The sequence below is a fragment of the Numenius arquata genome, chromosome 11, assembly GCF_964106895.1.
Source record: "Numenius arquata chromosome 11, bNumArq3.hap1.1, whole genome shotgun sequence".
NCBI lineage: Eukaryota > Metazoa > Chordata > Aves > Charadriiformes > Scolopacidae > Numenius > Numenius arquata.
In genome coordinates this window covers 39,135,402-39,272,028 of record NC_133586.1, presented here as the reverse complement: position 1 = coordinate 39,272,028, position 136,627 = coordinate 39,135,402, and the positions used below count along the sequence as shown (strand labels likewise).

At 55.7% G+C, this 136,627-nt stretch overlaps 6 protein-coding genes across 9 annotated transcripts; 2 read left to right on the top strand and 4 right to left on the bottom strand.

Annotated features, from left to right (window-relative positions):
• The first annotated feature begins 4,989 nt into the window (after positions 1–4,989).
• On the top strand, positions 4,990–18,034 carry SLC6A7 (solute carrier family 6 member 7). Its single transcript, XM_074156789.1, has 14 exons — positions 4,990–5,022; positions 10,583–10,763; positions 10,874–11,005; positions 11,564–11,798; positions 12,325–12,463; positions 12,754–12,888; positions 13,576–13,679; positions 14,242–14,366; positions 14,745–14,857; positions 14,941–15,072; positions 15,427–15,526; positions 15,888–15,988; positions 16,208–16,375; positions 17,288–18,034. Exons 1-14 carry the CDS (start codon positions 4,990–4,992, stop codon positions 17,498–17,500), a joined length of 1,911 nt encoding a protein of 636 aa, XP_074012890.1. The 3' UTR covers positions 17,501–18,034.
• A 5,932-nt stretch (positions 18,035–23,966) lies between these two features.
• CAMK2A (calcium/calmodulin dependent protein kinase II alpha) lies at positions 23,967–56,818 on the bottom strand. The gene is made up of 19 exons (XM_074155357.1): positions 56,757–56,818; positions 50,928–51,022; positions 46,629–46,688; positions 42,731–42,785; positions 42,336–42,401; positions 40,708–40,780; positions 40,233–40,335; positions 39,606–39,689; positions 38,936–39,030; positions 38,397–38,519; positions 37,544–37,627; positions 36,151–36,193; positions 34,351–34,391; positions 30,102–30,134; positions 28,954–29,002; positions 27,586–27,661; positions 26,671–26,765; positions 26,055–26,292; positions 23,967–25,839 (listed from the first exon to the last, which is right to left on the bottom strand). Exons 1-18 carry the CDS (start codon positions 56,816–56,818, stop codon positions 26,060–26,062), a joined length of 1,470 nt encoding a protein of 489 aa, XP_074011458.1. The 3' UTR covers positions 23,967–25,839; positions 26,055–26,059.
• A 7,196-nt stretch (positions 56,819–64,014) lies between these two features.
• Positions 64,015–66,920, bottom strand: ARSI (arylsulfatase family member I). The gene is made up of 2 exons (XM_074156309.1): positions 66,601–66,920; positions 64,015–65,416 (listed from the first exon to the last, which is right to left on the bottom strand). The coding sequence occupies exons 1-2, from the start codon at positions 66,918–66,920 to the stop codon at positions 64,015–64,017; spliced, it is 1,722 nt and encodes a 573-aa protein (XP_074012410.1).
• Positions 66,921–87,106: 20,186 nt separating this feature from the next.
• Positions 87,107–108,696, top strand: TCOF1 (treacle ribosome biogenesis factor 1). Of its 3 annotated transcripts, XM_074155596.1 has the most exons (18): positions 87,107–87,244; positions 87,779–87,834; positions 90,642–90,784; positions 91,502–91,605; positions 91,880–92,225; positions 93,049–93,143; positions 93,615–93,839; positions 94,469–94,738; positions 98,813–98,987; positions 99,159–99,301; positions 101,223–101,396; positions 101,889–102,141; positions 102,382–102,467; positions 103,200–103,428; positions 104,775–105,344; positions 106,980–107,080; positions 107,613–107,651; positions 108,115–108,696. In XM_074155596.1, the coding sequence occupies exons 1-17, from the start codon at positions 87,134–87,136 to the stop codon at positions 107,643–107,645; spliced, it is 3,114 nt and encodes a 1,037-aa protein (XP_074011697.1). In that variant the 5' UTR covers positions 87,107–87,133; the 3' UTR covers positions 107,646–107,651; positions 108,115–108,696. The 3 variants fall into 3 exon arrangements, with proteins under 3 accessions (XP_074011697.1, XP_074011695.1, XP_074011698.1); XM_074155594.1 differs by having other exon boundaries at positions 107,613–108,696; XM_074155597.1 differs by lacking the exon at positions 101,223–101,396 and having other exon boundaries at positions 87,134–87,244; positions 102,385–102,467; positions 107,613–108,696.
• Positions 108,697–109,374: 678 nt separating this feature from the next.
• Positions 109,375–114,273, bottom strand: CD74 (CD74 molecule). Of its 2 annotated transcripts, XM_074156771.1 has the most exons (9): positions 114,179–114,273; positions 112,373–112,548; positions 112,171–112,262; positions 112,023–112,076; positions 111,703–111,798; positions 111,373–111,463; positions 110,770–110,958; positions 110,342–110,419; positions 109,460–110,134 (listed from the first exon to the last, which is right to left on the bottom strand). In XM_074156771.1, exons 1-9 carry the CDS (start codon positions 114,247–114,249, stop codon positions 110,127–110,129), a joined length of 855 nt encoding a protein of 284 aa, XP_074012872.1. In that variant the 5' UTR covers positions 114,250–114,273; the 3' UTR covers positions 109,460–110,126. The 2 variants fall into 2 exon arrangements, with proteins under 2 accessions (XP_074012874.1, XP_074012872.1); XM_074156773.1 differs by lacking the exon at positions 110,342–110,419 and having other exon boundaries at positions 109,375–110,134.
• A 6,173-nt stretch (positions 114,274–120,446) lies between these two features.
• Positions 120,447–123,716, bottom strand: RPS14 (ribosomal protein S14). The gene is made up of 5 exons (XM_074156164.1): positions 123,689–123,716; positions 122,342–122,492; positions 121,871–122,032; positions 121,320–121,396; positions 120,447–120,560 (listed from the first exon to the last, which is right to left on the bottom strand). The coding sequence occupies exons 2-5, from the start codon at positions 122,488–122,490 to the stop codon at positions 120,493–120,495; spliced, it is 456 nt and encodes a 151-aa protein (XP_074012265.1). The 5' UTR covers positions 122,491–122,492; positions 123,689–123,716; the 3' UTR covers positions 120,447–120,492.
• Positions 123,717–136,627: the final 12,911 nt, after the last annotated feature.

The window sequence follows — 136,627 nt, the reverse complement described above, 5'->3', positions numbered from 1 at the left end:
CCAGAAAACAAGGTGCCCAGGGATGCGGCTTTTACAAGTTCCTGCCATCCCACTGCACCCATCGCCCTACTCCATCTCTCACAGGGCTTGGGTCTCCCTCCAGCAGGGACCACTGGCACCTTCCTTGGTCACCACTGCCAGCTGCGCTTGGTAGTGAAGACGACTGTTTGCATTGGCTCGGGACTTTGGCTCAGTTTTTGTGTATATAAGGCAGAACTGGTTTTCCTTTTTATTTTTTAGGCATCGGTGAAAATAAAAGCGAGCAGGAATCCCGTGGGCCACGGGTTTGTTGCTGTCTCCGCAGCAGGGGAGGAGGGATGCCGGCTCTGGGGTCGCAGTGGTGATGATGCTCCTGAACGTGGCTGGGGTTGGGAGTAAGGGGTCTTGCCCAGCCCCACCAAAAATGGTGCAGATGGATGTCTCGATGCAGCAGCCTTGCCCCTGTGCCCATCCTGCAAGGGCATGGCTGGGGGTGGTATGGCCTTTGCCATGGAGAGGGCTGGCCGTGCCGGGCGACACAGTGGCTACAAACTCACAGCCCGGGGCCGCCGGGAAAAGGGTGAGGTTGGGCTTGGGCTGGTGGAGGCCAAAGAACAAGGCCAGCTGCCCACAGACGTGGCCACCTCCCATTGGCCCCTCCTGGCCTCTAATCTTGTTTTATGGCTGTTGACGGGCTGAATATCCTCCTTGTCCAAGAAGAGCAAACAGAGAATGAGGATGTGAGATAGTGCCTGGGACAGCTGGCATCGGTGCCCGATGCTCTCTCCTCTCTCCATCCCAGCCACGTCCCACCAGTCCTGCAGGGCACTGAGCAAGGGGCTGCCCTTCAATCCTTGCCCAAAACAGCTCCTCAAGCCCCAAAATGTACCAAGCATTGCTTGGAAAGGCATGGGAACATGTGTGCCAAGGTGCCCAGGCAGGGCAGGTAGCTGTGGAGGGACACCTGATGCAGGATAAAGTCCTCATGGGTGGAGGAGATGAAAGAGCAGGGATAGGATGAGGTGACATTGGCAGAGAGACTGACAGAGCAAAGGGTTTATTCCTGACCTTGCAACAGCGGCTGCACCTGCTGCTGCACCCTGGTGACCCTGTGCTCACCAGCACGGTGCCTGGGCTGCCTGTGGCATGGGACCACCACCTCCCTGTACCCCTGCAAGGGCATGTGGGGCATCAGGAGCTAAAACGGGATGAGAGAGGCAAGGGAAATGGAGGTAGAGCTGTATGGGAAAAGGGATGGGACTGGATGGACCACCTACCCAAAGAACTGGGCTGGGCTGGACTGGGGGAACTGGGGTCTACTTCTGTGTGGAGGCTCCAGTACAGTCCCCACAGTGGGGGCTGGTTCTTCCACACGCATCCTCTTCCCTTGGGTGCTTTGCCTGCCTTTGACATCTAATTTTGTCATTGCCACATGGGGACCGGCTTGTGGGATCCTGCCCTGGCAGGGGATGGGATGGTGACAGCCCAGCCCCGGGCGTCACCATGGCCTGCAAGGTCTTGCTCAAGGGGGAGGCTTGAAGGAGAACAGAGTCCTGAAGAGGGATGAAATTGCCTCTCCCAAATTCACTCGCTGCATTGGGGTGCCCATGGGTGGGCAAGGGGCTGGGCTGGAGGGAAGATGCTCTGCCGCCCAGCCGGAGAGGCTGCGGGTGCCGTTGACAGGATGAAATTCCAACTGATACCCTAATCTGGCGCCTGCCTGTTTGCACAGCAGGGTAAAAGTCCAGCGAGCCGTGGGCTGTGCCCTTGGGTCCCTGCCGCCCGTGTGTGCACAGGGAGCTGGCGCTGGCGGGAAGAGGCAATAAATGTCCCCACACACCCAGCCACCCCTTCCCCCAACACACACACACGGCCCTTGGCCGGGTGACGAAATGCATCTGCTGCATCCCTGCTCCCGTGTCCTCCCCTGCCTCCCTCCAGTCGTCGTTTGGGCAGGGATAGGTGAGCCCTTTCCCTGAACCAGGAAAGGGGCTGGTGGACACCGTGTCCCCACCAGCTTTGGGACCTTTGGTCCTAACCTCCTGGACACGTGTCACCTTGCCAGTTGCACCCCCCAGCAGGTGACAGGCACTCGGTTTTAGCACCTGCCTCCCATGTCCCACAGCCCCACATGGAGCCTTGTCCTTATGGGGACAGCTTGGCTCCATGGCCAGGGGACCCTGGGGATTGTCCCAAACAAACCCTCATAGTTTCTTCCTGTTCCTTCCTCTGCGCTTCCCACTGGCTCCCACTGCCCGGCTGCACCCCTCCTCGGAGAAATCTTGAAATCGTCATCAGAATAAGGCCACGCACGCCAGGTGGCCGAAAACGCCGCCGGCCTGCCAGCAGCCTCCGGCATGGCACGCTTCCTGGCAGTGACTAACTGGAGCGCCGCTGCTGTTGTCACTGTCCTCGTGTCTTGCAGAGTGGATCTGGGCACGGTCCCATCTTGCTGTCAGCCACCTTCTCGCCTCTTCCCGGGTGGCTGCCACCTGGATGAGGGTGGGTAGCCTCTGAGCAGGGTGGGGGGACAAGGGTGTTTCCCCAGCCGGAGTGCTGTCCTCTCTTTTCCCACCCATGGCAGGCAGCACCAGTGCTTGTTGGGCACTGCATTGGGATAGAGAGATGCGTGTTTGCTCTCCTGCAGCTCTACCACCCTGTTGTACCCATTGCTTCAACCCATGGGCAGGGAGAGGTTTACTTGATGTCCCAGGGGTGGCTCAGGGGTGGGACGGGAGAAGGAAAAACTTGCTAGAAAATGCTTGCAAGTCCTGTGTGTGCTCCCGGGCATCAGGGCACGGGGACCATCATCCTCCACCTGAGGTCTCCTGGGTTTTCTGGGGTCCCTGGGCTGCACTGCTCCTCACAGGAACACCCCTCAAGCTCCTACTGCCTCTGGTGGGTGCTCTTTCATCAGGTGGGTCTCGCCAGCTCCAGGCTAATGTCAGACTTGAGCCAGCTCTGCAATGAGATGCTAGAGCACCCCAGATGACCAGGGTAGAGTGCCTACTCCCAGGTGGTCCCAGGAGATGGAGAGCTGATGGTTCTACCAGAGCAGCACCAGCCAAACCACAAAGGAGATCTCCAGACACAGAGCATCCCACCATCAGTGGTATCAACATGGACATTTCAGGGTTGTGTCAACTCTGGATGTCTCTGCTGGTAAATACTAACCTGGAGACAAGAAGTCAGGGGCTTGAAGTCCACCCAAGGAAGGCTGGGTGATTTGTGCAGGGCTCAGTTCATGCTGGAGACACGGGGTTGGGGCAGCTGTAACAAGGTGGCGCCAGCTTCTCCCCTCCTATGCTGCGGTGGTGGCTGTGGGACACTTGTTTTTAGGTGGATCCCGAGTGAAAAACCCAAAGGGGTGATTCAGATCACACAGGCACAAAAGGCAAACAAAGCATCCCTGCCCCAAACAGGAAGGGTGAGGCTGGGACTGTGGCCAATGTGGCCCCTGGAGACCAGCCTGGCCAGCTCAGGGCTCAACGTTCCCCAGCAGGCATCCCAGCAGAGGGAGAGGTCGAAGGCAGGTAAAACCTGGATGAGTGAATTCTCAAAGAACTTTTTTTTTTTTTTTTTTTTTGAGGAAGCTGCGAGTGTGTGAAAAAAGATGTTTGTTGGATTATATAGTTTGCTCCTTCCTCTTTTCCCGCTGGGAAATCCGGGTAAATGTTAGCTCTGAAAGACCCACTGTGCAAATGCTGAGCCACTTCATCACGTTGGATTCTGCAGAAATGTGTCTTTCTGTTTGGGATCCATTTCCTTTCAGGGAAAATTTTCAGAAGTGTGTGGAGGGCTTTAGGATCATGATGATGTCAGGGAGATTTGCTCTTACATCAGGCAGGCTGGGTCCTCCTAGCAGTCCCAGCCCTGTCATTGTCCTCCACATCCCCAGTGTTGCCTACTCAGCCTTAAACCTGAGCAAAGCAGCTGGGGACCAGTCGGGGGCAGGTTGGAGAACGGTAGGGCATTTGCAAGGAAAAGGGACATGCACACCCTGACTGTCCTGTGAAGGACAAGAGGATATTATCCAGGGAAAGAGGCATTACTGTGGGTCCTGAGGCAGACAGCAGCTCTCCTGGTACCACACTGGCCCTGGGGCATGTGGGATTGTTCCCTCTTGCAGCTCTGCATGGGACATTTCCCACTATGAAAGTGGGAGAAGAAGCCATAGATCAGCCCTCTGCCACCTCACTGGGGATTTGACTGAACATGATGGGGAAAATCCTGCATCTGCCTGGGCTTTGGGGCTGTAGGATCCCACTGCTGACTCAACAGAGACATCTGAACCCTGGAGATGTGACCTGTGCTCCAGCATCAGGTCCATGGATCTCTCTTGCCCCCAGCACAGTGGGATGTGCTGGTCCTACGTGAAGTGACCGTTGTCTGTTGAGCATCCCCTGCCCCTGAGCTGGGGACTGGGCTCCGGCAGCACAGGAGGAAGCCACTTCTGATCTGCTCAGGCTCTAGCTGTGTCCTGCCATAAGAAAATAATCTCAGAGTCAGAGAGAAAGATGCTGGGAGCTTCTGGGATCTGCACTTGTTCTGCTGCCACCGCTGCCTGGGGCACGTGAGAGCCCCGGGGTGGCCAGTAGCAGGGTGCCTGCAAGGTCAGGTCCATCCCTAGGGAGACCTGATGTGTTCATGGCATGAGTAAGGCACCAGCAGTTCCTCCTCACTGCCCCGGTGGGGGGCTGAAGTCCTGGACCCCCCTCCTGGCAGGGGTGCGTTTGACAGACATCCCTTCTCCAGCCTGCCGAGAGCCGTCCCCTGGTCCCTCCCTGCTCAGCACGCAGCCATCCTCAACTCCAGGCAAATCTTTCCTCCAGCCCATCTCCCCCCGACCCCCCTGCCTCCCCCCACACCCTGCCAGCCTTGCCGGCAGGAGAGTAGCTCCCCTCCTTGCCTGTCATCGCTTCGCCCGCTCCCCCTTCTCCCTCCCTATCACCGGAGAAAGCGAGAGGAGAAAGTGTCAGAGCGGGGAGCGCATAGCAACAGGATTCTGGGATGAAGAAGATTCGGCAGCAGCATCTCCGGGAGGTGAGAGCCGGGATGGAGCGGGGGTGCCCCCCAGGGCTGGGAGATGGGGAGTGGGGGGCACAGCATCCCCATCACCCTGTGATCCCCAGCCCAGGGAGCCTCCATGTGCTGCCGACAGACTTTTCCCTGGCAGGGATTGCAAACGGGGATAGTGTGCGTGCGTGGGGCCGGAGCGGGATCATGGGGAGAGGGATGGGGGGCATTTCGTAATGACTGCTCCTGCCTCGCTGCAATTAGCGGACCACAGAGGCCCTGTGCTGTGGGCAGAGCTGCCTGCTGCCCACTCCCGCTGGTGGGGGGCTCTCTCCCATCCCTCCCCTGCGAGCGGGGGCTGACAGCGAGGATTCGTGTTGTGTCTGTCGGGTGGCTGTGAGTGGGCACCCGGGGGCAGAGCTGGTTCCCTGCGGTGGGGCTTCCTGGGGATGCTGCTCCCACCACCCCTGGGGACTGCCTGGTCCCAGGGGGTGCTGAGGGGTTCCCCCCACCTCACCGGGATGAGCACAGGGGGCTGGACAGTGGCTTCCCACCTGCAGCTGGGATTGCCTCCTCCTCCATAGGAATTAAAGGGGTCAGGGTAGTGCTGGACCCTGAACCACCTGGTGCCCTTTGGCAGCTGGCAGAGCTAGACACCCTTTTTATATCCTGCTGGAAACACTTTTTAAACCCAGCTTTCAGGCTTTTCTATCCTCGGCTCCCCTCCACCACCACTTTGCTCTTACCAGACTCTCTGGGTCCCCATCTCCCCCTGTGCTGGGGACCAAGACCATTCTTGTGCCCATCCCACATGGGGACACAGAGATGTGGGGTGGCAGAGGCTGGCAGCCACAAGGGACACGCTGCTGCTGCTGGTGGGTCAGCCCTTCCTGGAACATGCCAGGCAGTGACCCAGAGCTGTGAGACCCTCGGGCTCTGCCCTCTGCCAAGCCATGCCCACTAACCACAGGGCAGGGCAACTCCAACCTGTGCCAGCCTTCGGATGAATGACAACTCAGGAGAGTTTCATCCCTGCCAGGAAATTCCTATACTGGGACATGATGTAAAAAAGCCAGTAGTGGCTTGGTGAAAGCCAGCAGCTATCTGATGGCCCTGGCAACCTCAGGGCTGCCAACCTTTCTCCACCATTGTTTGGAGGCATCGTCTGGCTCTTCCTTCTCCTTCTTTTTCCTACAAATTGTTTTTTCAGATGACTTTGTGACTGCAAGATCCATTAAAAGTTGTCTTTGTCCCTTCCAAAGGCTTTCTGAGATACTTGAAAGAATTTCTCTGCTGCTGGTGATCCTCTTTAACATTTATTCAGGAATTCATTTAGTCCCACAGCGATCAGCTGGAATGAAAAGCAGATGTCTCCGAGTTATTTTCCCCATTGCTGGTACTGTTCAGGCCCCTGCTGTCCTTCATTACCCTAAAATACTCTTGCTGAGCTCCAGATGGAGAAGCTGGTCCTCGCAGCCACCCCGGCACCTTGAGACCACCATGTCTGACACTGGCATCAGGCTTGCCCAGAGCCAGTGGTGGTCGATGGAGTTTGCGCCAGCCTCAGGACCCCAACAGCCTCCTCACTCTCTCATTATGATCCGCTTCCCATCGGTGAGCCGGGATTTTTAAGCCTTCTCACCAGACATGTTTTAGACATATGGAAATTCCTCTCTAATAGAGAAGATCTTTCTCAGGCTCTAAGGATTTCAGGTTGGCTTTTGCATATAACAGTATTTCCACAAGAGCTGAGTGGATGTTTTTTATTTGTTTGCTTATTTTCTTTTAGGGGGTTATTTGGTAGAAAAGGGCTAAAGCCCCCTGAGGACTGTGGTGGGAGCCAGGGTTTGGGCTGCCCTTCCCCATACCCAGCCAGGAAGTCCAGCAGCATCCTCCTGCCTGAGCCACTGCCCTCCTCCGCCTCAAACTGCCTCCAACCTTCCTTCCTCAGGGTTTTTGGATGAAAGGCCATAAGCATTTGCAGCTTTGCGTGCTCCCTGTGCTCTGGACATCGCTGTAATGAGTTTGCTCCAGCCTCAGAAACCTCCAGCGCCTAAACACCCGGTGCTGGCTCCAGCATCGCTTGCTCCCTCTTCTGGCACGTACTGGGGAAAACTGGGGTTAGCGCAGCCCTTCAAGGGGCTCTCCCACACCATAGAGACGCTTTATTTACTTCACTTTCTAAGGCATATTACGTTTGAATTAATTTTCAGGCTCGTTTTATTATTTTTTTTCTCGAAGAGATTAACCAGCAATTCAAACTAATCTGAAGTGACTCACACTTTACAGACGTGCTGTGCTCGCACACGGCTGGGATCTGCAGGGGGGAAATCTGGCACCGGCTGGCATTTCTCCCAATCAAAGGCTGTGATCCACGCACAGAACACTGACAAAACAACCCCACAACGCCGGTTTGAATGGAGGCAAAACATGATGAAAAAGTAACTTTAATCTGGCTGGGTTTTTTTCACAGATGCAGCTGAGTTTTGCACTCGTTTAAGTAAATTGGTTTACAGAAAATAATTAGCACAGGGCAATTTCCTCGTGGAAGCCGGCTCTTATCTTGGCAGAGACTAAAGTGCTTTTTTTTCTCGGTGACCTTTGCTTTGCTGACTTCTTTGGGAGCATCTTCTGGTGAATAATGGAAAGTGATGCCGTGATCAAAGAGGATGTGGTTGCCAAGGGAGCTGTTAGTCCCCGTCTGTTTATAACCGCGAGACTGGAGCCCAGTTTGAAAGATGGCAGTTGACGGTGGAAAGCACTAGAGCAGTATCATAGCACTAGAGCGCTTCAGCTGCTGCTGAAAAAGAAGATTCCTGTTATGACAGAGGCTGAAAGGGAGCATTAATCCTATAAAAAGGGCTGGAATTGAGCCAGGGTGTGAGATTTCCAGCAGGCTGAAGTAGTGAGGTGTGCATCTCTCTGCAATTTGGGACAAATCTGGGCTGGAATCCTTAAATACTGCATTTTGCGATTCATTTTAAGTCAGGCAAATAGGCCAGGTTTTCTGTGATTTCTCTGGAAAGGCTATGATCTGGGGCATTTTTTGGGCATTGCAGTCATGGACCAGCCTCTGTGTGTGTTTTCCGGCAGCATCCCTGGCCAATTCCTCCCCAGCCTGCTCAATGGGGACCGCAATGTCACCATCCTTGGAGTCTGACTCCTGAGCAGTCTCTGCTTTCTGCCCTGGGATCCAAAATTTAAACTGCAGAGCTCCAGCTAAAGATATGAAAAGCGGGGGCAGTCATCACTGAGACACAGATGACAAACTACATCCCATGGCCTTTGAAGAGGGAGACTGAGATGGGGACCAGGCCACATATAGTTTGGAAAGGGCCTGGTTGGTTCCTTTGTTTTCTTTTTGCTGCTGCTTCTGTGTTGATTCCTACACCTGATGGATGGGCACCTGCATTTCACCAGATCATGCAGCTTCACAGGTGCCCTCTTGCAGCTGCTTAGGATTCAGGCAGAGGTGCAGGAATTAGGCAAGAGGATTTAATGATCTCCCAGCATCCCTCCTTGCTGTTTTTCTGAGATGCAAACCTGGAAAGTGAGAGCTCCCCAAGCACTGTAATGGATTGGGGAAGCATTTTTTTTTGGGGGGGGAAGACCAAATTGTGATGACGCCATAGGTCCTGTCCCCACCTGGCAGGGACCTTTGTGAGTACAGGTTTTAGCAGCTGAAACTTTGGGGGTTGGATGTTGCAGAGCAGTCTGGCCGCTGCCCGCAAACACATGGGTCATGCCCACTGCGTGTGCTGGGTTAATTAGCAGGCACGGCCACGGTTTGGAGAAGCTGCTAAGCCGGAGAGCTGTGTTAAACCGCTGCGGGAAGGCTGCCAGGTAGCAACGGTTTTATAGCAACGGTATTATATTTGGGTCACACTTTGACTTTTCAGCCTGTGTTTCTGAAGCTTTTTCTTCTGGCCGTTGCCTTGTGCTGGTGGCGTCCAGCGGGGATGGGCTTTTAATGGTGGGCTTTAGTGCGTTTTGGGTTGGTTTGGGGAAGACTTTGCCCTGGCTCGTCCTGTCCGTCGAGGGGTTTGCACGCCAGCTGGGGAAGGTTTTGCCTCCACGTTGGGTGCCTTTGGCGAGAGCGTGCTGGCAGCCCCGGAGTGCCGGTGGCTGGAGGAGTGGGGTGCACCCTGCAAAAGGTGGGAGCTTGCAGCCTTCACCATCGGCGGCACGGATCTGTGTCTCCATGGGAACCAGCAGCAGGAGCATCCTGCAGTCCGGCCAGAGAGGAGGAGGAGGACAAGAGAAGGTGGCTGCGGCAGGGCAGCGCTGGGCTCTGCTCACCAGCCAGGCCTGATCTCCCCGGGGACAGAGGTCTGCTGCAGATGGGTGCAGGGGGACCCACATCTCGTTCTGCATGATCCCTCCAAATCCAAGCTCCTGTCCCTCAACCATGTCCCATGGGCTCGTTCCCTGTAAGTACACGAACTCAGGGATAGAGAGTTGGCTGCTTTTATCTTTTGAGAGCCCAGGAAGAAGGGAAGGTTCCCAAATGGGCCCCTTCTGCCCTGGTCCTGGTGCCTTGTCGTCAGGGACCCCAGCGTCTGTCTGTCAGCGTGCCTCAGTAACAGCCAAGCCTGATATACCCCCAGATGGGGGCACAACAACACACAGTGGCACAGAGGCAGGATCCTCATCCCATCTCTTTTTGCTGCCCAGCCTTGCTGAGGGGATATCTGTGATGGGTTCTCACCCGGCAGCTGGTGGCTGAGGTTTTCAGCTTTGGTGACTGCCGGTGGAATGGAAGGCAGGAGAGATGCCTTCCCCACTTTCCCAAGGTCAGGGCATTGGGGAAGTTCAGGTAGAACAAACATCTCACCGCAGACCTGGTATAAATGCAAACACACAAGCACCAAGGAGCCCTCCCAATGCATGACCCCAACCTAAATATGTTGCAGGACTCGCACCTCCCTCTTGCAGGAGGAAGAGAATGTGTTAATCCCCTGCCTGCTGAAGATCTGCCTGTGCCTCGGTGATCCAGGGCAGATTAGGAAAGCTGGAAGGAGCTCTCTCAGCAGGGACGACTGGGAGGACATCACTAAATCCCCACAGTGTAGGCTTTTGGCAGTTGGAAAAGCGTGAATAAACGCACAGAGTATTTAATGGCAGCCAAGTGCCCGGCATGGCAGGGACACGTGGAGCTGGGGTGTCACACTTCCTGGCATACCAGCAGTGGTTCTTCCCCTGCTGTCCTTATGCCCATGCTTTTCAGGAGATCAGGAAAGTTTACTGTGGCCTCTTGAAAGGATTTCTTGGGAAACTGGGGTTGCAAGATGGGTCATCACCCTCCCAGGGTGAAGCAGGGCCCTCCTGCCTTTCCCAGGGGAGCTCTGGCCATGTGGGATCACATTTATCCCATTCCCTTGCTCAACAGCAGAGCAGGACATCAGCTGGGGTGGTGACAGAGAGCTGCTGGGACAGGATGTTCTCAGGGGACAAATGTCTTGGGAGGTCACAAATTCACACACCTGAGCTCTCAGAGCTCCTTCTCTCTCTCCTGCTCTTCCTACCTGTTTTCATTCCTTCCCTCGATCCCCATCTCCCCTCTCCCATCCTCTGCTCTCTCATTCAGCCGGTGACACCAGACCTCCTGGTGAGTCCCAGCAGCCAGGACGGAGACCTGGGCTCCGAGTGCCCGGAAGACAGAGGGAACTGGACGGGGCGGCTTGATTTCCTCCTCTCCTGCATTGGATACTGTGTGGGCCTTGGAAATGTCTGGAGGTTCCCCTACAGGGCTTACACCAATGGAGGAGGTACTCCAGCATCCTTTGGAGTGGCCACATCTCTCCCTCACTGAGCTGGGCTGGTGGGATGTGTCTTTGAAGAGATGTTATTTTTAGGATGTTTTTCTTGCTTCTTGCAGGAGCTTTCCTCATTCCTTACTTCATCATGCTGGCCATCTGTGGGATCCCCATCTTCTTCATGGAGCTGTCGCTTGGCCAGTTCTCCAGCCTGGGGCCACTCGCTGTCTGGAAGATAAGCCCTCTCTTTAAAGGTGCGAGAGTGAAGCCCAGGGCCTCTAGAAGAGCTGCTTGATGAGGACATGGACCATCAGCATTGTCCTGTGATCCTCAAAGCTCTTGTTAGAATCAAAGGTTAAATCCCAGGGGAAGGTGGATCAGACTGGACTTTTGGGTTAAGTATTCTAGTAGTTGCAAGATATATATGAGATCTATCGGTCTTTGGAGGTTCTCAATGTCGTGACCAGCTCTAGAAATTGTATGAAAATATTAAGCCAGCTAGCGTACAAAATATAGCATCAAAAATGACTGTTAAAGACAAAGGTAAGAATAAGGCATTCAAAAAAAGGTCAAATCAAGTACTTTTACTTACAACATTAAGTTGGAGTAAAACTATCTGTATGATGCAATGGATCATCAATTCAGAGAAGGCATGTCCAGAAGGAATAATGGAAATAAGAGGGTCCCCCCACCAGATGAACCTCTGGCTGGTTAAACATTTGGCTGCTGAGATCCAGTGTCTGATCCTGGTTTTGGATGTGCTCTGCTCTGGAGAGATGGCTCACTCCTTCTTTACCCTCTCCTTCCTCCAGGCATTGGCATGGGCACGATCCTCATCGTCTCCCTGGTGGCCATTTACTACAATATGATCATTGCTTACGTTCTCTTCTACCTCTTTGCATCCCTCACAAGCGACTTGCCCTGGCAGCACTGCGGCAACTGGTGGAACACCGACCTGTGCCTGGACCACCACGTCATCAAGGCGGGGAACACCACCTTCCCCGTCAACATCACCAACACTGTCAGCCCCAGCGAGGAGTACTGGAGGTAAAGAGGTCAGCCCGACCTGGCCATGGGAACATGGTTGGCATCCAAACAGGGAGAGCATGGGGATGGGATGAAGGGTGAAGGTCTCTGCTACACATCTCATGGCATGGTGGATACCCATGGTGGGCATTGTGGGTGCAGTGATGGGCTCTTGGGGTCAGCTGTGGGCAATATCTCAGTTTAGCCTTTGGGATCATGTCCCTGAGATGCGGGAGGTATCCATGGTTTAGCGCTGTTTTGCTGGCCTGCAGATATGTTAGACTGAAATGCATCCCATGCCTGGACTGGCTGGGAATTTGCTCTCAAGCCGCCAGACATTCCCTCTGGGCTCTTTAATGCCTGGTGGAGAAATCACACCAACAGCTCCCCTACCCCCGGCAAATAGCTGCCAGCACCTTGTTGCTTTCTCATTGCTGGGATTTTTGACAAGGTTATTTTTTGCAGCAGAGGCATTGCTAGGTTCAGAGAGAGCCTCTGGAAGAAGGCAGGGGCTGCCTGTGTCCCTCACTGGCTGTTCTCCTTCCAGCCGTTATGTCCTGCACATCCAAGGGAGCTCTGGGATTGGGGATCCCGGGAGGATCCGCTGGAACCTGTGTCTGTGCCTGCTCCTTTCTTGGACTATCGTCTATCTGTGCATCCTAAAGGGAGTCAAATCCTCTGGCAAGGTAAGGACTGGATGGTGTCTTTGGAAGAATCTACAGTGATTCCCACCTGCATCATCTGGGAAAGTGAGACCCATAAACAACATCAGTTGGACACCGGCCACTTTGGGGATGGCTTGCCCAGCCAGACACTGGCAGGGCTGCCACCACTGGCCCTGCTGCATCCCAAGGACCCCAGTACTGCAGGGTGATGCTGGGCGATGCGGTGTTCCACCCCAAGGACAGGGCTGGAGGGGACCGCTTGTGCTGTGCTCGTGCTCCCGGCTCTCCCAGCTGGCTCTGCTCTCCCACAGGTTGTGTACTTCACCGCCACCTTCCCGTACCTCATCCTGGTGATGCTGCTCATTCGTGGCGTGACCCTGGAGGGGGCCTGGAAGGGGATCCGGTTTTACCTCACGCCCCAGTTTGATCACTTGCTGTCTTCCAAGGTGAGCAGAATCTTATGCAGTTTGTACAAGACACAAATATGAACCTTCTCATGCCACCTCCAGCATGTAACAGAGATGGTTCTCTTAGTTGGTGGCCCAAAGTCCTCTCTCTTGGTTGTTCCCAGTCCTCTCAGCAATCTGTCTTTGCTTCACACCTTGGCTATACTTGTCCTGGTTGTCCTATACTTTGTCCTGAGCCCAAACCAGAACAATACTGCTCTTCTCACCTGGGCCAGCCCTGTGCCTGCATTTCTGGTTGTCCATGCAGGGGATGGTGTGTTCACCACCTCCCCTGGGTGCCAGGAACATGGGCAGGATTAGCCCAGCCCCTGTGACAGGCTGGGGGGTGGCGATGGGTGCCCATGGTGGATTTGGTTGTTCTGTTTTTCTCAAGCAATCTCGGTGTGCAGAGTGGGGCATTTCCTTGGGTCAAGCAGTGTTGGTAGCAGAGACCACCAATTTTACAAGTGCTGTGCTCGGCTGGCTCTAAAAGGCCCTCGTTAGCCCTTCCACTAGCCACCTGACCCACTATGAGTGATGAGCATGCTAGCAAGCAAAGGCAAAGACCTCATGCCTGGAGGGCTGGAGAAGATGGGGGCCTCTGGGGAAGCATATTTCCAACTCCCTCTTCCTCAGGGGGGAGATTTCCAAACCCCTGCTCTCCTCAGACCTGCTTCCTTCCCCCAGGTGTGGATCGAGGCAGCCCTGCAGATTTTCTACTCCCTTGGGGTAGGCTTTGGGGGCCTCCTCACCTTCGCCTCATACAACACCTTCCATCAGAATATCTACAGGTGGGAGTCAGCTGTTGTCTTGTAAAAATCATGGGTTGGGGAGAGCCATGAAAACCTCAGCTGGTGGGTTCAAAGAAAGCAGAAGCACATGGTGCAGCACATGGTCACCCAGTGGTGTTCCTTGCCTGGGCACCTTACCGGTACCTGGCATCTTGCGCAGGCTCAAGAGGGACAGAGGAAGGGAAAACTCTCCTAAGCATCAAGACAGTGCCAGGCTCAGAAGTTTTGGGCTGCAGATGCTGAAGGCTGAGGATATTTGAGGCTAGTTGTGCATGTTTGTCCTGTCCCCAGTACCCGTTGCACCCAGGAGAGTCTGGGTGTTGGACATTTGAGCTGATCCCCTCCACTGGGGAAAGCAAGCTTGGGAGGAACCCTGCAAAATGACCCATTTCATTAGATATACACTCCTTTTGACCCTGGAAACCACATGCCAAGAGAGGTCCTGGCGGAGAATCATACTGGGTCACCTTACTGTGGCACCTGGGGCTGGCAATGCCACAGTGCACTGGTATGGGGTGGAATGGAGAGGGCATGTTCAGAGCATCTCCTTTCTCCTCTGTAGGGACACCTTCATAGTGACCCTGGGCAACGCTATCACCAGCATCTTGGCAGGGTTTGCCATCTTCTCTGTTTTGGGATACATGTCGCAGGAGCTTGGGGTCCCTGTTAACCAGGTGGCAAAAGCAGGTGAGGCCAAACGAAGACCCAATCTCCTTCACCCCCTGCCTGGGTGCACTGAGGAGCATCCGTTCCAGGATGGAAGGCATCCAAGTGTGTCAGCATGAGGGTTGGAGCTGTATGCACAGCTGACCAGGGGGAGGGAAGAGGGGAGACCAGTTCCTGCTGTGCAAACCTTGAGCAGCATCAAGTGATGTCTAATAAAGGGCTGAGCAAGGAGCAGGTTGGTTCTCCTGCACCTTTCCACCCTCTGCTGCAGGACCCCTCCTGCACATCTTGCAGGACCCCCCACAGGTCCCTGCTGTGGTTGTCCTCTCCCTCTCCTCCATCCCCCTGTGCCCAGCACTGTCACCCCCTTTTCACCCTGCTGTCCTTTGCCTCCCCTAGGTCCTGGCCTGGCTTTTGTGGTGTACCCCCAGGCCATGACAATGCTCCCCCTTTCTCCATTCTGGTCTTTCCTGTTCTTCTTCATGCTGTTGACATTGGGCCTGGACAGCCAGGTAAGGACAGAGCCCACCAAGCCAACCATGGTGCCCAGGCAGCCCTGGGGGGCTCAGGGGACCCTCTTCTCCTTTGTGTGCAGTTTGCTTTTATGGAGACCATCGTTACGGCAGTGACAGACGAGTTTCCCTATTATCTGCGGCCAAAGAAAGCTTCCTTCTCAGCTGTCATCTGCATTGCTCTCTTCCTGATGGGGCTCATTCTCACAACAGAGGTAAGGGTGTGGGGCTGGACGCATTGTGGGGACCAGCTAGGACCTCATTTTAGGGAGAGCTTAGGGCAGAGGCTGAGTTTTCAGAGGCAGGTGTATTCATATCAGCTAACAAGGTGGAAGAGACACAATCAATGAGCCTGGGCTTCCTGGGGATGTGAGGTCCAAAGGGAGAGACATCGTGTTATTCCTGTCCCTACAACAACCCCAGAAGGAGAGCAATGTCTCCTGAGGGTGTCTTCCCCCGTGCCCCCAAAGGGCCTAAAAGGATGTGTCCCCAAAAGTGGGAGGACATGGGTGGGGGTTTATTGGGGTGCTGGTCACAGGGATGCTGGCCACTGTGCTTTGCCTCCACAGGGTGGGATGTACTGGCTGGTCCTACTGGATGACTACAGTGCTGGCTTTGGTCTCATGGTGGTGGTGATCACTACCTGCCTCGTGGTGACACGTGTCTATGGTAAGGTTGTCCCCACAGGGAAGGATAGGCTGTCTGTATGAAGAGAGGGATTTAGAGGGAGTGGTAGGGCAGCCATCAACCTTGCAATGGAGCATGAAACACCTCTGCTCCCACCACTTGTTTCTTCTTGGCCATCACTGGATTCACCTCTCTAAGAGATACTTGGAATGCTGAGCCTGGTCCCTCAGACAGCCTAAGGTGGGGCCCCCCTTCCTCCATCTCCCAGCTGGGAGGGGAGACGCTTCTTTGCTGTAGAGGATGCAAACCACCGCTTTTGGTCAGTGCAGGGCAGCCTGGTACAGGCACCTGGCTCTGGGGAGGGATTATGGCTTCTGAGTCCCAGTCTCTCTCCCTCCTCCAGGCATGAAGAGGTTCTGCCGAGATATCCACATGATGCTGGGCTTCAAACCAGGGCCCTACTTCAGAGCCTGCTGGATGGTCCTGTCCCCAGCAACAATGATGGTAACTGGATGTGGGTGTTGGAGATGCTGTAGTGGATGGTGTTGGAGAGATGCAGTGGTGCCAGCATCCCTGGTTGACCTCCCCTTGCAAGAAGTTGCTCTGCTGGTGTCTCCTGCCCCAGGGACCATTCTGGTTCTGCTAGGAGGTCTCCAGGCCTTTTTTTGAGCATAAGACCTTTAGCGGGCTCTGGGCTGACCTCTCTTTCTTTCCATCCTGCAGGCTCTGCTGGTGTACAACATCATCAAGTACCAGCCCTCTGAGTACGGCAGCTACCGCTTTCCTGCCTGGGCCGAGGTCTTGGGCATCCTCATGGGAGTCCTCTCCTGCCTGATGATTCCCGTGGGCATGGTGGTGGCTGTGCTCCAAGAAGAAGGCACACTGTGGGAGGTAGGAGGTGCTAGGGAGCACCCCAGAAACGTGCAGGGGTGACCACAGGCCCCTGACAAGCCCCTGTCCTGGAAATTTCTGCACCCTCTCTCCTGGAGGTGCGTGACCCCATCCCTTCTTGCTACCCATGGGGTGTGAGAGACGGTGTGTCCCAGGGCATTTCCAGTAGCATCCCCTCCTGTGATGCCAGGCAGGCACTGAGTCATGCTGCTTCCCAAGGGGCAGTCCTGTGTGCATCCCTGTTACGCCTTGCCCGATAGGGAAGTACATTGTCCCTAGCGTGGGGCAGGCATGGACATGTGGGACTTTGCACCCATTTTGCAGGAACAATGACAGAGCAAGGAAGGCAGCTGCTGGGCCATGCAGGCAGCACAGGCAGGATTCCTCTGCTGAAAGGCTTTGCCTGGGAGCGGGTTATGGAGCTGTTGGCTGCTCATAGCCTTCCCAGCCCCAGCTGGGCTTTGCTGCTCGCCCCAGGCTGGTAAAAGCAGAAGCAGCAGAGCTTGCTGCCCTCACCATGCAGCAGGTCATCCTCTGGAGCCCTAGATGGCCATGACCTGTCTTAACACAGCCACGGGCATGGTGGCATGGCCAGGAACCACCTTGGCTGAGGCTAACCCCTTGCCTGGGTGGCTCTAACCTCACACCACAGGGCCATAGCCCTACAATAGCCCCGAGCTCCTGCAAGCCCTCCTTACCAGCACTCACAGACCATAATAACTTCCCCAGCCCATAGCAGAGTACTTATACAGAGCTGCCTTCCCCAAAAGCTTCAGGAAAGGCTTCTGGCCCCATCCCATCCTCACTGGGGGCTCTTGCAGTCTCCTGGGAGGGATGGGTGAGTGGCTGGGAGGGCAGCAGAGTAGGTGTTGGTGCCAGGTGGCCATGCTCCCTCCACCTGTCCCCTCACAGCGAGTCCAGCAAGCCAGCCGGCCCGCCATGGACTGGGGCCCGTCGCTGGAGGAGAACCGGACTGGCATGTATGTGGCGAGCCTGGCCGGCAGCCAGTCCCCCAAGCCGCTGATGGTCCACATGCGGAAATACGGAGGCATCACCAGCTATGAGAACACAGCCATCGAGGTGGACCGGGAAATCGAGGAGGAGGAGGAGGAGTCCATGATGTGAGGGGACCCAGCACCCCATGGGCTGAGGGGGATTTTACCCCCCCCAATTTGCACAGGTTGCACTGCGGCACTTCAGGATGGCTTGGGGGGGGTCTTTCAGGAGCTGCCAACTCTGCCGGCCTCCTTGCAACCTCCCTGGCCCACCAGGACGGACCTGCTGCCCATCCTGGTGCTCCCAAGGTGTTTCTGTCCAGTGTGGCAAGCTGTGTGACGAGTCTGTGCGTTCTTGTGACAGTGTGTGGTACAAGCATCCTGGCTGCCCCCCTCCCACCCTCAGCCCCAGCCCTGCCCTGCCTGCGCAGGGATGCTTGGGCTGCAGGGATGCTCTGGCTGCGGGAGGTGAAGAGGAGAAGGAGGTCCTCTGCGTTGGTCTGTTTGCTGCTCATGTGTATTTAACTCAACTCCAATAACCCATAAACACATGTGGGAAAGGGCTGTGATGTCCTCCATGCCCTGAGGACGCTCTGTTCACACAGAGGTACTCCAGCAAAATCAGTGTCCTGCTAAAGAAATCTGACCTAGTAAATGCACAATTAAAAAAAAATTAGAAGGAAAAAAAAATGCTTTATAAACAAATCAGCTTGGGCCTTTCCAAGCTTGTAGATCCCCAGGGACCTCAGTGGGTCAGGGCAGCTCTTCCCCACGGTGCCTGGCAGGGCTGGGGTGAGTTGAAGGAAGGGAAGAGGCTGGGTCACCTGTTCCCCATGTGTGCAGGAGGTCAGGGACAGGTCTCAGCTGGACGTTGTGTCTGTCCCTCAGCGGGGGGGAACCTGGGCGCTGTTTTTCCCAGGGAAATGCAAAATGCTGAGTTTCAGTGTATGATTTTGAGGTAACTCAGCCCAGGGCCCATATCCCAGAGACCCTATCTCCTGCTGGCGCTGCTGGGGGGTGCTGGGGAGCTCCTAAATGGGGCTGTTTGGACCCAACACTGCCAGTCCCCATCACCCCAGTGCTGTGTGCGCCTTCCCCTGTGTACCATCGGCTCGCCATTAAAAAGCAGTGTGTGACACAGCCTCTGCGTGGGTTATTTGGGGGGTTCTCAGCATGCAAGAAGGGCATGTCCAGGGGGGCTTCCAGGGATCGGGGGGGCACAGCCTCCCTGGGCTTTGTCCTGAAAAATCTCTGTCATGGTCAGGTAAAAGCCAAAAACCCAGGATAACAGAAAAATTAATGTTTATGTCTGGATTATGCTTGTAGTCCCAGTGCACTGGGTTATTAACCCCATGGGCCGTGGCAGCCCTGGGTCCAGCACCACCAGCTGAGCTTCAAAGGTGAATACTGGCACAAGGCTGTGGGTTTCCTTAATGGTTGGGGAGATTTAATTATTGCCCTTCCAAAAGCATAGGGCCAGATCCAGCACCTTCCCTTCCTGTCCACCCACCTCCCCATGCCCAGGGATGCTGAGCTCCCTTCCCAGCCAGCTCTGCCCTTCCTTTTCCCTGGAGGACCACTGATGGCTTTCCGTGGCCTCCTTGCCATACCCCACCATGGCTGCAGCCCATAGGGATGACGGGGGTCCCTCAGCTCCAACTTCTCTGGGCAACTGGGGCTCTGGCAGCACGACTGTGCTGCAAGGCACCTTCGGCTACTAGCCCCCGGGTTAATCATTAGAGGCTGGCCATAAAAGTGTCGCTGATGGAAAGTTCAGGCCGTGGCGGCTGGGGAGCGGGGAGGGCCTGCCATAAACATTTATTGCCCCAATGAATCCCTCGCTCTAACCTTGACACTATTTACCGAGCAGGAGGCCTCAGGAGGTCACGGTGTTGCCCAGCCATCGCCATGGGTGCTGGCTGGGGAGCCCCGGCTGGGCTGGCCCTGGCGGGGCAAACATGGGGGTCTGCATGGTGTGATGGAGTGGGTGACGGGCTCGGGCATTTCATGGTGTCTCTGCCGGCCACAATGTGCCGGAGCAACCAGGAGAGCCTGACACCCTCTCGTGGCACGGAGATGGAGGTGTCTTGGGCTGAGCAAGCTGCTCTGGTCTCTGCATGTCTCTGAGCTTTTCCTACCCACATGGGGTCCTGCCACATTCCTTAAATTCCCCCTATAATTCTGGGATCCTCTGGGCTCTCCCTTGGCAGCTGCCATCAATCAGCGTTGCATTGCAGAGCGATGAGAAGGACAGAGCAGAAGGACAGGCTACACTGGAGAAGTGGTGGGGAGCAAAGCTGATAGTGGTGAGAGGAAACCAAGGGCAAATGGTACCGGGGCAGTGGCACAGCTGGAGGACATGTCCCCCGGGCCACGTGTGGCTGTGCGTGGGGAGATGTGGGACTCGCTGGTGGCAGTATGCTCTGCTCCCAGGACCAGCGCTGCATCCATACCCTGCACCACAATGTGGCCTGGGGTCCGATGCCATCCTCCCCATGTCCCCAGAGATGGGGACCCCAACTCTGCTCATGATGCTTTGGCCTCCCAGTGTGTCCTGCTGCTCTCCCGGAGAGCCCAGGGCTTTCTCCCAGGCTTTTCGCAAGACCCTCTGGCACGGGGGCAGGGAGGGGTGGCCAGGGGACAGGGGCAGTCCCGGGGGTGCCGGGGTCTCTGCCCCTCGCCCTGCCTATCCCGGGCTGGGGTGACAGCGGTGGCAGGAGCGGTCTGGTGCTGACACCTGCTGGGGCCGCGGCACATGGCACTTGGTGGCACCCCTGGCGAGTAGCGGGGCCGCGGCTGGGACTGGGGTCTGCGGAGCAGGGACAGGAACTGTCACAGTGCGTCCCCCCCTCCCCGGGTACCAGCCTGCCTGCATGGGAAAAGCCCGGCAGCTGCCTCCCGGAGTCCCCCCAAACCCATCCGAGGGAGTTTCTGTGTCCCACACCCTGCAACATCACCTGCCCCAAAACTTCTTGCTGCCCAGTGGACAAGGGTGACAGCTCGGTCCCCACCTCCCAGCCAGCTCCGGGTAGCTCATGGGGTGTCCCAGACATCTGCAGCGCCCCACTGGAGGCCTGTCACTGGGAAAAGGACTGGGTTGGGGTGAGCCAGGTCTGGGCGTGACATCAAACCCTCCCGAAGCCCCAGGGATGCTGTCACCCAGAGTACCAGCATCCTGCAGGCAGGAGGAAAGCACCTGCTGCCTGCAGCCGCTGCCCGAGGCTCGATCCCAGCCTTGATGCTTTCGAGGACAGGAGCGCAGTGATGGAGGGACAAGGTGGTGGCAGACGGTCTGAGTCACTGCAGTGACGGAGAATCATCCGTTTCCATGCTCAGAAGTTGGTAGCTATTTATTGCACTTGAACACCAAGAATAAAACTGACACTCGCCCTCCCTCCCACACCCACCCCGCACCCGGTCCCCCCCCCCGCCCTCCCCAAATAGAGCATCCGATTTGAGCAGTGATCATTCTGTTCACAGCCACAGGTTCCAAAAAAACAAAGGAAAAGAAACGAAATCAATCCCTCCCCCCCCCAAACACCACCCACCATCAAGCTCCCGCTGAATCCAACACGGTCACACTGCTCGACAGTTCGAGTGCACTTACAAAAAGATAAGAGAAAGGCTTCAGCTGCAACCGTACGGATTGACAGACACGAGGGGACAGGCAGCTACCCCTCCCCGGGGCCTGATTTTTTTTGTTACGTGACAAAACTTGGTATACTCTTAATTATAATATACTTTTTTTTTGCAATTGTCTTAAATAAATATTTCCATAGAGATTTCCTGTATGTATATATATTTTTATATATATATAATATATGAGAGAGATATCTCATTTTTTTTTCTTAAATCACTGTTAACATATTTTCCCTGCTCGTCCAAAAAAATGTTACAAAAGCCCTAAAATTGTGCAACAGTTAGAAAAAAGGGACAACAACCCAAAGAAGAAAGGAGCCGCTCAATATAGCTCCCTCCACTGCCCCCTCTCCCATTCCCTGTCAACCTGCAAGTGGGAAGAACATTCAGCCAAGGGGCAGGGAGCCGGTGAGTGGCCTTTAGGAGACAGATGGCAGAGGGGCCACCAGCCCCTTCTCTGATGTTCCCACAGCCTGTTCACATCTGGGTTTCCCTGTCTGGTATGGATGAGCTGGGACCTGCACCTTTGGAAGTGGGTAATGGCGAGGTCTCTACCCTGCTGTCAGGAGCATGGTGGTTGCATCAACAGAGCAGTGTACACCACAAGATGTTTCCTGTAGTTGAGAAGACGGTTTAGCTCAGCTCCTGGGATAATCAAAGGAGATGGTTATGGGATTGTCTGGTGACAGACCCCTCTTGGTCCACGGGGCTGTGTGGCTGTCCTTTCAAACATGACACTGCTGTTTGCTGGTCCTCCCCAGTGATCCTGCCACTGGCTGCAGAGCAGACCATGAGCTCAAAGTGGGGGCAGATGGCTGCTGCTGCCTGCTCCAACCTCTGGGGCTCCATGGAGGCATCAACTCGTGGAGGGCAAAGGGAGAGGAGGCAGGTTTGGGGTCAGATGGGGGTTCAGTGCCTGGCAGATGGGGCATTTACTTGGGGGCAGGAAAGACAGCTCTCTGCTGTATCTGGTCGGGGTAAGGAGAGGAGCACCCACTCCTCCAGCAAAGAGCAGAGGCCCAGGAGTGGCCTCTTCTTCCAGAACAGCCGCACCAGCAAGACATGAGAAATGATGATGTCGCAGCTGGACCTGGACCCTGGCAGCTCGAAGGGGAAAGCAGGCAATTCCCAAGCCCACCCACGGAGCTGGGAGCCCAAGACCACCGCAGCAAGTTCTTCCACTCGGATAACCCCTGTGGTCTGCAAGAGGTGGAAGAGATGATAAGTTTGGAGGACTTCTAAGTATGGTTTGACCCTGACGGCCAGGCAACAAGGTGGGTTGGGCTCTGTCTGTACTAGGAAATAAAACGTGCCACAGCCTGATGGGGACAGGAGGTCTGTCCCAGCATCCCAACAAGGTGGCCTGGTCCATATTGCTTATTGGGAACACGTCCTGGGCTTTGTCATCCCAGAACCATAGTGGGATTGTTGGGGCAATGCCAGTTAGTAAGGGTGAGGGACAGTGCCAACAGCTTAAAAGTACAGATCTGAGGGCACTGTCCCTGGCTCTGTGAGTCAAGAAGGATGGTGGCAGTTGGTGATTATATTTTTTTTTTTTTTAGTTTTCCTGCAAATTTAGGAGAAATCAGGAAATGTGAAGGAAGACAGAGACAGAAGCTGTTCACCATGGCTACTAAAAGAAAGGGTGGTGGTTTATCAGTGCTTGCTCAGAGATGCTCTAGGGATACAGGAACCTGCTCTGGAGAAGCAGGGCAAGGTGGGGAAGAGAAACCAGGCAGAACAGACCCCTAAAGTGCAGGTGCTTAAATGCTGCCAACATGGGCAGATTGGGAAGTTGGGTCTTCCTTGGTCAGGCTTCAGCTTGACTGGAAGACTAGAAAGGAGTTGAAACCCCAGACTCTGCTTCCCTTGAAAAGGATTAAGAGCATTTTAGGTGTTGCAAGGACATCCAGTTGCCTCCAGAGGAACCTGTCCCTGGAGAGGTGACAGTAGAGAAGCCTCAAAGAGGAGAAACCACCTCCAAGAAGACAGCTAAAAGCCTCCCTGGAAACCAAGATGTCCCTCCCTAGCAGCGACTGCCCAAAATGGGCTCTCAGTGAAGAGAGATTCTATCTACCCCAGCATCTCATCTGTCATCCCTGGAAAATTCCAATACAGCCCCTGTCCAGACCTTTCTCCAGCAGCAGCTGCTGGAGCAGCTTCATCCTCACAGCCCACCTGAGGTCCACAGCTATCGGCAGCTCCAAAACCAGCCTGAAATCACATCTGCGCTACAGCCCCCGTGCAGGGCCCTGCTGTGACCTCCTCCTTTCTCATCCATCTCATACCAATCCCCAAAACCACTCCTGACACCCAGAGAGCCTGGGCATCAGGAGGTGGATGAGACACTCACCATAGCTGGCTTCAGAGCCAGCTCTGGAGAGGGAGAGAGAGAACTGTGAAAGAGCTGAGTCCTTCCTTTAAAAATGAAAAAAAAACTTCAGCACTATGTGACTACAGGAAGAAAAACAGATCTGTAAAAACACCCAAACTCTACTTTAAAAGCTAATCCTGTCCCTGCCATGGATTTCCCTGCTTTGGGGCCATCTCTTGCAAGCCAACGCAGCTCCACGGTCAAACAGCACAGGTCTACCAAGGGCATGGGGACGCACATTTGCACCCGTGGAGAACCTGTGTGATTTGCCCCCAAAAAGGCATTTCCTACATACATCACCAGCAAGCAACCATTGCACTGCTGGCACAGCGGGGCACACCGAAACACCTCTCGGCCTGCTCATGCCCCAACAGTTTGGATTTCTACCCCTCCATCCAGTGGGAAAATATTTTTGCAGTCTACAAAGATGTGGCTGCATTTCGCGGAGCAGCCGTCCCTGCCTCGACAGAGAGCAAAGCATTCAAAACCACAGAAAAGGCAAAATACACGCTCAGAATTTACACGGAGAAAACATTTCCTTTTTTTTTTTTTTCTTTTTTTTTTCTTTTTTTTTTTTTTTTTTATGTCCAAAACAAGCGGGTTTTTGTTCATTTCTTTGTTTTTCAACACACGCACCGTCTAGAAAGTTAAACGCCATGCAGATGAAGAGAGTGCAGCTAGAAAGTCCCCCGGGGCAGCAGCGCTGCAGGAGCCTCACATCAACGAGCAAAGAGGATCCAGTTGGAAAAAAGAGAACAAGAAACGGAAGAATTGCCGGAAAAATACCCATCCTCTGACCTCTACCTGACGGCAAAGAGGTGAGACCAAAATTCCCCTTCCCGGCCATGTCTTCTGTCCTGAAAGCTGCGTCCTGGAGGCTCCCTAAGAGCCACCACCTGGGTTTGCCCTGCAGGAAGACCCGTGGAGTGCGGGAAGATGCCCGTGGAGGGGGGATGTCCCTGGAAGGGGGTGTCTTCACCCGCCCGGTGCTGCGGGACAGGATGGGACAAGCCACCACGGCGTGGGGTGGGGGCTGGCAGCCGCGGGACCCCCGGTAGGAGCATCGTGGCGGCGCAACCCCTCTCCAAATGTAAACGCAACGAAAAACAGCAACCCCTGAAAATCCCCCCACCCTCCGACCCTAAACAGTTGAATGTTTCTAATTATTACATAAAGATCCATTTCAGCAAATACTCAAAATCAAGTTACGAAATACACGGTAGGTTGTTTTCTTTTTCCCTATAAAAAGGCATGCGCTCAAAGTAGAAGACAGCTAAAGGCTTGTTTGTTTTCTTCAAAGCACGATCAGATTCTGCAGAGTTTTGTTACTTTATAAAGCTTGCATTCCTCGTCGTCGCTGGAAGGAGTCGTGTGGGCGATGGAGGTTTGTGCCCCGAAATCGGTGGCCGGCTCGGCTGCCCCCATCCCAGCCCGGGGGAGCGCCGGGTGCTGCATGCGAGGGGCGGGGGGGTTTGCTCCGCAGGGCTGGGATACAGGATCCAGGCTGGGTGGTGGGTGAGGAGGAGGATGCGAGAGCGATGCTACCGGCACGGCATGGCTGGAGACCCCCGGCTCCCAGCTGTGCCGACGCTGTGCTGGGAAGCAGTCGTCTTTCTCCTCCTCTCTTCTCCCGGCTTTGCCGGTCCCTGCTCCGAGGGGAGAAGGGAGGAAGGAGGGAGAGCATCCCTCTCGGCACGGCAGCCGCCCAGAGCCAGGGTGCAAAACCTGATTGCTCTCCTGGGATGGAGCCAACCTACGCTCCTGGGAAGGGAAAATAAATGGATAGCCTTTACTCACCCATCTGAACAGTGCCCTCCTTGCCCGGGGACTTGTGGAATACGGACTTTGCAAAGGGTTTGAACCGCGGTTCCCTGGCTGAGGCTGCCAGGAAGCAGGAGCTCAGGTTGGGAGCAGGCGGGAGCCACGATGGCAGATAGGGACGTCGATAGCAGCAAAGCAAAATCCACCGGTGTGCAGAGAGGGTGCGGCACAGAGCAGCTCAAAACTGCCCCCCTGCCCTCCTCTTCCTCAGGGGACTCCCAGCAGAGGTGGGGATGGAGGTGGATGACAAGTCCGAGCCCAATTCAGGAGACGTGCTGGGTAGTGGGGGGGTCCCACCAATGCCATTGCAGCTGAGGAGGGAGGCCTTTACCCTGGCACATGTCATCTCACCAGCCAGATGCTCGGGTTTAGGTTCATGGTTTCTCTTTTCCTGGTTCATGCAGAGGAAGGGGGCCCAGTGCCACAGCCCTGGCAGGGTGAGGGGGAGTTCGATGGGATGCTTGCGCGGCACCGGTGGGACCGTTGCATGTGTGCGGTGAGAAGCGAGGGGTTATTCCAGCAGGAACCAAGCAGCAGAGCCAACAGCCAAAGTCCCGTAGGTGAAGATGTCAGAGGAGGTCTCCCCTTGGTAGTCAGTGAGTGACAAACCCCACACGGGCAGGACCGCGCTTCAGCTGCAAAACACAAACCGAGCAGAGAGGGATTTTGCTTCGACCATCCCTTTGGCAGAGCATCCCTCTCCCCATTGCCACATCTCATGGGAATTGGCCATCTCCTCCCCACCGTGGCTGCTTGGGGCAGGATCCCACCTGCTTCGCAGCCTCAAGGTTGCAAGGAGCCCGCACCGTCCCCTCCATGTCCCCCCTTTGCCCCATCCCTGGATCCTCACAGGGCTTACTGCGGTAGGACAGAGGGCGCGCCAGATCTGTGGAAGTGGACGATTTGCCATTTGCCATCCCGGCGGTGCCAGATGCGGGTCTCCTCGGACTGGGCGGTGCGGGGGATCCCTCCCGCGTCCACGTACTGTGTGATGCGGATGTAGGCGATGCAGGCGGACTCGTCGCCCATCAGGTGGATGTGGGGGTTGAGGATCGTTGTGTGCACGGGCTTGCTGTTCCGGGACCACACTGAAGAGGGGACAAGTACAAGTGGCTTTAGGCAGTGGACAGAGTTTGGGTGGTTCTTGCCCAGGGCAGCAGTAATGCAGGAAGGGGAGGTGCTTGGGTTAGGCTCTCTGCTTGAAGGGGCTGAGCAGATGCTGCACAGGTGGGTTCAGGATGGGTCTACCTAGAAATTAGTTAATCAAAAAACTTCTCTACAGACAGCTTGGCCCCAGCTGATCTAACAGGCTTGATTCACCTCCTGCTGAGATCTTCCAGATCAGCCAGAGATGCTCCCAAAGCCACCCTTACCCTCCTCCCTCCAGCAAGTTGATGGAGGTCAAGACACAGACGGGCCCCATGGGAGGTGGGAAGGATCTCTTGGGAGGCATGAAGATTGCTTACGGTTTTCAAAGTAGAATCGGTGGAAATCCAGGCCTTCCACGAGGTTGCCCAGAGCCTCAGGCTCAAAGGCAGTCATCCCAGGGTCACACATCTTCCTGGGGAAGCGGGAAGCAGAGAGAAAAGGGAGAGGTTATCTCCCTGCTGCTGGCGTGCGAGCCTGCAGAACCCAAACAGCTCATGCTGGAGATGACTCCCCCTCGGCTTGAGACCAGGAGCCTCTGCACCAGTGAGCAATTCAAGCAGAAGTCTGACCTCATCCCTGCTCTCTGTCTGAAGCCCACCCCACCTCGCCTCCAGCCCACTGACTGCAGCCAGGACCCCAGCGAGGCAGGGCGAATTCCCCATCAGCCATCATTTCCAATTAAACCTCCCAAAACACTGCTGTCTTCTTTGTAAGAAAGAAAAACAGCAGGGAAAAACTCATCTTCTCTGCTCTGTATCAAAATATCCCTGCTGCGATTCTCTGAGGCAGGGATGAAGACCTGCACTTGCTCAGACATCGCTAATTAAATAGGCCTTGGACACAGAAGAAGTGTACTCTAAGGAGCGTCAGCTCAGTGAGTAGAAAGCAGTTACGCTTCCAAGCAGCCTGCGGCAATCTGGATATAATGGATACCATGGATGCAATGTTCCTTTTTCCACCATAAATCAGGTTTACAGTTATTCATCTTTCTGCAAACCAGACAATGGGCTCATCCATGCTAATGAGACCAGAGAGATGTGGTCAGCTTAGTGTGAGAGAAACACCAGCTTTGGAAACTGATGTCCCCTGCTTCTCTTGGATGGTCTCCATGCCCCACCACCATGTCAACCTGGTCACCCTGCCCTGGGCAGCAGTAAAACCTCCTGGGCTGCATTGTCACATTGAGAGGCTGAGCACCAACCCCAGCCCAAACCCGCGCCGGGCGCACTCACGTGTAGGACTCAAAGTCGCCGTTGCTTATTGCTTCGATCAGCTGCTCTGTGACTTTAATGATTTCTTGCTTCCGTACTGTTGTTAAGAGAGAAAAAGAAAATAAAAGGAGAAAACAAACCAAAAGTGCTGGTGTTGCAATATCACTCGGGTACCTTTTTCTCATTAAAAACAGACAGCGGGACACTGGGGACCATTGGAAACTCTCCAGGGAAAAAGGAGGAGAGCAACTTGGGAGAGAGATGTGGGGAAGGGCTCTTCACCTCCAGAGAGGAAAGATCTCCAAAGTCAGGGCAAAACTGAGAAACCCTGTATTTTCCTAAAGAGCTAAAGTGTTAATCACTGAATGGTGAGCCGCCCTCTGCCCAAAAAGTTGGCACAGGCTGGTCTTGGCTGCAAAGCCTTGCCAAGCTGGGACCAGACAGGGCAAGCTGGACCAAGGATGGTCTCATGTCCTTCTGAGATGGGAGGAGAGGGTCTCAGATTGGGGGGAAGACAGGTGGGTGATGTGACCATCCACCTCAGCAGACACAAGGAGGGACCCTATGAAGGGCATGACACCGTGTGGTTGTTGCCGGGGACCCCGGGCACTGTCAGCTCATCTGGGAAGGGACTGGGCTGCTGGAGCAGATTTGTGTCCCCAGGATGCAGGAGGAGCTGTTGGAGGTAACGCTGGGCTTATTAATGAGGCTCTGCTTCAAATGCAAATCAGCGTCATGCTTGACTTAATTTTTATTTTTTTTTTTGTATTGTGGCTAATGAAAGGAGAGGGAGCACGTTCCTGAGAGTCGTTCAGAAAGGAGGAGAGGGATCCCCATCGCTTCCCGAGCACCACCTGCCTCTGCATCCGCTCTCAGGGAGCCCTTCCCCAGGAGGACGAGTGTCCCATTAACTCTCACGTTGGGCCAAAGTCCATCTTGCTTTGTGCTGAGATGGCTTCATTGAGAGACTTTACAAATTAGCACCGATAAATTATTCCCTGGGTTATTCTTAGAAAGCTGTCTCTGGCAGGCGGGAGGGAGGGAGGCAGGGATTTCCCCTGGAGGCTTTTCCCAAAGGGCCATTTATTTTGAAGGAGCGGGCAGCTGGGCTGCTATCCCTGTAGATTTCAGGCATTTCCACTCCTGTTTTCAGGGAACACCCCTGTTTTAGGAGCCCCCCCTCCTCGCCAGCAGTGGCCCAGCTGCTTGTTGCACCAACCCAGCAGTGAAACCACCTAAGAGCTAACGCAACTTCTGAAGGGTCCCGAGAGAGCTCGATGGTGGTGGGTTTCACTGTAGCCAATATCTCATTAGGAGTGGCCAGACTAATGACCCCAGGGCACTCCTCTGAAACAGCCTGACCGCCTCCCCAGGTGCCCCCACCGGTACCTTTGGTGTCTTCATCCTCGATGGTGGTGTTGGTGCTCTCTGACGATTCCTGAGCAAAGAACAGAAAGGAGAGACGGGGCGGTGAGAGGGGTCTTCCCCCCCGGCGCCAGACGGAGCTCGTGTGTTCGACAGCCCCCCGAGTCCGACCCCACAGCGCTCGACTGTGCCAACGGGCAGAAACCAAGGAAAACGCCAGCAGGTCCAACCCGTCCTCAACCACAGCTCTAGGGCAGCGCTGGCAGAGCCCTCCCTGACCTCCACTCCTTGTAGCCAAGGGCACAAGAGCTGGGCTGTGGAGGGTCTCGTAGGAACGGCGCTGCCTTTCCTACCGGCGCCTGTGGGGACAGAGATGGGGACAGGTCCAGGGGTGGGGGGTTTGGTGGGTTCCTAGGAGCGTTGCCGGAGGGGCAGGGAGAGGGGCTGTGCAGGGGTGGAAGACACCATGTTGACTGTACGATAAAGAGAGAGATGTACAAATTAACAGCGAGGAGGAGCTGGGATGAGAAAGAGGGGACTGTGCAGGAGTGAGAGAGACCACACTGACCGCAGAGTAGGGAGAGAAATGTACAATAAAACAGAGTGCTTCCAAGACCCACATGGACCACCGAAGGCTGAGACACAGCTCTTTCAAGAAACAGCTGAGCACTACACAGATTTGGGAGGGGGGAGGGGGGTACTGACCCCCCATCTCTCTCCAGGAGCCCCATCAAGGCGACTCTGCTAGCGGAGCTAGAGCAATGGCTCTGCTAGCTCTTCCCAGCAGAGCCTTGCTTATGTATTACCCATAATACCCCGATGTAGGTTGGCAAGGTGTCCCATGACCATACAGTCCCCGCAGAGGCATGGAAGGTGTTTCTCCAAGGCTCCTTGGACCGATGCAGCCTGCAGACCTGAGTCAGGAGAACTGGGAGAAACGGCATGAGAACCCATCAGCAAGAACCAGGGCTGGCTTCCCACCAGCTGGTGGCCAGCAAGTGCCTGCACCAACCCTGTTAATGGGGTTTGTGGGTGATACGGCTTTGAGGATGTTCCCTCCAACCCCAGTGTCCCTTCTTCCCTACCCCGAGGTAACTTCCAAAAACGGGGGAAGCTGGAACATGTAGAGAGGCCCAGCAATATCGGCATTGAGGAAGACGAAGGACACTCACCATTAACTGAACGCTGGAACTGGACTTTCTTTTCTGGAAAAACAAGGAGAAGAGATGGAACAGGAAGAGACACAGAGTGAGAAAGGCAGAGAGCGGCACGTGAGAGGCAGCAGCTCCTGAGCCACCCTTCGTGGTCCTCGTGGAGGGGCAAATGAAAGGCAACCCGGTGCCACTGGCTGTGGTGCTGGTGGTGCCATGCCAGCTCCCTCCCTGCTTTCCTGCTGGCACCTTTCTCTCCTGACCTGCCACAATCTCTGGTGTTGCTCATCCCAAGGACCTGTCTAGTCCTAAAGGGAGTCCCCTAGGAGTCAATGACCACTCTGGTGGCCTTGTGACCAGGCCAGCAAGCTCACAGGAATAGGAGTGGGACGCTGAACAGCTAAGGCAGCTCCACCACCTGTAGAGCCCTGATCCCCATCTGAATTCCATACTGACATTTACAGGCTCTGGAGCTGTTTTGGGTGCATCTGCCCGTGCTGCTGACTAGGGTGGAGACACTCAGTTAGCTTTGGACCTAGACCAGTGCTAAGCTGGCTGGTGTAAAGCCAGCATGGCTATTGCTACTTGACCCCGCAAGGTGGACACACCGTGTGGGAAGCTGTCCTAAAGTGCAGCTCCAGTGCTTTAAATCAGGACAAGTCTCCTCCAAAGAGATGACTTTATGCATGCTCAGATTTATCTCCATCCTTGACCACTACCACTAGGGTTTCAGGCTTTTGGGTTGAATGACCCCATAGCCATGGTTCCCAAACTACTTCCGGACTCTCCTTCCTTCCTGTGCTCTGCTCCCAGTCTCCATCTTTAATCTAGCCAGGAGACAGTGGGACGTGCACACTGGCCTCAGGCCCTTTCTCCACCTCCAGCTCCCAGGGGATGACTCACAGCAAGCGCTGGGAAACACCAGCCTGCAGGAATCAGAAGCTGCAGTGCCAAATAACAAGCCTTTTACCAGCGTATTTAAAGAGGCACTGGCTCTGCCTGCCCTGCGGAGGGAAAAGCCGCACACGCCGTGCAAATCTCTTGACAAAGTCCACAGAGCGACCCATTGGGGTGCGTGGGTGGGCTGCAGCGTGAAAACTGCTGCTATCCATCCCCCTCATTGCTCCTTTCACATCCTACGTGGCTCCCACCAGCACCGTCACTGAGCTTTCCCCTCCACCGGTGCAGCTCTCCCCTCCCTCGCTAGGTCCTACGTTAATCCTCGCCCCTCCTTCCCCGAAACAACAGATGTCCTAAAGGGCAGAGCGAGCTGTGGTATTTCAGAAGGAACCTCATGGAAAACAGAGCCGCCGGAGCTGGGCTGCCTGCAGGAAGAGCTGACAGCTTCTGCTACCCAAGGACATGAGACGGGGCAGTAAACTGCAGAAATTTCAGACGCCACAGAATGCAACACAAAGCAGTGACCGCGTCGAGTCTGGACATACAGTAACAGGATGCAACACGGGGCAGTGAGCTCATTAATTTAGGACGGGACAGGATGTGACACGGGGCAGTGATTTCATTAGTTTACGATGTGACGAGATGTGACACTACACAGGGCAGTGAAGGTATCATAGCTGCTGGGACCAGAAGACCTCCTGCAGACCCCAGAGCAGGGCTCGAGGAGGATTTCTGGTCCCATGAATGCTTGTAGGAGGGGAGGAACCTCCTCGAGAGGGTGAGTTTTGAGCCCTCTGAGCCTGGGCTTAGCACCATCCTGGTGGTGGAGGGCTGTGTAGGCAAACTTGAGGGCAGCACCAGCTACCCGCTGCCCACCTGCGTAGCTTTGGGCAGGAACAGCAGGGGTGGCTGCCTGGGACCTGCCTGCTCTCATGGGGACGGTCAGTTTCTCCAAATGGGGACCCAGCTCTTCCGACAATGAACCGTACCACGTGGCCTGACTTACAGCCCTGTTCTGAGCAGGCAGGACCATTCCCTTCCCACCTACCCAAGGCAGGTTTCCAGGGTCCTGCCTCGCTGTTCCAGAAAGATGGAGATAAATGAACACCACCCAGCAATGCCCTGGCATCTGCCAGCTGCCCACAGTGGGCCGTTAAAGCTTCACCCAGAGCACCCAGCCTCCCTGTGCCCCTGTGGGTGGGTTACACTGCAAGTCCCCCCAGGCTGAGCATGGGAATGAGAGGTGGGAATGGTAGTACTGAAGGTGGCCAACACAAGCAAACCATTGGGAACTCGCTTGCCTCTACTTTGTCTCCTCCTCTACCTTCCTGGCCATCTGGCCAGGCTGTCTCACCTCCACTTGTTGAAAAGGGGGCAATAAAAAGGCAAACTCATTCTCCAGAGCTTGGATACCCTCTTGAGCTGGGTGTTGGCTGGTAGACTGCATTCGGGATGAAGCCTCACTCGCTGCTCCCCAGCGAGGGGCTGAGGACTGGGCATACAATAAGCCAGCCTCTCTGATCCCACTCTGAAACCAGATGCTCCTTGCTGAGTTTCAGCGATGGGTCAGGAGGCTCTTTACCCAAACTAGCTATTTTGCTACGACAGCAAATGCCCCTCTTCCCAGGATAACAACTGCTCTCAAAGCTACTTTGAAGTCCAAGAGGGAGCGTCATTAGCAAGTTGGGCTGGCAAATGGTCTTCTGCCACCACACCATCCTGGCAATGCTAGAGATTAAATTCAAGGCTGACCCTTTCTGCTGGAAAATTAGATTCGGGACCATGCCTGATGAAGCCTCTCCATCTACCGGTTTCTCCTTTCACAGCTTAAAAACACATCTCTTGATTGCTCTCACCTGTGCTCCAGCAACTTGCACCAAGTCAGCTCTACCTGTGGTGTCACTTCTCAGGTGACTCCCAGAAGCAGCCAGGACCTCAGAGCAGCAAAGGGCAGCCCATCAGTGGCTGGCAGATGGGTTGCTGTGATGCCCATGGGACCTGTCGCCTCTGTGCCAGCACTGTTGTCCAAAACTAGCAATCCTGTCCTGGAAGCCACATGGTATCCCGACACCATGGCCCAAAGCAATGTCCTCTCATAGCAATGCAGGCCATCAGCTTCATGTTGCAGAACTATGCTGCATGGCTGGAATGGTCTGCTGTGAAGCTGAGCCCAGGTTTGGAAGGTTGTGTATGGTCTCCAGCCTTGCAGGCTTGTCCTGTCCCAACTGCTGGGTCTGGAAGGAGTGGGAGAAAGATAAGCCATCCCTAGACCTCTGGCTCTACTGACCATTTGAACCGAGGAAGGAAGAAGCCAGTTGAGGTCTCTGCTCTTCCAAAACCCTGTGCCCCTCACAGCCCAACAGCTGGGTCCCTATGAAGGGGCCAGAGGAAGGAGAGCAGTCGTGCTGCAGCGGGGCTACCAAAGCTCTGCCTGACACCTTGCACCCCTGCCCTATGCTGGAGGACGTGATCATGCCAGGTCTCCCCTGCTGAGTGATCACTTGTATTCATGAAGGGAACAGGTAAGCAGAGAAAGACCCCCCCCACGAGAGCCATTCTTTCTGCAGGAGGACTTTGACAGAGTTTGCTAACCACCACACCTCCGTACCATCAGAAGAACCTGCTCAGCAGCAGGATTTTGCTGCCTCCAGGAGCCACCTTGCCCTGGAGAAGAGCTGCGGCCCCACCTCAGAGGGGCAGGCAAACCTGAGGACTCTGCAGCCCGAGAAGTAAGGTCCACCAAGCACTGGCTTGTTTTTAGAGCATCACTAAGCCATTTGCTCTGCCAAGCATCACCACTTTCGTTTGCTCTGTCTGCCCTGAGCACAAGGGGCCGTCAGTGCTGCCAAGAGGGTTAAAGGCACCTGTGTGCCACCCAGCAGCACACCAGCGCTTCCCTGGGACAGGAGCTGGGGGGAAAGCCCAGCCCCACGAGCCCCAGCGGGACGCGTGCTGGGGCAAGCAGGAGATGCAGCCGCCCATCTCGCCAGATGGTTGCTACCAGGCTGAAGCCATGGCTCCAGGCTGCAAAGCTGCCTCCTCATGTTCCCTGTCCCCTCTCCTGGTCCAGCCTCTCCCCGTCCCTGGGGAGACAAGGGGCAAGCTCATTTTACAGGCAGCAAATTCCCCCCCCCGGACACCCCTCCGGCACCATCCTGCTCCCCTCGCTTGCCGCCCTGCAAAGCCTCCTCTGCACTCCCTGTCCTGGCAGGAGCCGGTGGCACAGGGACACAACCAGGACAGCTGGGCCAACAGCTGCCCTTTAAAGCGCAGGGTGTCATGGGGACCGCCGGCACAGGGGACAGAGACCCCCACCGCTACCCCAGCAGCAGAGGGGCAGGCGGGAGAGGGCGGTGGGGAGGGGGCTTACCTTCACGCCGTCATTCTTCTTGTTGCCACCACTTTTGCCTCCTGGAGAGAGGAGGAAGGAGGTTAGGAGAGCCAGGCAGGGCACCAAGACCAGGAGGGCGAGGATCAGCAGCATGGTGCCGGGCAGCAGAGGGGCAGGACCCCGTGGGACCAGCCGAGGGGTTTCGTCCTTTCTCCAGCAACCCCCAGGAGCTCAAGGGCCACCTCGCCGGCACCGTCCCGTCCTGCCCCGGTGACTCTCGTCCAGGGGCATGACCTGTCTCCTAACGTCACGCCGAGTCCTCGGGGCAGCTCAGAGGGGTTGTCCGGCGGCAGGCGGGCTCCGGCCCGGGGGGTGCTGGCGACCGAGCCTGGCGCAGCGCGGTGGAATGGGCTGCCCGCCTGCCGCCCTCTAATTTTAGCCCCACGCTGCCGGGATCATGTGCTGCCGGCCCGCCGGCCCGACAGCTGCAGCCCACATTTTGACAATGATGAAAAGCAGACGCCTTCCCCTGGTGCCCACCGACCGCTGCCGGCATGGCCCCAGCCCCCCTGGGCTGCACGACCCACCCCTCTCCCCCCCAACCTTGGAGCAGGGTGGGATGGATGGGGATCAGCCCCATCGCTGTGATCCTGGGAAGGGGGGACCGGGGAGCCCCCGGGCTGTGCGTGGGACAGGCAGTGCTGGGAGAGATGCTTTTGAATTTCCTGCCCTTTGATGCTGCGTGTCCGCTGGGGCTCGGACACCGGATCCCCCCAGCTGTTGGACTCCTCCAGCCCCGCCACATGCTGCCCACCAGTGCTAAATGTGTCAGCATGATTCCCTCATGACAAATGCAGATACCAGCCCTGGCTGTGGCCCTCTCCCCCAGCACCTGGCAGGGCCAGCGGCCCCCATCTCCTCCTTGCCCACCTGCTACACCTGACTCCTGGGGCACCTCAGCCAAGCACCCCGAAACACCCATCTAACACCAAACAGCTGCCACCAGCCCGCTCAAGCTGGTGTGCCAGGCTTGGCTGGCTTGTCCCACCTCTGCTGGGGCCATCCCCAGTGCTGGGGAGGGCTGGAGGTTACAGTGAGTGGATGAGCTTTGCAGTCTGCCCGTTCCTTTTTGGTTCCTGGGAATCACCTGGGACCAGCCGATCCCTGCCTCTGAAATCCCAACTTCATGGCTTGCTCCGAGGGTGTCCCCAGAGGGGACAGCTCTCAGCAAGGGCTTGTGGCTGCACTGAGACCTCTCCCGGTGCACAGGCTGGGCTGTCACGTTCTGTCCCTGCTCCTGTGTCTCCACGCAGCCCTCAGGATGTAGGGAGACAGGAGGGGGGGGGGGGCGGGCACTGCAGGATCAGCATCCTTCTGCCTGGGAAGGGACTCAAGGGACCCTGCTGCTATCTGGCTGCAGTGGCACCCGGGGACCATTCTGACACTTTCCCGCTGCAGAAGATGCTCTCCCTGAGCCACAAACATCTCCAGGAGGACACAAAACCAGCTGCCTTGAGCCCTGGCTGCCCCCAGCACCCACATCCCCACCCCGGCACAAGCCAGATAGATGGGCACATACAAACCCCCAAAACCTAAACCTCTGGGGACTGCTGCGCCACAGCCAGACACCTTTTCTCTCGCATCCCAAGCCAGCAGCCAGCCTGGAGGTGCCAGGTGACCTAGCCTGGACCACCACCCAATGCCACGCATCCCCAGAGGCACCAGGCTGCAACCTCAGCACCCCTGTGACACCCGAGGCAAACCCGGCTCTCCAGGGATCCCACGGGTTTGCCCTGGGCACTGTAAGACAGGGAGATGAGCCCCAGAGACGGCACCTACCGGAGAAGTTCCTGGTGGCCAGCATGGTGGTGAGGATGGCTCCCTGAAAGAGACAGAAGGCAGAAGGAAAGGGCGCGCTGGGCCCTGGCCCCCCACTGCTCCCCCCCAGCCCTGGGGGAGGAAAGCCCTGCTCATCGCCTGTCCCCCGGCCACCTCGTTGGAAGGAAACCAGCCCACGGGCTGATATTCTCCTCCTGCCATCAAAAGTAGCCCTTGGTACCTGACTCCTTATCCCCAGCGCCAGGGCATTGGGTTGCATTCTCCGAAACTGCTTTTCCTCCAAGATTAAAGGGATATTAAATATCCCCGGGGCACATTTCGGTCTCACCCTACCCTGTCCTAGATGTAGCACGACTCCACTGACCGGGACCAGCAGCTGGCAGCAAGGGGAGCCACCAGGAGCGGAACCAGATTTAATTGCAATTAAAGCCCCGCCAGCTAATGGCAGCAAGGCAGGGATTTTTCATGGGAGCCACACAAAGATCACCACTGCAAAATAACATTCATAAAAATGCTTCCCCTTTTCCAGCTGACTCTACTAACTAGTTGCTCAGCGTATAATGAGATTACTCTGGACTAATTGCTTACAGTAATGGATTACTATTTTGAAGTGTATGCCTGAACTAATTTGATTACTTGTCTAGCTGAAAAGTAATAATAGTTTATAGCCAGTTTCTTTTCTTGATAATCTTGTTAGTAGCCTGCAGCTGTCCTGCTCTGTGCCACTTCGCGTTCAGGCCTGGAGCGCTGATGGCTCCGACTGCGGCACAGACCAGCGCCGTCCCGTTCTATGTCTCCGGCTCTGGAAGAGGCATTGCGATTTCCAGAGCCTGTTCCCAGCGCCGTGCTGGGGCTGAGCAGCACCCGGGAGATGGGTGCTTCAGGGAGGTGCTCCAGCTCGTCGGTGAAGCCTGGGGAGATGGTGGCTTCAGAGGGGGTTCAGGCTGCAGCACATGGCAGCATCCAAGAAGGGAAAGCCTGTCTGGGTGAGCCAGAGCTTTTTGACTGTCTGTGGATGACTTTGTTCCTTGGCTACAAAGTGGTTTGGTCATCAGGCAAAGGGGTCTCACTCTGACTCTCAGATCCATGTCCTGCCCCAAAGAGGAGCTTTCCTGACACTGACTCCAGAGGGAAAGTCCTCATCCCAGTGTCCAGAGCAGGTCTGTGACTCAGTGCTTTCCTTCACCACGGCTTTCCTCTAAGCACTTGGGAACCCCAGCCAGATGCAGCCACCACCCCCTTCAGTCCCTTCTTCACAAGGGGATCCCCAAATGTCCATCACCCCCATCCCACTAACCAAGAGACACCACCCTGTCCTTTCCCACTGGGGGAACAAACCCACCAATGACCTGATCATGCATTTTGCAGCCAGCTTGGAGACTGGGAGAGTTACCTTCAGCTTCCTTCGGGCATTGAACTTCTTCAGGCAATCCACCGTCTCCTGCCTGTGCATGCATGACGCCACGGTGGCACGGTGCTGGGAGGAGAGAGACCCGGCTCAGAGCAGGCACCAGGGGGGAAGGGACTCCCCCAGCCCCGCTCTCACACACACACACACGTGTGTGATCTCCTGCGGCCGAGGCACAGGCCAGAGCTGCCTGCAGCAGCAGATAAAATTTTAATAGGGAGCGGGAGATCGAAGCTCTGGAGTCAGCAGGATCTGCTCTGGTGGTGGGGGGGGGGTGTCACAGGGAGATCTGGCTGCCCCCTGAGTTAACCCCTCAACTAACTGGCCTCATTTAGCAGCGTGCTCGGGGTTTACACGTGGTGTGGGGTCTCAGGGTTAAGCCTGTGGACTCCTCCTGCCTTTAGGAGCTGATTCAGAGTGAGAACCAGCAGCCGGAGCAGCGAGGGGTGGGGGGCATAGCTGCTGGGCGGGGTATGGATGGATAAACATGAGCCTGCTCCCACCCTTCCTGAGGAAAGGCTCCCCCAGCGCAGATGACACCAAGAAACCAGCCTCTCCCCACAAGGGCTGGGAATGTGTGTGTCTCTCCCATCACCAGCTCCCCTGGGACAAGCTCTTTGCATTCATGCTCCAGGCTTTTCTCTGCTGTAAAGCCTCGGGGAAAAGGCTGCTCTGAGAGCACTGGGAGGAACCATGTCAGGAAACCATCTTCCCAGGATGGAGAAAAGAGCCGGACAGCATGTTTGATAACCTGTGCACCCCAATGAGATGTTACCCCCCTGTGAAACCCCACATCTTTAGACCTTCAGCCTCAACCGCTGAGTGCCACCAAACTCACCGATATCCAGGGGTGCTTCAGAGCCTCTGCTGCCGTGATGCGCTTGGATGGGTTTATGGTCAACATCTTGTTGATGAGATCTTTCGCTTCAGGAGTGACCGTGTCCCACTCAGGGGAGGGGAACTGCCAAAGCAAAGGGATGGGGGTGAGAGATAGTAGGGAGCAATGGAAGGAGCAGAAGCCCTTTTGCACTTGGGTTGGTTTTCCTGCAACCCTTTGCTCCTGCCCATGGGACAGGAGAGACAGTAGCAACTGGAAAGAGCTGCCAGCAGGAAAACTGGAGAGCAGGGGTGGAGGGAGAAAGGTGGAATGCCCAGGACAAGACGTATTTGTCCTGCAAAGTGGACCTGAAATGTGCCAGTGTGTACACCTGGGTATGGCAGCTTGGCCAACCCTCTGTGACCAGAGCAGAGGAAAGAAACTTGCTCCCGTCTGCCTGAATTTGTCCTGATTGGTCTTCTGGAGCAGAAGACAGCAAAACAGGAACAGCAGTAGACAGGAGAGACAGTGAAAGGGGGGAGCAAGACAGACTCACTCACATCATAAGCCCCAGCTTTGATCTGCTGGTAGAGTCGGTGCTGGTCTTCATCCCAAAAGGGTGGGTACCCGACCAGAAGGATATAGAGGATGACGCCTGCCCAGGAGAGGAGACATGGGATGAGCAGGAGAGAGTTTATTGCTGGAGATATGAACAGACCCAGCCTGGGGATTGGTCCAACTCAAGCAGAGAAACTGAGAAATTAGGGAAACAGGAGGATTTGCTCCCTGATTAAAAAGCGAAAGGCTCCTTGGTGGTCCAGCTCTATGCTGATGTGTTCAGCAGCTGGGGAGATACATGGCTCTGGCAGCCACCATGCACAGCCTCAAGCCAGGTGCCCCATCAGGGCTGTGGGATGCCTCCTCCCCATCGCAGGCGGAAGAAGGCTCCCCTTCATCTGCAGCTATGAGGAGGCATTGCCTGGGCAAAAGAGTTGGCATCTCCCCTGCCTTGGGCCTTTGGGTGCACAGCAAGGAGGTTGATCCTTCAGAGAAGGGTGCCACTGGACTGGGAAAGAGGTAACGTGCCGCCTCTGGGGTAGATCCTCCACCCTGATCTCCCCGAGATGTGTCTAGCGACTGTGACTTGGGACATGCTGGATCAACAGCCTGCCTCATCCCATGCAGACCAGACCAGCCCGCTCCCAGTATTTCAGCCCCAGTCTGACTTACCGCAAGCCCACAGGTCCACAGCTTTGCCATAGGGGTCCTTCCGGAGCACCTCGGGGGAGAGGTATCCCGGGGTGCCAGCAAAACCTGGGACAGAGAGCCCATCACTCACTGCCAGCAGGCAGCTCCTATCCTCGCACAGCTTGCCTGGTGCCCAGCCAGCTGCCATGAGAGCCCTGGCACAAGCCAAGCCGATGGGACAAGCATCCTTCATCCAGAAAGCTCTGTCTCCTGAGAGCAGAGCAAACAGCTACAGCTAGCGACACCAGCCAAACCCCAGATGGTGCAGAAGCTGGGGTGCTCTGGAGTGCACCTCCAGAGCTTGGTCGAGGCTTTCCTTCCCAGGGTCTGCCCCTGCCACCAGCTTGTCCAGCTCACCAGGACATCTCGGTGACTCACCGAGTCCCTGTGGAGCTGTTTGCCTGTGCCCTGGATCAATACCTGGCTGTTTCCAAGGGCATAGCTGGAGCCATCGAACTCCTCCTCACCCACCATCCCTCCCACCATGCTGCTGGGGCACTCCCGTAGCCTGGGGTTCAGGTCCTAGGGATGTGTGCCCCTCCTGGAGACCCACCCGACCAAACACACCGACGGCTGAAGGATGCCCCACTTGGGGCCAGTCCTACTCACCAAACCATGCTTGCTGGTCTCCCTCCACCTCGATGGCAAGGCCGAAGTCAGCCAGCTTGACAGCGGCACCCTTCAGTTTGGATGCCAGCAGCAGGTTCTCGGGCTGCAGAAGGAGACAGGGGTTGGAGAGGAGTGACACCCCACTCCCCCCAGGGGCTCTGCTGTCATGGGGGAGGCTTTCCAGCAGAGCACAGAGGAAGGTCAGGACTCTAGATGCTCTCCCTGGCTGGTTTTCCCTGCTGTGTGTTGCGATGTCCACGGATCTTTAGAGAAGCATGGACTACAAGGACCTCCATAGCCCCTCTCCTGCTGTTTCACCCCAGAGCTCGTCTGTGGATTTACAGAAGCCCTACGTGGTATTCCTCCCTGCCATGTTTCAGCTGCCCTAGAGGACCCTGGGCATTGCTCCACAGGTTTTTGCATCAAAGATGGTGTCCCCGCGTCCTCCCACAGCCCCTTTCTCTGCAGCTCCTACCTTCAGATCCCGGTGGACCACCCCCATCTGGTGGCAGTGCAGGACGGCCTCCAGGATCTGCTGGATGCAGTGGCTGTGGGAGAGAGGAGAAAGCTCACAGAAGTGTTCAGTGAGGCAGAGTTTGCTTAGACACTTCTACTTGGCTGCATTTCATCCCTCCTGCCCCTCTTCCCATCCTGCTTCCCACCAGCAGCCCTGCAGCCAAGTTCCACATCCCCCTCCACCAAAAGCCCCACACCCCCGGAGAGCAGCTGTAACCCAGTAAAACCCCACCAGAGCTTCTGGACACCCAGCAGGAGCACCAGATCTACGTTGGAGCCCATGGGTTCCCCAGAGAAGCAATACTGGGGATCAGTGCTGGAGTTGTGATGCCAGCCCAGATTTGGTCTCCAAACCCAAGGAGAGCAGACGTGCTCCTCAGACACAGAGCTAACCTTCGCTTCGGCCCCATTTCCCCAGCCTCCTCTAATGCGGGTGGCTCTCGCTGCATCTGTTTGCTTTATATCTAGTTCATTAAACCCCAGCTCCGCTGCGTGCGTGAGAAAGGAAGGGAAAAAGACTGAGGCGATGATCACTTCTGCTCCAAAACAGCTGTGTACAAGGCAGAAGGTCTTTATTTACATGTATTTTATTTTATTTGTATGACACTAATAAGTGGATGGGTTGTAAGTGGCTTCGGTACACAGGCAGCCCATTAAATGAGATTGCTTTCTGCCTAGAAATCAGGGATATTTCCATGCAGACAGAGGCAGCGTAGAGCTTACCCCCTCCTTGGACATTTGTATAGGTTATGCTTATCCTGGGGGCAAAGCCAAGAGGCACAGTGGTATCTGGAGCCTGGAGAGGGCCAAATCCTGACCCCTCAATAAAATGAGGCTAATGCTGTCCCTTGGCTGAGGTACAAGGACCAAAGGGGTGGCTGAATTGGTACCTAGCCCCCTGCCTCTGCAGCAGGGTACCTGGAAAGTGCCAACAGGAGCTTGGGAGGGAGCGGAGCTCCAACACATCCTCCCACCCAGCCTGTCTTGACTGCTCCTCCTTAGTGCTTTCAAGTGGTAAATGCCAGAGAAATGCTTGCAAATGGCTGCAACGCAGCTGCAAGGGAAAAGGGTGAGGACTGCGGGGTGTCTGTGTTATCACACTCCTGGCTGGGACACCAGCCTGAGGCTGGCCTTCCTCCCTGCCAGTCTGGAGAACCCTGCTGTCCCCTGCCTGGGGACCCCTGGTGTCTGCCAGTCCAGGGGAGCACCGATGCCTTGCTCCTTTACAGGGAGGTCAGACATGGGCTATGCCATCACCCGGCGAAGGAGGATGCTGTGAGCAATGGCTGGCAGCTGCCTGGTTCAAGGAAGGGGGTGGGACACCAGCCCTGTGGTAACACATGCACTTCTTGGCACAGGAACCGAGGGAGTTAAAAAGAACTTGGTTTGGGTTTTGGTTGCTTTTTTTTTTTTTTAGCACTACACATCTGGTTTATGAGTTCGCGTTGCGGCTGCAAAACACCTCCCAGCAAGGAAGGAGCTTATGTCGCAGAAAGCCAGACTCGCAGGACCCTGGGAGGGAGCAGCTCGTGGGAGAAGGGAACAACTGCTGTCCCCTCCACGGCCTTGGCGTGTGTCCCTGCTCACCTGGCATCCGCTTCGCTGTAGTACTCCCTGGCCACAATGTCCTCAAAGAGCTCCCCGCCAGTGACCCTGCGAGAAAATGGAGGGAGTCACGCTCGGCCATCGCAGTGCGGCGGCACGCAAGGGAGCTGGAGCGATTGACAGCATGCTCAGCCCTGGCAAACCCCCCCAAAATGCCACCACACCGTGCATGTGGGGTACACTGGGAGTGCAGGGCAGGGACCTGCCCTCTACTCAGCTTGGGGCACCCATCTCGGTTCCAGCCCTGCCCAAGAAAGGCTTGGTTGGGGTGGAGGATGAATGGGGAAAGCTCAAGGGGGAGGCTGCAGGGCATGTCGCCCCGGAGTGGAAGCATGCAGCTGGCGGTGGATTAAGAGATGCATTTAACCATTACTCACAGGTCAAATATCAGGTAGTGGTGGCCCTCTTCGGAGATGCTGTCGTGGAGCCTCACTGCGGCAGAGACAGAAGGGTTACGGGGCACAAAGAAGAGTTATGGGGTACGCCTGGCCGCCACCCCGCTCCCCGAGAGTGCTTTTTCTCCCCTTTGGGCACAAGAAGGATCTGGGGACGGGCAGAACAGGGCTATTCCTCCTCCATCCTCCTCTTGCTATTGCTGCTGCCTGGGTGTGGGGGGGTCTCTTCTCAGTGGGGGACCCCAGCCATGGCCCCAGCCTCAGGCGGCAGCGCAAGGCTCAAAGGTCACATCCAAATCAGGGACTGGCCGAGGTCCCGGGCAGCTGCTGGGCTATCTTGGGCACTGGGCACCAGTGACCCCAGCCCAGCCCTCTGCCCCACCAGGAGAGATGCCCGGGCACAGAGAAAGCTCAGCCAGGGCACTGGGCTGCCAGCCCTGGCACCGACCAGGCTTCTTTTATTTTCCGCTCATGACCTTCCTTTTCTCCTTGGGAGGTCTCGAGTCGGGGATATCCAGGAATCCTCGCGGGATGAGTTTCCTTCAGAGGAAGCACTCTCCTCCTGTGGGGCTGGCACCTCACCCCGCTCGTCACGCCGAGGGGTACCCTCGGGCACGTCCTGCCAAGTACAGCCGGGTGCAGACCTGCTGCCCTGCCTGATTATTCAGGCTTAGATCCCTGCTCACAGCTTCACAGGCAGATGGGCAGGGAGGGAAAAGGCACAGGAACAGGCAGGATGTATAAACAGAGACTGGTCCAGCGTCCTCTGTCGTCCGTCCCCCCCCCCACCTCACATTTTGTTCAGATTTCCTTGAGGCTGTAAATATTTAGCCCTTCCTCTCTGCTCACCTGCTTTCAGCCTGATACAACTTTCAACATCTTTGAGGTCTTCAGAGACCAGGGAGGAAAAGGAAACGTGCAGGCGAATGATTTTGCGGGAATTTTTGCTCCTAGCCCGTTTCACTGCAGCAAAATCAGCTGAGCCCTGTATGGAAACATCCTCCAGACTGGGGTCTGAGCCGGGAGAGATAACAAACCTAAACGCTGAGTGCAGACGCTGCGCTGTATCACCCTTATCTCCCAGGCCAGCAAACATAGCTTTGCTGGTCCTACCCCTCCCTCCAAGATCAGGGGGCAGATCCAGTAGCCACTAAGAGCTTCACCCCGGCCAGGGCAAGAGGAGGTCTGCTGAGCCGGACGGCATCTTTCCTCTTGGTCTTGGTCTCATGGTCTTGGCTATTAACACAACTTCCTCATCTTATTCCCTGGTTATCCCTCCCCACTGCTGGCCTCCGCAGACACCCCCTGCGCTCCGACACCCGAGTCTGCTCCCTGTTTTTCTCTGCCACATAATCCCAGCTTTCCTGCCTTCCTCTGCTGGAAGAAACATGTTTCCTCCTGTTTCATCTCACCCGAGAGGGACTGGGGGTACTGTGCCTGGGATCCTGCAGAAGCCAGAGTGTTCAAAGGGGAATTAGGTGAGTTCAGCACGGATAGGGCCAGCGTAACTATAAGCAGATGGTCTGGACACGTCCCCTGCTTGGGGAAGTCCCAAAGCCTGTGGCTGCCAGGAGCCAAGAAGGTATAAGAAAGAACAGCCACTCTAAATATAGCGTGATCCTACAAGTATCTGTTACTGATCGTAGTCAGAAAGAGCTGCGCTGGCCAAACCGCCCCAGCTCAGTGCCGAGAGCCCAGGCAGGAGCAGGACACAGCTTGGGAGCGGAGGGTCAGAAGACAATGGGTACCTGGAATTAAAACTCCAGGTCTAGGTGTAGCCAAAGTTCCCCGCTAACCCAAGATTTCCCTGCAAGGACACGCAGCTTTGGGAAACAGCATCTTTCCCTAATACATCGCCCGGTGCCATGGATGTGCTGTGGGGCCCTGGGGTCCTGGACCTGCCCTTGGCCACCTGTGGCATAGCTTTCTAGGCAAAACAGTCCTGCAGGCACAGCACAAAGCACAGGTTGGATCCTCTACGATCACAGTAGCAGCTCGGCATTCCCAGGGGAGATGGAAGGATCCCCACCTCGCTGCAGGGAATGAGGAGCCAGCAAAGCCCCTTGGCAGCTGGGACGCTTCTCCTGGGGAAGGATGGAGAGGGGTTTTCTGCCTCGCCTTCCTCATTCCCCCAGCAGTGGTGGCTCCTCTTCCTCTCCTTAGGGCTGGTCTGCAGGGCACAGCTCGTTCCAGCTCCTGGGTGGGTAATTAGTTGGCTTGTGCTGCATACAAGGGAAGCTGTGAGCCGGAGTTTCCAGGCAGCAGGAGCGGTGGGGAGGTGAGGGTGTGGGGTGGGGAGGGGGGGTGGAGAAGAGCCTCCTGGGTATAAATAGCAGCAGATTGGGCTCATTAGTATCTCATGATGTTAACCCCTTCCAGGTCTGTGCAGCAGTGTTGCTCGAAGCCTGCCATCTCTGCAGGTCACGGCCAAACAGCAAAGTGTGTTGCAGGGAAGGGGAAGAAGGCAGAATGGGACCGAACCACAGGACAAGGTGCTTCTGTCCCTGGAGACCCTCCCAGCCCCACAGGCAGGTGATGGAGAGGGAAGCGAGGAAGGCAGCGATAGGGAGGAGCTGGGGCCAGGCTGGGAGCCCAGGGAGCTCCAGCTCCACAGCCCAGCTACCATCCTGCAAGTCCTCGTGGGGTGGGTTCCTCTGTTTTTAGTATTTCTTGCTATTCACACACTTTACAGCGCATTTCCTCCAGGTCTTAGCAATCCTCACATGCACTTTGGTGCAGAGGAAAGGCCCCAGCTGCTGCTCTGACTGGGGGAGACTTGTCTCCCCACTGGGATCCCAGCAGGGCAGCTTCTGGGCTGGGCATCGGTCCTGCTGGAGCAGAGGCAGAGGGAAGGATGACAGCAGGATCCCGTGGGGTCCGGCACCCCGGCAATGCAGGGGAAACCTGCCACGCCACCGTGTGCCTGAAACAGATGGAAGCTGACAGGCTTTTTCCGAACTGAAATATTTATGGGGCAGGAGCCACGTGGCTGGTCCCAGTGGCCCCGGGTCTGGCTCCTTGGATCTGCTGCAGCGGTTCCTGGGGAGGGACGGATCCAGGCCATCGGGAGCAGTGAGGGGGCCAGGCAGCAGCTCAGCCAAAGGGGGAAACTTCCCAGCTGCAGGATGCGAGGGCTGCAGAGCTCCTGTCCTACCCCTAAATGCTATCCCAAAAGCTGCAGGATCCCACCGGGATCAGCACATCCCGGGGTGCAGCAGAAGGGAGAGGGGGTTCATCCCCAGAGCTACAGCCCGGGGCACTGCACTCCCGCTGCCGGACCATCCCCAGGGACTGACAGCCTGCATCAGCATCACTCCCAAGGCTGGGGTTTGGGATTTTTTTACTGCAGTTTTCTCCCCTCCCCTCTCTCTCTTTCTCTCCTTCTGGCCTATTTTTGTCTTTTGCAGGGGCTCAGGAGTTTTCCTGAAACAGCTTTTCCGAAGGAGGCTACTCTCAGATGGACGGTCGGTGGGAAAGTCTTCGCTTCCCCCCCGCCATCGCTCCTCCTACACGCCCCGCGCTGCTGCTGCTGCTCGGAGCTGCAGCCGCTTTTTGGAGCATGCAGAGGAATACAGCACCCGAGGAGAGGAGCGGGGCGGGGGGGGGAGAGGAGTAAAAATAGTCCCTTGCAGCCTACTGGGGCCCCGCTTCTCCCTGAGGGAGCTACGGCCAAGTGGGTTAGGTAGGACCTACTTCAATCCCCCCCGTGCTCGGTGGAGGCCTTTCTTCCTGTGACCTTGTTTGAAGATGCTGCCTCCCCATGAGGAAGAGGAGGGACGGCTCTGTGGATCAGCAGGGCATGCTGCCACCGAGCCCCATCTCCATCTCAGGGCAGGTTTGCTCGGTGCCTGGCACGCAGTGGGGAGCAGCACGCACTTACCAATGTTGGGGTGCTTCAGGAGGCGGCAGATCCGGGCTTCTCGTTCCAGCTTCTGGTGATCTGAAAGAGGCAACAGCCCTAAATTAGGGTCTGGGGAAGGGTAGAAACCACTCTCAGCTCCTGCCGTGCTCTCTCGGAGGTGCCAGCATGGGTAACCCGGGAGGGGGTAGAGCAGCTTGCAAGGAGCAAACCCATTCTTTTTTTTTTTTTTTTTTTTTGCTAAAGAAAAACGGGTTTGGGGACATGACGGACAGTGTCCCGGCACAGACGCAGCCCCCAGCCAAGCCCCCGGGCACTGATGTCATGTGCAGTCCTGCACTTTGGATGATCCCTCGCCCTCCTCTCTCCCTTCTCTTTGCTGAACAACCTCTGAGCGCCTCCCGAATACCCCGCAGCTGCCTGGGTTATCACTGCCAGCAGCGCCTGTTCCATTTTCTCTTATTCAGCCAAGCTCAGGCAATCAGCAAGGACATTTCTGGCCCCGCACGGTGCAATTTGAGTAATCAAAGAACAAAGCCAACCAGTGAGAGATGTCAAGCTGAAAAGGGGCTATCCATTCCGCTCCCCCTCTCCATCCCCAGCCGTTTCACATCGGGTCTTCACTCTCCTACATCGCAAAACCCTGGCTCAGAAAATTTGCTTCGCTCTGGTGCCCGTCTTCAAACAGCCCAGCTTTCGCCAGGCTCGGGGATGTGAGACAATGGAGCTCTGGGCAAAGCAAGTTGAGCTGAGCCAAAAAAGCCTCCACCCTGGGGCAGCCCAGACTGAATTTTCAAATCATTTTGCTTCTTTTTCCCTGTCTCTGCACTTTTCTGCCTCCCTATACCTGACCCAGCCACCCTGCATGGAGGTGCCTTGTCTGGAGGCATTTCGTGCTAGCAGGAATCCAGCAGCCGGGAGAAGCGAGGATATAATTAGGGTTGCTCGTCTCTCAGCGCTGTCACTGTTACCTTGCAGGTTCACACCCCAGAGTCTCGCTCTGCATCAAACCAAACCTGGGTGTCTCCAACCGCTGAGATGTGAAGGTGGCGCAGCCCCTTCCCCGCGGGGGCTGGAGCCTTTGGAGTCCTCCTCTTCTGGGACCTGAAGGCTGGGACAGCCTTGGTGGCCTCATTCAAGTCCCCATGGCATTCCCCGCTGAGTGGGGACAATATTCCCTATGCAGGACCGGGTGACAGGGAGAGGTCGGAGTTTAGCCTGTTGTTTTTCACAACCAAAATCCATTGTGGGGTGAAGAACAGGGACTGGATTGAGGGACAATGAGACCAGTGTAGCAATCACTTCTCCGGGCAATGGGGGAGCTGATTTTTGCTCCCTTTTCTGCTCCTGCCCGACACAGATCTTAGGTGAGTCACTGATCATCACCGTCTGCCTCAGTTTCCCCACCTGCAAGCGGGAGGCTGGGGCCAAATGGCCCATGGGGAAGCCCAGAATTGCTGGTGAACCCATAAAACTCCTTTTTCTTGCTTAGAAGAGGCCAGAGATCACAGGGAAGGGAGGTGAATATGACCCCAAGTATGGAGCAGGTCCCAGCACCGCTCCGTGTGCCTGCACGCCGCTGCCAGCCAAGCCTTTGGCTGCACAGGGATGAGCGTGGCCACTGGTGGGGGGCAGGAGGTTGCCCCATCCCTTCCCTGCCACAAGCTCCTGGTTGAGCCACAGCAGTGGCAGTGCCAGGTGGCCCCCCAGCCGCTGCCCGCCTCTTTGTACCCTCGCAATCTGTTGCCACCAAAACGCCTGCGAAGGCAAAGCCTGGCTCGACGGGGAGCGCCATGAGGCTGGTGGGGCTCAATAAATCGCAAACAGCACGGGGACAGGGTGGGAGACCCACAAAAATCAGGCAAAACCGAAAACGGATCAGGGAATTTAAAGGTGGGCAATGATGTGGTCCCTCTGAAGGGGAAGAGGACAGCAGCGGGGACCCAGGGGCACCCAGGAGGGGCTGGGAGGAAAGGTGGTTATCCCTAGGGGGTGAGGGCCAGGCACTCTTGCCCAGGGCAGTCCCCAGCAGTGATGCCTCGGCAGAGAGAACCCCGAAGCATCCAGCTGGCCTCCGGCGGGTGAAGCCGTGCAGGTGTGGAGGAGGCTGCTGTGCCTGTGAGGCTGCAGCGCCTGGGGACACAGCCCCGGGTCATCCCGGCTCTTCCCCTCGGCATGTCCTGATGTGCCAGCATCTGGTAGGAAATGTGCCGGGGGAGCGTAGCCATCAGTCCCCCCAATACCACAGACTCAGCTGTGAAATGCAAGGGGAAAGAGATGCCTGAAATAAGCCGCCTGCCACCCAGGGAGTGAAGGCGATGTGTGCTCTGGGGGCTCTGCTCTTTCCAAGGCTGCGTGGGTCCTGCTGGGGCAGAGCATCCCTGCTGTCACAGCAAGGACAGACTGGGTGCAGGGGCAGAGCCCAGGTCTGCTGTTTGCCCCGAGCATCGTGTGGATACAGCCCCTGCACGGGGTCACAGGTTGGCAGGGGCCAACCCCCTGGTTGAGCAGATCCCCAGGACAGGGCTTGCAGGGGCTTTGCACATGGGTGGGGTGGCTGTGCCAGAGCAGAGGGGCAGAGGGACCATGCCGAGCTTGGGAGGGGTGGCTGCTGTGGGTCAGAGCATCTTCCCACCTGCGTGGCACGGCGCGTCCACCACACGGTGAAGTGCTGCTGCTGGCAGTGAGCCATGGCCATGGTCCCTCTCCTGCCCCACAAACCCAGCTGCTGCCTGGACCCAAAACCCATCTCTCCTCCAAAAACTCCAGCTTCTCTCCTGCTGGCTCCCCATGTCGGCATCTGGGATGATGTCTGAAGAGACCATGGCTGGGGATGTTTTGCAGTTCCTCTCACCTTCCCTCACACACCTGCCCTCCTGCCCTTTGCGTGTGACACATCCCAGTACGAATGTGTCCCTTTGACGACAGCTCCCAGCCTGGGGAGTGCCACCCCCCCATGCTAGCCCTGCAGAAATAAGGGGGTTTCAAGAGAGGAGGATGGAGAGGGGCAAACTGCGGGAGCAGGCGAGCGGAGGCAGGGGGGAGCAGAGGGAAGGCGGCTCAATCTGCTGCTCCAGGCAGCCCTGAAAACCAGGAGGCGTTTCTGACCCCCCCGCTGCCAGCTGGGGTACCCGGACAGGAGCCAAGCGCCGAGACCAGCACCACACACCCAGCCCAGAGCCTGGCTGGGTTGGGAGACTTCGGCCTCAGAGGAAGGGGATGGTCCACATCCCCAAAGAGGGGAGCAGCTGGGAGAGCTCCGTGTCAGTGCTGTGCCACTTTGGCAGCGCTGTGGGAGGGAGATTGCAAAGCACTGGTTTAATTTGAGGTCAGAAAGCAGTTTGTCACCGTTTTCTGCGTTTCAGTTTCGCCTTTGGAGGTGAGCAGTGGCGTCAGGGAGAGGAACTGAGGGAGGGAGTTAATTAAACCCTCCCGGCAGGGCGCTTGCTCCCGGCACCCATCCTGTGTTCCCCAGTGCACCCAGCCAGGAGGAGCTGGAGCCAGGGACACAGCAACTTCTGTCCTATCCTCTCCAACCTCCTCATCACAGCTCCTCTGCCAGACGCCTGGGGGCAGAGGGGTCCCTGCCTCAGGGCAAGGGCCGGCTGAAGCTTTTCCATGCTGGTTCTGCTCAGTCTTGTCCCGAGGAGCAGCCAGGACAGACCCACCAGTGCCTGTTCCAGCAGCAAAGCAGCCAGCGTGCTCCACCGGAGCGATTAATTAGATGGCAGCGAGGAGTGTGGGCCCATCGCCAGGTAGAATGGAAATCAAACCCCCACCTGAAGGACTTTCCCGTTTCACTGATGTAGGCACATGAGTAAGAAGGGATGGGGGGGTCAGTGGGGACACTCTCAGAGAAGGTGATGCTCCCAAAATAACTGTGCTACCCAGCACCCGAGGCTGGCAGCAGTTTGACTTGCCGCAAGGCCGTAACCATCATTTTGCTGCAACTTGGTGTGCAGGATGGTGGTGGGGTCTCAGGGAGAGAAATGGGGTCCTACAGCTCCCTGGGCAGGTTGGGGTCCAGGAGCCCCCCAGAGTCCTGGCCCAGCCGGGCTGTGGGTGCATCCCTGTGATCAGATCAGATGCGGTGAGCAGCCACCAAGACATCTTCTCAGGACGTTCACCCCATCCATCAAGGAGTGTACCACAGTGGAGACAGGGTTCCTTGGAATGAGGGGGTCCCCCACCACACATCAAACACCCCCCGCCTCACCGCACATCAAAAGCGTCATCCCAGTGCCGTGCAGAGGGGACAAATTTCCCACTCCACAAACCCTGCTTGCCTCTTGCCTCCCTGAAAACACCCCCAGCCCCTACCTCGAGCAGAGAGCTTCTTGGTGTTGATGATCTTGGCCGCATACTCTTGTCCTGCCAACACCTTCACGCATCTCCGGACGATGGAGAAAGCGCCCCTGAGAAGACAAGAAGCCGGAGGGAGAGGTGAAGGGCTCAGCATGGGGAAGGGCACGGCTCAGCCCTGACGTGCCTGTGGGGCAGGGGACGGGGAAGAGGATGGATGCTGGCTGGAGAAGGGGCTTGGAGAAAACATGGAGAGCTCTCAGTTAGCTTCCCTGCACCTCTGTTGTTGGGCAATGATAGGAGGAGGCACAGGTATACCTGGGAATGAATGCAGGATGCACCCCTCTATGCTCCCCTGGGATACCCCAGGCATCGTGCGCCTTCCCTCCTCTCCCTCCCAGGCTCTGCCCTACTGGGGCAGTGATTTATCAGCAGTGTTGGCTCCCGAGGGACACCAGGATGACTGCAGCTGCCACGCAGCGCTCGGCCACTTCACTTTAGTCCGTGCTTGTGGCTTTGCACACCCTGGACCTTGCAATCACAGCAGCACTTTGCAGAAGCGGGTGCGAGCACCAGCCCTGGGTGCAGGTGAGTGGTGCAAGGTCCCACCCCAGCTCCAAAACTGTGCCACAGGCAGGGACAGCCCAGGGGACCCTGCAAGCAAGGACCACGAGCTGAGCTGGATGGGGACTGGCGCTGCTGCAGCTTGCACATGCGTGAGCCAACGTGCAAGGGTCTCCTGGGGTCTGGCAGGCAAAAGAACAGGGGTGCTTGGCTCCAAAGAAGCCCCTCTGCCCCCGTACCCCCTAGCCCGAGCCCTGCCAGCTCGTTGCTCTGAAAGCGTGTTGGCGCGATGCTGCGAGCTGCGGCATTGCATACACACACACACATGCTCCAGCCCTGCTGAGCACAACCTTTGTACCAGGTTCCCTTTCCTGCCAAACCCTCCCAATCGCTAAAATAACAACTATCAAAAGCAATCCCACCTCCTGCCCCACCTTCCCCCCGCTCCCCGTCGCCCCGCTCCCGCTCCCTGCTGAGGAATAAAAGGCCGCAGGCTGGCGAGTGGCGGCGGATAATTGATTTTACTGGTGGGGGCGGGTGGAGACGGGCAATTTGGGTTTGAATGTGATCTTTAGGAGAGCGGGCGAGCGGCGGGGTGCGGAGGGATGGGGCTGGAGCCCCGGCGGAGCTGGCAGCCCACGCGCCCAGATCTGCCGCGCTGAGCATCGCTCCTGGCACGTGCCGGGCGGGAGCTGGGGGAGCAGCATCCTGGCGCTTCCCGGCCTCCCCATCCTGCCATTCAATCCTGGCTGTTGGAAGAACCCAGCTATTAACACCCCTGTAGTCTGGGGAGGATTAATTGGAAAGAGGGAGAGAAATGCGTTCTATCCGGCTTGCCACGGGTGGGGGAGATTGGAGCCATTGCTGGCCCCAGGGCTGGCCCCATGGTACCACAATCCCCATCCCACCAGGTACCCTGCACTGCCTGGGGCTTTGAGGGCTCCTGTGAATCCCTGTGACCCATCTTTCCTATTTTTTTCCTAAAAACATACATACTGCTTTTGCAGTGCCAGGAAAGCCTGCAGCAGTAAGTGCAGCAAGCAGGGAAGCCCCCGTTCCCACTGCCCTGGCTCGGGGTTTCTACCCCAGCCACAGGGTTTTGCTGTGGTGTGGGGTTGGAGGGATGTAGGTGTCCCAGACCCCCTGGAGGCTGGGGACCCCCAGCCTCTCCTGGTCCCAGTGTCCACAGTTCCTTGCTCATCCATTTATTGGAGTTAAACTGAACGGCGAGGAAGAGGGAGCCGTGGGAAGTGGGAGGCAGTGGCTGGGGACGGGATGTGCTGCACCAGCAGAGAGCAGGGATTCACACCCCCAGCTGCATTCGTGGATTTTGGCTCCTCCAAGTCTTTTTAACAGAAACCAAATGTCTATTTGTGCTCCATGAAGCACAAGCACATTGTGAGCCTGGAGGGTGGAGGGGACACGAGGCACTGGGTGCGGGTGCAGGACACCCAGGGGTACAGCATGCTCTCCATAGCCCCCTCCCAGTCCCAGTCAGGTCCTTCAGGGGGTCTGCACTGGTCAGGAACCCTCCATGTTGGGTGTTCACCTGCTGCTTCACAGCAGCTGGGCTATGCTCTTCATGCCAGGCGGATCCCGTGCTTCTCAGCCCCATGCGGGATCTTCCCAGCCTGGGGGAAAGATTCCCTCTTGGCTCCATCTAAATCCAGCATCTCCTTCCCCACAAATGCAGGTGATCCCCCTCTGTACTGGGAGCTCACGGGGCAGTGCAGTGGGTGCCAGGCAGGGAGCTCAGCCCCATCTTGCCTCAGGAAACCCCTTTGGAAGGAGACATGTCCTTTTCCTTGGCCATGGGCAGCAAAGTGGGTCCCTTCCCTCCCAGAGCACTGGCTCTTTGGATAGGGCTGACCCCAGCCCCGGTGGCAGCTGGGGGTCCCCATCTCTGTCTGGCTCAGAGATGGGTCATTCATCCCAGATGAGACAGCACATCCCAGTTTTAGCACTGGATGGGTACGTCACCCGCAGGGCCATGGGTATGGACTGTGTTGTGTCCCCCCTGATGGCTGCCATTTCAGAGTGATGCTGGACCCGCAGCGCAGTAGCCAGCCCTGTCCTTCCAGCACTGGGTCCTGGCACTGCTGGGTCTCAGCCCTGTAGCCCCTGTCCCTTGGTCCCCCATGGCCAGGCATGACCCCCATGCCCTGTCCCCATGGCCTCCCCACGACAGCCTGAGCAGTGTCTCTGCCACCGGGATGCTCCGCTTCTCCCTTTTTCACACCTTCCCTGTCAGCTCCGGGCTCCGCTGCTGCCGCCCTCCCTCTCTTCAACACCTCCTCCTCCTCCGAGGCATTTTATCTCCTTTCTAGAGAGAAGAGTGTGGGCTGGGGATTTTTTGTTCCTCCATATATATTTCTTTTTTTTTTTTTCCTTTTTAATAAAACCCCTCTCCTGCAGCTCCAGGAGTGGAGGGGCTGATCGTACCGCTCGGCACGGTAATTGTCTCCAGCCTCTCCCTGAACCTGCTGCGGGGGCGGATTCGGAGGCGCCGATGGAGCTGCACTTCATGTTTGTCCTACTCTGGGGGGCCGTGGGCAGGATCCTCTCCCCGTCCCCCCCGACGCTGTCCCTCACCCTCGCCTGTCCCCTCCTGCAAACATGGGGTGGCAGGGGGGTTCAGAGCAGCCCCTCACTTGCTTGGATTTGCTGGGTCTGCTGCAGGAGCAGGATTCCCCCAGTTCTGTGTCCTGTGCTCAGGGCAGATGCCCTCCCCATGGCTGGGAGGTGCAGGGATGTGCCAAGGGCTCTGCAAACCCCATCCCCATATTTGCCCTGCCACAAAGCCATTGTGGTGCTACCATTAGGCATGTGGCATCTTAAACCCCCACCTTGCCTGGGTGTCAGGACGGGTGACAGTTTAGGAGATGGCAAAGAAGCACAATGGGTGCAGCAGGCTGGCACCCAGCACCTCCCTTCCTGCCAGCCAGGCTCGGGGACACCCCGTGTCCCCCCCCATCACACTGTCCCGGTCTCTCGGGGACAGTAAATTCAAGACAGAGCCTTTCTGCTCTGAGCCCCTGCTCCCTTTCGGGGTCTGGGTTGGGGAGAGCCGTGCTGCCCACCCTGCCTCGCCACTCCTGGGATGTGTCCCCACCTCGATGGGCACCGGGAGCATCTCGCCGGATGAGGAACACCACTTCCCACTGAGTGGCTGCTGCAGCAGAGCAGAGGTGCAGCACTTCGTCCTGGTTTCCCTCTCTAAGCCCACAAAGCAGAAATTTCCCCATGGGAAACCGCTGATGCTTGAATGTGCCAGGATGCGCTGGAAACCATCCCAGTGGAAAATCCCCGACCAGCTCCACGGCGCCTTGACCAGCCCTAACTCGGGAACATGCCTCAGTGCTACGGTGGTACCTGATCCCTGGAGCGGAGGGGAAAACTGTGGGATGCTCCAAGCTGGGGACACTGCCCTGAGCTGCCAGCCGAGCCGCACTGCCCCTGCATCCCCCCGGGAGGTCGGCTGGGCTTGGCTGGCCGGGTGCGATGCTCGCAGGGGGCTGCTGAGCTGCTGCGCCCGATTTGCTCCTTTATTTGTGAACATGTTAAAATGCATCTGTTGAGGTGGGTTTTACACGGTGGTTCTGGGTGGCGCGGGCAGCCCCTGGGTCTGGGCGCTCAGCCCATGGTGTTGGTGCCCACTGAGCAAAGCATCGCACCCCAAGCGCCTCCGGGAGCCCTTCTGGTCCTCCCCCATCGCTCCTGGCCTGCAAGCTCCTCTCCACATCCCCGCAGCCGCGTCTGCCCTGCCAGGGCCCAGCAGCCTCCCCGCAGGCGCCCATCAGCCGCTGCCTCTCCTGCCCACCCCCTGCCCGTCCCCTGCCACCACCGCAAAGCCTCAAAGCCCAGAAAAGCCGAGAAACCTCTGGAAAAAGCAGGTCCCAAACACCATGTTGCCACCATCTCCCCGGTGGGTGCCTGTCCCCCTGCCCGCAGCGCTGGCTGGGACTGTCCCCACTGCAGTGACCTGCTCTATGACCCACTGCTCCCTACCAGCCCCTTATAGCCGCCCCGATGCCAAGGGGATGGACACGCATATCCTGGGACCAGGGGATCCACTCGCCTCCAGGGAGCTGCACTTTGTTTGTAGCAGCAACCTGGTCGATTTGGATGGGGAGTATTAGCGGCATTCAGCCTGTCACAGAGTCCTCCCCTGTTTCAGCCTCTCGATTTCTCCATCTTTCTCCTCTCCTTTCTCCCTCGCCCCCGCTTCGCACGCCCACGCGCCTGCGGGCACACGTTTAGGCGCAGGCTGCCCTGTGCCCGGGCGATGCGGAGATGCGGGACTGGAGCGAGTGCCCGTGGCTACGGGCAGACACAGCTTCCCAGGCACTAGCCACCCGGCGCAGGCACCGCCGAGTCGCTCCCAGGGGAACGCGGCTGCATGCCCCAGATTTACACACCAGCTCCGAAAAAAAAGAGGCACCGAAACCAAAACACAGGCACATGCCTGCTCACTTCTGCACCCGTTTTACAGCCACACGCTCGGCGAGACGCGGAGCATCCCTCTGCCCCACACGGAGGACCCGAAATCTCCTGCTCCTCCCTGGGGTGCTCGGTGCCCCCCAGGATCACCTCGCCATGCACGGGCATTTCTGTTTGCACACACACGCATACCCACATGCACCCAGAACCCGGCACACGCGATGACACCCCGACCTGCCAAGCTGAGCCCTCCCCGGCAGGAGAGCTGGGACAGGCAGGGCTGGGTCTTACCCCTGGGGCACTGGCGCTGGGACAAGGGCAGGGGTAGGAGACACCCCGGGTCTCTCTGAGAGCTGCCGGGATTCTCCAGGGGCTGGCAGGCAGGCTGGGTGTCCTGCAGGACCAGCCAAACCCCAGTGAATCCACACGGAGAAATTCCCTAAAGAAATGCGAGGGGCACCCGCCACTTCGGCTTTGCTCCTCGGCTGTCCCGTCCCTCCTCCTGGCTGGAGAAGTTCCCAGGGGAGCTGGCAGAATCCTCTTTCGGGAGCAGCTTTTCCGTAAGAGGGGCAGCCACCCCCTCCTCAGGCATCTCCAGCCTCCTGGGGTGACCCGAGCCCTCAGCCAAGCACCCATCAGCAGCCACTGGAACTCGGGAAGGGATGGAGCGGGCGGTGCTGGGGGTGGCAGCCCCCATCCTAACCTGACTCTCCCCTGATGCTTCCCGGTGCATTTGCTCCATCCCCATCTCCTTTCCCCCAGCTCCGGCCATTCCCAGCGCTGCTGAGGCTCTTCCCTAGCTGGGGCACAGCTCCGAGCATCCCAGCCCCGTTTCCAACTTACTTGCCCAGTTCCTCGAAGAGCTGGTACTCCTCGGTGAAGCGATTGCAGGTGATGGTGGCCATCCCGAGGGGCTGGAAATGCTCCCTCCCCAGTGCGGAGTTTGGGACAAGCAGCTCTCCTCTCGCTCCCTCCCTCTTCGTGTGCTCCCGGGGCTCTCTCCTCGCCGAGGTAAATAAGGGAATATGTTTGATTGACAAGCCTGGAGATAATGATGAGGGCAATTTGTCTTCTCAGCCTCACAAGCCTTCGTCAGCATCCCCGTCCCCATGGCGACCACCGCTGCCAGAAACGCCCTGTTTCTGTTGCCGGGGCAACTGCTTCCCAAACCTGCCGCCCGCCTGTGGGGACCAGGGCCCTGCTGGGGACCCGGCCCCGGGGGCTGCCCGGGGGTCACCCGGCTGCTGCAGGGAGGGGTAAAAGTCTAAAATGCGAATATTAAAGGCAAATTAAAGGACATGGCAGTGGTAGAATAATTGGGGCAAAAAGGGTTTCCATGGAAACCGTGGTTTCCATGTTGCAGGAGGATGCTGTCGCCCTGGCAACTGCTCCCCCCACCCTCCCCAAAATACAGGCCTTGATGGTGCCCACAGCGGCATCCCTCCGGGGTCTGGGGGCTGCGGGACGGGGGACACGCTGGGGCAGGTGGGAGCAGATGGAGCAGAAGTGTGTCAGGAGAAGCTGAAGAAACCATGGCAGGTCCCCAGGTCCCCAAACTGGCTTGCCATCAGGCGGGCTCCCCAGGGGGGCTGGCCCCGATCGCTCTGCAGGGGAGGGCTGTAGGGCTGCCCCTCTCTTCACCCACCGGCTCTCCCCAGGGCTGCCGGGGGAGCAGGTCCCGAGGGTCCCCCCTGCCGTGGGGCGAGTGTGCTTGGCCTAAAGCACAGCTTTAGGGGAGGGGGAACAAAAATGCTGTGTCCCCTGGGCTATCCTTTCCCTGTGGTACCCAAGCCAGAGGGGAAAGTGGGGGGATTTCAGGGTGGGGGTGGGAGGAAGGTCTGCCCCCCTCCTCCTCAGGCTTTTTGCTGCCAAGTCACCTCTCCACTGAGTTTACCATGAAAAAAAAAAAAAAAAAAAAAAAAGCCAACAAAAAAAAACCACAAAAAGGGCAATAAAAATAGAGTAACAAGGTCCAAGACGGCGGGGGAGGAGGTTTCCCTCTGAGCCCACCTTGCTGCTGGCACCCTGGCAGCACTCTCTCCTCCATCCACACCACCCCTTGCACTCTCCTACCTTCTGACCCCCCCCCCCCCAGCAGAGCTTTCCTCTAAGCTTTTATCCCATTTCTGGATGATTTTGCAGCAGAAGGAGTCCCCGCCACCCCGGGAGAGGGGGCTCCCACCGCCAGCTGGGAGGGCATTGCCTTTGGCAGCTGAGATGGATTGAGTTCCCTTTCAGGCTGCCATAGAAGGGTTAAAAGGAAAAGAAAAGGCTCTAACCAGACAAAAATAGGGAGAAATCTTCGAGAGGAGAGAGAGAAGGAGGAGCAGAGAGAGGGAGAGAAGAAAGGAGGTGGAAGTGGAGGAGGACAGCAAGTGGCGGAGTGAGGAAGAAGAGGGGGAGGAAGAGAAAGGTCTAATGGCTTTTCCATTAATTGCACCATTACCCACCTTCATTCCCCACCCTGCATCCCCGCATCCAGCCTCCCGCTCCCGCGTGGCCCAGCCAGAGGTGACCCTGCAGCCCCAGTGGCAGGGCCCGTCTCCCACACATGGGCAAGGGGACAGGGCCACGGTCCCCAAGGGCTGGTGGCCTCGGGACCAACCCTGGCCATGCCACAGTGCAGGCAGAGCACAGTGGGCATCCTCACTTGGGGTGAGGGTGATGCACGTGCACGACCTGTGCCCTGGGGACAAGATGGTCCCCAAAACGCCTCCCTGCCCATGCACGTCTCCCTCCCATCCCACTCCCACGCAAAACTGCCTTCATTTGCCACCCCCGGGGACATGCCAGGAGGTGGGGGGCTACCATGGGGGCCAGTGCAGCCAGCTGCTCAGGGGAGTGCTCTCCTCCTCCAGCTTTTTGCTGCCAGCCCCCCGCAGCCCCCCGGAGCCGAAGGGCGAGAGGAAGAGCCCCCCACACCAGAGCCCCACGGATGCCCGTGGGCAGCTGCACCCCCGCCGCGCTCCCACCTGCGCTAACATACGTGTCCCCGTGGGCGCCGCAGTGTGACCTGCCCCCCCCCCCCTCCCCTTCCCGTGCCCACCCCCACGCTGGCACACGTGTTCAGCCCCACACGCGTGACTCTGCGTGCTCCCGTAGCCGGGAGGGTGGATCCATCCCTTCCTCCCCCCAGGTCCCCCGCTACACCCCTGACCCTTGCACCCCAAATCCATTGCCTAGGGCAGGGGGCAATGGCAAAGCCCCCCATGGGGTCCCTGCCCCCCTGCCCAGGTTTCTTCTGCCTGGCAGAGATGCAGCTCTCCAGGAAGGGTTTCTCCCTCCCTGCCCTCCTCTCTATTCAATTTTTTTTTCCCTTTTCCTCGGCATTTTTCCCTCACTGAGTGTGAGGGGGTGTCAGGCTTCTGGGTGATGAACAGGCTCTGCTTTGCCGATGATGTTTGCCCAAGCGGGAACTGCTGCATGGCTCAGCTCCCCGGTGCCTGGGGACAACCCAAGGGGAGCAGGAGCTCTGGATGGGACCTTCCCGCTCCGGAATGGGGGTCTCCCACCAGCTCCCAGCAGAGGGGAGCAGTCCCAGCCTTCTCCCAGGGACCTCAGGATCCTCTTCCGTTGTCTCTCCTCTGCCAATGTCTGTGTTCCTGGCCACCCCAAGATTTGCTTCTGCAGGGCTTTGGAGAGTCCTGCTGCCGTGCTCGGGTCTGGCCACCTGATGGAGACCTTCATTCCTAGTGGCTCCTCTCCATCACCAGGATTCCTCTCCAGAAATGCCTCCTGCTCTCCCCACGCCTGCTCCAGCTCTACCTACAGATATTTAATTTCTACATCCCAGCATGGGACTGCCCCAGGCACCTGAGGTCCAATGCCAAACCCCAAACACACTGGATGTGCTCGGGGAGGACCAGCATGTCTCCGAGGGGCTGTGGCAGGTCTCCGCTCCTCCCAGGGGACGGGGCTTGCATGGGCCTCATGGAGCTTGCAGCAGTTCCTCACACACAAAACCAGTGGGGCTGCAAATTACATATTGCAGAGATCCCAAAATTACTGGGAGTTTCACATGCAAGCTGGGGTCTGGGGGATGCTCAGATGTTGTCCTCTGGGAAGCTGGTTTTGGGGTTATTTTTAGATAAAGATTATAAATATCATAGAATCATAGAATCATCTAGGTTGGAAGGGACCTTCAAGATATGATGGTAAGGAGAGCTGATTTACATTTAGGGTTGTGTTTGCAAAGGTGCCCTGTCTCTGCAGGCCCCAGCACCACATGAAGCTGCTTTTGGCTTGGACAAGGTGTCCCCAGGGCCACTCTCTCCCCAACACCAGGGGTTGTGGGCAGGGACCCTCCTGAGAACGTGGCTGTGAATACTTGGGGACCTCCAGCAGGTGCCATGTGGTTCCCTGGGACCATTGTATGCTGGTTCTGGGTGAGGAGAAACTTCTGCAAAACCACACGTCCTCAGACCCCTGGAAGGAGAAAGGACACAGCTTCCTGGCATGAGATACAGGTCCTGGTTCAGAGCACCCTCTACCCAGCATGAGGTGTCCTGCCACCCTCCCACCAGTTTGCTGAGATGTCCATCCCCTTTCCTGATACTGAGCTTGTTGCCTTCCCTCTCTCTCAGGTGGAAGATGCCTGTGGGGCTGAAGAGGTTCCCAGGTACCCCCAATCCTTCCTGAGCCACCCTCATCCCCATCCTATCCCCATCTCCATCATCTCCATCCCATCCTCATCCCCATCCCCATCCCATCCCATCCCATCCTCATCCACATCCCCATGGCATCCCCATCTCGATTCCCTCCAGCCGGCAGGGTGGAGGCAGACAGTTCATCCTGAGGGAGGACACTACCCTTCCATCCTTTCCTGCCATCATCTCCTCCCAGCCCAGAGCCCTGATGGCCCCAGACACATCCCCCTGCCCCCCTTTGCAGGGCTCCGTCCTGCACCCAGCTCCCGTCCGGGGTTTGGAGCAGCCCTGGGCTCACACGGATGGCTCTTTGAAGGGTGGTTGGGAAGGAGGGGAGAGTCCAGCCCATCTGCCCAGCCCTGATCCTGGGTGCAGCATCAGGGCTGGGCAGGGAGCTCCACCACCCGAGCATCTCACCAGCTGCATTAACCCCTTGGCAGCCAGAGCACACAGGCACTTCCAAGGGGCTTCGACTGTGTGAAAACACGGGATTTTGGCACATTGCTGCATTTTTTTCCCCCAGAGGCCATTAATGAGTAGTTGTGGGATGGGGAGCCCACGCAGCAGCCACCACCTGCCCCTTCCCAGCCCAACTTTCGGATATAGCAGGACTGGAAACAGCAGTGAAGGACAACTGCTGTCCTCAGCCTGGAGGATCTGCTCTCTCCAAGCGCCCAGAGACGCCCCTGCCTGCTTCTCCTCTTTGGTTTTGGAGAATAAGACTTTCCTTCAACTGTTTCTTTTTGTAAAAATTCAGAATGCAACTTTTTTTAATTAAAAAAAAAAAAAAAAAGAAGAATGCAGATCAAACGCTATGGCTACGCTGACTGCGCGAATCCGGCATCAGCCCAGCAGATCAGAAACTGGGAATTAAGCAAGACCAGACGAACCTTTTCATGGGGATATTAGTAAAAGTGAAGGGAGAAAAATCAAACATGTTTTCATGGAAATTTCCATTTTTGAAGAAAAAAAAAAATAAAAGAAGGACTAAACTTGGATGTGTTTATATAAATATGGAAATGAAAGCCGTTTCCCGAGCCTTGTCGCCGCCCCATGGCCAGTTCCACTCTCCCGCTTCCTCCAGCACCAGTTCCCCCTTTGCCATGATTCATGCCCGAGCCCCCCGCAGCCGTCACCCCCTGCCCTCCTCCGGCTCAGCCTCCAGCAGCCTCCTCTTCTTCAGCGAAGTGTTGCTTCATATTCAGCAGCCGGTTGGCTTTGCCAAATGGCAGCTGGCACCACAGCCCTGCTACCGATGGCCACGGTGGCCATGTGTGTCCTGGGGGACCAGGCTGGCTGGTTGAGGTAGTTGGAGGATGTGCAGCATCCTCCCGGGGCTCACCTCGGCTGGGGTGATGCCGCGGGACCCGGTTCCTGTGGAGCAACTTATGGAGATGGGGCATCTTGGGGCTAACGGAAGAGCTGAGTCCCCCTCTGAAACCCGTCCTTGATGCCACCACAGGGGAGATGCCTGTAGGGATGTGGGGGCCAACGGGACAGGGCGGTGATGGGTGTGCGCAGAGCAGCTGGGACCAGCACAAGGCACACACACTGCCACGCTCCGGCTCTGCAAACTCCTTCCCACCTCTACAACCAGAGGCCTCCTCTATCCTGCTGTCAGCTTTTTTTTTTTTTTTTTCTTTCCTTTGTTTCTATAGAAAATCCCAATTCCCCCAAATAATCCAGCTAAGAGTAAGAAGAAAAAAGAAAAAAAAAAAAAAAAAAAAAAGAAATACAAACGTGTCATTGCATTCTCTTCCCGTCCCCGTCCCTCTCTCACACACAGGGCTTGAAAGCGCACTGAAAGGTATTCAGCGTGCACGCTGCCAATTGTCACATCTTTCAATGACAGATTTTAAATGAATGTTATTTTGCAAGGGAGAGAGAGAGAGAGGGGAAAAAAAAAAGGGAAAAAAAAAAAAAAGCCCACACTGCTCATCCAAGAGCTGACAAGTCCTAACGGGCCTCATTTTCCAGAGACAAAAATAACTATTTTCAAAATTCACAGCAGGGCCTTCGCCTACACACGCTGCACCAAGAGAAACCTGTGGGGAGAAATGTAAAACACATTGTGTAAATGGAAATGCACCATGCATCCAAAATGCTTTTAAAGCTATTTACCCTCTTTCATCCTCGCCAGCTCCGCTCCCAGCACACGTACGCACGCTCGCTCCCCGCCGCAGGCGCGGGGGCACAGCGCTTTGCTGGCTGCCCCGGCACCTGAGCCACGGGGACCCCGGCAATGGCATGGGCTGGCTCCCCATGGCAGGCGGATGATGGGGAGGTGTCTCCCCCCCTACGCGTGCGCTGCCGGGGGAGCGGTGCCCATCTGCGGTGAGGGGACGTGGTGCAGAGCTGGCAGGCGGGAGATGTCCCCATCCCCGCCATGGCTTTGAAGTCCTGCAGCTACAGAGCCGCACATCAGCTTCTGCAGAGATCTTCTTAAGATCTTCCTTTGGCAGGTTCAGCAGCAGGACATGGGGTTGGGGACAGCCACATCACTCAGAAGAGGCAGCTGGGGTGGCTGGATGGTTGGGTGCATAGGATACATGGGGAGGAACATGGCTGCCTACAGGCATACACATGGGGGGTCCGGCCAAGGGGAACTGTGGATGAAAGGGTCTGCTGGGTGGCTGACCCATGTGAGGTCCACCAGAGCTTGGGACAAACCTGCCCCCTAAATGTGGGGCTGCGGAGAACCATCTGTCCTCTGAGTGCATCCAAGCATGTCTCCGTGAGCCATAGCTCCTCACTGGGGCTGCTCCCAGCCCCCCAAGCCAGCAGAAAGGAGAAGCAACAGCCCCACGTGAGGTCCCTGTAGCAGCAAGGCTGAGTCCAGCCTTGGTGGTCTCTGGTCTGACATCCATGGTCAGGAATCCGTCCTTCCACAAAGAACTATAATAGACAAATGCCATGGTCTTGGGTTTTGGGTGAGGCTCTCGAGTTCCCAGAGCAAGAGCAAAGGGAGCAACCGCCTGGCAGCAGGCAGAGGGTCAGGAGCACCTATATAGAGGGAAACAGTGAGGGACAACCTGGAGGCAGAGGTGCCAGGGCTGGCCAGCCCCTCTGCATTGCCACTGCAGGGTCCCACACTTTGTCCTGGCGTTGCAATGGCCAACACTTAAAGCTCGTGATTTCCTGCAGATTCCTTGAGGAAAAGGTCCCTCTCTTTGGAAGGAGCTGTGCATGGGCCAGCCTGGCTCAGCGGATTTTACACCACCACCAAGCAGTGCGGCCGAGCCCACATCACCCTTCCTCGCCCACCAGGACCACCTCCCTGCAGCCACCGGTCCAGCCAGAGAGGAGAGGTGTCTTGTGGTGAACCTCAGAGCAAGGGAAAGCAAGAGTGTGCTGGCCACCTCCCCATCCATCTCTCTTCCTCGCTCCCACCCCATGGCACCGCTGTCCAGAGCTCCACCCTGGCCAGACTGGGTCGATGTTGGGGGAGTCTCCCATCAGATGCGGTTGGACATGAGCCTGGTGTTCAGCTTGCGGAAGAAGGAGCGCAGCTTGCAGATCTTGCACTTCTTCTTCTTGTTCCTGCTCTTCAGGGGCTCCCTGATGCCTTCCCACTCCTCCACGTCATCCTCGCTGGCCCAAGGTCCCCAGGCACCGCCGTTGAAGTCCGGATGAGCTCGGGGGTTCTCCGCAGGGTACCGCACCGGGATGGCCGTCCGGTTGTAGTGCACCAACCTCATCAGGAGGGTCCTGACCACATCTGGGCGCTGGTCCGAGAGGTCATAGCGCTCGTAGGGGTCAGCAGTGATGTTGAAGAGCCACACAGACTTCCTCAGGCCGTCGGTGAGACGCTCCAGGTTCCACCAGCTCCCCGGGAAGTTGGTCAGGGTTTGTGGGGGGATCCAGTCACTGTATCCTGGGTCACCAGTGAGGAGCTTCCACTCCCCGACCCGGATGGAGGCTTGCACGGCCGTGTTCCAGATGCCGAAGCCATCCTCCAAGGAGCCGTACTTCGCGTGGTTGTACAAGGGATCAATGTTGTGCAGGATTTCGGTTCGTGGTGACTCCTTGCCCTCACTGATGGCAGGCCAGACATTGTAGCCGTCCAAACCTGGGACGTTGCTCAGGTTGCCTCTGGCCAGGCTGACCAGAGTCGGGTACCAGTCTGTGATGTGAACCAGTGCCCAGCTGGTCCGGCGCTTGCGCTTGATCAGGGGACTGTGGACAAAACCGATGCCACGGACTCCCCCTTCCCAGTATGTCCCTTTGCGGCCCCGTAGTGGCCAGTTGCTTCCCCCGGAGAAGGTCTGCCCACCATTGTCGGTGGAGAACACGATCACGCTGTTATCATAATAACCATACTTCTTGAGGGCCCAGGTGATGTTCTTCACCGCTTCGTCCATGCACGTCACCATGGCGGCATACTTTCGGCGAGCGACGTTGCCCATGGAGCGGTAGCGGTAGATGTACTCCTTGGGCGACTGCAGAGGCGTGTGGACCGCTTGGAAGGCCACGTAGATGAAGATGGGCTCCTTGGGGTTATGGGATGCCAGGATCTTGTTGACACGCTGGGCATAGAGCAAGGTGGAGTACTTCCCACTCTGGTCCCAAGCCACATCCTCCCCTTCATGCAGGTCATAGCCACAGACGCCCGGCCCGTCGCAGTTGTCATAGGTGTAGTAGTCCACATTGCCCGTCAGGGAGCCCAGGAAGGTGTCAAAGCCCCGGCGGGTGGGCAGGCATTCCTTCTTGTAGAAGCCAAGGTGCCACTTGCCCACCATGTGCGTGGAGTAGCCGGCTTCCTGCAGCTTCTGGGGCAGGGTGACCTGGTCAAGGGGCAGGCAGTTGGGCTGCCGAGGGCGGATGATGGAGTGCTGCAGCCCTGTGTGGATCTGGTACCTGCCGGGGAAGAGCCAGGAGGAATCAGTGGTGATGGGGAGCAGCACTGGGTGGCACTTTATGTACTGGAGACCCCAAACGCATGTAGCTCTTCATATCAACCAGCCCAACCCCACAGCGCAAGCTCCATGTCAGAGACAGGGAGCTCCTCATCCATCTGAACGTACCAAAAGCAGATGCAAAAGAAGAAAGAGGGGGCTTAGCAGGAATCTCAAAAGCCCACTTACTGCTCCCCCAGGATGCCACCAGCAGTTGGCCCTGCTGCTCCCAGACATGGGGAGGCAGCTGGGCTCTGCCAGGGCTGGGCAGAACAAGCAAGAGTTGCGTAGAGATCCCTGTGGGTCTGGAGTGCACCACCTGGGTGCCCACGCATCTCTGTCCTCCCCTGCTTTGCACACCCTGGAGATGCCTGGGATCCCTCTAGAGTCATCAGGAGAGAAGAGAGGTCTTTGTCTGGACCCCGGTGGGCTCCACCACCCCTGGCAGTAGGTAAACACATTCATATGCACCTCCCTGGGGCCCAGTCATCAGTAGGAGGTGATCTAATGACCTCCTACAGTGAGTGCTGCCTTCCCAGCCCTGCTCCAGGGAAAGCCCCATCTGTCCTGGGAGGAAGAAGGGCCCAGGATGAGACCTGACCATGCTGCCGTGGGAGAGGGTGATGGACCAGCATCCAGCCTGCCCTGGCCAGTGCAGTGCTGAACGTGCAAGCAGGAAAAGCATGGTCCAAAGAACTCATAGATGGAGGACAGAACGATTGCTTGACCCCACAGCCCAGCAGCAAATTTCCCCCAAGGGCCAGTGTGAGAACAGCACAGGACTGCTCTGGGGACACAGCTCCTTGCCCAGCACCAAAGGATCGATGATCTCAAAGGTCCCATCCAACCAAAAATATTCTGTGATTCTGTGACCTCATGACCAGAGACCACCCTCTCCCAAAGTGATGTCGCTACCCAGTAGCATCCGTATTTTTGGCCTTGCCATGTGCCGCTATTCATCCCATGTGAAAAATCAACCGTTTACCCAGGGAGCCTTCTAGAGAAGGCCAGCAAGACCTCTTTCTCTGGAGGATCTCCATCATCTGTGAATACACTGGGGCATCTGTCTAACCACGACCTGGGGACAGAGTTAAGGAAGGGACAGAGAGGGGGACACAAGTGGGATGTAAGCAGGCACTAGCTTACCTGCCGGTTATCAGCTGGCTCCGGGACGGGGTGCAGATGGGCTGGATGTAGTAGTTCTCCAGCTTAACACCCTCGGCTGCCAGCCTGTCCAGCGTTGGCGTCTGGATATCTGAGCCGTGATACCCGACGTCGTGGTAGCCCTGGTCATCCGTCAGAATGAAGATGATGTGGGGTGGCCTGGAGAAGGTGGGAGGCAGCGATTTCTCCATGGGGTCCGTGGCCACGTCGGCCACCAAACTGGGCTTCATCCAGTCCCAGGATAAATAGCCGAAGCTGAGCAGGCTGACGAGCGAGAAGCCCGTGAGGGCATAGACGGCCATCCCGGAGCACGCTGCGCTGCCTGCGAAGGGAGCTACTGTCCCGGCATCATCTCAGAGACACGGAAGCAGGAGGTCTCCCCCTCCTCCGGGAGAGTCCCCCGACCTAGGGGATGGTCCCCGAAACCCCTGCAGCCAGTTTTGCGGGAGCAGCTCCCATGAAGGCACACTCGCGCGCACACAAAGGGCTTAATCCGCCGGGGCTGGGTTGCCTTCAGTCAAAAGAAAATAACCCTCGCGCCGCTCCAATCAAACACATCTGCACGGCAGGACGGGCTCCTCGCAGTGATTAACGGCAGCCCCGGAGCTGCTCACCAGGCGTCCCGAGCACTGGAAACACTCCCTGGCTTCTTGGTGTTTTCTCACCGGTGCTATTTCTTTATAAAGAACCCCATAAAAACCTCGCTGGAGAAAGTAGTTGCCTTCTCCTCCGCTCCAGCCCTGTGCCTGTCTGGATGTCCGGGACGGCTCGCTCGGGATACGATGATCCTTTTCTTTAAAATCCTGCAGAAGAGGGTGCTAAAGTTCAAGCCCAGGGGTGCTGAGCTCTCTTCTTCACCCTACAGGGAAGAGCCGCCCTCTCCTTTTCCCAGCCTCCGGTCTGCTCCCAGGCAGAGAGTCCCAACATCTGCCCTGGACGTGGGCTAAGCCGCCAGGTTTATGGGGAGCCGCAAAGCTCAGCCCCTCCCAGCTCAGTGGCTCCAGGAAAAAGCTGGGAAGCCCCAGAGCGTGCAGGGTCCTAAGCGTGGTGTTCCCTGAGCTGCCAACAATTCCGACCCCGCTTGCCCTGAGACGTGTGACACGTGGGCCAGGGCCCCAGTGGGATGCTTAGCTGGAGCCCCCACAGCATCCAGCTGGGGAGGGCAGCAGGGAGAGCTGGGCTCCTGAGAGGGATTGCTGGGGCCAGCTGCCCGCGCAGCCAGAATCACCATCCAAATAAATCCCGGGTAAGGGGGAAGCTGCAAAAACTTGTTGGGACACTCCTAGTGTTGAATAAAACCACCCCAGGGGCATGCAGAGCACAACAGAGTGGGGTGGGTGCTGCTGCACCCATTTTCCAGGTGGGGAAACTGAGGCAGGGAGGGGCCATTTGTACCAGCCAGGAGCAAGGTTTGATGTGAATCAGAGACTTCTGCCAGTGCATGGGGTACCGGTCTGAGCTGGGGGTACTGGGATAAGGGGCCCGGTCGGTGCCTTGATGCTTCATGCCTTGATGCCCTCTCTGGGCTCCCCCCCACAATCTCTGTCCTTCCCCTGATGCCTCCATCCCCCTGCCCCTCACATCTCCCCACCACCCCATGCCAGCCTGCCCCTAGGCACTGCAGAAGAGTGGGCAGGAGGGAGAACAAGGCTCTCCACTCCCAGGGATGGGGGTGAATCCCGGGAAAGGCAAAGGGAGGGTGGGTTTCAGACACAGGCAGAGACCCTCTTGGCTTTAGACACAGGCAGAGAGGACAGGGAAAGGCATAGACCCCATCATGGGGTTTGCAGGAGTGCAGGGAGGTGTGTGGGGGGACAGGAGTGGGAGGCAGGGATGGATAGATGTTTTTCTGTGCCTCTCTCTGCTCATGGAAACCCCTGCTCGCTCGAAGGAGTATGGCAGGGCTGGGTTGAGCCCTTCAGCAAGGTTTGATTAATCCCCAGGGGTTCATCACTCATTTCCTCCGCCTGCTCCTCTTCTCCCTTCCCCTCACTCCTTCCCACCACTCATCTGCCTCCTGCACCTCTCCCTCTCCCAACATCTTTAGTTTTGAACAACTCCCTCCTCTTGGAAAAATCTGGACCTGACTGAAGGGGAATAGAGGTAGAGGGTGGTTTGGGACCCTTGGCTCCTGGGTCCTGTGTGCTCCTCCACTGTTCCCAGTGGACCTCTGCATCCTGGGGAGACCCTTCTGTGCCCCCCTTGAGCTGCCTGGGGCTGCGGGACTCCCCGAGCATCCCGACCTGCGGCCCCCTACACACGGCTCCATGCACACCTCAGACCGGAGACAGAGTTATCATCAGGGATTATAACCACAGCTCTTTCCAAATAATAAATAATAGTTGGTGTGGGTGAATATTACAGATCAAAGAAGAAAATGGAGATGTTGGGGCTGAGATGTGGCAGAGAAACTGTGTTTAAGGCAGCACAGACCACTGATAAACTGTGTCTTGTTTGGGGTCTGTGGACTGAGTGGGGAGGGAGGTGCGGGAGGGAGGCAGCAGAAGGAATGTCCTGGAGCCCACCCTCAAGGAGGAAGAGCAGTGCCGAGCACTTCCCGGATGGATTTGCTGCTGCAGTGGCTTCTGCAGCCACGTGGTGGGTCGCATCCTGCTCACGCCTTCAGCAGAGGAAGCACAGCCTGGGACAGTCACCCTGAATTTCATTTGCTGTCAATGGCCAGAGCTCAGAGGGTTGAAAGGAGGGAAGGAGCCAGCAGCAGGGACGTGGGCACACACTGGCACGGGGAGGGGACCTTCTGTGCCCGGCCGGGGCACCCGGCTCAGAGAAATCAGTGGTAGGTCCAAACTGGCCCCAGGTCTGGGGAGGAAACAGCGGGCTTAACTCAGCTCAGGGAGCTTTTCCAAGAGCTGAAGGGTGAATAAATACTGAATTTCTTGGCAGTGACCCTGCTCTGACGGTTCGGGGACAGCTGGCTGGGTCCCAGCAGCACACGGATACCTCCTGGGGAAGGGGGATGCACAGCCTGGGTTCTCCTCCAAGAAATTATAAAAGGGTGAAAAGCAGCGAGGGGTACGGGGAAACTGCTCTAGACCCTGGAAGCAATGGAGTGCAATGGGACCCTCAAACCAGCCCTACTGAAATCTTCTGAAGGGGAGGCAGGATGTGGGAGCAGCTGGGAGGGAGGAACAGGAGGAGGAGGAGGAGGGAGAGGAAGAAATGACAGCTCTGGAGTTTCAGGGTCAGAACGATTTCAGCCGGCTGGGAGGCTGCTCTGGGGGTGATTAATGCATCACAAGCTCCAAGGGACGGAAAAAGTACTCAGGGCCTGCAGCCACCCCCCCTCGACCGCTCTTAATTCAAGGCAGTCGCTCGTTCAGCCTTGCTCAAAGATGTCTCAAGAGCCAGGAGCTTCCTTGAAGAGCTCCGGCACGTTGCACAACGGGGAGGTTTCCCCTGGCAGCCGGCCTGGCCGTGGATGCTGAGCCAGCCGGCAGCCCCTGCCTGCTTCAGTCCTGCATCTGCCCGGGCGAGGACAGCCCCGTTCCTCCCCGTCACATCAGCCGCTGTGACAACAGACACTGAATCGCCCTCCCAGCCTGATCCGCCGTAGTTTTACCAGTCCAAGGTGATGGGGAGCCCCACTGGGTGAGCTGGGTGCTGGCTGCGGGGCTGGCAGTGGCTCCATGGGCAGAGCATCACCCACCTGCACCCCAACCGAGCTTCCCCAACCCACAGCATCACCCACCCGCACCCCAACCGAGCTTCCCCAACCCACGGCATCACCCACCTGCACCCCAACTGAGCTTCCCCAACCCACAGCATCACCCACCCGCGCCCCACCCCCACACATCCATGTGCCTGAAGACCCCTTCCAGCTGGGACCAAGCCCCCCACGTTGAGAAATCACGAAGCAGCCAGGGTAAAGCCATCAGCCAAAGCCCAATATTCTCTATTTTGGTACTTTTTAGCCCAGTGACACGATCTGCGAGGCAGCAAACCCTGACCAGCGCCGGCGCCAGGTCCCTCCATGTCCCTGCAGCTGGCACAGCTCCTCACATTTGCACAGCTGGTTCTCTAACCAAATATTTGAATATTACTTCTTTTTTTTTTCTTTTTTTTTTTTCTTTTTTTTTTTTAATTAATTTTATGTGGCCTGGGGCAAGAATGAAAATAATCACAGCCCTTCCTGCTTTTTTCTCCCCACCACCCCCCAGCTCCGGCCGCACTTGCATTTTGGCTCTGAAAGCGCTCGCTGCAAGCGGGGTTATGCAAACAGGCTCCACATATTTCTCAGCGGCTGCGATCTGCCACGAGGGCCACACAGCAAAGTTTAAAACTAAGCTTCATATCTTTTTTTCTTTTTTTTTTCCCCCCTTTTTTCTTTATTTTTTAACCCTTCCCGGGGCCGGAGCACCTTCAGCCCTCAATACTGCCTTTCTCTCACCATCAATGGGGCATTATGGCAGGGGAATTATTGAAAGCAGAACTCCCAGGCTTTACAATGGGAGCTCTGTGCAAGGCAAATATTGCACAATCTGTTTGCACGCTGCTGCCGGCTCCGTGCCCTTCCCCCTCGGCAGCCCCGCTCACGCCTCGGCCTCCGGCCTGCCGAAACGGGACCTTAAAAATAAGAAATATGAAAGGTTTTTAATAAGTCCCTTCTCTCCTTCTTCAGAGCAAGACATTTGACCTAACAGGGCATCGGGGAGCCCAGCCCGGCCTCGAGAAAACACAGCGCGTCGCTCTCGCCTCTTAGATGTTTAAGGGTTTCCGCTCTCCCCGTCCAACGTGTGATGCATTTACTTTTTTATTGGCACGATGAAAGAGCCTAGGCAAGTCTGGAAAAGAAGGGAGCAGTCCCAGGAACGGAGAGAGCTTGTTATTTTGTCTAGAAGGGGGGAAAAAGGCTGAGAGGAGGGGGCTGCCAGGCATTCCGCAGGGAAGGAAGGAGGCTGGAGGCATCGCCGGTCCCAAGTCTGGCAGGGGATGGGGCTGGAGGTGAACACCTCTCCATTGACTTTGAGAGCCTCCAAGAGGTCCTGGCCATCATGCCTTTGGCCTGGGGATGGATCACACTCCTGTCCCAGTCTTCTCCCTGCCACAAATGGTCTTTGCTCCCCTGGTGTCTTATCCTCCACGGATATCTCCCGGGACCATCTCCCCTGCTGGCACACAGCAGGCAGGCAGCACTTCTGCCAGGCAGCGCCAGGACCTGCATCCTCCCCGCCAGCCCCCAAAATCACATTTTCCCATTCCAGGGCCTCATTTTCCCCACTGTGAGCCCACCACTTCCCTGCCTCCAGCCGCACGGACCCTGTGGGTAGAAGCCAATTTTCTAGCGGCAACCGCTGCGGCAAGACCTCGAACAGATTACAGGGATGGAGTTTAGTTCGGGAGGAATTCGGAGGTTTTTGAACACACCACAATTCTCTCTCTGGAAGCTGGAGCCAGGGGAGAAGAAAACAGCAAATCTGCATGGGTTCCTGCTTATGCAACCCTCATCATCATTAAAGGACCGAGGAGCGTGGCAGCAGCAGCCATGACGTAGGATGCCAAAGCCACAGGGGGTGGTAGCACGTTATGGGGGCAGAGAGGAGAGCATCAGCTGTCCCTCTGACAAGGGCTCGGCAGCACTGGTGGATGTTGTTCTTGGAGCCAAACAGCCTTTTTTTTTTCTTTTTTCTTTTATAATACCCTGCCCATGTTTCGTGCCATTTGCACAGTTGAAAATAAACATCATCATCAAAACACACTTAGAAGCCATAGCACAATATTAGAGCCTTTTCTAATGTAAACCATAGCCTGCAACAACATACGTTGGGCTTGGCCAGGGTCTGCTCCTGATCAAAACACTGCTGCTCCCCTTCCTCCTCTCCCGGTCACCCAGCACTAGCAAAATATAAAATAAAAGCCCTAAATATGAGTTGGTTTGTCTCTTAGGCTAAGGAATTTTTCTTCTGGTTTTGGTCACTGATAATATATCTCAATGATTCCGCTAATTCTCTTGTGAAACAACTTCTGCTTCCTGCTCGCGTTTGTTTTCTTCCTTCCCCTTCATTCAGGAGACTTCAGTCCATGGGCTCCCCTTCCTTGATAGAATATTCCTCGCCTTATCCCACCTCCCGGGAAACTGCAGCTCTCCGCCTTCTCCTCTCCTCTCTCTCTAACGACTGGCAGGCTTGCTTTGAAGAGCTGGAGGGGAGCCCGTGGGTTTGGCACCGCTCCTTTCTTCCCATGCCTTATGGCAAGCTTTCCACATCGCCTGGGTGCTCTCCCTCCTCGTCCTGCCCCCCCCCCCCCCCCCTTCCAAGCCCAAAATCTTCCTTGGAAGCAAGGCACTTCCTGCTGCAGCTTCCCAGCAGAGCCCCGGGGCGCGTGATGGCTGGCAGTCTGGCCGGAGAGTTCCCGGTTGATGTGAATCAGGGATGTGTTGGGAACGTGGATACCCACGGGATGTGGGGAGGACGTCAGGGGATGTGACTCGAGCCTGGCTTCGCACGCGGGACAGGCTGGAGGTGAGGGACCTGCCTGTGTGCAGCAGCGTTCGATGGCAAGCCAGAGAACACCCTGGGCTTGTGCCCGGTCCCATCAGGCTCTCATGGTTCAGGCTCCTGGGGTGGACATTGCTCTGCCCCCAACATGTACACGTCGTCCAGAAGGACTGACTTTTGCTAAAAAAAATATATATATAAAAAGACTCAGCGGTTCCCGGGCCTCCAAGGACTCTCTTTGAAGCAGAGAAGGTCCCAAGGCGGCAGAAGGAAGGATTTAAGCATTTAGCGTAGCTGGTTTCTGGCAGCGCTGCCCTGTGACCCTGACACTGGCTTCCCCAGCCTATTGATTTTGGACTCCCCCACCTTCATTCCTGACACGATTTATCATGGGATACACAGAAACTCCTCAATCCTCAAAGTATGCAAGATGCTGGCATCACCTCCAGCCCCACCCGGGCTGGGGAAGAAAGAACAATTCTTCCCAGCACCCACCTGGCGAACGTCCTTCCATCCTGTAGCCACATCGGGTACCTTCAGTAGAGGACCCGGGACAGACAAGGGCTGTCCCCCCCTCACCACAAGACAAGCACCGTCGCTGCCCCCAGGAAGGATGCTATTGTCCTGGGGGCAGTCATGGCAGGCTGGTACCCCAGTACCCAGCTCCTGGGTATGGGGGAGCTCCCCAGCCCCTCTACCTCCCCCTGACATTCCACCAGTGTCCCAGCTCCCCTCCCAAGCCACAGCACAGCGGCGGGGGACCGGCCACCACTGACTCCTGCCTGCCCTTAGCTCCCATCTCCCCTTTCAGGTGCAACCTCTTCAAAGGCAGCCGGTGGGTTTGGGCTGGCAGGAGATGCAACGGCCAGTGGGCAGGACTCCTGCCCGCAGCTCTGCCCGCCGTCCCGAGCCAAGGCATGGAGAAGGAGGAGGATGAAGCCCGGCTCTCCCCAGCTTGGCTCGGGCGCCTGCCCCAGACAAGGAGCCCTTTCTCGCCGGGGGAGCTCGCAGCAGGGCAGGGCAGGATGGCCCCAGCGCCCTGCTTATTTATAACCCCTGTTCAGTGCAAGGAAAACACACCTGCCTGCGCCAGCCGGGCTCACACCTGTAACCCATTAGGGCAAATTGTTTACCCGGGATGTGTTTCCTTAGCACCCCGAGGGGCTGGCGTGGAGGGGCTGCTTCTTCCCCAGCACCAAGGGTTGTTTTCCATCCTGGCCGGAGAGGAAGGCGGAAAGCTCAAGGAGGGGCATTTCAAAGGGTTTTACATCAAGGCTGGCCACAATCGAGCGGCTGGAGCTGGAAGAGGGCAGGGAGAAGGGCTGGCCAGACCCCCGGCGCCCGCGGCTCTCCCCTGCCCACCCCGGCGAGCCCTGGGCACAGGCGCTGGCAGCCCTAGCTCCCATCACCTCAAAAGGGGCTCTGTTCTGTCGAGCGCTGGCTGGGGAGCGGTGCAGAACAGGCAAAGAGCCCAATTAGACGTTGCATTACTTAATACAAAAGGTATCAATAATCCAGCAGGAGAGACGAGAGCTCTTTCTCGCTGAGGATGCCAGGAGCACAAATTGCCTTCTTGTAAGAGAAAGGCTTAATTTCCATAGAACACGATAGATTAAAGCATGAGTGGGTGGGTCCACTCTATTATTCATCAGCCTTCATTGCTAACAGGAGAGGGTGTGCTGCCTCCTTTGAAGTTTCTTCGAAGGCCCAGGGTGCCCACAGCCATTTTATCAGGGTGGAAAGCAAGATCCAAAGGGATGGAGCTTCGAACACTCAGCGCTCGCGCTCCCCCCTGCCCTGGGTTTGTTACATGCCAGCCTTGTCGCTGCTATTGCTTCCCAAGATGAGTCAAACCAGAAGGTCCTTGTTTAAACCCAGAGACCTGTCTGACTTCTGGACCTAAACCAGGGGTAAAGATATCCAGGATGACCATGCTGCTGCATCAGTCTTGTCCATGGCCTACCAGAGCTTCCTTCCCTAGCTGTGCAATGAGCTCCCTCAGCAGAGAAATCTAGGATTAAACTTTGGAACTTGGATTCTTCCCTCCCAAATGGGAAACAGAGCAAAATAATACTAAGAAAAACCAGTTTCTGTCAGCTGAATTTACTGGGGAGCACACTGGAGTGTTTTGCTCAAATGGGAAACTCCAGGAGTGATTCTTTAGGAGCAGCATGTTGCATTTGCAGCTAGATGTTGCAGGTTGAGACTGATACGTGGAAATAACTTCATTTCAAAGTGGAGGGGACTGGAGCAGCCTCCTCCTGGGGCCGTGGGTCAGGGTGAGCTGTATTTACTCCAGCACAGGCAGCTGCCTCCATCCACCAGTAAAACCACCAGTTCAAGTGAAGAAACCCAAACAGAAAGAACCAAATCCAGCGCTGGGGGACCTTGCAAGGAAACGTGGGCACTAGGCAGAAAAAATGTGGGGAAGGGGTTGGAAAGGGCTGGAAGCAAAGTCCCAGGCTGGTGCTGGGAGCTGGAGCTGAGCCACGGCATGTGGACCAGGACTCCTGTCACACGCAGGGACACGGTAGATAAATGTGCTCTGCAGACGCCGGATCTGGAGTGCCATCCCCGTATTTCAAGCCCACCCATTACCATCGAGGGTTTTCTGGGCTCAGTCGCAGGCATAACTTACAGGGTGGTTGTTGGGAGGCTTAAAGTACCTATATCAATACTGCAGAGGGTGATTCATGATTATCTGCAGTAATCCAGAAGCTATACAAAATTGCTAATAATAGGTCTTCAAAACCGACATTTTAGTCAAGATAAAAAATGACTGGAACAAAAATCCAATCATGCTTTGCTAAAACTATAAATGGAAAGGTATAACCCATATTCAGCTCCCCTAAACACAGAGTTAAATGAAAGCAGGGGACGTAGATCAGCCCCAGGATCCAAGTCAAAGCGGGGTTGGGATTCCGCTCCAGGAGAAGTTGATTCTCAGGCTGACAGCGGCTCCTGATGCACCGGGTGCCACAGAACTGGCTTAAATCCAGGATGATGGGGGGGATTTGGGAAGGGAGAAGCATGAACACAGCTTATGTAGCTGTCCTGTTGGTACATGATGGGCTGCAGACTGGCAACCGCAGAGCTGCCAGGGCCGAGGCTTCAGCTGCAGGGATGCAGACGCGGGGCCCGGTGAGGTTCAAGGTCCTGCCAAACACCATTTATTTAATGCTGCCGTGCGATCCGATGCACAGTTGCTAGGTGACCGGAGCCCAGGGCTGCAAGGATAACCTGGGAACGGCTGCGCAGGTCAGCCCTGGTCCAGCTCCTCAGCATCGCATCTCTGGGATGTGTCAGGTCATGTCTTCACATCCAGGGAGGAATGGGGCAAATATGGAGCTTGTCTGGGGGGATGCCAGGCATGGCTGGAGAGCCCGGCTGGGTTCGCATGGTCCTGCTCTGCATCCCGGGATTTCTGCGGGCAGGGAGGGCACAGAGCCTTCCCCAGCCCCAGGTCCCAAAACTTCCTCTCCCTGGCAGTTCCCACACTCCTCCTGCCTCCAAATGCCTGCTTACCCTGTTGGGAAATCTCTTCTCACCCCGCCTGACTTGCGCTGTTTCATCTGCCTACGGATCGGATAAGCTGATAAAATGTGCTGAACGCACCAAACGGAGCCTGTTCCCTCCATCCGCTCCCTGCCGCCGGCTCATCCAAACCAGCGCCGCCGTGTCCAAGGCTCCGAAAATCTCTTTTGCCATTAACACTGCAACAGGGAGCGGCATTTGCACGGCCAAAGTCAACACGAAATTTTGCAAGGATTTTTGTGGTATTGACGGCAACTTAATGACTGAAGCCCGAGGCAGATTTACTGTCACAATTTTCGCCGAGGACTGTAAAATTCAGCGTGTTGCAAGCTGTTTGTTAACATTTGGCTTTAGGCTTTGACGGTTCTGGCTTGGGAAGTGGCAGCAAACATTTCTGCGTGTTGCTGTGGGACTGTAGGTAAGCGTGGGATCAGATGTCCCCCACCGAACCCTATGGCTCCCTTGTTTTTGGTATAACCAGCCACCCTTCACCACCCTTCCCGAGGGAGGTGATGTTTTCTCCCTCCTCCCTCAGAGGTCTTCATGGCAAGCCCCAGGTGGGCAAGGAAAGGTGAGGTTTAACCTCACGGCGGCTCCTGGGAGCCTGGGAGAGAAGGAGTCTTTCTTACTTTTTTTCTTACCAAATCTTGAGGCATTTCATACTGACCACTTAAATGAAACCAGACAGTTTAGTCCAAGCAATTACTCATAAGCAGCATCTAATTACTTCTAGTATTTAAAGAGAAAATAGAAGAATCTCCTTGGAGTATAAACTCAGTGAGGAAGCCGCAGCTGCGAGAAGAGAGCCCGTGTTACCCGGACACACACCCTCCTTCATATCACGCTACACACTACATATCACACCCAGCACCCCACACCCCCAAAGCACCCAGGGGTGCAATCACCCCTTTTTCCCCTTCATCCTTCTCTCAACAACAGCACAAGAAACAGATGGGAGCGAGGGGATTTGCAAATGTACGTCCCAATATACCATATCCATACATGTACTGGTGCACGCACAGGCTCCTGCAACAAAAAGAGGGGGAAAAGGGAGCTGTGCTCCGTGGGAAAGCAGCGCCCGGCTCTCGGGCCAGGCAGCCCATCCTTCCCAGGGAGACCAGGCCAGCTCCCCACCCCACCGCTGCTCTCATCAGCAGATAAGATCAGAGGTTGGCAGAGCCACCCTCCTGTCTGGTGCACTGCAGGCTCTTCCCATCCCATCCACAGATGAAGTTACAAGGGAGCTGGCTGGAGCTCACGGCCCGGAGATGCTGTCAAGCCCACACCCGCTGCCCCAGCCTCCCGGGACAGCGGGGGGAAGATGAGACTCCGGCTTGGAAACCTCCCAGAGCACTTTAATCTTCTGTCTTGGACAGTGCCTCGGGCAGCTGCTCAGAAACGCGGGTTGTCCTTCCAGAAGCAGAATTGCAAAGATTGTCTTGCGAGAAGCCCCGTGCTCCCTGCCCACACAGCACCGTGGAGGGATGCTGCAGCCTGGGAGGTGAGAGGGAGAGGGAAGAGGCAGCAGGGACCACTGCTTTTCCCCAGGGAAGGCCACAGGGGCTGGGATCTGCAAGAGATTCCCCTTTGGGGCCAAAAGACAACTGGCAGCCCAAGCATGCAGCCTGTGTGGTGTGACATGCCCAGGGCCACCACCCGCTGGCACTGTGGGGACATCCTGGGCAGACAGAGTATGGCCAGAGCAGGAGCATCTTTCCTGCATCCCAAGTGGTGCAGATGCTCCTGGAGCATCCTTGGCAGTGGCACTGAGCTGCCTCCATCCCAGGCTTGTCTGACTTTGGGGGGCTCCTTCACCAACCCGTGTCCCCAAGCCCTGGCATCTTTGAAGCACCAGGAGGTGCAGGGCTGGCTGGCCGCGCAGCTTTCCAGTGAGCACGTAGGACAGTTATGGAGCAGCTCTCCATTTTTCCAAAATTACTGTAAAACGTGGGTTTCACATTAGACCACCAACGGGGAGCAAGGGTGAGATTTCTTTCCCTGCCTGCTACAGTGATTTTGGGGACTTCCCCCCTCCTTTGGCAACAGGAATGGTTTGCTGATGCCAGCACCAACGCTAACGAAAGCCAGGCAGAAAAAAAAAAAAAGTCCCCAGCTCTTCAGTACCAGGATCCCATTTCCAGCCAGTGCTCTCTCCCATCTAGGATTTCAGCAAGGACTTTCCAAGAACCTCTGGTTGCCCAGCCTGGCTTAGTTTCCAAGGGGGACTGCTGTCCTCTGCTAGCAGGGGACATCTCTGGGTTTGTCCAGGGCCACCGCAGCGCAGGATGGGACTTTGTCACCCTCTTGTGGCTTACAAGGGCTGGCAAGCTTGCTGTGGCTTTGAGGTGGCCACATCCAAGACCCCTACTCCAGGGAAGGCAGGGGAGTGCCTTCAGCCTGCTCTTTGCCCCAGCATCCCTGCTTTGGCCCTTTGTCCCCGGGAGCTTGGGGACATTGCTCACCCCCGGAGGATTGGCTCTCCCGGCTCTCCTGCCCTATGAGTCACGCATCTCAATAGCAATTTCTTGCCCATCTGGTTCAATACCAGCCAAGGAAGAGCTTCCATCGATCAGGACGCCCCTGCTCACCCCACGCTCCAGGCAAGCCACAGAAAACGTCTGCGAGTCATTCAGACTGGGTTGCTTTAAGGCACTCCTACCTTCCCAGTTTAGAGGGCTGGAAATCTCCTACCCAATTCCCAACCCACCCAAAGCTCAGCGAGGAAATCAGGCCACACCAGCCTCTAAGACAGAGGGAGATTCATTCAGCTTTATCTGAAAGCCATTTCAAATATGTCCAGATTCCTAATACAACTTGGATAAAACCCCAGAGATTAATAACAGTGCAGGGCTTTTTTGGATAATGGGTTTTTTCTGTTTCCAAGAGAAACATATATATATGTGCTTTGGTGGAATCTCTGCTTACATTTTTTGGCAGAAAAGCCAACATAAATCCCTTTACTGCAATAACCCTCGAGCAAGATAAGGCAAGAATCTGTTTGCAATTCCTGTGTATTGTTGTCATTCGCAGATGCAAGGGCATCTCTGGCCGTGCTGTCCCCTTGGCAAGGCAGGGAGGGCAAGGAGGACAGGAACCGACATTGCTGCGGAAGCCCACCTCTGCTATCCACATCAGGGCAGGTCCAGGGCTGGTCCTCTCCCATGTTATTTCTACTCAAGACGTGTGTACATGTTGCTCCTGGGTGAAACTTGAGCTTTTCTGGTACATGGAAGTCACATTAATCTGAAGAATGTGGCTGAGGCCACTGTGGGGCTGCATCCCAACCAAGCAGAGGCAGAGAGCTCTACAGTCCCTCCAAGAAGACCAGGAGGGTATCAGGAGCACAAGCTTTCCATCCTGCCCACTGCCATGCCTGGCAGGGAGCAGCCAGAGTGGTCAGATAATGGTGCAAGGCTGGCTCAGCACTCACGTGTGTGGAGGATGAGGATGCTGTAAGCAGGACCATCCCCCTAGCCTTGGCTCCTCATGCCACGAGCATCAGAAAGGGCTGGCACCATCACGGCACGAGGCAAGGCTCATAATGGATGTGCTCGTGCAAGTGTCCCCTGCCTTCAGACCTGCCAAATGAGGGCAGACCCTTGCAGGGTCTCCTATTCCTTGTGGGGTCTACCCTCAACCTACAGCTGCTTGGACAAGGGGTGCAGGTCATGGGGAAGCCACACTCTTCACAACCTTCCTCCTTCTGAGGCGAAGCACCTCAGGAATGGGCCCTCCATGACTGCCCAGAGCACTAATGCATCTGGCATCTGTCCACTCCCCTCCCTTAACCGCTGTGGCTTTTTCCATCTTCATAAGCAAGGGAAAGCAATCACCATAACGAACGTCTCTAAAGCTCTCACCACGGCACTCAGGATGTGCTAAACGAAATAAACACACATCAAGAGCCCATTAATGGAGCTCTCCTCGTGCCCAGCAGCCACGGTCAGGCGCGAGGGGGACCAGGAAGGGACACTAATGTACAAAGCAGAAACCCTCAGAAAGGAAGGGCTGAATTCTTACCTATTTCTTTCCCTTTTATTCCCTGTTTTCAGATTGTTGCATCTCCACTGCCAGCACACAGCTGTGTTCAGTGGCAGGACAGTGCTGGCAGGGGAGGACAGTGGGGGACACTGCAACACAGTGATGCTCCTCGTGGTGTACCCTCCCCTGGGTGACCCATTCTGCCCAGCCATCCCATCCCAGCAAGCTTTCCTCTCTTTCCCAGCCTCCCGGCCACATGGGGGGATTTCGGAGCAAGCCAGCTGGCTGTGGGTGGTGGTTATGGTCAGGGACTGTGGGGCAGAGACCCCCAGGCTGAGAGGCAAATGCTCCAGGTCTGGTGGGAGCACAAGCAGGAGCCGACTGTCCCAGGGTGAAGTTATAGGACAGAGCCACGCTAGCGGGGCAGCTCCCTGCTGAAAAACAAGGGGTTGTTCCTCCTCTTTCAGGCTCATATTGGGCCCTTTAATCAGGAGCAAAAGTTTTGCTCTGGTCAGAATTGAGCTGAGAAAGCTCAGGATGCTGGAGAGGCACAAGCCACGGTGCAGGTCCACAGCACGAGCAGCCCCAGCCTCTTCCCACTCCCTCCTTCCCCTCCTTTTCCTGCTGCACGGCTTTTGACTCAAGTTAAAGCAGCAAAGGATGCCCGCCGGGAGAAAAATAATAACCTGAACCTCTGGCTTCGTGGAGGCAAACACACAGCCCCCTTCCGCTCTCCTCCCAGGTAGAGCTGCTGAAATCTGGACAAACACAGCGGAGCTGTTGTGGCTGTTGGTGTTGGCCGCGCTGCGCCGTGAGGCTGCCAGGCCTTTTAACGGGGATACGCTTACAAACGAGAGCAAGAGCCTGAGGGAAAGCAGGGCCGGGATGGGGGCTGATTAATAATAACAGCCCTTCTGCTCGCTGCATCGACGTATATTAGATCTACTACCAAAAAAAAAAAAAAAAAAAAAAAAAAAAAAGAGAAATTAAATGGCTTAACGCTACTAGCTCTTCAGTGCCAGCGCTGAATAACTGCCACGCCAGTAGACACACAAGCAGTTAGACACAGCCAGAGACACAGTTCCAATCTAGATTGTTAAAATTAAGCATATTGCAACCAAATTTTAATGTCACGTCTTCTGCTTGTTGGAGTTCTCAAATCTGTTCCTTCAGCTACCGAAATTAAAAGACTGCTTTATAAACTGTGCAGGCTTAGAGGTGACTCTTTTCCTACAATTAATTAGTTTGAAACTAACAGGGCTGGGTCGCTACAAGTTTCAGTGATGGAGGTACTGGGACGTGTGTATGTATATTTTCTTTTTTTTTCTTTTTTTTTTTCCCCACTTCTGAGCTGCTCCTTCTCATCTGGCAGCAGGCTGCCAGGAACTGAGTCAATATTATTCAATGCCTGCCTGATAGCTTACATGAAATGATCCAAGCACCCCAAGCAAAGCCCCAGCAGCAAGTGGCCACATCACAGAAACCTCAGCCTTGGCTCCGTGGATCCATCCCAGCCATGGGGCCGAGGAAGAGGCAGGCGTGGGGACACAGCCCTGCTCTCCAGAGGGGCCAAGGGCTAAGCTGGAGGTGGCAGGGAGGGTTATGCTGCACTGGGTCGGGTTCTCTCGATTCTGTTCTTGCACCTTGTGCGGAAATCCTATAAACATAACATGGGAATCGAGTGTAATTTATAACCCCTACGTCCCCAAGGGCAGTGCGGACCAGATGTTTCAAAGTTTGCTGCCGGTTTTGCCACTGGTAAAGCACAGGGGGCTCAGTTTTACCTGCACAAATGTGGTTGGCTAATTAATTAATGTGACTTGAACACCCAGGTCCTGGAGGGCACCTGCCACCAGGCGGGTGTGGACACCTAAATGACCTTAAGTGTATTTGCAGAATTGTAAGCAGAAAGCTGCCCAAGCGAGGCCAAGCCGCAGCGAGGCCATGTACACAAAACAATGCCATGATTCATCTGAGATTGCCATAACCCATCGCGTTTCATCAGGATGCTGTGGCATTTAAAATGGCATTTCCTCCCATCTGCTGTGCATTAGCAGACAAAGAGAAAGGAGGAGGGGGGAGAGAACAGCAAAACAAAGAGGGGGGAGAAAAAAAAAAAAACAAAAAACCCGGGATTCCTGAGTCAGACTGTTCTCAAAGCAGCTCCTTGTCCTTGCAAAGCCCAAGCCCACCGGCTGGGCAGAGGGCAGTGAGACTGGCTGTGGACAATTTTGCTTCCAGCACTTCCCGGGGCCTGGCTGCAGCCCAGGATGTCCTCCCCAGGCGGGTGGTGAGAGATGCTGGTATCGGCTGTGACTCAAAGCCCCGCAGAGCGGTACCTGGCAACACTCCCTCCGCACAGCCAGAGCCAAGGGCTGCCAAAGCAGGGGCAGGAGCAAACAATTCCCCGCCCCCCAAGCTAACCACTGCTGTGGATTTATCCTTCCTTGGTCATTTCCTCTTCTTCTTCATCTCTCCTTTGATTTTCCATTGCTCCTTCCCTGCCTCATCTTCTCTTGGAAATGAGAACCCCTTCCTGCATCCCTACTTCTCCCTTCCCGGCTCTCCTCCTCTCTCTGTCTGTGCTCCCACCTCCTTTCCTCACTGTCCCTTAACACTTTGTCATCCTCCTCCTTTCATCTCCATCTATCTCTTGCACTGCCCCCTGCCCTGACCTATCCCTACCTCATTGATACTCTCTCTGCCTCCCAGGAGGGAGAGAGCTTGAAGTCCTCTTGGCAGGGCACTTGGAACAGGGAAATTCAGCTCAGCTTCTGAACTGGGCCATGAAGATTATTCTCCTAAACGTGACTTGCACTTTCAACCAACGGTCCGACTGGTGAGACACATCAGAGTTATCTGCTGGGGGTAACAAGGGTCCTGTCCCAGGCCACCCATCCCACCCCTTGGCTGGGGGTCTGCTCCGGAGCCGAGGCAGAAGGAGGAAAGTGCCTGCAGCTCATGCTCTGGCTGGTATCAGCGGCCATGAAACGGGTCAGGCAAGGAGCTGCACCAGCAGAGAAGCAGGCAGAATGCCTTTTCTGTTGTCCCTGCTCCACCACCGTGGGGTAAATACCAGCAGCCGGAGGCAAACAGCCTGGGATCCCCCAGTAGCTGAACCCCACGAGTGCTGTGTACCACCCTGGCATCCCTACGGATCGCAAAGTCCCTTCATTCTGCAACCCCACCACAGGCATAAGCCACCCCACACACACCAAACAAAAAGGTTGGACCACGCTGGAAGATATGTCCCCCACTGCTACAACACGCTGTGCCAGAAACTTACGGGTGGACAAATACATTAAATTGAAGCTTGCAGAGCAGCAAAGTGTCCCTGCAAGCCCAAGGGTCCAGCAGACGTGCCTAGAGGCTGTCAGCTCCCAGCGGGGACAAGGGAGGAAGGAGAAGGGCTCTCCAGCCTGCAAGCACGCTCCCTGAACCCGGGTTTGGCCGGGACACAAGCAGTCATTCAGAACGGAATAGGTGTGGACAAGTTTGACCCCAAGCAATAACCAAAGAGCATGTGAAAGTGGCAGCGAGCAAAGCTCCCGGCTTGTACGGCTGAGGGCAGGGACGGGGCTGTGCGGTTATTAGCAGACTGAGCTGAGCTGGCTACTCAATTACAGCTGTTTTATCCCCTGTCTGGATTTGAAACAGCTTCCTCCCATCTCTTCGTGACTCAGTGTCTTGGCATGGAGAATGCATACCCGAGAGTTTAGCTTTTGAAATCCACCAGGGACGTTTCACCTTCCTAAAATAAAGAGCGGGCAAAATATTTTCAGCCTCCCTCCAAAAAATGTACACACACAAAAAAATCACTCCTTAATAAGTGTATGTTGTTGGGTCTCAGCTGGCTTTGGGCTGGGGTAGATTTTCCTATTTATAATCATGCAGCCGTTTGCTGACTGAATGGCTCTATTTATTATTTGGCATGTTTACTAACCGCCTCAAATACCTTCTCTACCTGTAATTGTGGTGCAGTATACATATTATTTTTTTTCAGATTTCTTCATTCAAGTGGGTTGTGTTTCTCCCAGGCCCCGCGCTGCGGTTTGCTGAGGGTGTTCATGGTTTGAGGGTATGAAGCTTTGGACTCAAGTGACCTCGAACTGTAGCAGACCTGCAAAGAGACACTTGGGGGGAAAAATGGAGTCAATTTTTCAAGCCATTTGTCCACGGGCACTCAAGGCTTTAACATACTCTATTTGCCTTTCTTAAGAGCAGTCTCTCCTGAATGTGTTTCCTCCCGCCTTTGCTCATCTAGCTTCTTCCCTTCCATGTTTTACTGAAATTGCTCAAAGCCAAACCCTTTATGTTTTCTAGAGCGTGTGAGTCCTGAGTCTTAGGAAGGAGGTCTTAAATGCAGCAGAGCAGGGGCTTGTTGGACTCCTGGTACCCTGACACTAGGGAAAAATAATGCACCCAGTTTTCCAGGCACCCGGCAAAGCACAGAGAGAAGAGAGAGCTCTGGAAAAGCTGGCCATACACTTCCAACCAAGACACAGCTCACTGCCACCATGCCCTGCAGGACTTTGCTCCCTTCTCCTGCCTGTAAGGTGAGCTGTATTGTCCCACCCCTGGGAGTTTGCAGGACCTACTTGCCCTCCTTTGTCTCTCTGCTGGCATCTTGATGACTTACTAATTGGGTCGCCTGCCATCCTCCCAGCCCTCCCCTCCTGCCAGTGCTAAATGTCCCATCTACCCTCCATTCAAGCCCAATCTAAATGGTGCTATTGCAGCTCCCTGCGCCACACAAGGCTCCCTTAATGGTGCACCATTTCTTTGGAGAGCCCCATTGCCCGGGAGGGACCTTCTGCTTCTTTCTGCCCGAGGCTTGAGCAGCACCTCCTGCAATCACCAGGCTCCTGTACACCCTGGAGCAGGGGCAGGGATAGGGGTGGAGGAGAGTTGGTTTGGTGTTAGGATTCGGGGTGGTTTTTTTTAATAAACAAAGCAACCAGAACAGTTCTTGGAGGTATAAAACCATTCCAGAGCATGTCAAAGTAAGTAAAGTTCAGTATACTGCAGGCAACGCCCTTTGTGGACCACCGAGGCTGAGGCTGAGTCTCCACCCCACCTCATTTTCTGAGGCCCATGAAGTCAGCATCCCCAGGCAGAACCCTTTCCCATGCTCTGTCCCCTTCCCAGGCTCTTCCCCAGTCTCTGTCCTCTCAGCCCTGGTCCACAGCCTCCTCAAGAGGAGAGCAGCTCTTCACTGCTCTCCATCCCGGGATGCTTTTGCCTGGCTCTTCCTCTCCAGTCGGGAGTATCAGGTCTCCAAACCAGGCCACCGGCTGATCAGAACTCATACCTCGGGTCATCTCAGAGCAGCGGCAGTCGCACTGGGACGCCATCCTGGGCCAGCTACCCCATATTGGCGGGTGCCACGGCCACGTTTATGCCAAGCATCAATGCCTGTTTGTGCAGGGAGAGGTCAGCCCCAGAAAGGACAGGCCAGGTCTGCGTTTCATTTACAGGAGCTGTAAAACTGCCACCTGGCCAGTGGCTTTACAGCTTTGGATGATGCTGGTGTCAAAGACGTTTGGTGCTGGAGCCAGCTGGAGCTGAGCCAGTTTTATATTTAATCTTGCCTTAAATACAAATAAAGGGTCTGTATTTTGAGTGAGCGACAGGCGCACCACGGACATTATTAAACCTTCCAAAAATAAACCTCTGCCAAAGTGAAGGGAGCCAGATTTTTCCTGGAAAGTATCAGCGCAGGACGGGGGGTAGTAACAGGGCAGCCCCTCTGCCGCATGGCCCCTCTCCAACAGCTGCTCTGCCTCAGGAGCTCCTTCCTCCCTCTCGCCATTTGCTTGTTTTAGCCCCCAAAATGCCTGAGCAGCTCCTCAGAGCAGCTTAATCACAGAATCATAGCACGGTTTAGGTTGGAAGGGACCTTAAATCATCGAGTTCCAACCCCCTGCCCTGAGCAGGGACACCTCCCACCAGACCAGGTTGCTCAAAGCCCCATCCAGCCTGGTCTTGAACCCCTCCAGGGATGGGGCAGCCACAGCTTCACTGGGCAACCTGGGCCAGGGTCTCACCACCCTCAGAGGAAAGAATCTCTTCTTGATACCTAATCTAAATCACCCCTCTTTCAGTTTGAAGCCATTACCCTTTGTCCCATCACTGCATGCCCTTGTAAAAAGTCCCTCTCCAGCTTTCTCGTAGGCCCCCTTCAGATTAACTCAGGTTAATGTCCACTCAGCGCTACATCAGCCCTGAGGATTCATCTCCAGAGCGCTGTAGGAGCCAGGCCTCCGCCTTCACAGCTGGAAAATTGAGCGGGTGTTGCTGAAGTAATCACCGACCTGCCCATCCTCCCTCGGTTAGCGGCCTACTCCCCCTCTTTGCCTCCCCCTTCGCCCCGATCTCCCCCCGGGGAGGCTGCAACGGATGCCAGACCCTCCCGCCATGAGAGGCCAACCCCACCCCGGCACTACATTTCCCGGCGGGCCGCGCGGGGAGAACGGAAGCGGATGTGACGTCATGCCCGCGCGGCACGCGGCGGTGCCGGGGGGCTGCGCCGAGCGGGCCGCGCCATGGCGGCGGATGGCCGCGGGGGGCGGGAGCTGCTCGCCCTCATCCACCAGCACCTCCTCCGCGCCGGCTACGCCCGGGCGGCCCGCGAACTGCAGGCGCAGATCGGGCAGGTAACGGGCTGCGAGGCGCGGGAGGCGGCGGGGGGGAGGACGGCCCCGGGGCACGGGCCTCGGCGGGGCCGCAGGGCCCAGTCTCCTCCTCAGGGCCCACCGGGCCCGCGCTGGTAGCGCCGGGTCCGCCGTGGGCCTGTGTCTCCATGCCGGTCCGTAGCTCCACGCCGGACCCACGTGTTGTCCTGGTACGGAGTGGGTGTCCCCTCCCCGGTGCCCGCGCACCCACCCTGCCCTGGGTGGGTGACCCCCGAGCTGACCGGGGAGAAGGGCTGAGACCGGCAGTCCCCCGCCTGAAGCCGTCCGGTACCGGCGGGCAGCTGCTCCCCGAACACGTGCTGCTGCGGGTGAAGCTCCGCCGAGGGGAGGGCACGTGGGGGGGGGCGCTTTACCGGGAGCGTGTGTGTGAGGAGGGGACGTTCCTGTTTTACTGGGGATTCCTGGAGGGGCCTCTGCCGTCTCTCGTTCTCCTATCTGGTGGCCTCATCCCGAAACGGGGCCGATGCCTGACTTGTGTTCCCTCTGCTTTCACAGAAATTGCTCCCTTCCCTCCTGACCTCTCTCGAGGACATCTTCACCCACTGGCAAAAGTAAGTCGAAGGAGGAAATGACTATCAAATAGATTCCAGAGTGTGCTAACAACCAGGCTGCATGGCACGTGTGATCTTTATTTGCTGGAATTTCCCGTTGTCAGAACGTTTCTGATGATAACTGTGCTGAGCAGACTTCCCTCCTAGCCTCTGCTTTCAGACTGATTTGTTTCAGATGTTAAAGATTACTTTGGTTTAAAATTTCCTGAGCTTGGCGATAAGTTGCTACTCTAGTTTTGAGCAGCTGATGCTGTTCTTGCCGGTTGGGGTTAGTACTGGAGTATTATGGGGCTCAGAGTCATGCTTTACTGCCAAAAATCTTTCCCCTAGTTCTGTTTCACTTTCTTTTTAAAGCCGCGTGCTTTGGAGGAATATTGACCAAAGAGCAGAGAATTTGAGCAGATGCTGAAATGCCAGGGCTTTTACAGGGACATAAAGATTCGGGTAGATCACGTATTTTCTGACTCAGAGGAATTCTCTTGGTTTCAGCCTGTCCTTTCAAGCCCTTACATGTTCAGTGCCTTCCTGCGTAGTTATTCCACCGAGTAGCCCACGTGAAGGTCTACAACGTGGAGCCTTCCCATCTGTGGGTGCGATGATGTTCGCACCCGCTCTGTGCACCACTCGCTTTGCTTTGATGGTGGAGCTCAGCGCCGCAGAGGGAGGCCTGGTGGCAGCCGCAGAGCCGGGTTATCGGGGAATCAGTGGAACTGGGCTTCTGTGCCCATGTTGAGGAGCGCTGGAGTGAAGATGCTCCTCAGCATCTTCTGGCCAGCATCCTCTGGCCGTGCCAGCAGCCTCGGGAAGCAGGATTTTGCTTCAAAGGTGTTTTCTGCTAGAACAGCTTGTGCCTTGGCGCTACCCCGGTTCTTGATCTTGCGTTTCCGTGATTTTCTTGAGCAGCAGAAAGACTGGATCTAGGTGAGGATGTAGCAGTGTAGGAACAGGCTTGCAGTTCTTCCATCTAACAATTTATTTCTCTCTTGAGTGTTGAAGGTGACCTTTCTCTGTGCGAGTTATCCTAGGTGCTACTGCAAACCCTTCCAGACACTGCTGTTTTTAAAGCTTAGAGGGGTGACAGGGCACTTGCATCATGTTTAATTCCTTTTTCTGTAGTGTCACCCTTCTGTTCCAGTCCCTCTCCACAAGTACGCCTTTTATTCCTGGCCCCCCTGAGTTATGCCTGGTTTGGAGTCAGAATGAGGGATGTGGTGACCAACAGTTTTGTTTTTCCAGAAGGTGCCCTGCCTTGCTGGAGTGCTTTCTTGTGGGTGAGCTGTGATTCTCGCGTCTTGTCGCTTCGTAGGCTTTTGACCTGAAAAAGTCTTTCCTCTGACTGCACCGCGGCTCTTACCCATCTAACCGAGGCCACCCTCGGTGCTGTCCTTCAGAAACTCTTTCAAAGTGAACGTAACAGTTGAGATTTCATGTTACTTAAGAGTGGCCGCCCTTCAGGGCTACGTTTAGTCTTGGAAGATGCTGGGATGGGGCGGAAGGGTGCCCGAGTGCAGGTGGAAGCTGGATCAGCTCAACCCTTGGAGCAGCCTAAGCCCTGCAGCCCTCAAATGCTGCTGTAGGGCTGGCAGCTGCGGACACTGCTGTTTTCCCTCATGCTGTATCCCTCAGTGCCTGGTCACTCACGACAGATTCTCAGAGCAGTCTGTGTTGTGCTCTCAACTGCCACTGAATCAGGAAGGCGTTGGAGTGTCATAGCCGCCTGTGGAGCTTGCCTTATTATTTTATTGAAGGGATTATTACAGTAGTTCACAGCACTTTGTAACAGCAAATGTGCCTTCAGCCCAACCTGCTTGCAAAAAACTTGCCTTTACAGCTACGCTACTGAAATGCTCATAATAAGCATGATCTTTACTGGCAAAACCGTTAAACGAACCTTGTTTTTAAGTTAGGTAGATAAATAAAGTAAGCTAACCTGGCACAAAAGCGAGGGGTCTTTTTACCTCTGATAACTGTGGAAGTCTCCAGGCTTTTACCAATGTAGAAGTACTGCATGTATGAATCACACACAGATGTGTGCCCAGCCAATGTTATCCTTGTAATAAAGCAAAGGCATTATCTTTTTTTTAATTTGAAAATTAATGATAACTTTAGCCACATCTGTTCTGCTGGTACAGGTAGGATTCAGAGCCTGGAAACGTCTTTCTCCAGCTTAATGTTTTAACCCAATTGAACAGCTTAAGTGTTTACTACTTGTCTGTGGCCTCTTCCTCCCCTTCTTCCAACGCATCTTCTGTAGGTCCAGCCACTTCCTTTCTTAAATCTCTGCAACCTGACTTTTCTGTCCTTTTGGCCTGTGAGCCAAAGTTCAAATGGCTTTTGTAGCCTTTAGGTTCACTTCTCACAGCCTTGTGGAATACCAAGACCTGTTTGGGGATCACTGCCCTAATCCTGGGCCTGCATTTATCGACTGTCTGGCTGTAGCTGCCTCCTGGAGACAGAATTGGTTCTGTAGGATGTCTTTGCGCTGTGGTGAGCACAAGCCAGACCAAATACATTTTTACTGCACCGCTAAAGGAAGAAAGATTCTGCGTAGGGCACAGAAAAAAAGTCTTAGGTTCAGTATCTCTTCTGAGTATTGCAAGGATACGTTGTTCTCTGGAGTTGCCTGAGGAGGACTGGAGATGTCCCTTGCAGGTTAGAGAAGTATTTCTCCCACCCCCTTAGAAGCTTTAGAGGAGTGACGCTATGTGTCCTTAGGCCAGAGACTGACTTGAGAGTGGATGAATAATTGTATTCCAGTTTGTTCAAAATATCTTTTATCCATTTTGACGCAAATTCTGTTCCTTCAGAACTCCCTCGAATTCCAGGAGAAGAAAGGCGAGTGATGAGGATTCAGCCATCCCAGAAAAGATCAGAGTTCCTGATCCTGTGAGCAGCTCTGAGAGCTCGGAGAAAGAAGAGGATGAGAAAGAGAAGGCAAAAGCTGCAAATGGTAGGAGCCTTTCATCTCCCTGGCGTTGACAGAGTAGGACTGGAGGGTTGTGTAGGAGCAGCATGACTTGTTTGGCTAGAGAAAGCGCTTGAAAAGTGATGGCTATTCCCTTGTGCTCTATGAAAAATAGGACAACTAATTTAGCAGCCCCTTCTCATGTGGAGTTTCTGAGGAGCACAGATGTCTGCTGAAGCTAGAAAAACCTGTTATGATTCATGGGGGAGGGATGGGTGTTGTCGCTTGGATGAAGCCTTAGGAAGCCCATGCTGCCTGCTGTGGAGCACCTTCTGGTTGGTCCCAGGTGTCTGTTGGGCCAGCAAAGGCAAGCCTGTTTCGTGGGTGAGAGAAGGACTTGTTAGTTGGTCTGGAAAGCTAGTGCCCTCTGAGAATGGGGATAGATCCCTGGTGCAGCTGATGTGGGAGGCGTTGGCTTGCATAGTCTAACAAAAACCCATGTGTCTGATGCATTTTGGCTCAGTCTCATCTGCAGTAGACCAGCCCTTGGGAACATGCAGATCTTGGCAGGTTCCTTGTCTTGGTGATGGGGAGAAGGATGGGGTGGAGGAGCAAAGCACTTGTCTGTCCCAAGGGCAGCAGCAGAGGTGTTGGGACAGGTGTGAAGGTCCTGACCTGCCTGCTGGGGCCTTGCTGCAGACCAGAGGCCATCTTGATCCAAGGGGCTCTCACACAATTCCTCCGTGGCTCTCTCTTGTGCAGCAACCAGCCTCCCCCTGGCCAACTCAGGAGTGAATGTAGAAAGCAGTGAAGATGATGACTCCTCATCAGAAGAGGAGACACCAGCTGGAAAAGGTGCAGTTACGGTAAGGCAATAATCCTCTTGGCTTTGAAGGCTGATAGTACTCTGAGGCCAGAACTGTCCCAGACTCATTGGCACAAGTAGAATTGTGGTCTGGAATTCATATTTAAATAACCCTCCTATGCAGGCATAAGCCTTCTCTTAGATACCTGTCCCCCAAGTGCTTCCCTAAAGAGCTCTATGGCTTGCCCAGCTGCCAGATTGCTGTTAAAGGTATGTGGTGTCCAATTTAGCCTCTCGTCTGCCTATAGGTTTCTAATTTCTTTTGTTTCCTGTAGGTGACACCAGCTGTGGTGAGTGGCAAAGCTGCCAACTCCCTGCATTCTCCTCACAAACCCACCACCCCAGCAGGCAAAGCAGGGGCACTTTCTGCTGCCAACAGAACTGTGGTCTCAAATAAGCAGCAGCCCAATGCCCCAGCTGCATCCGCAGCTCCGGCCAAGGCTGGGCAGAAACTGCCCAGTGCTGGGAAGGCTGGTCATGCCACAACAGCCACAGCCAAAATAGGTCAAAGCAAAGCACCAGTAACGACCAAAGTACCAGAAAGCTCCAGCAGCAGCTCCTCGTCAGAGAGTGAAGAGGAAAAAGAGACGCCAACCGTAAAGACTCCAGCCCCCAAAGTGGGTAAGGAGCCTGTAGGGTGTGATAAATGCATCCGTGCTCCAGCTTTGCTGTGAATCAGGTCTGAGCCGTGCCTTCAGCATGTTCCCTTTCAGTTCCCTTGCTGGAAAGCTTAGAGTGATGCTTGTTCCTTGGGGAGGCTGCGAGAATACTGCAAAGCAGCCAGCTCTGGAGCTCTGTGGGATGAATCCAGCACGCTTGCTCCCATTTCAAGCGGCAGATTCTGTGCTAAGATGTCTGTCTGGCAGCACCCAGCGCTATCGGGGCTGGAGATAACAGCGTAGCCTCTCTGGAGGAGATGCAGTACTAATACTGCAGATGCTTTCAGCTTTTTGGAAAGACACTGCAGCGTCTTCTCTTTATTCCCAATTGCAAAGTGATTGGTTTTGGGTTTTGAAGTCTTTAGGGAAATCTTTTACTGCTTTGAAGTGTGTGTGTCGAGGGGGGATGAGGAATAGACTGTAGAAGCTCTGAAAATGATCCTTCTCTTGGCTCTTTTCCAGAGGAGGTCCAGCCAGGCTGGGTGTCCCTGTAGGGAGCTGTCTGTGACTGGGCAGCTCCTCGTAGGGCCAGAGGGTGGCCAGGAAGGATTTCCCATCTCTGCCTGTGCTCGGGGGAGTGGTGTTTATGGGCCAATGTTTGTCTGGAGAAGCTGCTCCCAGCAGGCCACTGATGCTTTCAGTAGGGCTAGGTCCTCTTCCCTGCAAATCCCCTTGGCCCCCTTCGCAGCTTGTTTTGTTTTCCTGACTTCAAAAGCTGTATTAGCGTCACGCTCTGGGAGCTCAGAGCAGGCAGCAGCTGTGACATCTTCTCTCTTGTGTTTCAGAGCTGAAGCAGGCAGCTGAGGCTGCTGAGAGCAGCAGCGAGGAATCAAGTGATGAGACATCCTCTGAGGAGGAGCTTGCAACTCCAACAGTCCAGGTAAGCTCCCCAGTCCAGGTTCCTTGTCTCTAGGAAATCACTTCACTAGAAGGAGAGGAAATGCTGCAATGATGTAGTCTTACACCCCCTTCTCTGGGTGTGAGGGATCCCCAATCCAAAGGCCAGAGAAATACGCAGTGTGGCTGAGAGCCCTGCTAACCCCTCCCAGCATCAGCCATTCCATCCCAGTTCCTCCTGGTACCTGAAGTTGAGGGAGATGCTTTGATCTGTAGAAAGTGATTGATGTGCAACTGCACGGATGTAGTCAGGCAGTCCATGGAGAAAGTGGCTTGCTTCAGATAATCCACAGCCTGTGGGTATGAACAAGCCCATCCTGGTCAAAGTTAACAAGGTAGCCATGGTAGCCTCTAGGCTACCATACCAAAGATGCCATACAATTACAGCTCTCAGCCTGTTTCTTGTGAGATGTTACCTGATTCTCCTGTTCCCTTTTGTTCCCTCTGTTCCCAGGCAAAACCAGCTGTGAAAACACTATCAGTTGATGCACTACCTGTGAAAAGTGCACCTGCTACTCCAGTGTCCTTCAAGAAGAATGCAGTCAGGCAAACAGCAGTGGTACCAAACCAGGCTAAACCCACGTCCACAACGGTTCCTGGGGCTGCAAAGCCCGATGACACATCAGACAGCAGCGACTCATCAGACAGTGAAGATGAGGAACCTCCATCAGTAACCCAAGTGCGTTTGTCCGAGACTCTGTCTCTCCTTGCATGTCTCTCCTGGGCTAGGAATTGCAGTAGAAAGAAAATGTTGTAAATGCATGTAGTATATAGCAAAGTCATGTTGCGGGTGGGAGGAAAGAGGCATGGGGTGTTTAAAGGCACCTCAATGTCTTTGCTCTGAGCTTTAATCAAGTCATTGTTCCTTTCTTTAAAAAAAAAAAATCCATCAGTTCTTCTAAATAAAAAAAAACCCAGCAATTCTTTTCCCACCTGAAGAGGCAAATCGTTGTGGTTGAATTTGCCTCTCAGCTATAAATTGTATTAAATGGTGTCTAATTTGTGGAACTGTAGTGCAGCTTTGCTTCCCTGCTGTGGGGAGTGCAGAGTGCTGCAGTGTACCTCACTGGAGGGGACTGGTATCAGCAGGCTGATGAAGGATGTCTAGTCTTGCTTTCTCGTCTTGGGAGACTGTCCCCACACAGCTAGATGAAAGGATGCCTTGTGTTTCCTACCACGTGCTAATCTTCCTTCAGCATTTGTCTTTCCCAGGGGGCTCTGAAATCTCTTCCCTTGATTACAGTCTGAGCAAATGAATTGCAGTGCGGTGGGATTTGCCTTGTTTCATGCTGTTCTTGTCTTGTCCAGACAAAGCCACCTCCAAAATCCTCCCAGGCCATCCCGTCCCCGGCGAAACCTACACCAGCACCATCACTCTCTGGCAAAGCATCTCCAGCAAAACCACTTCCACTGTCCCAGGGGAAGCCAGCACCAAAACCAACAGTGCCAAAGCAGGCCAAAGCCACATTGGGAAGGACTGCTGCTCCCACGAACCCTGCTGAAAGTACGAAGCCAGTGGAGAGCTCTGACTCCTCAGACAGTGAAGAGGAGGATCTCCCTGTGCCTGTCAGCCAGAAGGTAGGTGATACCACATTCAGCTTGGTGGCAAGGGATGGGACACGCAAGACAATTCTTTAGCCCTTAAGTGTTGCTGCTGATCTCCTTGAAACACCCGTAGCATGTAGTATGTTGTGTCTCAGTCCTTCAGAGAGGAAGATCTTTCTTTCTACTTGGAAACAAGTACAGCCTAACTCTTCTCTCCCAGCTGTACCACAGGAGGGTGGGAGGTAATCTCTTTGTTACCAACTGGTTCATTCCAGTGCCTTGCCCCTCTGGAGTGGGCCTTTTGTGCAGGGTCACAAATAGCTTGGTCTTGGCTCTCCTGTCAGGGGTGGCTTAAACTTCTCTTGAGAGAAGGACCATGAGCTCAAGACTGGACTCAGACTTAGGTGGCTGAGCTCGTAGGGAAGCAAATCCCTTCCAGAGAACATCTGTAGGCCCATTGTACGGAGAACTTCTGCATTGACTCAGAGCTGCAAGGATCTTTGCAAAGTGCCCTGAAAGCAGCATTCCAGAGATGGCAGCTATTATCTGCTAGGGAGGAAGGGAAGCCGGGGGCAGAGCCTCACGTGTCCTCACAAGGAGGCTCTTTGTCAACACGTCCTTTTGCTATTGACAGGCAGGAGCCGGAGAGGCTCTGCGTTTTTGTCTTTATAGCCTTGGTCTGCTCAGGTGGGTGGAGGGGGACGCATCTTAACAGTTGGCTCCATGCTGCTCTCTTCCTGCGTGATTATATGTGAAGATTCAGCTCTGGGTGGCAGGAGCAGCTATTCTGATGGCTGTGCCATGGGGTCTCACTGTAAAACTATTGAGATGTGTCTCTTCTAGCAGGGGTTGTAGGTGAACATGCTGGGGTAGGTTTGTTCCCCCCGCAGTGTTGATTTGAAGCAGGTAGCCATCTTCCTGATGGCTATTTAACTACTTCAGCATCTTCCGTGTTGCAAACTGGTGATTACCCCTCCATAGCCACAGTCAGCAAGGAGGAGCTTGTCATCAAGGGAGCTCTATTTTTGCCAAACAGGCTGTTTCTTCCCGTGTTAGTAGCCTACAAGCAGAGACCACGAGTGAAGCTTGAAGATAAACCATTAGGCTTAACTGTGTCCACAGTCCTGTCCTCCCAGTCAAACTCTTCTTAAGTCATCCTCACCATCTGCTGCTTGGGCATATGCTAACCACTGACTTTACTGTATCCTGCAACTTCCTCTGGCTTCTGTGTAAGATCCAGACAGATACCGAGCGTTGGAAGCTGCTTCATCTTTCCTTGTGGGGGTGGATTAGCACAATTAAAATGAACATCATGCCTAAATTGAACTGCTTAATTGGTATGTTTACCCCTGAAGACTCAGGAATATTTAGTCAAAGAAGTTGACAAGGTGTTCGCATATTTTGTGGGGGAAAGGATGGTGATGGGGGACAGTCTGGATTGACCTTAAAGGTGCTGTGAGCTGCTTTTCTTTTGCAACTGCTAATTCTGCTCTGCTTCCTCTTTCCTGGACGTTTTGGGCCAAAGATGGCACTCTTTGGCTTCTCTGTGGACACACTTTGGCTTCTGCTTACCAGGGCTGGGTGTGAGATGCACATGGATGTGTATGTTGCGAACCCATGTCTTCCTTGAGCATCCCAGGAAAACCCGTGTGGGCTGCACTGATAAAAGTTGTACCTGCAAGTTTTTATCTTGGTCCGCAGGCTCTGTGGGGAGAGGCCAAATCTCCTAAGAGATGGAGTGTCTCTTTCCCTCCCTGAACCCTGTCCCTGTCGTGACACAGCTGAGATACTGGTCCCAGTCCCGATACGCTGGTGGTGGTTCTGCGGTGCACAGGCGGCAACAGAGTGTGGTTGCTACACCGTGCTCGGCGCACGTGGCTGGGCGTTGTTTCCCCCTCTTGTCATGCAGCGCGGCGTGATGCGAATGGGCCCAGCAGAGTGGCAGATGGGTTGTGCGGGAGCTGAATCATCACACTCGTACTGAGCCGCAGGCAGCTCCTGGTTTGGGGGCTGGAGAGGGAGCAGGAAAAATTATTTCCTCTTGAATTATTTTCCTCTTCTCTGATTTACTTCAGCACCTGTGATTCTTCAGTTGTCAGAAGCTCTCTACCTGTGTTATCCTGCTCCCTGGGTGTAACTCAGTCCTGCCTGGGACATGGTGGTTGTCAGCCACCTGCCAGTGACCGAGATGAGGTGGATGGAGGGAACTTGGCCTCCTCCCAGGAAGATCTGAGGAGTCCCCAAGCTCTGTAAAGCTTATGGTGGTTTCTGTGTGGATGCTGTTATGTTCTTTCTGTGTCAGGATGCGTCTGTATGGCAGCTCTTTCCTAATCTCTTGCTAAGTTAGGAAATGAAGCAGCCCTTGTGCCGTACGTCCGAGCAGGGGGAGAAGACGGTCCCGTTGTTGTGAAGGTCTTCAAAGTGAGTGAGTGGGGTCTGATCCCAGTAGACTATTCCCTGGCACAGCAGTGCTTGGGACAAGAGGGAGAGGAGCTAGCACGTACAAGTAGAGCGTGTGAATTCTTGTGTCTGCTTCAAGGAGTTCTCTCCCTTCAGCATTGCAAATCTGGCCTCTCTCCTGGAGATAGTGACTCACTGGTATCAAAACAAAACAGACAAGTGAGGTTTGCAATCCCCCCCCCTCCCCAAGCGCTTGTGGAGGTTTCTGTTTCTCTAAGCAGAGTCAAAATGTGCTTGGCTTGTTCGGAGAGCTGTTCTGTAATGGGATAAACATGCAGATGCTGTTGTCTGTTTAGTGTTTGGCTTGGAGATGATAAACACTGCCCCAGTGGCAGCCCTTAGTGGGGCTGTGCCAGGAAGCATGCTAAGATCCGTCCTCTCGGGAGGCTGCTGGGCTAGTGCTCTCGGCTGCTGGCCAGGAGCAGCCCCCAAGTCCTGCTGAAGTCCTTCTGGTCCTTTACTGTGAGGGTATCAGTGCGTTAGCAGCATGGCGGGGCTGGGAGAGGGGGGTGGCAGGGGCTGTGCAGCCAGGCAGGAATCTCTCTCACCTTCTCGCAGGAGGCCTGGAGACGGAGTGCTGAAGTGGGCTGCCGTCACGTGCAGGTTGGATGGGGTCTGCCCGCCCTGGCAAGCGTGATGTGCTCTTTGGCAGAGCAGCCCGGAGATGAGCGATGAGTGGAGTAAACTGAGTAGGCGCAGAGCACTGCGAGCCTGGAGAAAATCTGCGGGTGGTGAAGTTGCCAGATCTCTCAACAAGCGCTCCCTCTCCCTCTGCTGCCGCTGCTGTTAGCCTTCAGCAGTGTGCAGGAGGGGTGTCTGCAACCTTCAACCCAAGCTGGGAGAGGGGCTGGGGAGAGATCCTCTCACCTGGCAGTTGTCTATCTGGTGCTGCGATAACTGCAGCTTCCTAGTGCTAACACAGTAGTTGCTTGGGGCAGTGGCTTGTGGCCTGTCCTGGGACATCAGAGCGTTGACAGGTGCTGTAGAAAGATACAACCCAAGTGAGTTGCAGAGGTTTTTTGTTGTCTGGAGATTTCTAAATTCTTAGACCTGTTGACAGATCAGTTTCCAAGGTGCTCAATCATATCTTGGGTCCCGATCTGTCTCTGCCTGTCCTTCACGTTCCCAAACCTTTGTGTCAGCCCTGTGTCTATGCTGGGTTCTCCAGCAGCTCGAGGATGTAGCTGCTTTTGATACTGTCTCTGAATATTGCAAATGTTCTGATACAAGTCTTCCCAGCTCCTGCTGATTCCCTAAGCTGGGGTGAGATTGTGCTTAAATGAGAGTCTTCCTTGGAATGGAGGTCAGGATTGTGATGCTTCTCCTGCCCAGCCGGTATCTCTTGGTAAGAAATTGCTGTTATGAGCGTATGAGCACTGTTAGCCCTGCGTGCTCGTGCAGTAAAACACACTCAGGCTTCCTGTCAAAAGCATACTGCTAAATGCAGTGGTTTGTCTCCTCAGCAGCTCAGTCCAGGCAGTAACTGAAGCCCCTTCCAATCTTGACACGCCAAGGATAGAGTGAGTGTTAGTAAGAGCTGTGTTTAGGGTAAAACAAAACCTAGCTTGAGCTGAAACTGCACTTAAACTCCTAAACAACACCTGTACTAATACCACATTTCTGGGCCTGTGTTTCTGTTTTGTTAAGAGGTTAACAGAACAGCCTGGGCCTGTTCCTAACCTCAGCCAGGCTGCTCAAGCTGGGTTGCCTGAAAAAGCCGTGGGAAGCACCTTGAAAAGCCAGGCCTCAGAAAGTGAGAGTAGCGACTCGTCTGACAGTGAAGGGGAGTCCCCTGTGGCACAGACACAGCCTCTGCAAGCTGGTAAGTCTCCTGGTAGCGGCCAGGATCCCTCACCTGCATCCTCATGCGTTTCCTTCTCTTCCCTGCGCGTGGAATGGCCCAGCCTGTTGTGATAGCTCCTGCTCTGGAGAGCTATGGAGGGCAACTCTTTGAGACAGTCTTTGATGACAATCTCTTATGCTTTTCCTGTAGTGAAAGTCACTGCTGTCCCCCAGTCAACAAACGTGAAGAAGGCACTGGCTCCGGCACCAGCCCCAGCCCCTGCACCTGTGAACAGCAGCGATGATTCTGGCGAGGATTCAGATTCAGAGGAGGAAATAGTCCCCCCTTCGCAGGTGAGGGCCCGCTGACCTGCTGTCTGTGGACGCTGTTAGCCCTGCGTGCTCAGGAGGCCTCGGGACTTGCAAGGTGGTTGTTGGGTGGGTGATGAGCGGTGCAGAGAGGAGCCCTCCCGTTGGCTGGGTCGGGTTTTCTTGGCAGCATCCCTGGATCTTGCTGGCCCCAGCTCTGGGTGCACATCTTGGCTGCAGCAATCTTGCAGTGTGTGAGAGCAGTGGAGGGTGTGAATGTTTTGGCAGGAACACGAGTAGACGTGTGAGCCCAGACCTCCTCTGGGACTCTGTCCCCTTTGCCCTGCTCCAGGGAGTTAGACTGGAAGAGCAGCCGCATTCTTTCAGGCAGAGTCTTTCCATGAGCTGGGGAGCTCCAAGGCAACTTGCCCCTTGTTTCTTCCCAAACCCCTGGGTGTGGGATGCAGCTGGAGTTCTCTGGACTCCACCTCCACAAGCCTCAGGAGGCTGGAAGGATCTGCTATGAACGGTAGCACAGTGGTCCTTCTGCCTTTCAGCTGGAGGAGCCAGGCCTGTGCCTTGGGGAAGGGAGGTGACCCCCATATCTGTGCAGAGACACTTCTAAGTGTCATGGAGCCAATCCCAGCTCTCTCATCTGAGTCTCTTTGTGTTACATCTCTTCATGTCTCCATGCTAGTCCCACAGGGCTGTGACTGAGCTCCGTAGGGCCTGAGCCGCCTCGGTGTGTGGCTTGGGTGTCTGCACCTCTGCTGCAGTTTGAGCCTGAGAAAGAAACCACATGAAGAAGCCTTGAGTGAGAAATGTGGCTGCAGTTCCTCCGTGGTGGTGACTTGGCTGGTGCTCTGAGCCCAGGGCTTAGTGGCCAAATGTGCTTCTTGTCCCGCACACATGTCCCCCATCTGGCCAGTGCCCTTGCTGGGAGAGGGAGATTATGTGCACTCAAGGAAACCCTTCACCATGTTGGCCTGATGCTGTGGCTGGTGGAAAGGCTGTCTCCCCCCCAGCTGGCGGGCAGGCAGCCAGCCTGAGCAGTCCTTGATTAAAGCATGTTTATAGTACTGAGATTGTGTAAAATAACGCAGTTGCTGTAACTTGAGCTTTGTGCAAGACGGCTGAGAGCTCACGTCGGATCGTCAGCTCTCTGCGTGGTGGAGCGTGGCTTTCCTTTCTAAAGGCCAGATGTTGTGTGAGGGAAATGTCAGCCCACAAAGGCCCGGCTTGTCAGAGATCTGGAGAGGGAGGGCTGCTCACGTAGCCTCGTTTGTAACACAAACCAGGAGGCTGAGCACTCCTTCGTCGCTCCTGTTCCCTCCTCTGCTGGCATTTGTGTCTTGGACCTGATGTCAGTGTCTGATTTCCGTGCCCCTGGCTCTTCTATTTTTAACCCCTCTTATGTTTAGTTTGATGGGAGGTTTCAAATGTGAGGCAACAAAATAACTTTCTCATTAATTTGTTCTCTTGTCTGTGGCTTGTGGACCTGAAGACAGATTTGCCCCGTGTTTGGTGTTTGTGCTTTATCTCTGTTGCCAGTTAACTCTTGATGTGTGACTTTTAGAGTGCAGGAGACATCCTGGAGTCCCAGTGCCCGCTTTGCAAAGTAGGGTTTGCAGCTGCAGTCTTGCTGGTGCTGCAGTGGATGGGGATCTCACAGCCTGCAAGCACATCACATTTTCCTTGCCTGCCCTCAGGATGGGTGCCTTTGGGGTGCTGAGCTAATGCTTTAGGTGCTCCTGGGGTGCTCGCCCTCATTTCTCTCCTCCTGGCTGTGCTGGAGGCCCTGCTCAGGCTCATAGGAGACAGAGCTGGCCTGTAAAAGCGGGGAAAAAAATACGAGCCTTGGTGCTGTGCTGAAGGGCTCAGGAGTTAGTGGTGGATCGGTGTATGCTTCTGTCTCTCTTCCCTCCGAGTTGGGCTCTGTCCTGATTTTCTTTCTCATCTATTTTAGAGTCTGTCCCAGCAGAACGTCAAAGCGAGCAAGGTTTCGAGCGCAGTGGCTGCCAAGGCTAATGCCACGCTGCCTTCAGGGAAGGGGATAAAAGCGCCTGCTGTCCCTCCAGTTAGCAGAGTGTCCGAGAGCTCCAGTAGCGATTCCTCAGACCAAGAGGTGCTGGTGGGAGAGGTAATGATGGAGGGGACTGAAGTGGGGAGCTTCCCTGGGAAGAGTGGGCAGATGGGTGTGCTGGAGCCTGAGGCTGGTGCAGTGTCCCTAGCTGAGAGAGCATGTCTGTTGAGGGGGGCTGCTTTGTTTTAACCACTGCTTTTGCATCATAAGGTGAGGCAGATGAGCAGAGGGTAGCCCTGGTACCTTTGCTCTTCCTGCCTCCCAGCTGGCTGGTGGGTTTCTTACTCCTTTCATGATAGCAGTGCATTGTACAGTCAGTTGTCTGCTTGGCTGCAGCTGCCTGCTTTGTCTGTGGGCCGGGGGGAGATGGGGGTCTCTGTGCCCACCCTGCATGAGAGGTTCTTGTACTAACCTTGACACGAACTGGAGCAGTACAGCTGATGAAAGGCTGAGGTGGTCCAAGCCCATCTACTCTGGGTGCCTTCTTGCATTTCATGAGCACGAGCAGTTATTCTTCCTTCCAAATTAATTTCATCTTTCTCTCCCCAGGCCTCCTCCTCTCCTTCTTGCTTGAAGCAAACGGTTCCTGTGGGAAAAGCTCCTCCAGCCAGTGCTGCTACCCTTCAGGCTGCTTCACTTTTGGGAGGTCCCACTGCCAAGTCGGGGAAGCCAGGCCTGCAGCCAGCACAAGATGCCCAGCTGAGCCAGGCCGTGCCACCCACCCAGGCAGAGGAGACCTCGGACAGTAGCAGCTCTTCAGACAGTGACGAGGAGGAGACGCCCAAGCAGCCCCCCAAACCTGGTTAGTTCTCCCAAGAAGATGCTCTCAGTGCTGCTGGCCAGGCCAGGGTGGGGACAACGTTTTGTTATCCTGTGAGAAGTGTATCACCTTCACGTAGTGGTTGGAGAGGGGTTCCTCCTCTCCAATCCTCCCCTTCTCTTGGAGGCAGAAGGCCTTTTGGTGGCAGTAACTGTGCTGGGTAGGTGAGCTCAGCCCCAGGTGACAGTGGTGGGTTTAATAGGATGAACTCTGCTCCTCCAGCAGGCTCGCAGCAGAAACCAGAAGGGACCCAGCTGGCCCACAGCTCCTCCTCGGAGTCCAGTGAGGAGGAGGAGGCAGCATCGCAGGTATGGTACCTGAACAGGCTCTTGGATCTTGCACCTGGCTCATAAGTAGGACACAGAAGATTGAATTCTCAGCCGTAGCCAACGTGGTGCCGAGTGGGTTTGCCAGCTCAGAAGTGGGGGCTCCCCAGTGCAGTGCTGTGAGCAGGGCCTTTTGGTGGGGGCAGAGAGAGTTTTTGGAACCTGGAGTGCTTTCCCTGGCAGCCAGGCCTTGGGTCCAGAGCTCATGGTGCCTTCTCCAGGGGAAGGGATGGGAGGAGGTGGTGCCTTGCAAGGGTTAAACCAGGAGGACTGGTGCACAGTGCCTATAGCAGCAGGCTTTTTTTCCTCACTTTTTATTTGTAACTTAACCTGTGTCCAAACCATTAAATTCCCTTTGTAAGTAATGTGCAAGGCGTGCAGCACATCTGCAGTGCATTAGCTGTGCGTGGGTGCATGCTAATGGCCAGGAGCCTCCCCCAAGCTCGCTTTACTGGGCGAGAACAAAGAGGAGACCCTCTCCTGTCAGCTATTGCTGCTGTAAGCTCAGCCGGTGTCTGTCAGTGCTGGCCCCCTCTTCTGGCAGCCCTGGCCTCTCTGCAGGGCTGGCTGAGTGGTGCAGGATCATTCTGCAGGTGGCCAAAGGTGGGTCCTTCACTTGGAATACGGGGACAGTAGCAGCAGAGACAGATCTTTGTGTCTGGTGTGTGGGAGGCTGCCTTGCTGTGACTCTTCAGTGTGTCTGTGCTGTTTCAGTCCCTCCTTACAGGCTATCTGGGCCTCTCCAGGACCCCAGCAGCACCCCAGGCACCAAAGACGGTTACCTCCCAGCCTGTGGTCAAAGCGGGGCAAGGGAAAGCAGCCGTCACTGCTGCAAACTCCCTCACCAAGGCCACTGCGAAAGCTACCCCAGCTGACAGCTCCAGCAGTGACAGCAGTGACTCCGACACAGACGTCGACCAGGTGGCCGCAAACCACAAAGCAGGTGGGTCTCCTTTGGCAAGGCTGAGAATCTGCTTGGCCCAGGAGCAAAGCCGTGCTGGCACAGGAGGGTGACACTGGGATGGGGCCCTGTTCCCAGTGTGTCTCCACCGCAGAGCCCAGTAGCATGGAGTGCTGCTGCCGTCTGCTGGTTTCTCCTGGCCACGACACAGCCCCTCTTGTGCTGGCTAGCTTGTGAGGCTCTGTGCTTTTGGTTCTTCCAAATTCTGCTTTAGTTTTAACAGTTTTAAACTGAAAGAGGGAAGATTTAGATTAGGTATCGGGAAGAAATTGTTTACTCTGAAGGTAGTGACGCACTGGAACAGGTTGCCCAGAGAAGTTGTGATGCCCCATCCCTGGAGGTGTTCAAGGCCAGGGGCCTTGAGCAACCTGATCTAGTGGGAGGTGTCCCTGCCCATAGCAGAGGGGTTGGGACTGGATGATCTTTAAGGTCCCTTCCAACCCAAACCGTTCTATGATTCTAACTGCAATAATTAATGTAATTAATGGGAGTAGGTAGAGCTCTCCATAAAACCTATGCCCTCTGCATTGGTGTGCTGCAGTGATGGCTCCTGTTTAAACACCGGCTGAAGAACATCTGTTGTGCAGTGCTGACATTCAAGCCTCCCCTTGGTCTTTCTGGGCTCTGTAGCTTGTCTGGAGGGCAGAGGACAGGAAGCAAGTGAGAAGACCTATGGAGAAATGAAATGTCCTGCCATTTTTCTGTCACCCTGGTTTGTTGGCAGATTGTAAAACTTGGAGCTGGAAGATTCTTCTGCTCTGGTGTGACCCTGGCACCTTCTGATGAGTTCGGGTCTGGCTGTGAGTTCTGGCCCACTCTAGAGGCTCAAATGGGGCTGTTGGCCTCTTGGACACGTCATTAAGTTGTGCAAAGGGCCGTTGAGGAGGTCAGAACTATATATAGGTTCAAGAAGGTCCAGGTGCTGGGTGTAGGCCATTGGTGATGGTTAAACGTGGTGGTGTGGGTACCCCCTCCACCTTGGGAAGTCCCTGGCTCTACTGGGAATGGTGCCCTGGGGAAGGACTGGTCTATCTATGCTCACCCATCTTGTGGTACAGTTTCCTGTAGTCTAGTCCCTGTTCTACATGGATGCGACCAAAGCTGTTGTGGCTCTTGTCAACCACTTCCCTCACCAGATACTTTATCTCAGGCTGAGGTGGCTTTCTCTGGCTGTGCTGTAGCTGGGATGGCCAGCAGACTTTTGCTGTTGAGGGAGAAGCAGATGCTCCTCTTCAAACTCAAGCATATTTCCATCCTCCAGTAACCTTGTGGTCTATGTAACAAATGCTCCCTGAGTCATCTTCTCTCTGTTGTCATTGTTTCTGCAGAAAACAACCCCCCTTCAGGGCAGGAAGCCACAGGAGCCTCCAACAAAGAGAAGGTGGCAGGAAAAATGGAGCCAGGTCATGCCAGCCTCAAACCTTCCCCAGTCAAGAAAGCTCTGGCTGTGAAAGAGAATGATGTTGGGGCAAAAGGGGTGCAAGTGACCCCCGCATCATCTGCAGTGTTCTCCATCCCACAATCAGAGGAGTCAAGCTCAGGGAGTGAAACTGAGGTCACTGCTGCTGCCAAAGTTCCTGCAGTACAAACACTGAAAGGGTCGGAAGAGAAGAAGAAGAAGAAGAAAAAGGAGAAAAAAGAAAAGAAGGAAAAGAAGAAATCTTCCTCCACAGCAGACAAGGCTGTGAAAACATCAAAGAGCAAAGACAAAGAGAATAAGAAGCAGAAAACGTCTCAGAAGCGGAAACTGCCAGGAGAGGATGGGGCTGCTGGGCAGCCCAAGGAGAAGAAGCGGAAAGGGCAAGCTAATGAAGAAGTACCCAAAAAGAAAAAGAAGAAAGCAGCTGGTGATCTGGAGAAGTTGCCAGGCAGCAAGGAAAAGAAAAAATCAGCTAAAAGTAAGCATCCCTCACTTGGATCTGCATTTGCAATAGGTTCTTAAAGCTGATGTGTATTCAGTCTCTGGTTTGAGGCCTTGTAAGTAGCACCCGCTTTCCCGTTAGCTTCCTGCTTCCCTCTTGGCCCACTTGAAGCCAGGGCCAGATTTTTAACACCCCACTTTGATGTTTTTCTGCAGTCTCAGCACTGGGTTGTGTTGCAGACAGCAAGCTGGGTTCTCCGGCCCCTCTGTCCTGCGTCCGGCACTGTGGGAACTGCGTTAATACTCGCTCTGCTCCTTACTGCTTGCAGAGCAAGCTGGTGTCCCCAGCTGGTGCGTCTTCTGTGGCATGACCTGTCCCTCCAGGGCTTTCTCCTTTCCTGGCCGTTACACTGGCTGGAAGCAGCTGTGTAGCTGAGGGCTGGCAAAGGGTTGAGGTGAGTCTGCCTTGAACCTCCTGAGGCCTCTTTGCCCCGACTCTGCTGGGCTTGGAAGAGTTCTTGCTGGTTGTAAGCCATAAGGCCTGTGTTCTGCCTGGTGACCTGCCCTGCGGCTGCGCCGCAGAACGGCTCTGCCAACCCAGCTGGCTGCCCTGGCTCCTCTGTGCCAAACAAAACCTGCGCTAGCAGAGAGCTAAGGTGAAATGTGGCTGAGGAACGGCAGGCAGAAGGTCCTGTGGGCATGGCAGAGGAGGCCCAGAGTTCTCATGCGCAGGGTTTTGTGTTAGTCAGAGCTTCCTGAACATGGCCCCTTGCTGCCAGTATCTTTAGAAGAGATCAGCCTTGAAATCTGCGCTGTCATCTGCCGTGTCAGCCACTGCTGTTCCCCGTGGGGTGACAGTGCCCCTTCCTGACCTTGCCTGATCAGTGTCTGTGCTGCAACATGGTGAGCAGCTCATTCATCTCATTCAAGAGGTTTGACTCGGGGCTATCACTGCTGCTTTCAAACCCCTGGAGAAAAGAGGAGGATGGTCCCAGCCTCCTGCTCGTTGCTCCCAGTTGAGAGTGTTTCCTGCCCCTCTTGTCTGCGTGCCTCTCTGTAATGCTCTGTTTGCTGCCCTAATGCAAAGGCAGTTATTTTTCCTTGCAGTGCAGACTGCATTTGCAAATTGGAACGAGTTCTGTGCTGGATCTTGTAGGCTTTGGGAGATGGAGATGGGAGGGCCAGATCTGCCAGGATTTCTGTTCCAGCCCTTCATCTTGGAGGAGGCAGGTTTGCCTGTCAGCCCTTGTGGGGGCTGTTGCACGGGGGTGAGCTGAAGGCTCTTGGAGCAGTTTGTGCTGTGTCCATCCTGTGTTAGTAGCTCCCCTTGCTCTGATTTCTGGCACATGCCCGGCTACTCCAGCGCTGGAGCAGTTCCTTGGAGTGGCTGGGCAGCAGGAGGTGGAAAGAAGGGGCTCCAATGTAATTCTGCCCACACGTGCATGGATTGTGGGATCAAGCTGCTCTGAATCAGAGATACCTGAGAAACAGCCCTGGGTGCAGTTTCTTTGTAGCGGGGCTCTGCCCTCACACAGTTACTGCTCTGGAAAGCTTTCTCATGTTTGGAAGTGATCAAAAGCTTACTGGAGATGCTTCTACAACTCTGTACTCCATCTGAGAGGCATGCAATACCAGAGTCCTTCTCTAGTGGCATTTTCTTTCCCTCTCCCAGAGAAAAAGACTGGAAAAGAAAAGAAGAAGAGCAAAAAGGGGTCTTCAGAAGGGGAGCCTATAGCAGATGGCTCTGCTGAGGTTCACAAGAAGAAGAAGAAGGTATGTGCAAGACCCTGGGATGGGGTACCGTGGGGAGAGCTGTTCTGAACCATGGTGGTGATGCTCATCCCTGCAGCGTGCCAGGCTAGCGAGGAACAGAGCCTTGTCCTAGCCTCGCTGGCCGTACAGAGGAGGCTGCAGTTCACTGTGGCCAGTCTTGAGACACCCTGACCTTTGGTTGGTTGGGATTGGGGTGCCTCGAAGAAGCGCTTGTTCCACTATTGCTCCCCCAGGAGAGATTCCTTCCCTTGGAAGGGTCAAACCCAGGGACCCTTTTGGTGGCAGAGAACCTGCCTGTAGAGTAAGTGCTCTTCTTCAGCTGTCTGTTCATCTAGTTTGCAGCAGAAGCCCTCCTGAGGGCTTGGCAGGCTACTGCATCCCATCCCGAGGGCAGAGGGTAGACTACAGAGTGTTCCTCTTAATGGCTGTGTCCCTGTAGAGATGGTAGCCAAGATGCCCCTGTGGCTTTGTTGGGTCCTTCGTGTTTGTGGTGTGGATGATACTGATTTATTTTTCACCCTTTTCTTTTTAGAAGAAGAAAACAGCTGAGCCCGAAGGATTGTGAGAGAAGGTACATGGCCTGTGGGGACTGTCAGTTGGTACCTCTGAACGGCGGTAACCTTGGCCAAATTCAGTACTGCTGGGCCAGTCTGGGGAAGACAATGTGGCCTCTAAATGCTCGCTGAGTCAGCCTGGCCATAGATTAGAGGGCCAGGGAGTGGAGCGGTGTAAGGAAGGTCACGCAGCAGCGTGCTGGCTTCTCTGGATGTGTTTGACCTCAACTCTTTAGCTGCTGAGAACTGGATGTCCAGCCTGGATGTTGCTGTCCTCTGTCATCAGCAGAGATAAGCGGCCTCTGGCAGTGTCCCTCTGTCCCTGCTGACCACAGGGAGCTTGGAAAAGTAATGATGTGGAGTAGGTCGTGATGTTGTAGCCACCTGGAAACGGACCAGATGACTCTGCCCCTGCTCTGCTCAGCTCAAGGCTGGTATCCTCCTCCCCATCCCTAACTCTTTTAACTCCTCTCCCCAAAGGTACCGCATTCCTGTGATTAAGGATTTATGGGTGAAGATCAAACAGAAGAGAGGAAAAGGAAGCCCATCACGAGAATTCCAACTTTTTTTTTTTAAAAAAAAGTAGTTTATAACTTCTTTTACCTGTGACTTTTAGAGCAGAGCAGTGTAACTTTCTGCCTCCTCCTGCCCTGCTGGGGCTCAGAGACACGTTTTATTGCCCCTCCCGACGGCTCGCCTGTTGCACAGGAACTGGACTGAAGGAGGCAGTTTGACCAGAGAAGAGCCAGGTTGCATAAACTGCTTTCCTCCTAGTTGACACCCAGCCATCTCTTTCTTCCCTCTCTCATCACAGAGATATATTTTTAAGAGAAACTTTTACTTGTTTTGTTTTTTTTTCCTTCCCCCTTCTGTGATTTGTGGTGTCAGTCCTTTTGCTACTATGGAAGAGAGCTCTCGGGTTTACTTTTTATTCTAACACTGACGGCAGTGATTATTGTTTCCCTGGAGTTGCACTGAACGGCTGTGTCCGGCAGCTGTTCTCAGCCAAGGTGGCACAAGTTTTTGTGGGGTTTTTTTTATGGAATACAGAATAAATATATTAAAAAAAAGAAAAAAGGTGATATTTTGCTTCGGCTGCTTCCAAGGGAGGAAGGGAGGTGACAAGCCCTTTGGTTCAGGGCCCAACCCAGGCCAGGGAGGTACGGCAGGGCTCAGCTGGCTCTAGGAAGTTCATAGGCACTGACTGCTTCAAGCCGTGGGGAAAAAATAACTGCTTTCTGCCCGCTCCCCAAGGAAAAGCAGATGCTGTTGCTCCTCAGCTTTGAACTGCATGTTCTTCTAGTGTTGGTTTGTATTTTTTTCATTACTAAAATGCCATGTAGGGGCAGATACTGAGAGCAGGCTTGTGCTTCACCTGCTGCCTCTGCCTGGGCTCCTGGGCTTTGGCGGGTGAGGAAAAAGGGAGCGGATCCTCTTATGCTCCTCCCTCCCAGGCTGTGCAGCCTGGCTCTGGGCTCCACTGGCCAGAGCACAGCTCCTGGTTGCCACCCTCATGCCGGCACAACCCAGGTGCAGGGGGGAGATGGCTGTGGCGCAGGGGGCTGCTCTCCTCCTCTCCCCCCATGCTTAAAGGTGATTTTAGCCTCCTGAGCCATGCAGGGGCATCCAGGGTGCAGAGACTGAACAAGTGATGGGCCAGGAACGGGGCAAGGAATCCTGGGTGGGGGCACAGATGTCCAAGTGTCTGCAGAGATTTTTCTTTTTTTCCCCTTTTTTCTTAAGATCAATTTATTTTTAACCTAAGACAGCTGCAAAGTGTTTGCCAGCACTGCCCTGCTAGAGTTGCTTACAAGGCTTTCTTATTCAAAAGTTTATTTGAAATAATTTGGCTTGTGAGGTCACCTTATAAAGGAACTATCAGATGGATTCAGGAAAATTAGAAGCCCCTCTGCCTCCAGGGTCAGATCCTCTGCCCACTGTTACCCACTGCTGCGGCTGTTCTCCAGCCTGAAGGCAAAAGCTGAAGGTGAGCATCACTCTCTACAAAACTGAGCACTCCACAAGAAAAACCCTCTCTTCCCAGTAATCTCCCAGGGCTTCCACCTACGGGGGTCAGTTAAGAAGCTGGTGGAGGTGGTTTTGCTGCTTTTAATGTTTGTTCAGTGTAAGAAAGCGTTAGTGGCTCGTTTTTCAGCAGGGGTGAGCAATGCTGCGGGTGCCAGTGAGCAAAAGGGAACAGGGCTGTGGGTCTGACATTGCCAAAATCATTTCCCAGCCTGTTTTACCCACCCTCTGAGGAAACACTTGGTCTCCAGCACTGATCCTGGTGGCATCTCAGCCCTGTCTGGTGGCCTGTAGCAGGGGAAGGAAGGGGCCCAACCCATGTCTAGAGGGGCAGGAACGCGTAGGGGTGCCTGCTGTTAATTGTCTCAGAAAAGCGACTTAAGAGCAGAAATGATACAGAGCAAAAAAAAATAAGCCATGGGAGCTGGGATGCTGATGAGGGCTCAGGCATCCGCTGGTGTCCTCTTCTACTCAGCTGTTGGGGGAAGAAGAGGGAGGGAGTCAGTAAGATGGCTCCAGGACCTCCCAAAGCCCAGGCTGCTTTTGCTTTGTCTCCGTCACACCTCCCCAGCAGTGCTTTTGTGCTGCCCTGGCTCTTGGGGCTGGACCTGTGCCCCCCTGCTCCAAGCCCCGAGGGCTTTCCCCAACGTCCCCGGTCCCAGGACAAGACTTGGCCTCTCACCTTTCTCTGCCCCCAGCTTGAGCATGTCCACCCCGGAGAACATCATCTCCTCTGGCTCTGCCGTGGCAGCAGCATCGTCTGCGGGAGGAGGGCGGGAGATGGGTGCTGGACCTCTGGGGCTGCCCCATCGCCTCCCACCCCTCTGAGGGCAGTGGGGGAGAGCCTGTGCCCACCCACGGGTCAGGGGAAAACCTTGACTGTGCACCTCCGCTATTCACTGCGGCTCCCCAAGGAGGGCTGGGGGGGTTTAGGGTCCCCTAAAGGCTGGAGCCTTAACACGTGGGGACCAAAGAGGGGTGAGGAATGTTCTCTACATCTCGGGCACCCTCCTCTCCTCTCCCTGGCAGTTCTCCCTAATCACAAGCAAAACAGGGAATAGCATCCATGCACGCTGCTTGTTCTTCTTTTTCCCCACCCTGGCGACCTACCAGGGCAGTCCAGCTTTTCCCGAGTGGCAGTGCCCTCAATCCTGGTGCCATTTTTGTAGGAGCACCAGCAGTAGCCCGTGGAGGCATTGCACTGCTTGGGGAGGTAGTCGCCTCTCTCATCGCACTGGGGGCGGTAGTGACCTGGCCGGACACCCCCAGAATTGGCCTCCGCCTGGCACTTAGTTTGCACTAAGGGCAATAAAAACAAAGGGGAGACACCGTGAGCCCTTCCTTGGGCCCTTCTGCTGCCCGGCAGCCCCAGCGGGAGCCTTGTATCCAGAAGCAGCTAAATTAAACACAAAAGGAGAACAAGCCCCACCCTGGTGACCTTTCTAAAGCTCTTGGGCTATTCAAGGAGGACCGAGGATTTGGTGTGGTGCTCTGACTTCTCAGACATTTCCTCAACCCAAATGCCCTGCGGGCACCAGCTCTGGGTCCCCACCAAACAGAGGCACCCCATGGGATGAAGAGGTCCATGACTAGTCAGGGGATTGAGGGTTTGGTGGCCTTTGGGATGCCCTGTGCTGGCACCTCCTGGGGGGTGGTTGCTCCCAAAGGGCCAGTCCCAACCCTCCCCAGCTCAGCAGCCCCCATCCCTGATACCTTTCTCAGCTGGGACGGCCTTACGCTCATCCACCTTGGGGTTCTTGGCCATTTCGAACAGCAGCCACTTGTGCATCCAGGACTCAAAGGCCTGCAACAAGGGGAACCAGCATGTTAACCCGCATTGGGGGGGTGCACCACAGGGGAGCTGTGCTGTGAGCTCCAGTTTGGGCCAAGGAAGGTCGTGAGCACCACCATCTTTCTTGGGGTGGGAGTAACCCAAGCCTGGCTCAGGCAGCACTTTGTTTTTCCAGGTGGGGACACCCCAGTACCTCCCCAAAGTGGGGTGCTCCTGGAAGGGGAAGAGTAGGATGGCAGCCAAGCACTGACCTTCCAGTCCACATCAGTCATGGTGCTCTTCAGGCGCTTCAGGTTGTCCATCAGGTTGTCCTTCAGGTCCGGGAACATCTTCATGGGGTCTCCTTGCTGCAAAGTGATCACCATGATGAGACAGGGCAGAGAAAAAACGAGGTAGGAGGGGAGAACTTCTGCTTATATCAGCCAGATGGATATTGCAGGAGGCCGGGAGCTCCTCAGGAGACTCCAGACCCAGCCAAGAGACAGCTTGGAGCTGGAAGCAGAAGGGTCCCATCGCCTCCTGCAGCACAGGGGGGCAGCTGTGGGGTGAGAGGGGGAGTGGGGGACCTTACCAGCAGGATGTGCTTCACTTGGTCCTCAGTCTTGTTGCTAGCGGGGGCCGTGCCCTTAAGAGAAAAGGCAAAGGGGCAGTGTGAGGGCTGGCAGCAAACCCCGGGGGCAGCCAGCGGCCAGTGCCAAGCAGCCGTGGGCATCTCTTACCATGTTGCCTGCAGAGGGAGCAAGAGGCAGAACCCTCATGGCCAGGGGCGTGTTCACCATGGCCATCTTCATCTTGCTCACCGGCTTGGCACCTGCCGAGGAAGGAGCAGTGTGAGGGATGCTGGGTTGGGTGGTCTGGAGGAGACTCGTCCCCTCTCCCCGGCCACCCCACCACCACGCTGGTGCCCGTGGGGCTACTGACTGGCGGGCAGCTTCCTCTGCAGTGCCTCCAACTGCAGGGTCTGGGAGGTCTTGGTCAGCTTGCTAATCTGCCCGTTCTGCTGGTAGACGAAGTAGACGGTGACAGCCTGGCCGGCGATCAGCAGGGCCACCAGGATGGAGAGCGTGGAGAAGGCGGCTTTGCGGCCCAACGTGGACCTGCAGGGCATGGAGAGAGAGCTCAGCCCCAGCCACCGGCAGCAGGAGATGCCCTCATACCCTGCCATCACTGTCCTCCCCCCCACGCCCCCCCAAAAAAACCCTTCTGCAGCCCATGTCACCACCCTGCGCCTCCCCAAACACGCCCCCCCCCCCCCGAGGGGGTTTGCAGCCAGACAAATGCAAATTCCCCCGTCATGGCGTGGAGAAGTGAAATCTCAGCGTGAAGGTCATTCCTCCCCACTGAGGGAACCGAAACCCACTGCGGGGGGGAGGCAGGGGGGGCACTGGAGGGTACCCGAGGAGCGTGTGGGCACACAGGGGCTGCGGGCAGGGCGCTGCCGGGGGATTTGGGGGCACAGCATCGTTCTGGGCATTGCCTTTTGAAGGCACCTGAAGCCTCGCTGGTCCCGGGGGAGCAGAGGACGTAACCCATGGGATGCCGGACTGCACTTAATTTTTAAAATTTGGTGCAAAAAGCGAAGGTGGTGGCACCCCGAGCACACGGGCAGCAGCAGGGGGGGTGTCACAGTGCTGCCATCGCACTGGGACACCAAGGGAAGGAAAAGCCAAGCACCATGTGGCCACCTGCCCTCCTGCCAAGGCCTCCCTGGGCCAGATCCTGCCCCCCTGGGGCAGACGGGGTGCTGTGGTGCCCCAGGGAGCACCCACCTTCCCCCCCTGCCCCACGAATCGGGAGCACCCGTGGGTGCTGCCCAGCTGCCACCGCGGCTGTAGGCAATGTCCCGAGCGGGGACTCGCTGCCCGCATGTCTGCCTAGTGACTGATGATGTCAGAACCTCCAGGGCTTCTGATTGGCTGGAAGTATTTGGGCGGGGCGCCCCCCCAAGGGCGTTGGGGGGCTGGTTGGGACATGGGGGGTGGCCCCACAAAGCCATCTGGACTCTGGGTCCTCTCTGCCTGCCCCATAGCCACATCATCAGCCTGCCTGCCCCATAGCCCCATCCACCCCATAGACACATCCTGAGCCTGCCCCATAGCCATCCTTTGTCCCACCTGCCCCATAGCCACATCATCAGCCTGCCTGCCCCATAGCCCCATCCACCCCATAGACACATTCTGAGCCTGCCCCGTAGCCATATTGTGCCACAGCCACCCCATAGCCACACCTTGAGCCCCCCTGCCCCGTAGCCACATTGTGCCCCATCCACCCCACAGCCACACCTTGAGCCTGCCTGCCCCGTAGCCATATTGTGCCCCGTCCGCCCCATAGCCATGATTTGAAATGCCTGCCCCATAGATGTGCCGTGCCCTCATCTGCCACACCGTGAACCTGGCCACCCCACAGCCACGCCATGTCCCCATCTGCCCCACAGATACAGTGACCCCTCCCTCAACCCCATAGCCACCCTCTGCCCCTGCCTGCCCCACAACCATGCTCTGGCCCCTTCCACCCCATAGTCACACCACGGCCCCCTTGGCTCCACAGTGCCCCATAGCCACAGCGTGACCCCCACCTTCTCACCCACAGCAACTCTAAGCCCCCTTGGCCCAACTCTATCCCCTCCCACCCCACGGACACGCAATGGCCCCTCTGCCCCACGTCCCCATCATGCCCGCTTTGTCCTCCCCGTGCCCCCCTGTCCCCACACCCCCATGACCCCCACACCTGCGGGTGTCCCCAACATTGACCACGCCGCTGCCACGGTCGGAGATGAGGTCCCGCTGCTCCTCGGCCATGGCTCCGCTGTCAGCACCCCGATGAACAATGAGCGCCCCGAGTGCTGCTGCTGGAAATACCCCCCGGGCCCCCACCCTGCCCCGCCACCCCCGGGGGGGGGCCCAAAAAAAAAAAAGCCCCATTGGCTGTCAGCACCCGCATCACCTGTTGCCAGGCAGACCTCTGCTCGGCAGGTCTCCGATCCAGAAATGATGCTGGATCTGGCCAGGAGCGTGGTGGCCACTCTGTGGGACATCGCTTGCCACCCCACCGCCATGGGCAGGTCACGACCCCCAGCCTGGTGACACCCAGTGCTATGGGCCTGGGGGGCTGTGGTACCCCTGGGTGGGGGGCAGGAGGTGGGACACGGGGTACAGGATGTGAGGAGTGGGATGTGGAGGTGGGATGCTGATGTGGGATGTAGAGGTGGGATGCCGAAGTGGGATGCCATGTGGAGGTCTCCCCACACCAGAGGCTGAGCAGGACTCTCCGTGGGGGCACGCCATCAGGGTACACCCCTCCTCACTCACCTTCACGGCCAGGGAAAAGGTGCATTTTAGGAGCCAAAACTCCTCCTTGAGGGTCACTTTGGACCCCCCCCCCCCCCCGGGTGGGGGTGCTTGGCCAGCACCCCTCAGGCTGAGGGGGTAATGATTAAAGAGCCACCAAGTTTCCGTCTCCCCCCCTTCTTGGGACACCCCTTGCCCTGCCTGCAGCAGATTCAGGGTGCTGAACCCCAAACCTGAGAAGCAACCCCTCGAGGGGGGTGAGCTCCAAAGCACCAGTAGGAGTGGGGCAGGGTGGGGGGAAGCATGGGTGTCCCCCACCCCAGCCCCACTAGTGCTATGTGGGTGAGAGCAGCCGTCATCATCCCCCCCCCCCCCCCCCATAATGCTGATTTTAAGTGATTTTATACAAGGACCCGGGGGATAAGACATCCCCGACGCCGGCGCTGTGCCGTGGGGCTTGACCTTGGCGGGCACCCCACATGGGGCCGGCTCCATCGTCAGCACCAGTGACGGCCCCGAAAGTGAAACCGCGAGTGTGAAATTAAAAACAACCAGTGCAGGCATCACTGGTTACCAGGCAGACCTCCCCGCCGGCGGCCTGAGGGACGGACATTGGTGGGGCGAGCACGAGCGGGTTTCTCCCGCGACTCCATCCCTTCTCCCAGGTCCATCCTGGAGCCATCCCACTGGCAGCGCGGGGCTAAGGAATAGACTTAAAAGCATTTCCAGGGAGCGACGCAGGGTTTCCCAGCAGATGCTGCTTCTGGAGGAGAAGCAGGCGCTGGTGGGATGACGCTCCGGCTTCCCGGGTGGGAAAGCGCAGCCCCTGCGCAGGGAAAGGGCTTCGGAGCACGGTCCCATCCCTGGGCTCACACGAGCCAGCTGGGAAAGCCCCCGGGCACCCAGGGGTGCTGGGATGCTCAATGGTGTCCATCAGCTTTGCCACGGGCCACCTGCATCCCCGGTTATTGCCCCCACCTGCATTCCTCCCCACAGACTATTTTGAAGACAAATAACCAATCTGCCACTTTTTAGGTGATGCTGCATTTAGAAACCATCTGAGGTGTTAAAAAAAAAACAAACAACAGAAGGGCAAAAAAAAGAAAAAAAGAAAAAAGACATAAACCCCTTCCATAAGTTTTTCAGCTCCCCCCTTGCTCTCAGCCCACAGCAGCAATGGGGGGCTTGGGGGGACTCAGGTTTTTCTCCCTCCTGGCTGGGGCCACAACCCCCCCCCCGCCCCGGGGCCACGCTCCGGGCACATTCCGTAACCAGCCTCAGCCCTGAGGGGAACTGAGGAAAGCCTGAACAGGAACTCGGGGAGCGAAACCCCCAGCGCTCTCATGGAGCTGGGCCCGGCTCCGCAAACCACAAAGACAGGCGATAAACTGGGGGGTGGGGGAGAGCCCTGCTCCCCCCCAGCCCGGGCAGGCTGAGCCAAACCAGCCCTCGCTCTGCAGAGACCTTTCCATCAGCTTCTTCAGTACTTTTCCCACCCCCGTTTCTGCATCTGAAGTGTTTTAAGTTTATAAATCGATTTTTCTGGGAAAACGCAGACCTTTTTACAGAGCAGTTTCCAGCTCGCCTCACTCCCCCCCGCCCCCCACTTTCTTTCCTAGCCCAAGGCTAGCACCCATCCCAACACAGGCTCATTGCCACCCTGTCACCCCCCCCCCCCCCCCCGGCCCCGGGCTTCACATTTGTGCTGCCCATTAAAAATGTGACAAGGACCACTGCAGGAGGCTGGGGAACCAGCTGGATTTTTTGGGGAAAAGCAGCCATCTGGAGCCAGGAGCAGTTTCAGGACACGGCTCAGACCTGCTGGCTCCCCAGGGAACCCCGACCCAAGCCGGCAGAGCGATGACTGCAGGCAGGGAGGTGGAAATAACCCCACAGGTGTTCACGTGAAGCCATTCGTTACCAGCCAAGCCCCCACCTGGCAGCCTTCAGCCCACAGACCATGTTTGGTGAACAAACCCGCATCTCCTACAGCCCGTGGGATGACACCCCCGGCAGCACAGGGTCAGCCCCGGGCAAACACGAGGGGAATAGCCAAGCCACAGGGCTCACAGGCAAACACAGACTCATCTCCAGGGACTTTGTGGGCTGGGGGTGCGCTGCAGCCCCCGAGCAGCCCCATGCCCTCAGCAGGGCGAGCATCCCTGTCGTGGAGACGCAGGGTGGGCAGCCACACATGTCCCCCACCCACACAGCCATCACCCAGCTGCAGGGGGTTTGCAGGTAATGAAGTTCCTCACAAATCATCGAATGGTTATTTTGGAAGGGACCTTAGAGGCTATTGAGTTCCAACCCCCCTGCCCTGGACAGGGACATCTCCCACTAGACCAGGTTGCTCAAAGCCCCATCCAGCCTGGCCTTGAACACTTGCAGGTATGGGGCATCCACAACTTCTCTGGGCAACCTGGGCCAGTGTCTTCACCATCTTCAGAATGAAGAATTTATTCCTGATATCTAACCTAAATCTCCCCTTTTCCAGTTTGAAGCCATTACTCCTTGTCCCAGCACTACACGCCCTTGCAAAAAGTCCCTCCCCATCTCTCCTGGATCCCCTTTAGGAACTGGAAGGGGCTCTAAGGTCTCCTCGGAGCCTCCTCTTCTCCAGGTTGAACAACCCCAACTCTCTCAGCCTGTCCTCACTGCTCCAGCCCTCTGATCATCTTCATGATCACTCAAGGTGAACCAGCTGGATTCAGGAACCAGCAAGAGCCATGAAGCCCACCCACGCCGCTCAGCCAGGAGAGTCCGTCCTTCCTTCCTGCCTTCCAGCCAGCCCCGGGACATGCACCAGGCAGCCCACTCTGTGCAGAGACCCGCCTGGCTCCCCGGTTTCTCTTCCTCATTCGCCATTTCTCCCCTGGGGGGTTTCACACCAACGTGGGAAGTTGTCTCAAAGATGTCAGATCAGCTAATAAAACCAATTTTTGCTGTTAATTGTGCAGCAAGCCCAGGGAACACCACGGCGAGGGCAGGGAATGGCCTGGACAGCCTGGCACACCCAGCAGAGCTCCTGCTCCCAAAATTAAAGGCCGATAAAGCAAATCCACCTTCCTGCACCACACAAAGCTCCTGGCACCTGGGCAAACCCCAGGGGAGGATACACCAAGCAGGGTAGAAGGGCTGGGTTCCTCCTGCCTCGGGATGGACATGAAGGTGCCAGCTGGTGCTTCAGCAACTTGCTCTCCAAGCCAAGCAAGGCCAATGCCACCACAAGGCTCAGCGCCACTGGGTTCCCGCCAGGTCCGTGCTGCCCAGAGGTCGGCCTGACCCTGCTATGCCAGGGGAAGCCACCAGCCGGGTGAAAATCTCCTTTCCTTCTCATGCCCTCGGAGCGTTAGTGAGGAGACACCTTCCCATTGCCACATCTGCCCTTAAAACCAGCAGGGAACATCAGCCTGGGCAGGGGGGCTGTGCTCAGCCACGGTGGGCAGCAGAAGGGAGACCCAACCCAGCAGAAAACATCACGAACTGCACCCAGAGACGAGACGGGTCTGTTACATTTGTGCCGCTGCAAAGGTCCTGCCTCAGATTATATGACAGTTTGGGTCAGAAAGGACCTTTAAAGGTCACCAACCCCCCTGCCATAAGCAAGGACCTCTTCAGCTAGATCAGGTTGCTCAGAGCCCTGTCCAACCTGACCTGAAATGTTTCCAGGGATGGGGCAGGACATCTCTGGGCAACATCTCCCAGTGTTTCACCACCCTCATTGTAAACAATTACTTCCTTATATCCAGTCTAAATCTTCCTTCTTTTAGTTTAAAACCATTACCCCTTGTCCTGTCACAACAGGCCCTGCTAAAAATCTGCCCCCATCTTTCTTACATGCCCCCTTTAAGTACCAAAAGGCCACAAAGGCCTCTCCAAGTTCCCGGAGAGCTTTCCCCAAACGTACCCCGTGAAGCAGCCACATTAATGTCACCTGGGGCAGAGTTAACACCCACCAGAACAGCAGCAGGTTCCGCTGTATACGAGTACCTAAAAAAAGAAAAACTGAGTAGAGCTGTTAGTAACACGCCACCCCTTCGCCTCCCCCAAACAGCGTCCCCCTCCCCTGCCCATTCCCCCCCACCCAGTTCAGCTCCACCTTGGCTGAGCTGCCGCTGGTTTCGTGTTTTCAACACCTTCTCTACACAGAGTTCAAAGAACACTTCAAGTACAGGAAAACAGCCATTTGAACTGCAAATAGCGCACTTTTAAGACAGCGAGGGAAGTTTATTCTAAAGTTTTCCATGGCCACCTATAAAATTACAAATAAAACACCATGGCTGCGCCAAGGGAAATGCTGGCTTAGGAACATCTGTCCAGGCAGATTTTTTTTTTTTCCACAGAAAGGGGAAGTCATGTATTAAGCAACAGTTTGCAGAAAACCCAGCAGTGTTCAGCCTGCTCACAAGTCCAGCTTTCTTCTCCGCAGCAGGGACGCCTCCAAGAGATCATGACTCACTTTGAAACCACAAGCATCCAAGTAGTTTTCACTACAAAGACCCAAGAGGCACCACGGCTTCGGATCAGACAGCCTGGTTTCCTCCGCTGTGAAACTCATCCCCTTCCACCGCCAAAGAGCTCGACAACTGGGGACCAAGCGTGACAGGAACAGCGTGGCCTGGATCCAGCCCAGTTGAGGAACCGCACCAGAACAGAGGCTGCTCTGAGATCGGAGCGTCTCCAGCACCGAGGGGGGGAAGCCGAGGAGTGGGCAGGTAAAGGAATCCCTCAGGAAGTGTTTTTAGGATGCAAAGGTGGGGGAAAGAGCACACATGGAAGTACTGAAGTTCTCAAGATGTGCAGCCAGACCCTGCCCCAAGAGCCAAAGACACCAGAATGAATCCAATGAAGCCTTCCAGCTTCATTTCAGAGCTCACACATCATGTGCAAGAGTATTCTTATTTGCTGTGTAACTGTGCTAAGAATCCCAAGGTTTTTCAGCCAATTCTGATAAATAGCCACCACTTAACCCAACTCCTGGCCATTTTGCCAGCTCCGGATGAGCTCACTTTCTCATTGCCAAGTCTCACCAAATAGCACATGACCTGCGACCAAGAAGACAAAGCAGGAGGAGATGTAGGTGCCCCCACAGTAGACTCCTGCCGCCTGCACCCCGGCTGCTGGGGGATCGCAGGCAGCATCACACAGCCCCACATCAAAACACTGCACTGAGGGGGACATCACCACGGCACAGGAGGAATTTGGGCAATTTTCTCTCTCTTGCACTGTAGAAGCCACAACTATTCTAACCATCACCTTGACACAAGCATAAAGAACTCGGGTATCTATCTTAAACCATCCTTGTCAAATACTCCATGCCAATAAATCTACTCTCGGTCTAAAATCCTGCTACAGCTGGAAGCAAGAAGAACAGGAGCGATTTCCCAGCTCTCTCTCCTGGAGACCTGGGAAGAGAACATTGGCAAAGGCGGAAAAGGGCATTCATTCCAGGTGATGGCAGCACATTCCGTGGGGGGCAAACACCAGTGCAGGAAGCAGGGCATGACTAAGAGCAAGGAGTCATTTTTCTTAAAAATACTTGGAAGTATAAATACATTAACAGAGCAGCTGAGGGAGCTGTAATTCCAATGCTTCTGGAAGCTCTTCCCATTAATATTCAAACCCACAACAATCCCACCAGTAACAGTGAATCCCTGAAGCCGCTCTGCTCCTGAGCCCACCTCAGTAAGAAAACACACAGCTGAGACGAGGTTTAAAAGAGAGCTTTAATAATGAAAGGTGCAGCTTTGTTTACAGACGACGTCCACGGCGACCACCCTTTCTGCGAGTGCTGTCAGAGGGGATGGGGGTGACATCCTCTGTGGGGAAAAGACAACCCAAAACACTCCATTACCTCCAGAAGTACCCCAAGAAACCAACCGGGCACGGCCACCCAACCCCAGTGGTCACCCTGACACCCTGGAGCTACCCCTTGCAGGCAGAAGGAATGTTCCACAGGAGCCAAGGTATTTGTGAACTTGCCAAGGGCTGGCTACCCTGGGCTTTTAAAGCTTAGGAAGCAAAAATCCCCACCTCCCATCCCACTTAAATGCCACCAAATAGCCACAGCGTTTCCAAAGAAACAGAGGGTGCCTGATACCACTTTCAGAGCAGTCAACACCACTGCTTCTTGTGACTCTCCAAAAGTTTGGGACTCTCCCTCAAACAGTTGGAGGAACCTCACAATTATTGAGTCAGTCTTAAACGGAGACCAGCACGGTCTCTCAGGGCGACGGCACGGCTCCGGCACAAACGCTGCTACGTCAGAGGGGCACCAGCACCCTGCTGTGCGGCTGGGGTTTATCCTGCTGACGGAAACTCGATTTCTGGAGTCTGCTCACGCCACCTCCTGGTCAGTCTTCACTTTAAGAATTTGTTTAAGTTAAATCATGGCTACGGTGCCACCTGACAGGCCAAGCAGAACAGCCCCCAGTCAAGCCGTCATACCAAACGGCATATATGGCTGCAGAGCTCCTTATACTAAATAATCCTTCAAAACTGATTTTTGGAGGTTCTAAAGGCTCTGCACTGATAAACCATGACATAGGCCTCTAGCGATCGCTTTCTCCATCACTCACCAATGCGGCCGATCTTCATTCCAGATCTGGCCAGAGCTCTCAGGGCTGACTGGGCACCAGGTCCAGGAGTCTTGGTCCTGGAGGAGAGAACCAGAACCCATCATCCCTTAAGTGATTCAGAAGTCGAACACAGTTCACAAACAACTGACAATGTTAAAATCACAGTTTCCCCACCCCAAAACATCTAGATACCAGAACTCACCCTCCTCCTGTCCCCAGACCCAAACCATTCACAATGAGCCACCAGACACTATCACTCTGAGGTAACGCACCTTCAAGTTGACAGCACCTCCTCATCCACTACCGGGTAAGACAGAACTCAACTCCGTCAACTGCTAACACCCCTTCGGAATGGATTCCGGCGAGAGATGACATCAGCCAGTCACCATACAAAGCGACAAACGCCCTTGGGGTCAAGTTTAAAGTCAAATTCCTGGGGTGCATCTACTTTCCCAACGGAGGTGGTGCAAAGAAGGGATGCGGTGCAGTCTGGTGTGGCTCTGAGACCGGACACATCCTCTGGGAATGCCAGGGCACCCCCTCCAACGTACCTATTGCCACCGGTGGCACGCAGCTTGATGTGCAGGGCAGTGATGCCCAGCTCCTTGCACCGCTGGGCAACATCCTGGGCAGCCAGCATAGCCGCGTAGGGAGAAGACTCGTCTCTGTCTGCCTTTACCTTCATGCCACCAGTCACACGGCAGATGGTTTCCCTACAAAAGGGAAAGGAGACGATCAGAGAAAAAGCCCTTCCTCTTTCCTCCCCAAAAACCAGTTCCTGGGCACAGAGAGAACCTGTTCTTTTGAATGTTACTGGATCAACAAGCTGCCACCCAGCACCTTGAGCACAATATTCATCACAGAGGAGTGCACCAAGCCATCCGGTCTATGTTCACACACACCACCTTATAGCTCAGCAGAAGCTCAAGGATTTCAGTGGGACCTCCAGCCAAATCTAATTTCTGTTTTCAAAACAGAAGGAGCCAGGTACTGCAGGGAGGCGACCGACGTTCTGTACTCACTTGCCAGAGAGATCAGTCACATGGACGAAAGTGTCGTTGAAGGAAGCAAAGATGTGGCACACGCCGAACACATTTTCTCCTTCAGCAACCTGAGGTCCCAAGCTGATGACCTGTTCTTCCTTCTTCTCCTTGCCCTTACGAGGAGCCATTTCTGAACAACAAAAGGGAAGTATGTGTGATGGTGGATTTCTCAGCATCCTCTTACCAGATTTTACAAAATTCCCTGCTACTGCAACCTTTTACCAAGCAAGACAGACGTTAGCAAAATGCAGGTAGCAATTTTGGGGTATAAGTGGACTTCTTATAAAGCCCAAGATTCCCAGCTTTGCCGTATGCTAGCAGGCAGGTCACCACCCACAACTGTTCAATGGAGTCTCTCCTGCTGCACTTCACAGCAGGAGCTACCCAAGCTGTGCTTCATGGCAGCTGATGTCCCCAGAAACCACCACAGAAGGGAGCCCCCTTCCTTGATAACCAGCAATGCTGAGCGCTTTCCCTTGCTCGTTTATATGACTTTATGGAAAGAACATACCTAACCAAACAATTATACAAGAACCGGGTATTGTCAAAAAGCTCTGACACTGCAGACCTTTAAAGCACTACCCTAGGTTCTTCTGTGTTATTGGTCTCCTAACCACGTCCTCGGTACTAGCCCCGGTCAATCGTCTGCCTCTGGAACCTACACCCAGCTACGGGAGAGGGCAGAGGTGGTTGTCGGCAGTGCCGGGGGATCCCGTGCATCTGCTGCGAGCAGGAGAAGGCGGCTCCCTATTGCCCTCTCCTGCCAAATACCAGCCACGACTGGCACCTTGCACAGGAGAAAAGCCCAACGCCTTCATTAAGGAAATCATCCCAAGCACGACCTACTTTCACCCACAGGCCGTACCCCGGCGGTCCCCTCTCCACAGAGGGCAGCACTGACTGTTAAAGCAAAACAACGCGCCCCCTGCTCTCCGGTACTCGCCTGACACCGCACAGGACACGGCCCCGGCCGCTCAGGGAGGAGGCTCGCACCGCCGCGCTCCGGGCCCGGGCTAGTCCTCCGCCTCGCCCGAGCACAAAGCCGCGGCCTCGCCCCGCAGCCCGGCCTCCCCGCTCCTCCACCAGACCCGCCCCGGCCGCCCTCCATCCCCACCCGGGACCGCCGGCCCTCCCCTGGCCGCCCAGCTACGCCAGCCCCCGGCTCGCCGCGGCCTAGCGCCCCGCTCAGCAGGCTGCGCCTCCCCGGCGGCGGGCGCGCTGCCCCGCGGAGCCCTGGGCCCTGGGAGGCGAGCGGCAGGCGGGAGGGCGACGGCGGGGCGCGGATAACAGCGGATGGCGAGGGATACACCACAGCCCCACACTCACCCGCGTCTCTGCTCCGGCGGCCGCCGCTGGAAAGGAAGCGGCAGGGGTCAGGGGGCGGAGGTCACCGCCGCTCACCCGGAAGTGGTGGCGGGAGGCGGCCGAGGGCCACGGGGGGAATCGGCGTTTCCCCAGTCGCCGGCGCAGGACGCTGCCCCGATCCCGACCCCGATCCCGCCGCGCCGGCCGCCGCCGTGAAACCGTGAACGACGCTGCCGAGGGCAAGCCGGGCCGACCTCCCCAAGATGGCGGCCTCCTCCTCCCCGAGGTCCCTCTCAAGATGGCGGCGGCCACTGGCCGAGGGTCCCTCCTCAAGATGGCGACGAATACCCCTGACAGAGCAGTGCCAGGAGGCGCTTTGGAAACGCAGGCCTGAATCAGTTTAAACAAACAACTGGAGGAGAATCAGTGTAATGGCAGCACGGAGCCTGCTTCCTCTCGGCCATGCAGCCATAGTCGGTGCCTCCTGGGTTCAGCTAAAGCCAGGCCGTTCCCCTTCACTCTGCTGTTAGGCTGAGCACTGTGAGGTGTCATGGCGGTCCCTGCCCTGTCCTCAGGCAGGAGCCCTCCCAGCCAGGAGGCGTTTGGGAATTTACCCATACAGGGATGCACATAGAGGTGCTAATGTGTGGAAGTCTGGAGTATTTTCTCTTAAGGAGCTAACGAGAGATTTTTTTACACATAATTCTATGTCAGGCGGTTGATGTGAGTGGTGTAGACGTTGCAGGTGTGAGCGACGGTGGAGGGACTGCCTCCTAGAGCAATCAGCGGGGGAGATTTTTTCCACCTCTGCAGCAAACAGAATGTAAATCCGTAAAGTTTAACGTGAAGTTGGTCCAGCAAGCGAATATTTTCTGGTTCCAACTGATTTAAAGGGGACTCAGGAGGGTTAAGATGGGAAACGTCAAAGACCTTTGGAAAAAGGTCTTACCTTCCCCTCCGGGGAAGCAGAGAACTTGGAGCCCAGGGGGACTGGGTGGTGGGTGGCAGAGTGGGAGCCCACCCAAGGGTGCCTGGGTGGGGAAGGGTGTTCAGATTTCCACCCAGGAGCTGCCTTCAGAGCTGGTCTGACCAGAGGAGAAGCCAATGGCTGCAGATATATTGAGGGAGACTCCTTATAATGACTCCGCTGGTGGGGTTACTCAGTCCCAAGGCCTGAAAAGACACTGTCAGGGAGGGTCCAGGCCCTCTGCTCGACTGACAGTGTTTGCTGCTGGCCCATAGGAACCTTCAGACCCTCTTCTCATGCCCATCAGCTCCACAGCTCTGGGGTGCTATGTGTTTTTAGGGCAGTATCCACATGCCCAGCAAAGCTGACGTCTTTCGATGTACCTTTTCCTTTCTCTGGCCAAGCATCATAGAATCCTTTGGTTGCAAAAAACCTTTAAGATCATTAAGTCCAACTCTTAACCCAGCACTGCCAAGTGACCACTAAACCATGTCCCTCAGCACCACGTCTACCTGTGTTTTAAATACCTCCAGGGATGGTGATTCCACCGCTTCCCTGGGCAGCCTGTTCTAATGTTTGATAAACCTTTCAGCGAAGAAATTTTTCCTGATATCCATCCTAAACCTCCCCTGGTGCAACTTGAGGCCGTTTCCTTTTGTCCTATTGCCTGTTACTTGGGAGAAGAGACTGACCTTGCTACAGCCTCTTTTCAGGTAGTCGTAGAGAATGAGGTCTCTTCTCAGCCTCCTTTTCTCCAGGCTGAACAACCCCAGTTCCCTCAGCTGCTCCTCATAGGACTTGTGCTCCAGACCCCTCACCAGCTTCGTTGCCCTTCTCTGGACTCACTACAGCACCTCAATGTCTCTGTGTAGTGAGGGGCCCAAAAAAGTCCCTCCCAGGTCCAACATCCTCCTGTAACTCATCCCAGGTCCCTCCAGGATGCGAACCTCCAGGGAGAAGAGGTTTGGTCCGTAAGGCTCCCTGCTCCCCTGCACCCTCTTGTGCTGGGCTTCTTCCCCAGGAAAGCTCTCTGTGCTCACGGGTGCCACCATAACGCCTGTCTTGACCCCTGGGCCATCTTCTCCTGCTCCTCTCTTTGTTAGCAGTTTGCTGCTGCGTTAGGAATCTTCCTGCTTAAATATTGAAGGAGAGGCTTTTAAAATATACATTGGCAGGAGTACTGTAATTCCAGCCGGGGGCTCCAGTGACACCAGCCGTGGCCTGATTTAAAGGAAGGGGCTGGCAGCAGGCGAGCACTGCAGAGCTCAGCCTGCCTCGGGCCACGTGTGCTGTGATGGCTGCGGGTGACCCATCCAAAACGGAGCTGTGGGGGGAGCCAGGCAGGGTGGGTTTGTCCCCAAGGAAGAGGACAGGCTGTGACAATCCTCCACGAGGCTTGCACCAGCCCTGGAACAGATGCAAGCCAGAGGCAAGGAAATGGGCAAGCCTCCACTTATGGGGTAACAGGCTGAAATAACCTCATTAAAAGACAAGCTTCTAAAAAAACACCCAACCCAGCGGTTCAAAATCCACCCCAAATCAGCTGGGAGCCAGGCTGCTCCTGGTCCCTCCCAGCTCTGTGCAGGTTGGGACTTTCTCTACTCCCCGGAATGAATTCTTCTCTTTCTTGTTGCTTTTCCCGGTCCTGGCGTGTCTGCAAGGGAACTGCCTGCCCTGCAAAATGTTCCTGGGGCTTGAATGCCAGTTCCAGCCAGGTTGTCCCAGCTGCCAAGGACAGCGCTGAGAACCTTCCTGGGCTGGGATGGGTGAGAAGGGAGACACCAGTCAGGGGCTGCAAGGATTGTGTCCTCCAGCCTGGCCAGGAAGGATGCTCAGGCCACAGTGGGGTCAGTGCCAGAGACGATGTGTATTTGCTTTGAGAAATCCCCCAGATTTAGTTCCTTATTGGGTAATTAACATTCCAGCTGCTCCTTGGTAATAGCCTCTCCAGCCCATGGGAAACCCACAGGCACAGTGACGCTGCAGGCGGATTTCATAACTCAGCCAGTGACTAAACAAAAAAAGAAGCCCGAGAGCCAAGGCAAATGGAAACGCTGCTCTTGACCTCTTCTCCCTCCCGGAATTTGGCCCTGGTGTAAACTGGTCCTGGCTGAGAGGGGTCAGTGGGAAGCGACTGGCCTGACCTGCGAAGCCCTCGTCTCCGGGCTTCCCGCAAGGAGGAATTTTTGGTGCTCAGATGTCACTGTTTCCGTGGCTGCGTCTCATTCCCACGAGCCACTGGTCCAGTGGCCTTACTGGTGGCCTTGAAACAGAGACTGGAGCTGGAAGAGGCCAAAACTCTCCCTGGAGGCTGAACTCTTACCTTCTGCCTGGTACAGAGCAGGGTCTGCGGTTGGGGCTCTCACAGGGCTGGTGGGTGACAGCTCCGGGCCCCTCAAAATGGCATCTTTCCTCTAACAGCCCCAGCAAAGAGAAATTCAGGAGTCCAAATGCAGTCATTCACAGGTAAAAAAATAAAAGCGCAAACTTTTCCATTCTCTTTTAAGGCCGTTTTTAGTTTCAGAAAGGCCGTTTGTGCATGCACACATGTAAAATGATGTGTCAGAACCAGGCGTAAGAAGATTAAAAAAGAAATCTCCAATGCTGAAGTTAAAGCACTTAAGGAATTGGCAGAGACTTCAAGAGCCGGTTTCTGGCCCTAACGAAGCCGGTGGAAGTGCTGCCACAGACTTCAAGGGGACTATAATTTGGCTGTAACTCAGTAGGGAGCTGAAAGTGTTGATTAATAAATTGGAGACAATGTGGAGGAAGCGCTGAACTTCTTTCCGACAGATGTGCTGAAGAGGAGCCCGTAAGTTAAGGCATGCAGGAAAGGAACTGGTTTCCTTTGTGTTTGCAAACAGAAGATGGGGGGGGGGGAAAGCTACCTGATACTCATGTAAAATGGTAGAGCTGATATTAATAAATACCAGTGCTTTTCTGAGCAGCCTTCTGTTTCCAGGGAGTAGGTCATTCTTTAAAAAAAAAAAAAACGTATTAGCAAATGCCAGACCAAGCATTCAACAAATTCCTTTTTCTCAGAAGTAATTATTCAGTGGAAAACTTTACCGCTGGAGATTACGGATGCTGCAGATTGTCCTCGGAGTGTGGTGCGTGCCTTTGATTACTCATCGCTGGCTTTTTTGCTCGATGATTTGTGCATGAATCGCCTCTGCTAAAACTCTTGACGGAGGTTAGCATGGCCTCAGAAAGCCATTCCCGGTGCAGATACGTTTTCAGGCTGAGTTTGCAAATCATTTAAGGCTGCAAAAAAAATTAAAAATCCCTTTAATACCCTTTACAGCAGTTCGCAGTTGAAAAACTTCCTGCTTGTCCCTTTTTGTTTTCAGAGCTTTCAAGTAACTTTGGCTTAGGCAAGATATTCAGAGATCTTCAGAGACAAGGCTTGTGAGGGAAGTGAAATGTTTAAGGATAAGACGTCTTTGACTTCAATGAATGCTTTGGAGTGCGTTAGAAAATTTGCAGCCATAATTGTCTGCAATTCTTTGTGCCTCCTTCCCTACGATTTCCTTTCTTCTTTTCTTTTTGTTTGTTTATCTGCCTGTTTCATTTGATTGAAATTGCTTCCTCGTCTCCTGTTGAGTCGGAAGCTCTCCCAGAGCGTGGCTGCCAAAGCCAAACTCAACAGACCTTCTGCCGCGTCTCATCCCCACGGGCTGGACACCAAACTTGTCCCCGGGGGCTGGACATGAAAGCTGGTGGGGTCTTCTTCGTGCACGCCATCCCTCCTCATGCAGGCGGTGAGATGGAGCCGGGCGGCTTGTGCTGGTAATTAACATGGACCGGAGCATGTCCCCACATGCCGGTGGAGCCCCTGGCAGCCTCCATGGGGGGGGCAGGGGCAGGAGCGGAGCGGAGCGGCTGAGCCACGTCAGGCTCATTTTTCCCCTCTGGGAGGAATGAAGGGAATTCTGTGTGTGTGCTTGCAGGTCCAGGGGCAGCCCGTGACTCAGATATGTACCCTGAGCTTGGAATCGGAGTGGAAAAACTGAAATGATGTGATGAACTGGTGGTCTGAAATCACACTGGGGTTCTGTGTCTGGGGAGGAGGATGGGGATGACTTGAGACTGAACTGGCTTCAAAAATCTGTCACGAGGGGTGCACGCACACTGGGAGAAAGATAAGAGGACTCCTTGTAGGAGACATCAACCCGGCACGCTGGTTACACCAAAGGTGCTGCCTGGGCCTTATGATTTGGGACAACCCGTCGTGCTGAGGAGCAGCTGAGGGAGCTGGGGTTGTTCAGCCTGGAGAAAAGGAGGCTGAGGGGAGACATTCTTGCTCTCTACAACTCCCTGAAAGGAGGGGTGTAGCTGCGGGGGGGGGCGTCTCTTCTCCCAAGTAAGACGTGATAGTACAAGAGGAAACTGCCTCAAGCTGTGCCAGGGGAGGTTTAGGATGGATATTAGGAAAAATTTCTTCACCAAAAGAGTTTTCAAACATTGGAACAGGCTGCCCAGGGAAGTGGTTGAGTCGCCATCCCTGGAGGTATTTGAAGACGTGTGGATGTGGTGCTGAGGGACGTGGTTCAGTGGTGGTTTTGGCAGTGATAGGTTGATGGTTGGACTTGATGATCTTAAAGATCCCTTCCAACCTAGACGATTTTATGATTGTATGATGCTGTGCTTGCCCTGGGGAACTCCCTGCCCTGGAGAGCAGACCATCACACACTCCCCGGTCCCGGGAGGGATGGAAGGAGCCCTCCCCTGGGAGATGATGGAACGGCTCACGGTCATCCCCGTCCCCCGGGGACCGGAGGGGCTCCCATCTCGGGTTCGGGAGCTGTGCCAGGCGGGGGATAAACGGTGTAAGGACGGCCCCGGGGATCCGCCGGGTGCGGGGATGCCGCTGCCCTCCCCAGCCCGGTGGGGAGCCAGCCCAGCGCGGCCCCCGGGGCGGCGCTGCCGGGCCGGGGCCGGGCGGCGGGGCGGTGCCTGGCCGGGGCGGCGGGCGGGACGCGCCGAGCGGGGCCGGGCCCGGCGGAGCCGAGCGGAGCGGAGCCCAGCGGAGCGGGTGGCGGCGGCGGCGGCCTGGCGGAGCGCTGCGGGCCCGGCCGGGCAGGCAGGTACGGGCCGAGCGGGGCGGCGGCGCAGACAAAGGGCGGGCGGCAGCGCGGGCCGGGACCCGCCGCGCCGGGCTGGGGGAGCCGGGCCCCGCCGCCCTTCTCGGATCCCCCCGCGCCGACCCGCCCCTTCCCCTCGGCGGGTTGCCCGTTGTGCCGTCCCCCCCCCCCCCCCCCCCCCCCCCCCCCCTCTTCGGGAGGAGCCGGTCGGGGCCGGGGGTCCGGCGGGGCCTGCCCCGGGGCGGCGGAGCCCACCTCGCCTCTGCTCCATCAGGCCGCGCGTCCCCCCGTGTCTTCCCACCCCTCCCTCCTCCGGGAACGGGGGGCTCTGGAGGAGGAGGCGAAGCCGTGCCGGGGTGCCCTCGGCCCGGGCATCCCCCCTGGGCGGCGGGCAGGGATGGAGGGACGAAGGGAGGTAGGGAAGGAGGGATGGATGAATGCACGCTGGCTGCTGCCCGAAAAGTCGTGGCCGAGCTGCAGCAGGGGCGCCGAGGGCGAGGGGTGCGAGGCCTAAGGCGTCCCCGCGCTGGAGGAGTGTCGGTGGCGTTAGTTAAAAATAATAAAGGATTGCAGGAGGTCAGGGCAGCGTGGCTGAAAGCCGGTTTGACGCCTTTCACACGGTTTGCCCGGTCTGGCTGGAGTCCCCGTAAAGCACCTTATCGCTCCCTCTGGAAGGGCTCCTAGCAGTTACCCAGCCACCGGTCAACTCCTGGGCCTTTCATCCATAGCTGTATTTATTTTTTACCCCCCCAAGTCTTTTGTTTTTTGCCTCCACTGCTTCACAGGCAGGCTGTCCCCGTGATGCCCGGCGGCGCAGAAGCCGGCTTGGCCACCTTTCAGCATCACCTGGAAGGCTCTGCGTCCCTCCGAGGCTGGTGCTCGCTCCCAGCCCTGCGATCGCATCCCCGCGCCGTGGCTCTTCCCTTCTCTCCCCGCGGTCCCGGCCGGTGCCACCGCAGCACACTGTGGGGCTGGTCTTCTACCAGCGCTCGCAGGGTTGGGAAGCCAGCGCCTTGCAATGCAGCTTTGTCACCGACAGCCTTGAAACAGCAGCTCTTCCTGCAGCAAAGCAGCATCTTTGTTACTTTAATCTCGAGAGTGTTTTTTAGCAGGGCTGGGCTGGCGCAGACGGGGGAGGCGAGCTGCCCGGTGCCTGCTCCTCTCGCCTGTGCACGGGGACCCTGGCCGAGGAAGTCGTCCTTTTCCAAATAAAACAACCAGGACGAATTCAATAGGAAATAAGTTCCTTGCTTCTGAGTGAACTTGCCGTGGGTGGAGAAGAAGGAAATTAAACAATAGAAAAAACGTGCGGGGCTTTATACGGCAGGAAAAAAAAAAACCCTCAAACTCACTGGCCTCTGGTGGGATGGCTGAGCATCTTCCCTTCGCCTGTGTTGGTGCTCCTTTTCGGTGAGCATGGCGAAGGTGATGGCAGTGTTCATGCTTCCCGACACCCCTCCATGTCTGGGGCATCTATGCATGGGTGTGGGGAAGCCAGGACCTCCCATGTTACCGTCCGGCTGGTCCCCAAGCAACCCCGCAGGGTCACCTCACTCAGCACTGGTGCATGCCATGCCACCCCACTGCCTGCAGCCCCCAAATTCCTCCCTTCCCACCTGGAGTGCTGGCATGGGGCACGGATGCTGACGGGAAAGCTCACGTCCATGAAGCCTTTCCCGCTTCCTGCAGCTTTGGGAAGCTGATGGGTCCAGCCTGGTTGTGTTTGGGTGGGGATGGAAAACCCATCCCGGCCAACAAGGCTTTTTATTACAGGTTGTTTTGGGGTTTTTTTCCCCTCTTTTCTTTCTGCGCAGCGCTGTCAGTACTCTAGAACAGGACATATTCGATGCGCTATTGGTGGTAATTTAAACAGAAGAAAAAAGATGCCTCACAAGTCAAAAGCTAGGCTGGAGCGAAGAGGGAATGATTAATACTTTTTTCAGTAGTGTGTCATAGTGAAGTATGGCATGGCTGAGCGTGTCCCTGCCGCAGAGTATCACCAGCACCGCCTGCCCCTCTCCACCTGTGGCTCTAGCTTTTATAACCAGGTTTGGTTTTGGGGGCATCTCTGGGTGCCTGGGCTGGGGACAGAGGGCCCACTGAGCATCACGTGTTGGGGGCTTCTGGCAGGGCGCTGGAGATGGACCTGCTCTCTCGGCTGTGCTCTGGGGCAGGGTCATGGAGAGCTTTGCTTAAAGGGAGTTTTTATGGAATTTTACCTCCTAGATGTACCTTATTGAGTTGTTTTTATGTTTTTGGCTGTTGAGGTAAAGCCTGCTAGAATGAGGCCAGACTTAAGGCAGAGAGAGAAGCAAGATATTAAGAAGATATTAAGCTCCTATATCTTGTGGTTGCTTCATGGCCGTGGCTGGGGTTCCCAGTCCACCTCGCCGATGTTTCCAGCCCTGCTCTTGAAGGCACTTTAGGACCTCAGAAATGCCCTTGGCTTCCTTGTGTGGTTTTGGCCGAGGTGGTAGCATTGCTTTGTGCATTTTTACGATGTGCCATCGTCACGCGTGCACCGGTGGCTTCGGAGCCAGAGACAGGGGAAGGAGGACCCGGGTGGAGGGAAAGCATGTTGCTGCTTTCCTGGAGACCACCTCAAAGCCTCGGGGGCTGTGACAACTCAGTCTTCAAGTGGTGATGCCGCCCTGCACACCCCCTCTGTGCCCGTCCCCAGGTGTGGAGGAGCAGGACAGCCCTTGTGCCGGGACCCCTGGAAGGGCTCGGTGAGTCATGCAGCGCGGACGTGGGGAGAGGGCGGCCTGCAGCTTATGATTCATGTTGTTTTCCTGAAAAAGCCACCGGCTGCAATGGCAGAGCTTGCAGAAGACGAATCAATATCGAGCCGTAAATCCCACACGTGACTGTCGGCCGGGCAGCAAGGGGGCTGGTGTTGGGAGCACCTTGGTTGCCGTGTCCTCCCCAAAAGCATCAGGACCTTACTGCAGCTCTCTGGCCGGGAAGGGGCTAAGATCCTCAGTGCTGCCTTCAGGTTGTTTGAGCCTTCTTGGAGGGGTTTAGGAAGGTCAAGAGATTCCCGAATGTGAGGTATCCTGGGAGGAGCTGCCCTGGCATTTAAGAGGGGGACATATCTGGAGTTTGGTCCTGCTGCTGGTGTGGTCCAAAGCCATGGAGATGCAGGTCTCTTGTAGAGACCGAGGCTCTCTCCCAGGGGCTCTTGTTGACAGGGAACCCAAAATGTCTTGGAAATGTCATCGCTGATGTAAAGCAGGGAAGAAGAAGAAGTGGTTTCTGTCTCTCTGGGCTTGGGCATGTTGAGGGTTGGATGTAGAGCGAGGGGTGTCCCTCTCAGCTCCCTCTGCCACGTGGGGAGATATGTGTCTCACTCGACAGCTCTGTGTATGGTCCGGAAGGATGACAGTCCCCAGGTGTCCCTGCTCCATGGGACAGCATGCTGCTCTCTTGGCTCTGCCTCCTGTGCCTTGGACTCGGCAAAACCCACATGCCTTCTGGCTACTTGCGAGCATCTCGCCGAGTGTCTGCTTCTTGACACCGTCTGCTTCTTCACAGCCTTACACAGCCCTGCAGCCCCAGGGCTTGGAGCCTGAAGAAAAAAGGGCTGCGTTAAAAAGGGTTAATGGCTCAGTCCTGTAATACGGCTGCAAAATGCTATCGATGCCTGAAGTCTAAATGTACGGCTCAGGCCATTTTCTATCTCCTCCAGCAGCCTCAATTTATCCCTTGGCTGTGCTGGAGCACCTCTGGCCTCGTGGATTTACATCGGAGAGGGGAGTAGAAACCAGGAGGGAGGGAGGGAGGGAGGGAGGGGTGTGTGGTACCTGGTATGGTTTGGGGATGCTTTGCCTGGCGGCTGGATGGGGACATGGGAGCCTATCTGAGGGGGGAATGTCCCCAGGAAGACGTAGTGATGTGTGGTAGTCGGTCCCCTGGCCACGAGCTGGTGTGCGTGGGGCAGGCAGTGTGGCACTGGCATGGAGGGGCGGTGGGGCATCAGAGGTTGGTTCCTCGAGCGTTTTCTTTGCCTTGAGCCCCTGCAGAGGGGAAGGAGAGGACAGGGCTCACGCTGTAGCCTGGGAGCCGGTAAACTAAAGCAATTTCCCGGGGAAATGCTGCTCAGTTTGTGCAACCTCAGACATGGATCTGGACACCGGGGAGGCAAGAGGCAGCCCCGATGCTGTGCTTATAGGGGGCAAGCGTGGGCTTTACCAGGGGTGTCTTAGAGGGTGAAAACAAAACAGATCTTGCAAGCGTCTCCTGTGCTCTGCGCCTGTTCCTGCTCTCTGCATTTCTCCTGGGTTGGTGGGTATTGCAGCCTCTGGTACTTTTTTAAGTGTGGCAAAGTTTGCGTGCAGAGGTAATGTCTTTTATTAGCCTAACTAATACCTTTAGGAAAAAACAGATGTGCTCTTGGGCCTGAGGAATGTTTGCGCGCCCAAAACGTGTCGTTTTTTCCAACTTGTGTCCGTTGGTCTAATAAAAGATCTGACCTCCGCCTGGCCCGGCCATGACCTTAGAGTGTGCTGGCCCTGGGAGCATCCCGGCCGCGCGTCAGTGAGCATCCCGGCCTTTTCCCAAAGGACCTGCCAGCCCGGGAGCCGTCGCAGGAGCATGGCCATGCTTATCTGCCTTCGAATTCAACACCGGCTGCAAGCACCCAGTGCTTTGGGCTCCCAGTGGGCTCTGTCCTGGCAGACTGGGGGGAAGCAGAGGTTGGCTGCGGCTCAGCAAAGCATCAGGACATCAGGCAGGATGGATGTGGTCCAGCGGGAGCATCCTGGGAGGAGGGGGCAACTCCATCCTTGCAGGGATTTCTCCTGATGCAGGCGCTGGAGGGTTTGTTGCTCTCCATGAGCTGGTTCTCGCCGTGGTTTTATGGATGCTGCTGTGCAAAAGTGCTGTTTTGGGGCCGGGTTAGCACTCAGCAGAGCAGCCTGCGCTCCCTAGAACAGCTGGTGGTTCTTCTGCGGTGGGATGGAGCTGCTCTCCTGCCACTTCAAGTTCCCTGTAATGGGAAGGTGTTAAGAAAATGAAGCAGCCATCCCCCCCTGTGGGGCTCACAGCACTGCCGTGGCCGAGGGGGGTAAATCGCTGTTCCCCCTAATGACCGTGATCGAGCATCACCCCCTCACAGCAGGACCAGCATCTCTGCGGGGAAGATCTGACCAAGCAAAGTGTTGGAGGCAGCAAAAGGTGGCGTTGAGGGGTTTTCAGTTGGTGTTTTTTTTGGGTACAAGCCCTCGTGCGACCTGCTGGTGAGAGCGCAGACTGCTGCTCCAGTGAAATATAAAAATTCACGTGAGATTGTTTTCCCCTGGTCCTTTTGCTTTTTAAAATACTTGGGATTCAGGCCCCGCTTATCCAGAAAGGCTCTCGGGCACTTGGAGAGCCGCAGGAACCGACACAGCACATTTCAAAGCAGGAAAACCCGATTCATTGAGTGGATTTCCCCCCCCTGTGAACCCACTTAAAATTCATGGAGAGTTTTGTCAGTAAGAACCTGTTTCAATTAACAGACAAAAGAAACTCTCCTCGTTAAGAGCCTCTTTCAATTAAGGTTTGGGAGAATTCCCCCAGCTCCCAGCGAGGCTGTTCCAGAGGATTCAAGGGCAAAAAATACCCGTGAGGAGGAGCAACCTGTGAAGGGCTCTGGCTTTTTTTTTGGGGAGGGCAGCAGCACGGTCCAGACCATAACCTGTCCATGGGGTGTCGGGGTGTTTGGTTGGGATGGTGTCGGGGAGCATCGCTGCTGGGGGGGTTGACTGCCCAGCCTGGCGTCCCTGGGGCGTAGGAGAGCTAATGACTGCTGCTAATTGCTGGCCTAGTTTACGGAGGAGGCTGAATTCATGTGAATGTTGGGAGATGGGGGGAGCACACAGAGGTGCTCTTCCAGATCAGGTTGCTGGGGACAAGGGAGGTGTCAAGAAAATGAAGCAGCCGTCCCGGTGCCCAAGGCTCAGAAGCAGGGTGACCTCCCCAGGGGGTTCCTCTGTACTGCCTCACTGGTGGGGGGCTGTGGCACCTCAGGGCTGGGGAAGGGGCTGGGAGATGGGGATTAGTGGGGACAGGACCTGGGAAGTGGGGTTAAGGCATGGAGTTTGCTAGAGTTGGTCTTAATAGCCCCACCGGTCGGGTTTGCCAGCTGCTCTGCCATGGAAAAAGTTTTAATCATAGGCTTCCAGAAACCTCCCCCAGTTCTTTGGGGGTTTGGGTGGTTTTTTTCATTTGTTTGGGGTGTTTTCTCCTCTAAAAATTCAGCAAATATTTGCAGTGATTCGCCACACAACAAACCTTGCCTTTCCATCCCTCTGCAGGGAAAAAAATACATTTTCACCATTGTTTTTTTGAAAAAAACTTGAGGAAAGCATTACTTTTATCTTTTTGAGTAAAACTGAAGTGCTAACAGGGCTTTCTGGGTGAAAAACGTCTCTTCCAGAGCTAGGCATTTTGGCCAAAAATAACTCTTTTTGCTGGGCGAATCACTCATCTTGGTTTCTTTCCTGCAGGAGCGGGCAGGTGATGGGCAGCCGGAGCTGAGAGTTTTATTTCCAGAGAGTAAACTCGGTTCAGCAGCAGCAATTCAGGTGGATGCTCCAACTGCTCATTTCTGGCCAGGCTTTATAAATCAAATCTTTAAATAAAGGGCTGAGAAAAAGGGAGGATTTTAATGCTCCAGACCTTGAATGAATCAGGGATATATTTTCCCAATATTCCCTTTTGTTTGCCCTTCTCCAGCCTGTGCACAGCGGGGAGAAGCCGAGTTGGGTGGGTTTGTGATGGGAGTAGCACTGGTGTCTGCCTGTCCTAAGGGTAGATCGGGGGCTACCATTGTCCTTCTTTAATTTTACACCTTTTGGGAAGCGGGGAAATGCTGGTGTCCTTAGGAAAGTGGGGCTGGGGCTGTCCCCCTGCCAGCAGCAGGGTGGG

Bases quoted from the DNA above. Each gene is read 5' to 3' on its own strand.
- ARSI (XM_074156309.1), bottom strand. From the start codon at position 66,920: ATGGCCGTCTATGCCCTCACGGGCTTCTCGCTCGTCAGCCTGCTCAGC. The intron at 65,417-66,600 runs GTAAGCTAGTGC...CTTCCCCGGCAG, and splicing joins AGCCAGCTGATAACCGGCAG to GTACCAGATCCACACAGGGC.
- RPS14 (XM_074156164.1), bottom strand. From the start codon at position 122,490: ATGGCTCCTCGTAAGGGCAAGGAGAAGAAGGAAGAACAGGTCATCAGC. The intron at 122,033-122,341 runs GTGAGTACAGAA...TCCCTTTTGTAG, and splicing joins GTGACTGATCTCTCTGGCAA to GGAAACCATCTGCCGTGTGA. The intron at 121,397-121,870 runs GTACGTTGGAGG...TCTCTCCTCCAG, and splicing joins CGTGCCACCGGTGGCAATAG to GACCAAGACTCCTGGACCTG.
- CD74 (XM_074156771.1), bottom strand. From the start codon at position 114,249: ATGGCCGAGGAGCAGCGGGACCTCATCTCCGACCGTGGCAGCGGCGTG. The intron at 112,549-114,178 runs GTGTGGGGGTCA...CATGCCCTGCAG, and splicing joins AATGTTGGGGACACCCGCAG to GTCCACGTTGGGCCGCAAAG. The intron at 110,959-111,372 runs GTATCAGGGATG...TATTGCCCTTAG, and splicing joins GGCCGTCCCAGCTGAGAAAG to TGCAAACTAAGTGCCAGGCG.
- CAMK2A (XM_074155357.1), bottom strand. From the start codon at position 56,818: ATGGCCACCATCACCTGCAATCGCTTCACCGAGGAGTACCAGCTCTTC. The intron at 42,786-46,628 runs GTAAGTGCGTGC...TCTCTGCCGCAG, and splicing joins CCTGAAGCACCCCAACATTG to TGAGGCTCCACGACAGCATC. The intron at 40,336-40,707 runs GTAGGAGCTGCA...CTCCTTCTGCAG, and splicing joins TGGTCCACCGGGATCTGAAG to CCCGAGAACCTGCTGCTGGC.
- SLC6A7 (XM_074156789.1), top strand. From the start codon at position 4,990: ATGAAGAAGATTCGGCAGCAGCATCTCCGGGAG. The intron at 5,023-10,582 runs GTGAGAGCCGGG...TCTCTCATTCAG, and splicing joins GGCAGCAGCATCTCCGGGAG to CCGGTGACACCAGACCTCCT. The intron at 15,527-15,887 runs GTAAGGTTGTCC...TCCCTCCTCCAG, and splicing joins CGTGGTGACACGTGTCTATG to GCATGAAGAGGTTCTGCCGA.
- TCOF1 (XM_074155596.1), top strand. From the start codon at position 87,134: ATGGCGGCGGATGGCCGCGGGGGGCGGGAGCTGCTCGCCCTCATCCAC. The intron at 93,840-94,468 runs GTGCGTTTGTCC...TGTCTTGTCCAG, and splicing joins AACCTCCATCAGTAACCCAA to ACAAAGCCACCTCCAAAATC. The intron at 94,739-98,812 runs GTAGGTGATACC...TGTTTTGTTAAG, and splicing joins CTGTGCCTGTCAGCCAGAAG to AGGTTAACAGAACAGCCTGG.